Below are 121,896 nucleotides of genomic sequence, written 5' to 3' on the forward strand. Positions count from 1 at the left end.
GTCCTGCTGCGTTCACTGTAATATTCAAGGATTATACTGTTTGCAGAGCACTGTTACACCGAGAGATCCGAAATAATGAACTGTAAATTACGTGACAAATGCAATACTTCTGCAAGCAGCATGTAACATTTGGGCCTCAATGACAAAAAGACAGACTATTGGCACGGACCTGAAACACATTTGATATTTCTGGATCAGTGGAGCTGTAGGTAGGCTGTTCATCTGTCATTACTTAACAGAGAGCGCGGGGGAAAAAGGAAAAAACAAAGTGCTACATGAGTGATGAATATCCGGCTTTATCAGATATGTGTGTGATATATGAGATTGGTTGATAATCGACACACTTAGTTCTGCCATATGGCTGGACCCGCCTGCCAAGGTACAAGGACTCAAAATATGGAGGTAAGCTCTCGGGAGTGAGAGAATGGCGTCCAACACATGGAGGGAGAACGTGGCTGCCTTTTTAAAATAATGACCTGAGCAGCTCCTCCATGCTTTTCAAGGACGTGTGAGTTATTAAAAAAAAAGAAATATACATAAGATCTCAGATGATTAGGACCACATGTAAAAAAACAACAAAAAAATAAGAGAAAATCAGATTTTTTAAAAATAAAAAGGTTATAAATGTTAGAAAGTTATAAGTAAAGATATTCACTGGCAGTAAAATCCCAAACTTACAAGAAAAATACAAGAAAATATGCATATTTACAAGAAAAAAAAACTAAAGTTAGACTTTACTCTGACATTTATTTAAAAAAAAAATCCCAAATTTACAAGAAAAATGAGATATTCTCACAATAAAAATTCAAGTTATGAGCAATGAGACATATTTATGAAAAACAAATATATATATATATTACTATGTGTGATTAAAAATATAATATTACTACGTGCGATTCAAAAATTATATATATATATATACGTATATATATACACATACATATATATATACATATATACATATATATATAAATATATATATATACACATACATATATATATACATATATATACATATACATATATATACATATATATATATGTACATATGTATGTGATTAGGACCACATGTAAAAAAACTACAAATAAATAGAGTGATGGAGAAAAAAATCGGAATTTTTCAGATTAAAATAAAAATGGTATAAAGTCAAAAATAAGTTACAGGAAAGTCCCAAAATTACAAAATTACAACGCCTTCTTTTTTTAATGACTCTGTCAGAAATGTTCTTTGTATTAATTATTTGACCTGTTTTTTAAAAGCTGGCACGTTTGTTATTATGTTACAAACACTGAGAACAGTGTGTAATAAGAAAAGGATGGATTTGAATTTTCATCACATTTCTCATAATAAACAACTATAAATGTGCAGCAACAAGACGAGATAACAAGAGGTTACAGAAAACTGAAACCATCTTTTACATCAACTCTCCTATGCTCCACAAAACTCCCGCCCCTGGCACACACGCAATGTGGTCATTACCTTAATTAATGTAATAGTACTCGAAAGAGCCGTTTCTCAGCTTTCAGAATCCGTTTAGATTTTTTCAATAGAGCGAACATAACCAGAGCTACGGTAGTTTGAAACAGCTCATGACAATTTCTGTCGCCGTTTTTGGAGGGTTAATAAAAGAAAAAAAGAAAAAGACGGATATTCTCTGAATTTAATGGAAAAAATAAGAAGAGTGTTTTGTTGCAGTGTTAGCCGGCGGCCCCATAATGACATGTACCATTTCAGATAATAGCTCAGATGAAGGTATGTGCGTTTCAGGATGAAGACCAAGCGTTTAATAAAACTACAGTAGCATCTGGAAAAGATCTGAACAGGGCGCCCCGCATCACCTGACTTCTATCAGACGGCACCGCCAGTCAAACGCCAACATTTAAGCCCGTAATAATCTCATCAGTGCCTTTCATCATGAATCCACGTCCATCAAACGCTCTGGTCCCAAATGTACCAGGTAAGGCTCACGTCACTTTATGCAGAGATGTGGGAGGCAGGAGGAAAAAAGACTCGGTGCTCCCTTCATGTGACTGAAGACGGGGTAATTTGAACAAATAGTTTGTCCCTGTTTCTTTTTCCTGTCTCATGATGTTCTCAAGACGTTGCCGCTGGCACCGATCGGAGCAGGAGGATTCCTCTTTGTTGGCTTATTATTCAAATAATTACCACCGTCTAACAAAGACCAATAAACAGTCGATCAGAAGGAGCGGGGTCTTCCAGAGTAAATACAAACGCCAGAGTCTTGTCAGCCCACACTTGGGGGGGCTTCTGATAGGCCCAATGGATTTCAGATGGACAGGAAGTGCGGGCTTTGATCGCTCTGTAATTCCAGGTGGCCAGGGGAGTGTTTTGGCAGGCCAACCTGCGCGAGGCCCGCGGACGGCCAAGAAAAAGGGGGACCTGGAGTAGGTGGAATGTTAATCACGGAGAGAGAACATGTGTGACAAAGGGAGAGGATGGAAAACACATGTCCCATTTCACACTTATTTACCTTTGACTGCCAAACCCCTGCCAGATTAAAGCGAGGAGGAGGAGGCGGCATCGGCAAAGGTGGAACCCTTTAAAGTTTACCTCTTTGATGAAGACGCCAACTCTTTGATAGCATTTCAAACATTTCAGAGAGGAAAGAGGAAACCTTGGCGGGATCGGGCCGCTGACAAAGAGCTATGTGTAAAGACACGCAGGGAGGGGGGGTCCTGATAGAGCGCTCTGCAGGACAGAGGGCCATTGTTGCATGCACACACGCAGGATATGTGTTATTTACATGTTGCATAACCCGTAAACGGCGACGTTCCCCTCCTCGAGTGTACGAAGCGGCGTGACGGAGGCGTTATCAGGTGTGCTGCCACACTCTTGACTTGCACGGCGGCTGTGTCCTCGCTTTAAACAGTGATCGGGAGTTGAAAAGTTTGCAGCTGTAATGGTGGCTGTTTGAGATAAGTGTAACTTATTTCATTTGTCGGCGGTGTCACACGCGCCGGCTGCTTTGAAGTGGCAAATTAATGACAAGTGAGAACAGTAGCCATTCTGCAGAGAGACACAGAGAGAGAGAGAGAGAGAGAGAGAGAATGACCCCTTTTCTAATGGCTGTGTGGCAGAGAGAGAGTCATCTGTCGGCCCCATCTAATTATGTGAATCGAGCAGTTTGAAAAGTGTCTTAAGGCTGTTTAGGAATAAAAGGGACATTTAAATGCAGAGCACTTTGAAAATTACAGATCCTTCAAAATACTTTCCATGGACACATCGCTTTTCCCCGCTCCCTATTTTTCCTCCCCGTCTCGTTAATTCTGAGCTTTGAGAGTACAGCAGACAAGCCTGCCACTAAACCCAGTTTCCACTTTTCTATAGTAAACAGGATTCTCCTGAACTTTCCTCCCTCCTCTCCCTCATCTTCATCTGAAAAAAAAAAAAAAAAAAAAAAAAGGCCTTCAGACTGGAAACAGTGCATCGATTGTTCCGTAACTTCGGAGTGATATTCTTATGCTACTGTCCGCCGTACAGCTCTCTCCGTCCCTCAGGCTCTGCGCTTTTTTATACTTGAAAAGTCCTCCAAGGTCAAGTCTGTCTCTGTAGTGCGAAGATTTTAGAGGAAGATGAGGCTAGAACCTGCGCTCGCCTCATCAGACGACAGCAAAGCGTCTCCTCGGATGTTCGGTGATGAACACAGAGGTCTCTTTTAGCTTAAAAAAAGAACATAAATCTCAATAAAAGCTGGATAAATTTGTCATGCAAATGAAGTTCTACTAATGGGGAGTCAATTAGAGGCGTTTTACAAGCCTTCTGTGCAGCTTTTACACCTAATGTATAGCTGCAGATCCACAGTCGCAGCATGAATATTTCATACGTAGTGGACCTTAAAGTCAACATACGGGGGAACCTGCACATCTTGCATTCAAAGCCTTCCTCTTCCTCCTCTTCCTAATTATTATTTGATTGCTCATTAGACGCTGTGTGTTCGTGCATCTGCTCCTGAAACCCTCCTTTTTTTGTGTGTGCGTCTCCCCTTTAATTACAGCGCCTCGCCAACATTTGTTAACACTCCTCGGAGGATGCATGTGGACTTCTACAAATGTTGATGTGAACTTAATGGCAGACCACGTTGCATGTGGAATATTTTTGAGGCAGGAGCATGGAGTCGTTCTTTTCATTAAAGTAACCCCGGACCCTCTCATTTCCAGCAGCTGTCCCTGCGGATACACACACCCTGCTTCCCTTCTCTTACAGGGTATGATGATGTGTGGATGAAGGCTCCTTCCAGCGCCCATAATGACTGTACACCAAGATTTTCAAGGGCCCGCTCATGACAATCCCATTTTCTGTGTAATTTCATGGTTGTCTTCTTGAATGAAGATATTGGCTGCTCTGAAGCACGAGGTCAGAGTCTCCCTGCTCCGTTTTCTGGATTGTTCCGGAGTATGTTTCCCTTCACTTGATGAAAAGTAATTCATCATTTACACCCCTGAATTCTGCCACTTTTTCTTTTTTTCCTCTCTCTCTCTCTCTCCTTGCTATACTATCCCTTTCCAGTAACAACTTTCCTTTCCGTTCAGACTCCCCAGTGGTACCTATGGCGGTGTGGAGAGATAGATAGGTTCAATACGAAGGCAGGTCAGCCATCCCCGAGAACAGGTTAGCCCTCCCAGGCCTCCCGCGCTGCCCTCTACCCGTGATAGAGTTTGTCACCTCTCTACCTCTGGAAGTCAAATCCTGTCAACTCGGGCATCCTTCACTATCCCCGAAGTGGCTTTGGCACCCAGTGGGGCATGTGAGCTTAAAATTGATTTTTTTCCCCCCTTCTGTGTTTTTTCTTCTCCTCTAGATCTGCCAGGTTCCCTTAAGGGAGGCGGTTGACAGCCAGCTGAAGGCCTCGGCCAATCAGGAGGCAGCAGCGGTGTAAGAGACACCTAGGGAAACTTTCCCTGCGCCTCCTGGAGCCGGAGGGGGGCAAAGGTTTCTGACATGTTGAGGAAGAGGAGGAGGAGGAGGAGGAGGAGGAGGGCTGAGGAGAGGAGGGGGGGGATGCTGTTGCTAAGAGACCGGTGGGGTTTTTCCCCTTCAATCCCACCTCTCCTCCTGCGTGGCCTCCTGACTGCTCTGCCAGAGAGTGAAATTAATTGACTCAAGGGGCGCCCGAACTCACTTTTAATTGTTTTTTATTTCCAATGCTGGCCTTCCTGTCCAAACATGCTTCCTCAAAGCTGCTCTCACATCACTCTGCAAACATTGCTTCTTCATGCAAAGTCAAGTTTGGATTCTTTTAATCATCCCAGCCTTTGGTGAGAGATGAAATAATTGAACTGTGCATATGTAGATCCCTCTGCATCTCCTTGGCTGAATATACGTAATGGTGCGCATGTGTGCAGCTCTTTTATAAAGGCGCTGAAAGATGAGAGCTCACGTGATGGTTTTTTTTTTTTTTTTTTTTTTTTGGCCAGCCAGTAACATCTGCAGCAGGGTGTCCAGAGTCCAATCAGGGAGTCTTTAATACCGAGAAGAGAGGAAACCCTTGAGAGTTTAAGAGAGACAGAACCTGATCATCCCGTCTCATCAAGGCTCCGGCTCTCCTGTGACCCTTCCACGCTGAATAAAACCTCCCTCCACAGCTCCTCAGAAACTAATTCCTGGGTACTTAAGGAAATACAATGAGCTCAGATTGGTATCATCAGTAAATTACACCTACAGCTCAGGCACCGCTGTCTCGAGTTCCACTTATTCAGGGTGGCGGGAGATTACACCGAGGTGCATATGTTAAGGGCGTCATGACACACCTCCAGTCACTGCATAATGGGACCTTTACACTGGATATTCCAAAGCCTTTTGCACAGCACGGCATCGCCGCTCTGCAGCAAACACAGTCAGGTTGCGTTAAGTTGTTTTTACCTGGAAATTATTCTCCTAATTTTAAATATTTTCCGCAAATTCCAACAACAATACAGCACAGAAATACGTGCTGATGGCTCTACTGCCAGTTCCCGATGAGGTGATGACATTCAGCACGGACATAAAACACTGCAAGGTCTGTGCGTTCGCTTCATGTCTTTCCATCATTCCATGAAAATATGGCTCATGCCCCTCAGACACACACACACACTCGCACATAGCTTGCCCACATCTCTGCACATCTTCGCCTCGGAGCCACGAGAGCACCCAGGTGGCACAGAGGAGGCGAAGCAGGGCATCAGGAGAAGGGGAATAGCTGGAGATCTGTGCGTGTTTGCCATGGCTGAGCGAATGGAGTGTACGAGAAGAGAAAAAAAAATACAGGCACAGATGGACGTTCAGGGTTGGAGAGGGGTGTGTGTGTGTGTGTGGAGGGGGGGATGCAGAATCACATATCCCTCAGCGATGTTAAAGATAGTTGGACTGTGTTCATGCATGGGTGATGCAGTCAGGTGCCACTCAGGTGATGCATGGTGACGCGTCTGATGGAGTCGATTCATCCTGTTTAGTTTAGGTTTTAACTGCACGACGAGGAGTTCAGGTTCGAGTGACGCCGCCTGGGGTCACTGAAACATTCTCTACCGTCAGCACTCGACCTCGTTCACTTCTTCTTCTCTGATATTCTCTCACCCCTGTTAAACCCCTCACTTTTTCCAGCTCTACCTGTTATGAGGGCTGGAAACTGGCAGGTAAATGCATGATTTAAGGAGACTTTCACAGCGCCTCGGTGCCCATTTGTCGCCGCCACCTCTGCATTACCACCTCATTTCATACATTAAACGCTTTACCTTCAGCAGTGTGAAAGCTGCCGGGTTATCTGTTCCTCCCTCTTTCCTGCTGCCTCACCTCGGCCGGGTGTCGGCTCTGAAAAGGTTCGCAGTCACACACTCAAATGAGATTGCACGAGAGTCATATTCTGATAAAAAAAAAAAAAATGATCCTGAACCCTGGAGCCTGCTGTTAACGTGGCTTGCAGGTGCAGCACCTTCCTTATCCCTTTAGGGAGCTAAAGCGCTGCTGGGAAGTGTGGCGGAGCCTGCGGTGATTCACTGCATGCACGGTGAACCGATACTACACTGTACCAGCGGCCACATCATGTGGGAGCACAGTTGTTTACAAGCAGCAAAACACTGTCCTCAATTCAATTAGGAAACACAGTGAATGTAGGAAAAGGACAATAATAAGACACGGTTTCTCACTCAGGTCACTTAACATGAGCCTGAATATTAACGCAAACTATTTACAAACTGTAGAAGAAGATGAAGGACATGGAGCTAGTCGTGCGATGGAAGAGGATGCAGAGGATAGAGTTAAGATTTGTTCGTCTTTTCGAGGTTGCAGGAACAAAAACAAAGTTCGGCCGGCAGACAGTATCGCTTGACCTGTGTGGATTCTGCGCTTTTGTGCATTCACGACGCCCACTCCGAAATTCTGACCAATCACGCGATAGTTCTCGGACACGGCCGAGAAAAAAAAGCTCTGCTCAGACGATGTGTCGAGAAGAAGCGAGACCTCCTAAACCAGAGCGAGAACAGGTCTGTGTGTTCTCCTGGAGTATGGAACAGAGGATTTGCTGAAAGATGACGGAGTCAGCAAAGGAGAAAAAGGAGGAGGAAGAAGAAAGAAGAAGAAGATGGAGTTCGGCCTTATTTACTTTCTGTAACATTTCAGCAACACTGGGCTGATATCAGCAGCTCTGCTGCCTCCACAGTTTGAACAACTGTTTTACTTCACTCTTATCATTCCAGCAGGAAACACTCCTCCTCCTCCTCCTCCTCCTCCTCGGCTCCTCTTGGGTGAGGTGAATCGGAGGGATGGGGGGGGGTGAGTGATGCATGGCGTAGGAGGCACGTGTGCGATAAGCTAACCCTCGTGGGACGACGCTGAACTTGTTCACAGCGGTACGCTCGCTATCCTGCAGCCACTGATGAGCCTGATACCTTTAATTGGGGTGGTCCATTTCCCATCCAGCCTCCCTCCCTCTCCCTTCACCTCCTCGGATCCACTCCTCCTTGTCATTTATACCAGAGAACTATGACTGTAGGCGGATATGGAAGAGGAGGGGAGGTTGTGGCGGAGGTGGTGGTGGTGGGGGGAAAGAACAAGATCCCCCCACAAAACAGAGATAAAGAAAAAATGTAATACTTCCACATTTTCCACTGCTCCTTTCATCATTATTCAAAAATTAGTTTTTAATGCAATGAGTAGCTCCAATCATGTTAAGGTCTGCATGATTCAGATAGTATCATAATTACAATTAGATTACATTACCGCAATCAGAGAAAGGGGGGATCGTTAAGAGAAGGAATATAAATTGCTTTAGTTTTACAAGTACTGAGCAAGCAGAAATTTGAATTAATCTCCACTTAAACATCTTCCCCCCTCACAGAACTGCAAAGCACGCTGGTTTCTTCCAGGCCATCAATACAAATTAAGAGAGAAGTATGATTTTTTCCCCTTTTTCTGAGGTTTTAACATTTGAAGTTTTTTGATTTTATTTTATTTTTTTCCGACGCCGTTCGCTTCGCATCGCGGCGCCGCTCCAAACTTTCTCCACGGGAAGAGTTTGTTTATGTGAGGACACTGAAAGTGACAGCTGACGTCCTCGGATGTCCTTTTACAAACCCGAGAAAAGAGTCGGATTATCCCCCCCCCCCCCCCCCCCCCCCCAAACACAATGCAACACAAATCAGCGAGTCACAGACATATAAACCATCAGAGAAGTTAGCAAATCCCTGATCCACTAATGAATTAAGACACTGTTTAATGGCAGCTGACAGTTCTCCCTTTCCTGTTCCTGCAACTAATAACACACCCGATCGCCTTACTTATATCTGTGTGCACTTTTTTTTTTAAAAAGATATCAATTACCTTTTTCATTGCCTTCTTAGGGCGGCGATTGGAGATTAATGTGCACTTCTTAAATTACCACACATGCTGGCTATTTATCAGCAGCGAGAACAATCCTGCAGATTCATCCCAACGCTAAGTGGCAGAATATTCATGAAATCTGGAGGAAAAAAGGGGCTGGGGGAGTCATTTCGTACACCCTTTGATGATTAAAAAAAAAAAAAGGGAATTTCTCACTCTCGCTCATTTACTTTGTGTGTGTTTGTGTCATTGTTTTGGCCACTCAGAAAAAGGACAGGCGTCATTGTGGGAGTAAATCCTTCTTAATTTAGCTGAAAACACTGCGCGGACTTATATTTATGGGTGGAAAAAAAAAAAAAAAACAGCGATACATTACGGTCAAACAATGTGATAATGGTGATAGCACGCCGCATTGTGCTTGTTTGTAAAGCCGTGGTGCAGAAGGCCCATAATAGACTAGCATTCAATCCCTGACTTCAGTAATGACTTGGGTAAACAGAGCTTTCAAAATGAGTTTCTAAATCAGTGCATAGAGGGGCTGGGGTGGGTGGGGGGGTGCTGCTGGTCCTCGACACCGTGGCTTTAATCAGGCATTAGGAAAAGGGAGTGAAGATGTTATGAAAATGCGGCGCTGGCCTTTGTTCGGCGTCTGTCATGGCATTGACTTCCCTGACACAATGCTACAATGCATGACGGATCAAAGTAATTAAAGTTCCAATAATTTACCTTCCTCTGTTGCGTGTCAAGTCTGCCAGACCGGCTGCTCTCAGGCCCTTCATTGATTTCCTCGCCGCTATCAGAGCGCGATCCTTAAAGACAGAGAGACATGAGGGCACGGTGTGTGTGTGTGTGTGTTTTAATAACTTTCCATGCTCATATAATAGCAACGCTTCAGATGTTTAACCATTAATGATCACAGACAGATGATGGAGATACAGAGACCAGCGCCTCCTCGCCCTTTCCCTCCTCGTCAAATCACTCTCCTTCTCACTGCTCTTTCTGCCTGTCAAGCGTGCGGCGGCGGCGGCGGCGTCTGCGTTACGTTTTTTTTTTCTGCCAGTGGTCAGATCGGAGCTCGTCTCCCTCACCTTGTTAAAACTTGGGAATCTGGGAGGAAACTGGGCTTTATCCTGCAAATCCGCAGGAGGTTCAGACGTCGGTATGTGAGGATTGTGAAATCATTATCGGTACACAGAGGAGTAATTCTGTCTGCCGTCTAGGCCCTGGGATTGATGTGTAATGCTTAGGAGAGGCTCCCTGTGTCGCCGTGGCAGCCGCAACAGTCGGAATAAAAACTTCCCTCACTCGTGGAGTGGAGGTTACTCCGTCTCTGTCGTCCTCCCTCCCTCGTTCTCCCCTCTAAGGCACGACAATGTGTCATTGTCATCCTGGTTTCTGCAGTATGAGGTGGTGGAGGAAGAGGAAGAGGAGGAGGATGGGGGGGTCTCTTTTGAAGGCTTACTCCCCTCCAAAACGTCTCTCCTCCCTTGACGAAAGTTAAATGGTTGAAGTATTCCTGTTCTGAGATGTGATTAGCGTGTCACACATTAAAAATGCCATATTAAATAATCCCATCCTTCAGGCTTTACTTCCTCACCAGGTATTAGCTTAGACGGAGAATAATCCTAAGCTATTTGGAAGTAGGGAATCCACATAAAGATCTTGGCACTCGGTGTTTGAATTTTTTTTTTTTTTTTGTCGATGTGCCTGGTAGGTGCGATGCTCAAACGTCTTACAGCGCAGACAGCGGCGGAGCTGGGGGGCGCTTACAGCTCACCGCCACGCCGCCAGGTTTTCTGCTCCTAATCTCGTCTCTCTTTCTCAGACGAGACTTCACCGAGAGAGCGAGCGAGTGTGTTTGCACTGTCAAATCAAAAAAAATAAAATCCTAATCTTCACTCTATTATGACACAACTTCAGTCATCATACATCTGATACGATCGCTGAGAGAGTTCAGAGTTCATGTGACTTGAAACAAATTGCACAACAAGCAGGACGGACGTATTTATCTTCTCGCTACGTGTCGCCTGGAGGAGGAGGAGCTGGAATGATGCTCAGATTTACAAAAACAGACATAATGTTCTCCTTTGTGTTGGATTTCTGTATCAAATCTGATCACAGTGATTTTGCCCTTGAGGTTGGTTTTGTTACAGATGATGGAAACTTATTGGTGCGACGATCTGAAATCTGTCAAGGCCAGACACTGCGAACGATTCATGCTCAGAAGATACAAAGTTATGACACGACGCAGAGAGCACGAGCGACTCTGCGGTGACAAAGAGCGCTTTAAAAAAAAAAAATCTTGTTTTCATCTGTGCTTGGAGGTCATCGCCCCGTGGCGGTGGACGGCTAATTATCATCAGGCAAATAGGTCACGGTTGTCATTACTTCTGGTCACATGATTGTATTCATCCAACATGTTTTTCCCTCTCCTCTGTTTTTTGACAATGGGTGCACAGTGAACAGGGGGAACTCCTCAGAATTTCCCCCTCAAGTTAAACATTTGTTACACGGTCACAAGTTGCTTCAACTCAAGAGGTGCGTGTGTGTGTGTGTGTGTGTGGACGAGGCGGTGGGTCATAACCTCATTCGTTCGGCGCTCTCTCTCTTGTTTTTGTTATTACTTATTAACTGGTCGTTTACACTGATGTCATCGCCAGTAAACAACGTCTAGACACCGTGCGGCGACACTTCTGAAGAAAACAGTGGCGTCCACTGTTCCGAAAAGGATCCTAATAATAGGACGACATCATCTGAGAGGACAACACATGCAGCCGTCAGAAGATTTTTCCAAATATAGCTCCTACTATGAGGCTAACTGCTGCATTAATGGAACTATTTTTCTATTAAAAAGTCCAAACTAGCCTTGGAGTGGAGTTAGAGGCGAGCAGGAACAATGATGTTCACACATTTTTGCACAAAAAACGCAGCTGTTTGCATCTATTTTTACGTGCATTAAAAAAAAGGAAAAGAAATCCTCCATATTTAAAGTTTAAATAGGACTTTAGTGAATCCTCTCAGGAATAATAATGACGGCTGGGTCCATAACTAAAGCCAGGTGGTGGAAAATGCTGGAAGGTAAGCAAATACATTTGTGTTTGTTGCATCGGTGAACATTGTCCATCCACTGTGGGCCTGTTGTGATGTGACCCGAGGCGCCGAAAGTGCAAAAAAGCGCTCCATGTGTCCCCGCAGTGTATCCATGAATGGCGCTAACGCACAGTTTTTCCTTCCACTTTTATTTGTGTCAGGCGTGTAATGCCATTAATGGCGTTTGTATTGTGGTGACGCTCCCTTTCTCCTATTTTGTCTTATGACAATGCACGGCTGGATTACGCCCAGAAACCATGAGTTATTCAATTTCCACCTGGAAAAGCTTAGCGGGCGTTCATCATATTATGAGCGTATCTGCTCGATTGGATATAATTCACACCTCGACGGAAGCTTACACCTGCTTGAGGGAATTATAGCTGAGGCCTTTAATAAACGTTTAAACCTGTCAGACAAATGAGATAAGTGCATTCATGACCTGTTCCTCCTGTTCGCCGCCTTAATTCCGTCTGAGGGGATCCCTCTGCGTACCTGTGCGAAGAGGGATGCCCCGCATCTCTATGTGACGCCTGAGAAAGGGGGCCCCTTCGGACCAGCAGGGGGGCCGATTCACTGTCAAAAGCAATTAGAAACATATTTGACGAAGGTCACTGAGCGTCATGGAAAATGACAGGAATGATGGTATTTGGAGAGGGGAGGTAAATGCGAGATTTTTCCCTCATCATCCATTATAAAAGCCTCCTCTTGAGAGTGTGTGTGGAGGGAGGGAGGGAGGGAGGGGGGTGAGTGGGGAAGGGGGGGGGGGGGGGGGGGGGGGGGGGCGCCAAAAAAGACAGTAAGCGGATGCTAACTTCCCACTGAGAGAATTTCTCCAGGTCGAATGCAAAACGTTCCCGACTAATCATCCGCGCAGTGGAAACGCCAGCTGCGGCCCGTGGTAGGATTATCATTCTCATAGACCTCTTACCGAGCTTTTAGCTAAATGAAAAATCTGCTCCATAGCCTAGGGAGAAGGCAGCGTGCAGATAAGAAGGAAGAGTGTTTACCAAGAGGCAGCGCCGGTGAAAAACAGAGCAGGCTTTTCCTCTGCAATGTAAAAACGGTAGAGGAAGAAAATCATTAACGCTGGGAGAGAGAGAGAGAGAGAGAGAGGAAAGATCAATGTATTTACACGATTCATTTGTGACAAAAGTTCTTCTGGGCTCATTAATTTAATGTTTCTGTCTACCTTCTGTCCTCGGGGCAACACGCAATTTGTTATTCTATTGTTCTCTGCTCCTTTCCTCTGCTTTCTGATATGTTCCTTTACTCCAGAATCCTGAATCGGAGGATAATCGCATCATGAGGCGAGCCCGCCGCCGCCGCCACCGCCACTGCTGCTGCTGCTGCTGCTGCTTCCACCTTTGGGCTTGATCAAATGAAATAATCAGTTTTAAAACGAGGCAGAGGTCATCCACGAGTGTGGTAATCTTATGAGGCTCACACACACACACAGCAACCTAAGGGTAATGGATCTCTATTAGCGCTCTATTACCGACATCTGTAACAACGGAGCAGCGCGCCAAACATTGCTAACAAGGGCAATGTATTTGGAAGTCACTGGCCTGCTCCCTCTGGACGCTGCTTCTCATTATGAAGCTATCAGGACCATTCTGTTTGCCCGGACACGGCGGTGGGGGCGGCGGCGGCGGCGGAGGGGGAGGAGGACTGAAGATGGGGCACTGAAATAACAATTAAAGGCCTCTGCGTCTGTCCCACCGCAGAGCTGCTCAGGGTTTTCAGGGATGGTCCCTGGGGTGCCCCTAGAGGTCCAGTTGCTCTTGACCCCCGTTCCTCTGATCTGACAGCAGACAATGCCTGAGCGGGAGGTTAGTTTATTATTACGGGGCCTAATTCACAATTGACTCTGAGGTTTTGGAGTCAAACGTGAGTGGGAAAGTGCATAAATGATTTACAAGCTGAGGGATTGGTATAAATATTACTGAGGAATGCCACTGAAGTCCCCCCTCTCCTTGATTTCTCATGCTCCGCTCCAGTCTTAATCAAATAAACCTCAGAGTCTTAAAGGAGACCAAACCAATTTTGCTTTGGAAAATAAAGCGCCTTTCTGTGAACTAGTTCAAAGTGATTACTCTGATTATAGCTCAGTGTAGAAGCATTAGATACGGTCTCTGTCAGTGATATTTTGATCTTGACACGGGTCTTTTTTTTTTTTTTGAACCGAAGGGATCAGGGTGATGTTAAAGACATAGCCCCGGGGGCGGAAGATAGGACGTTTCTTAGGAATAAAAGGTTACAATCATTTCCTGGAGCCTGGCGAGGTGTCGCATAATAAAGAAGACGTGTCGGTCACAAAGATAAACACACAAAAAAAAAAAAAGAAGAAGAGGAGGATTTAGCATAAGTCCGTCAGAGGCACGGCGCGCTCTGCGCCTGATGCTGACCGTATGTAGACTGTCAAACAATGTGGAAACATCCCCGGCATGATGAGGCTTAATCCAATTGGCATTGGAGCCAAACTTGTAAACTAATCTATGCATTAGCCCAGCTGGCAGCGCGCGCGCCCCAAAACACTCCTCTGGAACCTGGAGTTTGGGGCTGTTTGTGATAAGAGCCCCCTCTGAAAAAAAGTGGGCTTAGCTCCTATTCTTCCCAACTGGAATCACTTCTAGTCCATTTATCACTCTACCTGTCTTTATTTAAGATTAAGGTCAGCAGGGGGGGGGGAGGAAGAGGCTCCCCTCTCTGAGTTCTTTGAATACTTTTAAAATTCATAAGTCAAGAGGCTTAAGCTTTCTCAGCGCAATTCTTCCCAACAATGAGAATTCTAATATTTTATGTAAGAATAGCTGACAGGAGATTTTTCCTCTCTCCCCTCTCTCTTGCTCCATTTCAGAAGCATAAATACACTTGACAAGAAGGAAGAACGCCGGCCGCTGATGGACACAAATCCCGCCCAATCACATCCCGGGCAAAGATGGAGGAGGCGTCCTCTCCTCTCCTCTCACAAACCTCTATCTCCAAGGTCTAGCTTACAGTGCCATCATATTTTGTGCTGCTGAACTCATTATTGTTGAGCTCTTAAGCTGCAGTGCAGTGGTAACCGACGCCAGCCTTCCTCCCTTATTATGGCCGCACTTCAAAAAGTTAACAATCAACACCGATGCCAATTCCGATGTGATGGAAATATTGTCAAATAGAAGCAAGAAGATGTGGATGTTTTGGATTTTTTTTTGGAGGACGACAGAAACAGAAAACAGCTGTGAAATGTGTGTTGAAACATGCTTCCCAGTCCCATCGTATGCTCTGAATATAACTGCAGAAATGTCATCATGTTGTTTGTTGTTTTGTTTCGTCCAGCGAAGTTCTCAAGGTCGGCCATGTTTTTTGTTAACATCAAAAAAAAAAATGTCGCTGCAATGCTGCAACGGAGAAACAAAAAAAAAGTAGAAGCCAAAGTCCAAGAGAAAGTGCGCCCACACACTCGTCCTGCTCATAATCTATACTGCAGTCCATTTCTATAATGCAGAGTAAATCCCAGAGCAGTTCAGCAGTGCAGTTAGCCCACAAGTAAAAGCAAATGCCTTGCAGTCTTGGCTGCTCGCCACCAGCTGGTGCTCCAGTCAGCTGTAGGTAAAAGGAAGAGGGAGAGAGAGAGCGAGCATGTTTTACATACTCTCAAAGCCAAGGGATTGGTTTTGGACCGATGTCAAATTTCTCCAAAAAAAAAAAAAAACTCAGGGAAAATCTCTGCTTCTCAGGATCGGCGGCGGTGGATGTCTGCCACGGGGTCAGATACAGCTCCGAGTGCAGAGCGCGGGCAGGCAGGCGGGCAGGCGGCACATGAGGAGGAAAAGGGGGCGAACACTGCGTTTCCACAACAGGCCTGACTGCAGGTGTTAAAAACACACATTTTAGCATACGTGAGGGGGGGGGGGTTGATTTTAGACAATGAACAACAAAGCAGAGGTGAGCGACAATGAGGCTAAATATATAGGGAATATGTTAAGTACCTGAGCCACGGGGCAGAGAGGATCCCCACGTCTAGACCCCTCCATCCCTCCTACTGGGATATTTGGGTCATTGTGTTTGTGTGAGGGATTCGGGGGGCGGGTGGGGAGAGGATGGTGGGTGGGGGTAGAAGCTCAGCACGACTCACCAATAAATATGCCAAGCAGCTTTCTTTCTTTCTTTCTTTAAAAAAAAAAGAGATTTACATGAGTAATATAATATTCTTGTGTGTAAATGATAAAGTGAGGTGGGTGTGAACTGCCCCCTGTTGAAGCTAAATAAGAAAATTGAAAGCAGAAATTAATGTATTTCTGCTGAGAGAGAGGGTGGAGCCACGTTTGTCTAATTGAATATTTTTGGTTTGTCTAAAAGCAGGCTGAAACTTTTCCTTCTTTTATTTGTGTGCCCACATGACGCCTCAGTGCACTCCTGGCATGAGTGAGCCTGGGGACTACCAAGTCAGAGAGCAGAGCCGGTCCTTTATCCCCACAAACGTCTAATTTCATGTTTAATGACGCCTATTTTCCGTGTGCTGGTGTAGGTGCAGGGGCCGCGCCTCATTTCTCGACGTATAATGTAATGAACGCCACTTCAATTAGCACAATCACCTCATGTTCCAAATGGAAACGCTCGCCGGCAAATGACAGCCTAATCTCGGCCACGCTGGATTTTCCTTCCCTTTCCTTTCCTGCCCGAGGAAAGAGGGGGGAGAGGAGGGGAGAAAAGTTCATTTGAGTACAGTAGTTAACAATACCTCCTCATCACCTTGAGGCCATATTTAAATTCAACCATTGAAAACTAAACCCCTCTTTTTCTTTTCTTTTCCCCTCCACCCTGTCGTTCTCTCTTTCTCCTCCCAATCAAAATGAAACAACCTAGGCCCCGGCTAATTAAGTGTGTGAATATCTGGACCCTAATTAACATATTTGTGAGACAGGCAGACGCAGGGAGGGCCTTTGCCGGAGCTGCCGTGTTTGCTCACAGCTTGAGCAGCGTCGCTCTGTCTTCGGTTAAAAAGGAAACAAGAGGAAACGCGCTCGGGCTCCAGGTCTGCCCAGGCCCCTCCAAACAAGGGGGTGGAGGTGGGTGGGGGGTGGAGGTGGGGGAGAAAATGCCAGTAATTGGATGACCGTCTTATTATTCCTTTGTTGGTTGCAATTCCCTGATTAGCATTTTGGAATATTTTAAATTATAATCCAGGAATTAGGGGATTTTACTCTCCTTCCTTTTAACCCCCCCCCCCTCCCTCCAATTAGCCCTGACGCTAAGCAGCAGGATGAGTCCGCTGAGGTTTTTTTTTTTTTTTTACACATGTATCCAGGTAGACGGAGGTGAATTAAACAGAGCGTTATATTCATAACTACGTGATTAAAGTGCCGCATTTAGGGAGAGCCGTGCCTGAATTATTCATCCGCTCCACTTTTACCTGGATTTGCGAGCTCATCCGGTTTCACACAGAGACCCCCACCCCCCACACACACCACCCTCTCCTCCTCCTCCTCCTCCGTCAAATATTTACGTATCAAATTGTGCATTTGACAAAGTCTCCATTGTTGCAGCGAGGTGATTATCGGCCCTGATTTTTCACTTCCTGTTTATTTAGCTCCAAACTCATGACATTCAGCAGTAAACTCTGAAATCTGTTCCTCCTGATTGTTTCGGTGACCCCCAGGCATTGTGGCTGCAGTTTTCGTGACTAGGTTAGGTGGATGTGTGCACGTCCCTGTTTCGGATGTAAATACAGATGTAAGCCTCTGTGCAGCAGTGTGTGTGTGTGTGTGAAACAGGGCAGCGGCCCATGTCGTCCAAGTCCTCCTTCAGTTAATTGGAAACGGAGATTGTGGAGTCAGCGTCAGCGCTCTAATCAGAGGCCTGTTTCTGAAACTAAGGGCGACTATAAGAGGAGGAAATTTCACATCACGCCGAATTCGACACCGTTTGAGGAAGAAAATAACAATAACTTGATAAAAAGTAGAGGCAATAATCCCATGTATGTTTGTGCCATGTGAACCTTCTCAGAGGCTGAGTCCAAAGAGAATGGTTCTCCCCACTGCCACACCATCCCGACCCATCCACTGTCACACCCGGGACACAGGCACCAGAACCAGACCTGGTAGGCTCCATCCAAAATTACACATCTTTATCAAATTAAAAATGACAATGTGTAGTTAGATTACATTTTATAAAGGTACCCAGTCAGCTCTGTGTGTCCTGGGGCCGGCTGTGGGCATTAAGTGACGAGAGAGGCTGCTAAATGGATGATAAATAAAGGCAATAAAAAATAATAATCCCTATTTTACTGTGTTTTAGGTGATAAACCTAGCTGACAGCAAGCAAAGTCTCCCTGCTTCATCTATTTTCAACCACTGGTCCTACTTTATTGTTAATCAGCCTGTCACTGAAGGACAGACTAATGTTAGCAGACCATGCTAACAAGTTAGCTAACTAACGAGCCAGGGCACCCGCACCAAATTATAAAAACACAGCGCGCAGCATCCAGTCTGAACGGGCATCAGGGTCCTCTGTCTTGCCCCAAAGGTCTTTAAGACGGTGAGAGCTCTCACTCCTTCGATCATTCATGCTACTACATACACACGCTCAAACACGCAACGACACGGGTGATCAGGACAGAGTGAGACATCTGTGTTTTTTTGAGGCACCATGAGGACAGATGATAGACTATCATGAAAACATTTTTTAAATGGCACATGATCGACCCGCACCCCCCTCCCCGAGCACCCCTGGCCTAAACCACGTCTCATATCTGGGGGTTATTTTATAACCAAATGTGGCGTCTTGTGTTCTGTCGTCCTCTGTCAGCACTGTGTTCACTCTGTTCTGTGACATTTTAAACAATGGGGACAGATTTCAACAAGTCAACTAATCCAAGGTTAAGGCCCGCTGACTCTAAGCGGAGTTATCGCGCTTCCAAAATGACCCACAGACATGTGAAAATCAGCTCCACCTCTTCCTCTCTCTCCCTCTCTGGTGTAAACCTCTTATTTCTCACACGTATGATTTATTACATTCACCTCAAGACGAGGGGGGAAAGAAAACGTCATCCTTTTCATGCCACCTTGTGACAATACCGTTCAGACGGCGGGAATCACACGCCTTTCCTTTGTCCCGCGCCTCAACGCCAAATTGCATTTGTTCCAAGTGTCACGTTAATGTATGAAAAGTTTAAGATGTCACTGGCGTAATCTGACAGCGGAGGTTTTAGTTAAAGCAAACGTGTCATATTGTACTTCTATTAGCAGGTCGCCATTGCACTATTAGTGACATCCCCAAGTCAGCGGCGTGTCACCTTAATTTAAAGTTAAGCACTGTGACAGTTTAATATGCCAGCGAGATGAAAGCCCCCTCTGTTTCGGCGCCACGTCAAACCTTTTTCAAATGGGCGATAAATAGGGCTTATTGTTTCAGCAATTGAGAGGAACTGTCTATCTAATGTGCCTTTATTCCGACCCCCCCTTCTTCTTCTTCTTCTTCTTCTCCCTCCACCTCCCCTCTCTTATGGAGATTTTGTTTTCAAGCTTCAGCGGCGCTACCTAGAGGTTGAAGATTATGCTTTGAACACAGGCTGAGCGTCTGTCAGCCAAGGGTCGGGCTCAGCAAAAAGAAGAAGAGAAAAGACACTCAAAAGACAAATCACGGCGTTGTCTCTAAGCCGTTTCCTGTCTTCCTCCTCTCTCACATGAACCCTAATCCACCCCCCCACCCCACCATTTTCCTGAACTTGGACTCAATTTTCCAGAGGACAATGGCCAGTCACAGATCAGTCCTACTCCTCTCACATGAAATTGACCTGAGTTGATTATTCTGCTCTTACACTGAGCCCGTCCTCCATCTTTCACCAGCTCCTGCGAGGCCCCTGGCACCTCCCCGAAGGCCACTTTCCCCTTTCCCTGTGACCACCGAAGCATGTATACAAATTGCCATCAATAATTTGAGCGGAGGCATCGGACAAGCCTCGGCCCCTTGTCGGAACGTGGCGCGCCTCGCCGTGGGTGTCCTCTGACACGTCATTAGTGATGGGGGGCTGGAAGTGACACAGGTTGCTCGCTCAACGGAGACCAACTCCCATTAAAAGGAAAACACAGACAAGAAGACCCGTCCTCCAGTCCCCCGACCCCCTCCTCCGCCCCCTTTTCCTGTCCTCAGGCTACAGGTGGGCAATTTTGATGGCTGCACAAAAAGGAGCCTGGGGGATCCTGCCGCCGAGATAAGGAGGAGTATTAGACCGGGGCAACGGCGAAGAGGCCTGCTGTCCAACAGGCGAGCAGGGCTATCGCCACGTCAGGCGAGTCCATTTGTTTTTCCTACACTCCCTCCTTCCCTCCCTCCTCCACCTCCCTCCCTCCATCTTTTATGCGAGGTGGAGGAAAAACGAGGTGCCGTGAAGCTTGAAAGAGTGCCTGACATCTGAAGTCTTCTGATAGCTCCCTGCGATGCTCGGGAAAAAATTAACTCTGACGCCCAGATCAAGCCTCAGGAGCTTAATTACATCAAAGAGAAAGGGATCCTTGTTAGATTCAATCCAAACAAAAAAAAGAAAGAAAGAAAAAAATGATCAGTAGTTTTCAAGGCTTTGTTTGACATTGAGAAGACGTGAATGTAAAAATAAGTGTGTGTGTGTGTGTGTGTGTGTGTGTGTTGGGGGAGTGGGGGGCGGTGGAAAAGGAGAGAGGAAGTTTGTCGTGCAGAGAGGCTCAAAGGAAGAGACGAAGAGCTGGGATTATCTAAAGAAGACGAGTCATTTGAGGGTGGCGTGTCAAAATGATGCCACTGCAAGGACGCGTCAAGCTGAAATAAAGTGACCTGAGTGACCAACAATGTAAAAAAAAAAAGGTAGCTTCTCTCACACACACACACACACACTCCTCCCCCTCGGCCAGCCTATTGACAGGGATGACAACGGTCCCATGACGCACCATTATCCTTGACCGTCAAGCCGACATCAAATGGGCAGGGAGCTGTCCCTGTCAAGACAGAAAGAGAAAAGGCCTCTCAAAAAAGTGGAGAAGGAGACAGAGGGAGAGGAGGAGGAGGAGGAGGAGAGAAGGAGCTCGTTACATACGTTGCTTTCCACCTTGCTTTGTCAAAACAGGCTTATTCAGTGTGTACACAAGCCTTGAGGGATGTTTCCTTCAAAAGAAAAAAGGGAAAGAAAAGGCGAGAGACAGGATAAAGAATCAGACGTACGACTTGTTCTCTCTTCAAGGGGGCGATGCTCTGTATATGTTTACGCAAACCTTTACTTCACACTTGAAATGAAAGATGGAGAAAAGCAAGAAAAGTGTGGTGGTGGTGCTGCTGGTGGTGGTGGGTTGTGATAGTGATGGAGGAGAGGGGCTTTGAAGAGAGATAAAACAAACCGCTCCTCTGCAACGCACGTCGTCTCATCTTTGTGATGTTAAAAGCAAATTGATAAACAAGGGCTTTGGCTTTCAAGGGGTCCTGTCACACATTCGGGGTGTAGAGGCTTCTCACTTTCATCAGTGGAGGAGTCCCACGTGAGCAAACCCTCGCTTAGCTAACCGCCAAACTTTCCTTGTTCTCATTATTATATAGCATTTTGTCTCGAATCAAAAAAAGGTCTCGCTGGCTCCAGGCAGGCTCTTCACAGCCGTAACCAATCACCTTTCCAAATATTTGCCTTGCTTTTGAGTGAGAAAACATAAAAAGAGGCTCTTGTAGAAAATGAGTCTGCAGGCCCCTTCAGGAAGGAATGGAAACTGAGAGGCTTGCATGATGATGGTGATGATGTGTGTTTTAGAGACACTCTCAGACCTGAGGCTGCTGCACACACACAGCCAGGCAGGCGCTGATAAAACGTGAAATAATCTGCTTTAATTTGGGCTATAAATTGTGTTATTCTCACAGTTTAACCAAACATTGGAAATTGGGTTTTGGTGCGGGTGATATTGCTCCTCTGTTGTGACACAATGATGAACAGGAAGTAATGAATTCTTATTAGGCTAATTCATATTTTTCTGTCAAACATAAAAAGAGTCGGAGTGATATTAGTGAGCTGTGTTTACATCCAGCAGCCTGATTTATAACCGCAAAAAAATCACGTCACATGACTTATTTAGACGGATAAATATCACATTTCTATACGCTGTCGCTCAAAATGTGACTAATAAGAACATCCACACACACACAATGCCAGCTCTGACTGCTCTGCTGGGCAGCCAGACCCATCTGAAAAGCTTCCAAGTACACTTACTAAGACGGCCCTGACTTGAGTAGCAGTGTGTCAGAGATGCAAACCATTTGGGCATCCAGACAGCCCGAAGCGAACGCTCCGAGTAATTAAGAGTTTCGATTTTAATTTGGCCCCGGGCTGAGGGGAGCGGGAGCCCGTCTGCTGCCGATCTGGACACCGAGAGCACGACTCAGATGAGGATGAGTCACTTCATGTGACTGTGCGTACCTGAATGTATTTACTCATGTATATATATATAAATATATATATGAGCAACCAGATTCGCATCAGGAAGAATTCAGGGAGAGATTTGGCTCCTGTTTTTTGGACCTGTGCAGCATGTCCCTCTCTCTCTCTCTCTCAGGCTAACAACCTCGTTGGCATTCAGCTCTCAAAGATTCATGAGTCTAATCATGGAGAAAACACCACAGGCCATCGGCCCGGGCCGCATGAGCCGCCGAATTCAGCGAGACGCCCCTTAATGGCATGCTTAACCTTTGAACGAGACATGTGTGAGGTCGATTCGTGACGTCTCGACAAGGCCTCAGTCACCGCTTCAGCTGTAACCATCAGTAGCCAGATCAACCACCGACCCGCAGGGCGCGCAGGAGGGACCCCGACTGGGCGTTAAGTCGGACCCTCCCCCCCTTCCCCTCCTACTCCTGCTGGCTCGGCCTTCATCCTCCTCCAGATGAGGGAGGAAAGAGCAGTGGTGGCTGCGGAGGTCTCTCGGGGGGACACATCACACCACCATGTCTCACATGCTCCTTCACAATAAAAGCCCTGCTTTTTTTTTGTCTTTTAATTTGAAGGTTCACGCCCAAAACTGTGTCAAGAGGACAACGCCTGGCGCCACAAACACACATCACTGTCATCACACCACCTCCGTGGAATACAACACAAACACGCTAGCTCGAGGCCAGTGACCTGATCTGTACAACTCTCTGCAACAACACGGTAATTGCAATGTTTTGTTTTGTTTTGTTTTTTTGGGGTGGGGGGGTCATATGCTGCACTGCATCATCCCCGGACCCCTCCCCTAAAGCAGAGCATGTTTTCCCTGCCTCCGAGTGTTGTTGTTGTTTGCCCTTCAGCCCTGACTGAAGAGTGCAGCGTGTCTGGCAATTACTGATGAACTTTTCAAAGTATTCATAATTGGATTGGACACAGAATAAAGTTAAAAAGATGGTTATTTTTGTTGTGCATATTCAAGGAACAGGCTGTGGAAAAATGATGTTTATGGCTTCTGAAGAAACATTTGGCAGCCAACGGTCATTAAGAGGAGTCCCGCCAAGTGAAAAGTTGCACTCTTTACCAAAATACACACAAAAATCAAGACATAAATACTCAGAGGGGAGATGCTGCACGCTTGCCTGAGCTAACTCCAGCTCTCTATCATCATTTCATTAATTGCTCCTGAAGTCTATGATATAGCGAGCGATGCACCAACTGTGAAGAGAGCAAGCGTATTTCCTGGGCCAACCGTGCAGGTTTTTATTTTGGATGCATCCACTTATACGGTATCCGGTGTCATTTACTAGAGTTAATGTGAGGAAATATGAGAAAAATATATTTTTCTTTTAGCGAGTCGTGTTGAGTATGAAAACAAAACCTAACGACTTGAATATATCATGTTTAATTCTGTGTTATTTCTTAAGAAAGAAAGTGTCCACTTGGAACCATCAATTCTGATCCGATTTTCAATGTTTTGTGGGCGTTGCGTCGGCCATGTTGGTCTTCGGGACATCAAGAAGGAAAACAGGAGATTTGAAATCAGAAAGCTGCATTTTTGAGGACGTTAATGGGCTGCTGTGCTAAAACCGTCCTGTATGTCCTATTATATTCATGCATTGTACAGTAGAGATGAGCAGCAGTGGCGGCGGCGGCGGCGGCAGCATCCGTCCACTCCCGAGCCGTGATGGTGAGGATCAAACAGACAAGCAGATGGAGAAGAAAAGTTTTCAACACACACACACAAACAGACAGACAGAGGGAGACGAGCCCTGACACGCTGGCTCCACACTGTACCCGTCCAATTTGCTTTGTTCCCAGTTACCTGCCCCTGCCATCAGAAGGAGAGCCACTGGGGGCCATATTGGGGCCATCTTCGCTCCCATGGCCCCCTTTTCTCACCACAGCCTTTAAAGTCCTGCACTGCGATGTGCATGGCCTTGATGTTTGCCTTGTACCCTACATGCAAAGCTATCATTATCCATGCCTCTTGACAATCGCAGGCCCTGTCTTTGTTACATCTGCAGCTCTTTGCCTTGGGCTATGACATGACTGTACGGTTGATCTCTTCTCTTTTACATATCGCTCCCTGTGTCTCTCTCTCCCTCTCTCTCTCTGTTTCTTCCCTCTCCTCCTCCTCCTCCTCCTCCTCCTCAGACTGGTGTTCTACGTTTGAATCTAACTCTGATTTGACGACTTGGAAAGTATTTCACCTCTCAGCCTGCGTGACACCTCTGCTGCTTTCATGTGTTTCGGCAGTTTTCCAGATGACTCGCGCTACAGTTTGGACGAAAAAAAAGTGCGCCTTGATGTTGGGCAAACGCCGGCTCTCAGGTTTGCTTTATGCTGTAGTGTTTTTCGCAGCAGCTGCACACAGCAACACAGCAGATTTCTGCACTGGAATGAGGCTGTTGGCAACAAAAATCATCAAGTCAGGAAGCCACAGCCCATTTCTGCAACATATATAAATGAACATAGGTGGAATTCTGGAAACACTATTGTCTTCTGCAGCGTGCACTACAAAGTTAAGTCCCATCAATTATACGCATCTCCAAAGTCTAAATCTACCCCAGCGTGGAGTCATTTACATTTGTATTGCAGCCCAAACTCAAGAGCTTTTAATTAGTTTAGCCTACAGTCTGCCAAAGCTGGCTTGACCTTCACTCTCCTCCTCTGCTTGACGTCTGCTCTGTATTTTTGTTCCTCAAAATTCCTCACAACACACACACACACACACAAAGTACCACGTGAAGCATGAGGCCCGTTTTCTTTCTCCATTATTCCTGCCAAGAGATAACCCCTCACCTCCCCACCCATCACCATCCACCCTAAGGATCACACGGAAGCACCGCATGGGATGTCAACAGCTCTCTTCTCCTCGACCACGGGAGGTAGCGGCTCGCGGCGTTTTCACAAGCCCACCACTGATCTTCAGACGAAGGACCTGCAGCTCAGCGAGAGCCGGGGTGGCAAAGCGATGGCGAGTGATCAGCGATTTCACCTAAAGAAACTGATTTTGAGACGCCCCGATCAAACAGAATGCAGAGCTTCAGAACATCTCCCTGCACAGAACCTGTGAGCAGGCAGAAATCTCCGAGTGTGATGCAGCTAGTCACCGACACATCTTCATGCATTTCACGCTGTATCTGCGCCTCCAGAATTCACAATTTGAAATTAAAACTTTAATTTTAAAGATGCCATCAACAAGCAGCAGGAGAGGACGGACATGAGAGGAGAGATTTTATTTTTTATTTTTTTCTGGCATCCAACGCTGCAGAGACACAGTTGCATGCAAAGTGCGTTGATTAGCTTGCATTGTGTTTCACTGTTGCTTTGCTAACACTGCATTCAAATGAAGTCCAAGACAGGGGAGGGAGAGTCGCCGCCAGAGAGCTCCGCTCTGACACTCTCTCTCTCTCTCTTTATGTCCAACGTCTATTTCAAGACCCCCAGCCCGGGAAATTAATAATGAATGCATCCTGTCCGATTTAATTCGGCACTAATTAGGTCAGGAAAGTTTGGGAGTGAAAGGTACGGTCCAGGCCACGTGGTCGGGTCTCTCAGCGGGCAGCCACTTTTGATGTGGCGAGAGAAAGTTGAGCGTCGAACAGAGGGATGGCAGGGGCAAGGCCGGTGCCAACAGCGCCAGCACAGGGACGAAGGGCCAGGGCTGGAGACAAAGATAATAAAACCAAGAAGTGGCAGCTTCAGAAAGCCACTGAAAAAAAAGGCACCAGGGAGATATCAACTGTGGGCCTCTGCCGAATGGAAAAAAAAAAAAGAAGAAGAGAGCTGTCAGTCTGTTTGTTTGGACCGCGACCGCTGAGAAATAATTATTCCCTTTTAATTACAATTTGGAGAAAAGAAATGTAGCGCTCAGGCTTAGGAAGCCTCCTCTGTCTCCAGACGGGGAAGCTGGTGTGGGGCAAACGGCGCTGCCCGGAACACAGAGCGAGGCGCCCGAGGACTCGCAGAGCAATGTTATCACCTTCCGCACGCCGCCGAGCCAAAGAATAAACGACTTTGATCCGACTGTGAGTGCACTTTGGCCAACTTGGGTGGCACTCTGCAGTTTAAGCAGAAACTCTCTGGCAGGAAGAGTTCAGAGCACTGAGAAGAAGAAGAAGAGGAGGAGGAGGAGGAGGAGGGGGACAGATGAAGGTGACAGCTTTAGAGGTTAACCTCGATTTGAAGTCCCAACAGGGTTGAAAAATCCCGCAAGGCTAGATATGGCTCTGATCTTTCACATCTAGCCCACAGATATTGTACCAGACAGTGCCAATAATATCTCTTCAGGACAGACTGACAGACCTAAAACGCACTTCAAAGGTTCCCCTTCCGATTCCTCACTCCTCACAGAACAATGCGCTTTATTTCCGATATGTATTTTTAGCTGATAATAAAAACCAGAGTCGAACACATTTGACTAACAAATTCTCCAGACGTATGAAGATTGGCAGACAGCAGCAGCTCCCCTGATTCAAATCATGCCAACCTGCTTAGTGGAGGCGATCCAGATGGAGTATCAGTTCAAGTACTGTAAATCTGCCTGATTGGAAGGGCTCAGACATTTGTGGGCGGAGGGGCGACTCCGACTCGAAGTCCAGCTGTGATGCTCCACCTGAAAATAACTTGCACGTCTCTCTTCAAGGCGACATACGGCAGACAATGACATGTTTGTTTTTTTTAGCCACCGTTAGCCTCTCCACAATCAAAACACTACACAAATGTACACAAAATCAGTCATTTTGCCACACAAGGTGCAAGGAAATCCGCTCCAGCTGGCTTGAAAATGCATAATAATGACAAAGTAAGGAGATCTCTGCGCAGCAAAGGGCACGAGGAAGCCCTGTGTTCACATTCAGAGGCAGGTTTTGGCAGGAAAATCAATGTTTTCAAAGATGATAGATGAAGAATAGGTATCAAGCGAGCTATCGAGTAGGTAAGAGGAAGGAGGCCGGGTGGCGTATTAATGCGCTGCCAGGATGCGGATGTGATTTCCCCTCCGTGCCTGGGAAACCTCTCCTTTTCTCTGCCAGCCAAACAACACTTGTGTTTACCGCTGCAGCAAAATGGACGGAAACCCGAGAGGTAAGCAACACGTACAGTAAGGAGGAGGAGATAAAATTCAAATCTGCCATGACAGACTTTTATCTGATAAAACCCACAACAAAATACTCCTGGGTACAAAGTGTTGATACTCATCTGGACTTTCCTCCCATGTCAAATGAAGCCTTTGTGAATTAATTTAAACAAGAGGCAGCAGGAAATTGACCTTGTTGTGTGTGTGTTCATCTGAAATGAATGAAGGAGAGCTGTGGCACCAAACAAAGTCTCTCTCCTTTTACTTTGCCGAGTTATTCAGGCCCAAACCTGCTGCTCACAGGATTTTAATACCGAGCAGACCTTTCCTCATCCTCCGGGAGCAGGACAGAAGTAGAAAGATATAATCCTTTTCCCTGCAGAAAACGCCAGCAGGAGAGGAGACTAGCGACCAAATCAAATTATTCTCATAAGATGGTATGACCTTAGCTACACTTTATTCAAGGCTTCTTACCTCCACAATTTAACTGCTGCGCCCCCCGCCACCACCACCACCACCACCACCACCCCCCTCGGCAACTTCTTGCCATGCATGAATCACAGGTTAAATACATCCCTTTCAACAAGCGCGCGCGCCCCGGCAATGGAAATATAATTATGTTTTACAAGTCGACTCTTATCTGCGAGCCTCCTTCATTTCCCCCCGCCGACTCTCGGTGTATTTTTGAGGGCTTTTCAGAAGTACTTTACGGTGTGTCAGGTCGCCGCTGCTCCGTGTAAATGCACCATTGTATCGCTCAAAAAGGTCTCGTCTCTCCATTATTGGGGAGGCCGAGAAGAAACATGGTGTAAATAACCTTTATGCCGCTCTTGAACATAATAGAGTCTAAGTGGAGGTTTCTTTTTTTTTTCTTTATTTGCTTCGCTTTGGATCCACAAACATCCCAGAGTTTCTATTTCAGCGTGAAAAATATCTTCAAGGATTGAAAAGTTGATGGTTTTTGTCGCCAAAGATGCATCACTAATTGCTCCCAGGGGAGGTGGAGGAGGTCTTTCACATGAAAAAGGAGGTTTTAAACTCAGGTGGAGCGGGTGGAGGCGGGTGATGTGAGTTGTGACAGCACCTTGGCTGCACCAGACAAAGCGTGTGATGACTTAGCCACAATTAGAACAATTAAGCTCCTCTCAGTGTGGTGAAAGACGTCAGAGGACAGGTGTCTTCAGGTAGAAGGACCCCCCACCTCCACCCCTACCTCCACCCCTACTGTGAGTCCTCCTCAGCGTTATCAGGCTGTCTTTGTCTAATCAGCTCCTATTGTTAATATGTTGTATTCCTCATTAGCTGCCATTGTTAACAAGCACGTTTAATTATGCTAGTTACAAGACTGTTGGCGGAGCTCAAAACAAAATAATAAAATCCTCCTCCAGCCCGTCTTATTAAAAAAAAATAAAAAGGCAGGAAGACAGGAGGGTAAGAATAAAAAACCAGAGTAACGACAAACAGGAATACTAAGTGGGGAGAAAAAGAAGAAGACAGGAGAAACAAAGAGAGACAAAAATAGTCCATGTGAAACAAAACAAACAGTCTTTGTGTGGGAAAATACCTGCCGGGCTGCTGCCACCGCCGCCGTTAGTTACCGCCGATCCCCCGGAGAGCGCCTCTCATGGGCCCCCCCCCCCCCCTCCCTAAAAAACATGACAGCAAGAAGAGGGAAGCAGGCGTCAGGAGGCTCAACGCACAAAACAAATGATCCCCTGACTGTTACATAACCTGTTCAAAGGCAAACAAGGTGAGCAGAGACGTCAAGCGTTTATTATGAGACGTGCAAACAGATGCTTTTCAACCTGTGAAGACACAAACGTTATTGATTAAATCAACATTTAATAGACGAGCTGCTTCCTCCCTCCCTCCTCCTCCTCTGTTACATCACTGTGCTGCCCTCTAAGCCCCGCCCCCTGAGGATTGCCTCAGCCTATGAGGTAATTCCTTCCTCTGAGAAGTATTTTTAAAACTAAAAGTCCAATCTGCAGCACGCGCTCTGCTCCTGCAGGGGCAGGGGAGGAGGAGGAGGAGGAGGAGGAGGAGGATATTGTTTGCAGGGAGTAGGTGTGAATTATGCAAATAAATTCTGTGACACAAACTTGGATGGGGATTCAGTGAAGAAGGAATTGGCTGAAGGAGGAATATGGCGGCGGTGGCGGCAGGGGCCTCCTTCCTTCCCTCCTTCCCTCCTTCCTTCCTCCCTCCCCCTTTCCTCTCCTCATCCTCGCTCTTTGCTCTTTACCTTGAGGCAGCAGCTTATCTTATTTGCCGCCTTTTTTAAAAGAAGTGTCAGGATTAACATAAGCACCTCCACCATTGTGCTCCCACTCAAAATAATTTTATCTGCCTGTGCTCTCCAGGGAGACAATCGGCGTTTTTTATCAGGTAAGCGAACACCTCCCCTTCTTGAAACGACCGTATGAAATGTGCCTTTGAGGAGCGCCACAGCCGCCGCCGCCGCCGCCACCAACAACAACCCTCTGTTTGCCAGTTTATATTTAGCAATACACCACTTCATTTCCCCGTCTCCAGAAAGAAGGAGGGAGGATGACACGCAGAAGGCCTCGGGAGGGTGGGGGTGGTGCACAGTGTCTTCCACAGATATACCAGCTGGTTAAAAAGGTAGCAGCGAGAGGATGAAAGGCGATTATCTCCAACTTTTTCTCCTTTTATTTCCTCGGTGTGAAGAAATTTCTAAATGCTCCCTGTTGGTTTACCCACTCTGCCCTGTGGAAATTGCCCATTAAAGGGGATTTTTTTCTCCCCCACGTCTCCCCCTCCTCTCTTCTCTTTTGACAGGAAACAGAAACAGGAAATGATATAATGGCTGCAGACTGGAGAGCTTCTCCCATGCCCAGCTGCTCCTCGCATGACCTTTGAGAGCTGTGAGGAGGAGGAGGAGGAGGAAGAGGAGGAAGATGAAGGAATGCAGCACTTTTAATTTTGGCAGGTTCAAGGTGTTTTACACCACGGCTAGCAGGTTAGCATTAGCATCCACACATCTGCTAATTCACTTGTGAATAAAGCACTTTTTCTCTGAGCAGGAAGTGACACCGATTTTCAAAATAAAAGCTTTTACATACATTAATGAGCCACAAAAAAAAAAACGTAAACATTTATCCTTTCTTCGGCTAATTATTTATCACGTGTGAAGGAACACACGATAAATGTTTGACGTGTTTTGGAAGTGAGCTAATTAAGCGCACACTTTTCCATCTTGTCCAAATTTTCATTTTATTTTATTTTTTTGACCGGGGGGGCAGTGAGAGAGAGAAACCTCGGAGCCAAAGTAGAATGTGAAAGTTTTGCCCCCTCCATCTGCTAAATTTGTGCACAGAGCCTTAATTGGAGCCAAATCTTGTCAAAGCCTCTTCCACTGGTAAGTTTTTGTGAGCGTGTGAGCAGGAGATCACCGCGCCGATCCAAAGTTTTAACAAACTACAGCTTGGTTTCACTTCATTTTAAAGATTATTGTGGATTATTAATCACTAAATTAACAGCAAATCTTAAAAAAAACACATGATAAGAGCCTGAATCTGGACTCAACTAATGCATTTTTTTTTTGTTTTTCTGGTCACGACTCGGAGCTGTCAGTGTTTGAAACGCGTCCTCCCGGGGTTCAGCAGCACTTTCACACTCACTATGATAGCTGTGCATTAATGTCACTCACCCAAACTATGCCACAGGAAGCACACACACACACACACACACTTAACACTTGACATCATCTTTACATTTGCATGCAGGACATTTACACAGACACCACACATTTGTACCTATTTACACACACACAGACACACACACACACCCTCCTCTTTCTTTCTTCCTTTTTTTTTTGAAGCATCATATTTACAGCGTTGCCGTGCAGCATTATAATCTCCGACACATTTACATAACATATATTACCCTGCTGTGTTGACGGCCAAGTAAGTACTCAAGCTCATCCCGGCCCCTTTTCATATTTACAGCGTGACTGATTTAAGATGGACTGATTGTGGGGATTTAATTACGAGGGACACAATGGCCACACAATTCTGTTTTCTTCTCTTCCCTTCTTGCGAGGCGCTGACACGCCGCACACTCGGCTGCACACTGCCGAGGAATGTTTTACACTCCAAATGAGCTGTGCTTGCAGAAGAATTTAATTTGATCTGCTGCTGTAATTGTGCTCTCAAAAAAAAAAAAGAAGAGGGAAAGAAAAAGAGGAGCAGTGGTGGAGGAGGTGGTGGAGGAGGTGGAGGCATGCTGGGGTGGGAGGGGTCGCAGTGCATGCAACTTTAAAATGTAATATGCACAAAAAGTAAATTAACTCAAGAGGAGAGGCCCTTGTGATGTGTTGACACTTGCACTGGGGCTCTCTTACAGGGCGAGTGGAGGGAGGAGGGAGGGAGGAAGGGAGGAAGGGGGGAGGAAAAAAAAAGAAATGGCCATGATAAAACACCACAAAGAAAAGCGTTATGAATTTTATTAATGACTTGCAAGACAGTATGCAAAACATCAAAGGTCCACGGGAAAGATTAATGACCCTGTGTGAGACTGTTTAATTACCTCCAGCTAATTAGATTCTTGACCAAATTTTTAATATCTGCGTTCGTGCCCGACGCCTAATTGAGATTCCACCGTATTTATCAATCTTTAAAAAAAAAAAAAAAAACACACACTCAGTGGTGCCTTTTTGTTCCCTTTAGCCTTTCTCCTGCTGCTTCTGACACTTGAGAGAAAGAAAATAAACCTCAGGTTGGAGAAGGAAGGAGGATGGATGGATGAGGAAGAGGAGGAGGAGGAGGAGGAAGAGGAGGAGGGGGGTGGTTATCAACCTGATCTTGGTTTCTAATGAAGTGCACTTGCTAATAAACAGACTTAGCGAGCTCTGTCAACTCTCCTAGTCGTGCCATAATTCTCTTATCTGGACCTGGAGCTCTCCGAGGAACCCTCTCCTCCATCTACGTTTCGCCTCTCTCTCCTTCCAGATAATCCGGCCGCTGTTTACCAGCACGCGCTCGGTTTCATCTAAATCGTTAGCTTTGAACTTCCACTGCATATTATCTGTTGTGTGACCCCGTTGTTGTTGTTGTTGTTGTTGTTGGTGCGGCTGCTGCAATAATTGCACTCGGATTATTGCGGTGAAGTCATGAGATGACTCCTTCCTCCTCTGGGTTCGGGCTGTTCGTATCCACCTCTGTGGCTGTTTGCTCGGCCATTTCACCATCTCCAACTTGTATTGAGATAATAACTTCAACTTCATTATTATTATTATTATTATTATGTCTGGAGTGGCGCTTCTCTACCTCGAGGCAGCAGGGAGGGGAAAAAAAAACAGAATTCTGTAAATGATCTTGATTATGCAGTTTTGTTTTTGCTTGAAATATTTTGAAATAGTTTTTTTTTTCCACCTTTTCTGACCTATTTCTAAAAAAGGAGTCACAAGCAAAACATTCTTTTATTTTATTTAAGTCCTTTTTTTAATTTTATTTTTAAAATAATTCTAATTTTAATTTAAACTTGACCTCAGAATTGTGGTGGGATAAAGTACGTCCTCCCTATGATGCACCAGACCCCAGCAGACTGGCAGGGCGCCCATGCACAGCACCATCTGCTGTCCAAACACCCCCATTACAGCGGTAACCCACTTCCAAAGAGAGCTAACAAGCACAAACAGCCAGCAGCCCACTGTGAAATCATATCACTGTGTCAAGTTTCACAGCACTAGTTTGAGAGCAGGGTTAAGCCTTAATTAGCATGCTATGAAGACGTATGTAAGGAGGCCTGGCTCCCCCCCCTTGATACCTCTCATTTTCTTCCTGCTTTCTGTCCCGTTTCACCCTCTGCCTCCATATCGGCGCTCATTCTTTCGCTCCCTTCCCGTCCATCCGTTCCTTTCCATCTGCCTCTCCGTCTCCCCTTTAAAGACCTAAGATCTAAATAGGAGTAGATCACCTCCCTCGCTGGTGTTTCATTAGAGGCAATTAGAAAGCCGATGCTGCAGCGTCCCATAAGGCTCGACGGGGAGAGGCAAGGCGCGGGCCGCATTAGCTCGTTGAGATGAAGTATGTATGACAACGCTTTCATCAACGTGCAACAATTCCTCGCCGACATCTCCGAGCTGAGTGTCAGAGGTACCATTCTGACAATTATGACAATTAACACTGTCAAAATAAAGCCATTAGCTTAGCGAGAGGGCAAACCAATACACTTAATTACAGGCTTTTCTGTCAAAATGGATTCCCTTCAGACCCTTTTCCAAAACGAAGGGGGAGAAAAATGTAATAAGTTGAGGGTACGGTGGAGGCCAGGGTAAAATATCTGGCATCTGCCACTGTATTAATACCAGCCTGGGGTCCGTGCACCTCCGTGCTGCAGCTTCCTGTCAGACGAGTCTTATTGGCGATTAACAACCACTTGAAAGTTACGTGTCGTAGCACCGGCTTCCTCACGAGTGCCTCGGTTTAGAGCAAGAAAGGCAAAACAACAGTGCAGAAACGGTGCTAAAGAGTCGAGCGCCACTGAACCGTGAAGTAGACACTGGAGGAGGAGAGGGATGGGGGGGGGGGGGGGGGTGGTTGTGTCAAATCTCAGAGAAATAAGAAATATACTGTAAAAAAAAAAAAGATTGAGTTTTGTCACCTTTAAAATATGCAGCACTGCCCATCTGTCTGCGGACGCTCCGGGGGAATCTGCTCAGCTTTGACGCGCCAATGTGAAAATACAATTACACAATCTCCAGGGAGAGCCTGGCCTGTCACATTATATTTACCTTAGGTCAAAGTGAATGCGTAGTTGCCTCCGTGTCTATCTATCCATCCATCAATCCATCCAGCAACATCTTTCTCTGGGCAGATGAGGTCATCCTCCGCAGACACGGCGTGGTGTTTTGCCTGTGAAGCAGTAAGAGGATTTGTTGTTTATCTGCTGTTCTTTATGGCATGTACCTGTTTTTTGAAGCTGATTTAAAAAAAATCACATTTCAGCGAGCGCAGGCCCCACCGGGACCCAAGCGGTGGTGTAATGCTTCTGAGGCAGAAACCATAATAACCTGGACGTTCTTTTTTTTTTTGTGAGATCGCTCCTGCCAATTGTGATCAGACGTGTGAGTTTTTAGTGCAAATTAACAGAGCGGATTTCACCCCGAAGGTCGCGGCGGTTTACTGAAGGCTGTGACCCTTAAACGACCTCTGGCATCCAGGCTTAGTTGGGATCAAATTGCAGTCACAAAAGGGGGTCAAAAGTTTGGGCTTTTCTTCGTCGGCGTTCACCGACCAAGACGGACAGAAGCTTGTTCCGGGTCAGCAAGGAGTTTTCTCTCTAAAGCCATTAAAAATAAAGGAACTGAACTTTGAAATGATGAAAAAAAAAAGAACCAGACAAGAAGCTTTTAAGATGTTTCAGACAGTTTGTCTGCTTATTAATACGGAAGGAACTTAAAGCACTTGCAAAGCCGAGCTCTGGTCAAAGTCTCGCAAACTAATTCAGACAAATTGAATCACATCAGTTCTGCCTCTCTGTATATATATATGTGTATCATTCAATTTCTTCATCAATGTTTCCTGAATTAATCCACATCTTGGTGGAATCTGGAAATCAGTGAGTTGCGGGAGGGATCGCCGTCGCCGCCGCCACCGCCACTTTTCCGGATTTTTATCAAAAAAAGGAAGCTGATGAGTCCCTTCAGATAAGGACGGGAGCCCTTTCGCTTAAAGCACCATGTTAATAAATGAATATGTTCTCCATCACGCCGGCCGCTTATTGTATTTCACAGGGACCAAATGCAATTTGTATCATTTGTGCGCCGCACATCAAAAGGAAGTGCGCCATGACTCACTGCAGCGAAAAACGCTCTGTTTCCAATCGAAGAGAATCTGATTCTTTTCTCTTTTTTTTACTTCTCCATTTCTTTGATAAGGCTGCGAGCAGTAACGGTAAATGGGTGGATGAGGGCGACATGGTCATGGTTCTGATAGGCCGTCAGCTTATCAATAAATGACATCATCTGCCTCGCAGACGACAAAAAAAAAAGATGAAGGAAATCAGTCTATTCTTCCCATTAGGGCTGTCGGGATGAACACCAGAGAGAGAGAGAGAGAGAGAGAGAGAGAGAGACGGAGGACAGTTTGTGTCTGAAACTTTTCAAACTTTGGAAAAACTTCACAATAAAAGTCTGGAATGTTCGCATTTATTTTACCTCCTATTGGCCTGCTAGCAGGACTTACAGGGGGCTTTTATTGTGAAAGCGTCTTGGCGGAATAGAGCATGAACGAGGGAACGTTCTCGTCCTTTTGATCAATTTATTTTATTAATAAAACGTTGCCGTGACATCAGCCCCACCTCCTCACCTCGGCGTTTTTTACGGGTGTGTGTGGGAACAGCAGCCTCATGACCGGGCCGGGGCAGGAAAGTCCCCGCTCGCCAACACAGATGCTCCTTGTGCGTTTGGTCTTTCAGCAGCATTAAGGTGTCATGTGATGTTTGAATGTTTACAGGAAAAATTGTGTTTGATTCTGAGCGTATAAACTTTGTTTTTGTTCTTTCTGTGGATCTCCACGATACATCATTTCTTAAAAGTTGCTCCATTCTGTTGGACTTACTCGCAATTACCTCGAGCGGCTGCATCTGCAGCGAGCGGGGAGACGTGGAAGCTGCACACACACACACACACACACACACACAGCCTCGCTTCTCTGAGACATGCTGATGATGGTCGAGCTCATTAGCTGTCAGCTGTCAGCCTGTGAGGCCGAGTGTTTGTGAGTTCTGTTTCATGTATTTTTGAAAACAGCAGGAGTCTGAGACTCTGAGCAAACCTGTGGCAAATTACACAGTGGGAGTTTTTTTTAGAAGAAGAAAAAAAAACTTTTTTGACTTAAAAAGTGGAAATCTGTGTTTGTTATCCTTTGATTTAAAATCCAGAAAAATTAATTGACATGCATTTTCCAGCAGCTCATTAAGACACAATACATCTCCTGCCTCTATTCTCTTAAATCCTACATGTCACCCTCGGTGACCTCCCCTGATCTGCGTCATCGATCATTCAGAGGGGCATCGGAGGCTGAAAAAAAAAAAAAAAAAAAACTTCAAACGCAGGTCGGCCCGGGCCCTGCGACGCATGTCGAGAGTGGCACGAAGCTGAAGCAGCATTGTGTTTGCACAACAATGGAGAGCCATTACAGCGGAGACTGTTATCAGCCGAGGGCTACCAGGGACGGTTCCTGTCTCATTGTGAGCCATCGCAGTAGATTGTGTTCGGGAGCGAGCTCAGACTAAACATATTAGGGGCGTGAGAAGACACACCTGAGGCTTATCTGATGGGAAATGGACCCGGCTTCGAATGCATCCTGCACAATATTGGAAGACGGTGTTGTTTTAAAAGCAGGAGTGAGGTTGCGTCAGTGTTTTGTATTCATGTGAGTGTGTTTTTTTGTGTTTTTTTTGTGTGCAGACCGGAATTTGTGCGACTGTCACTGTCACTGTCACTGCGTGCGTCCCTTTTATTGTCTTTTACAAGACTGAACACAACATGTGGACCAAAAATGCAAGAGTATCTCTCATGAAAAGTCAGTGTGACATCTTTTAATGATAAAGCCGCGGATGAATTGTTTATGGTGCTTTTTACGTGTGTGTATTTCCGTGTGTGTGTGTGTGTGTGTGTGTGTGAATAATTCAGAGGAAAAAGCCGTTTGTTTTCAGGGGGGGGGGGGGGCGAAGGCAAAGACACATCTGAAACATATGGGAGGAAATCACATTGAAAGCAGTGAGCAGTAAATTAATGGTAACAGATGCCAAGATGTCTGGCTAGTTGCTTTTTTCTCTCCTCTTTCGGTGGCTTTTGTTTTCTCGGAGAACTCTTGCGTTCTTAATGTTGCGAAAATAATACAATTAAGACTTCCTGCTCTGCTGTGAAGTTCCTCCACCCTGCTGCAGCTGACCCCCTGATTGACGAGCCGGGCCTCCCCCCAATACCTGGTGGCGGGTACAGGAGGGACCTTTCCTCTCTGCACCACTGTTGCATTGATTTTAATTCACCGCACTAATAGGTTTTCAGCTACAACGACGGCTCGACAATAATTTATTACTGCTACCTTGATGATGCGGGCCTGTTCCACTGATGAGATAAAAAACACGACAGTGGTCTCTGTTTTCCTCGTCGCCACCCCCATAGGAGAGGATCCTGGCATATCAGAAATATGTCTACACGTCAACATTGTGAGTGTGTGTGTGTGTGTATGGGGGGGGGGGGGGGGGTTGGCCTATGTCCAAGCATGAGCTGCAACAAAGACAACCTTGCTCTTAATGGCACATATCTGGGAGATATCAGGGAGCCCGATACATGAAAGCGCTGTGATCATTACACTGATAGCAATTATCCTTCAGGAGGCTCTAATGGCGGCGGCCTCTCTCTCTCTCTCACACACACACAGAGACAAGCTTGCAATCAAGGGTGGCGGGCAATTAAATGCAATGCTTTTTTTTTTTTGGTGAACCTTTAACGAAGAATAAAGCCTGACGACAAGGACCGACGAGGAGATTTAATAAAGAAAAGGCGTCATTGTGGAGAACAAAAGGGGAAAATCAGGACAAGAGAGGAGCAGAGAGGGGAAAAAAAGATATTAATGTTGTTTATTAATCTATTCTTAATGTGCTGCAGTGGACTGAGGGGGAAGGGAGGGCGACTGAGGGGTCTCTGGAGTGGAGCCGTGGCTTTGGCAGCAGTATGATTGAGTGCAGGGGGCCAGCGTGTGTCGGAGGGACAAAAACAACAAGGTAATTAAAGCTTAAAGCGTGCAGTTTATGCTCTGCCATCCGTGACAGCGTTAAGGTGTCTTCCATCCAGCAAGCAATGCAAAATAAGTCAGGTAATTGTCATTGTGCACTGCATGTCATTATTTATTAAACGGGTAATTCATCTTCATGGAGGGAACGCAGGTAGGCGCCGGTTTATTTGTCATAATCCACCGGGCGGGTTGATCAAAAAAATGAGATTTTACAGGAGAAATGACAAACATACAAACATAAACAGCAAGAAATGATCTTCACTCTCTCGAGGTTGTGTGTGTCTGTGTGTGTGTGTAGAGAGAGAGAGAGTGGAAAGTCACCGCCACATGGAGAGAGAAATCTTTGAGTTAAACACACACACACACACACACACACACACACACACACACACACACATCCCTTTCTACAGTGTGTTTTTTCAAAGTGCGGCGGGTTGACTAAAGAGAGCGCTCCCCGTTGTTTTTCCTCGCGCGGTTACAAAGAGGCGCGTAAAAAAGTTACAAGGTTGTCCCCCGTGGGGTTAGATTTCAAACAGCACCTGTCAAAGCAGATGGGGCATTTAAATAAGAGTCTTTAAGAGGTATTTGTTACAGCGCCGCTCAGGAGTACCTGCTGTGCTCGCCGATGCTTTTCACGGCTGTCGTTGCTCTCACAGAATCTGTTTGCTGTGTTTGCAGGGATAAACATCACATTTAAAAAAAAAAAAACCCACTGAGGCCACAAATTACAACAGAGAAGACTGCATTTATGTAACTGCTGAGGCGAGGGGGAAGTGGTGTCGGCATGAAGATACAACACAATAACATGCGTGTAAACTTGCATCACCTAACCTCCTGACGCTCCGACCTGATCCGGATACCAAACGACATGCTGCTTTAAAAGATGTCCACCGCGGCGTCGGGGCCTCAGCCTCAGTGTGAGCTCACACCTGGGAATTCAGCCCAGAGAGTGTGTGTGTGTGTGTGTGTGTGTGTGACTACAGATGTGTCCTCTGCTAACAAACAACCACCTATACGACTCCAGCCTGAGGCTCAAAGAGACCAGACCAAACCTCACAGACTTGAGTCCGTCTGTGTGATATCTGACATAACTGACGACAAGGAGGAGGACGTGGGGTCCTGCTAGACCAGGCCAGGAGCTGAGACCGATGGCCTCTGGAGACGACTTTCCTGTCATGCTAGCAGCCTGAGCGTTTCATCACTTACTCGACCACCAGGGGACGGGGGCGTGTGCACGCGTCGGAGGTCAATCCCCAGCCCCCCCACCCACATCCCTATCTGTACCTACCGGGAGACGGCGCCGTCTGTCATCCCGTGCATCTCTCTGCGGGTCGAGCCTTTCGTTTCCTCGCATGCTAAACTTCATTCAGATTGTCAGACACTTAAGAACTGACAAAACGTTTTCTCCGACTCCCCGTCAGTCCCTCTGCTGTCAGAGGAGATAATAAATAAAAATGACTCCTGCGTGGGCGGAGAGGGAGAGAAGGGCCGAGACAGAACATCAAGAGATGGACAAAGTGTTTCCAGCGGCCTGTAGGGAAACGCGGGGTAAAACCACACGTCGACGTATGTACACACACACACACACACACACACACACACACACACACACACACACACACTCAGCCGGCTCCCTGAAGGCTTATAATGGGAATAGGCAATGTGACAAAGAGTTAAAGGCATGGCAGGCTAGTGTCCCAGATAATAGGACGAGCTGTCCAGAGTTCCTGCTTCTTGCTTTGCTACGGTCAAACAACAACAAGGCCTAACGTGGTGCAGCTCTGCAGCCACAGCCCGGGGTCTGGAGCAGAGAAGAGGGGCTGTGCGAGCAGATAAAAGTTACACAAAGTCATCACAAATAAAAAAGGTAGAAGTAGAAATGAATGCAGCAGCAGCGTCAACAACCAGATGAAACGCACACAAACAAGAGAACGCCCTTGCTTTGTGGGGGTTTGCGATACTTTGCGAGTGAAGGACAATTGGTCCTCGGTGTAAAGTGAGCGCTTGGCTTTTAACGGACCTCTGCATGCCAAGTCCTCGGCAGGCGAGGCCGGGGACGCTACCTTCGCTGTCATTCAGCCCCATCTCGTCGACTAATCTTCTTGGTGCAATGAAAGAGCTTAACAGCTTTGCAACGCTATCCCTCCCCAAATGTCATTATCACAATGTACTGCGCCGACCGGCCGTCTCAGCCGGGCTCTCTGCTTATCGTTTTCTTCACGGCGAAGTTTGAAGGCAGGCGTCCGCTGACATTCGCCGAGCGCGCTCGTGTCCTCGCCGCACACACACACACACACACATCATCGCTGACTGTGAGTCAGCGCGACGTCCTCCAACGTGACGGCGTTTGGCGGCTCGGTCGTGATCTCCAAACTCACTTCACTCTTTGTTTACTCTCACACAGAGTTGCTGATGAGCGCCCCTCCTCCTCTTCCTCCTCTTCCTCCTCTTCCTCCTCCTCCTTCTACCCACCCACCACCTCATTACCTCCCCTACCTGATGGGCCCGACTCCCCCCTTTTTTTTTTTATTTATATATTTATCTATTCTACCCCGGCTTTGCGGGTTACCGGTTTTAATATCATCGGTGAAACATGATTATTACCTCTTAATGCTGAAATTACGGGGGCATTCTTTTTGTCATCCTCGCCGTTGCATTTTTCCCGCGTAGCACCCCGTGGCAGGAACATCTTTATCTCCCCATGTGCTCCTAGTTTTAAAACCTTTACCCCCGCTGTTTGAAAAATATTTCTCATTTTCCTCCCCCATGGCGTGGAGAAATCCCCATAGGCGAACCATTAGTGATCTTTCTGCCTTTCCCAAACACTTATTACTATCACCCGCACTCCTTGAGCTGCCTCATTGGCTTTTGGTAAATTATGCAAATAAGGTGATGTTCGAAACATATAGTTTTTTTTTTTTGCAACTGCGCAAGTTTGCACAGCCTTCCACCGAGCTGCCGCGGCACCATTAAAGTGACTGAGCACGTCAGCAAGATTTATGCATCAGTGACAAATTATAATGCTTTGTCGCTAATTTCCCCGCTGCTTCTTCAGCGCACAGGTTTAGTTATGTGTTTGCCTTTTGGGGAGCCCGTTGGTTGTGAGTTTTCTCTCTCTCTCTCTCTCTCTTTTTTCCTGCATATCAATGTGTCACTTCACTTCACATCTGCAGAGACAGGAGGCTGCAACCCAAGCGAGTCAGCTCTGGTGTTTGACTCATTACAGACAAATCCATCCTGGAGTTTCACTTTCTTTCGGAGCTTGACAGAAGGATACACGTCTAAAACAAAACACACAAAAAGCACCTGCTTTTGCTTTATTGAGTTTTTGTTGCACATAATGTGACTTTTTAAAAGCCTGAAAACTAAATGAGGTAATTGAAAAATCACATTAGGCATTGAGGAATGCTGTCAGAGGGGGCTCCAGCGTCCCACCTTGCCTCCTCGCATCCTCCCCGTGCTCCTCTGTATAATTGTTTTTCATTTACTTTGAAAACAGCTAGCTGAAAAGATGGGTCGTTTCAATGAACAGATTAGGGCCTGCGAGCACAAACAAATGACAAATCCCTCTTAACCCCGTGAGCTTCTCGCTCTACGCCCGCAAACACACACCTCACCCCGTCAAACATTTGGCTCTGGCAATGTTATTAAACACAACTTTGTAGATTTACTTCCTTCAAAAGTGCCATTTAACCAGGCAGCAGGCAGGAAGGAAGCAGCGCTGGGAGGGGAATTACAGGTTGCCAGCGCTTCGTCTTTGCGGAGGAGTGACAGGGCCGTCATTTTGCCGGCGGGGCCACCTCCCGTGTTGTTGTGACAACCGGTCATTATACATCGCCGAGATGCTCTCAGCTGCAGGTTTCAGCCCAGATGCAAATGGACGCAAATGGGCTCCGACCGCGACCAAGCTAATAATGTCCTTTTCATCAGCTTTGCATGTTTTTTTCTTTCTACTCTCCTCTGAGCCACCTCTCCCTCCTCTTCTCCTCCTCTTCTTCTCCTCCTCCTGGCTTTAAGGTGGTTTTTGATAAGTTATTTAAAACAGTGACAGGACTGAAGTAAAGAGATCTGCTGTAAATAACTGATAATTGCAAACCCTACACTGCTTTTAAACTGAATTAACATGACAAGAAGTCAAAGGAAGGACGGAGCAAAGTTATATTTTTCCACTTATATGTTTAAAATAACACAAGCAGCTTCGCACACTTTAAGCGGACGCTCGAAATGTGTTTTGAGTGCAGAAAAAATACGTTTAAATAATATCCACCTTAAAATGCTTCATCAAAATGTCTCGTGTCTTAAATTAAATTGGGGAAAAATAAGAAAGCAGTCCGGCTTTGTGCTGCAATTTAGAGAGAGAGAGAGAGAGAGAAAGAATTATCTGATTGTTTTTGTTAATGCCTGCTCTCATTCTCGGGGTCAGATTTGATTTGAGTCCCAGTCCATTAGCAGTGAAGTTAAAACGCTGGTGTTTTGAGTAAACAGTAGCAGCAGGGAGGCGGCTCGTGCTGACAGGAAGGCTCTCTTCTTTAAAAAGTGACAGGTACACACAAGCCGGGTTAACGCTAGAAGCTATTAGAACATTTTTAATTTTAAATAATAGACTTTAAACATTGCATTAATATTTGATAATGTATGTCCACTGCACGTTCTGACTTTTGTTTCTTATTTAAAGGGTAAAACACTCTGAAGCTCGGTACTTCAGTAAAAGTACAACTACCCAGCAAAATATATACTCGAGTAAAAGTCTAAAGTACGTTTAAATGTACTTAAAGTATTCAAAGTACTCACACACTGAATATATATGATTGATTTTACAGGTCACAGCTGCAACATGGAGTAAAAGTATAAAGTATGCACTATTATTTTTACTTAAGTAAAGCAGAAATACATAAGAAAGTACAGTAACTAAGTACAAATAGTTACTTTCCACACTAACATGAGCACCAAACGTTGCTTTGTGTGCAGAATTCCTCCAAATTTGAGAGAATACAACCAGAGTGAAAAGTTTCCCGCCCTCTAGGACAGCATCGTGATGTTACGGACTGGATTTTGTTGGCCCTCCTAAGCAGTAACGTGTTTTAAAGTTGCCTGGCACTTGATGTGACGACATCAAGTCCCATTAATCCCCAACATCTGTCAGTAGAGAGAGGGGCTTCCTCTTCCTCTAATGGTCTTATGCTAAGTCACCCCAACACCAGATAGATGTGAATTATCAGCATGCCGCTTTGAGGGGAAACAAAATCCTCAGTATCCAAACAGGAGGATAATACCATTTAAAGAAAGTGTCTCATTGGTGCCGGAGAAGTCCGAGCTTTATCTTAGCACATAACACGGCGTGGCATTCACAAACTGCAGCTTCCGTCGGATAATTGGATCACAAGCCGGAAGATTAATTGTGTATTTTAACACTGACCAGACTGTGAGGAAAGTCGAACGTCCAAGCGTTTTTCTGTCACATATATAAATGCATAATTTGTGCGTTTTCTTTACAGGAAATTGGACAATACGGACCAAAGCATAACAAACACCATTATGTCCACGTCCTTGAGAAGATGGAGACACGTTACTGTAAGTGAAAGGGAGGGAAAATAGGATTTAGGATGTCTGGGCCAGAATTTATACTTCCTTGTTCTGCGATAAAGTGCTCTATAATCTGGAAATAGAGTTTCCTTTAAAATATTACGTTTGAAGGCGGAGGACAGAAGTGGGGGGAGAAAAAGCAGAGCTCAAAGCAGGCCTCATAATCTAATAAATTGATTTGCAATATCCTCTGAAACTGTGAACTGATAAATGTAGCTTCTCATGTCGCCCCGCCTCGTCCCCGGCTCTCTGCTTAATGTGCTTCGGCGCATTGGAAAAGACAAAAGGACGGCCCCGGTAGTTTTGAAAACTATTCCAGTCGCCTTAATGTAAGCTGGGCCGTGCCAGTGGTCACCCAAGGATTAGCGGCTGCTGTTATTCCTAAGCTCGCTTTCTCTCTTCTTTTTCTTTTTTTTTTATTCTTTGACCAAAAGCTAGGATACACCCGAGACGAGGCATTAAACATCGGCCGCAAATGGGAAGAGAAAAAACAGATTATCCTTGGATATGAACTCCCATGTTCTTGGGATTGCTGGACAGCTGTAGCCAAAATGAACAATAAGCGGCTGACTCGGGGTCTGTAGCCGGTATCATCTGCGCTGGCAGATTGCGGCGGAACAGAGAATAAGATCCGGTGACTTCACAGGGCCGTCGCAACACCACAACGGCCCTAACATGTTAAAAAATAGAACTAATCTGAGGCCCCCAGAGGAGACCCCGCCGCTCGTTCTTCCACTGCCGGGGAAAGATTTACCACCCATGATTCCACTGGGCGGGTGTGGAAGATGCCACCCTACTCTACACCCTCGCCAAAACATTACGGCGCACAAAAGAGGAGAGGAAAATAACAAAATGTGATTTGCACCCAAATCCTCTCAAGTCCTCAGAGTGTGGCACAAAACGTCTCTTTGGAAGAGCCGAACGCGTCTCCCGCAGGTATTGTGTTCGTCTAATGGCTTATTTATCGTGGCCGTCAGCCGTGTGCGTTATCAGACATTCCTGCAAGGTGTACCTGAGACTCAGTCAGGCCTGCAAAGGGGATTACCAGGAAATCTGGACCGGCGACAACACCGGCAAGAAGAAGAAGAAGAAGAAGAAGAAGAAGAAGAAGAAGCTAAGACGCAGCTCGGGGTTTGGCACTCCTGCTTGGACCACACAGATCACCGGGGACACTCGCATGAAAACATTCTCCTCTCCGTGTATTTAATAAATGCCACTTGACATTGGGAGAGGCTTTAGCGGCGTCCTCCTCCCCCCCGCTTTGGAGGAATGAGGACTTGCTCTGGATTTGGGCAGTTGGCGGTGCCTATCTCCACACTGGCAGGAAGCATCAGGGATTTCATGGCTGTTTGCCCGCCCTGGTGCTTTTGCTCCGCTGCACGCCCCACATGGGCAGACAGTTCTGCTTTTTTCTTTCTCTGTTGTCTGACTTGCAATGGTTTGGTTTAACAAAGACGTTTACATGCATCCCTGCCTGTATATATGTGACCTCAGTGCAACAACAACCTTTGACTAAAGCTGAAATATGAATCCTTTATTTCACCAACATCACATTTTTGGAGGTGGAAGAGAGAAATCCACAGTTCCAGACTCGCAGCATCACACTGCCACCACCATGTTTGAGCTCCTGCTCTGTAGACATTAACCCTTTTCTTCAAATCTAAACCCTTTCACTTTCACTATGATGCTTACAAGTGTCAAGATTCCTTGCTACACTGAGACACCAAGTACTCTACAAGGGTTTGGTTTGAGTCATTAAGCTCAAGGGAAATACTTTCAGCTGCTGCACCAAGCACACCAGGCTGTATGTGGAGCCAACAGACCATGAAATCCACCTGCACAAATAGGTGAAATGCATCTCCTCCTCCTCCTCCTCCTCCTCCGTGTGTATCAGCGGCGAAGACACGTGAATAAAGTCGAGTAACTGCCGCTCAGTTTCAGTTCATTTTCTAGGGTACAAAACGTAAACAAACAGGAACTCGAGCATGAAAGCAGGAAGTCAAAGCATAAAAAGGAGAGGATGCTCACAGGTGCTGGGATGAACCAAAATAAGACACTCAAAGGAGTGTGTGTGTGTGTGTGTGTGTGTGTGTGTGTGTGTGTTTGAGCAGGATGGGAGCTGAATCAGAGTGGGGGTGGGGTTAAGAGGTGCATTAATGTAGCTGCAGGGCTCCAACATCTGCATAGCCTCAGAGAGCATCCAGCCTGCTCGACCAGCCAGCAGCTGTGGCCGCCTCTGCACGGCCGATGGGCAGTGTGTGTGTGTGTGTGTGTGTGTTATTGTTGTTGTAGCTCCTCATTTTGTAAAACTTTTCCTGCGTGCATGTTTTCTTGTCGGTGAAAAAAAAAAAGAATAAATATGTGATTACGTCTCCAAAATAGTCACAAACCTGCAGACAAAAAACAAAAAAAATGCAGCTGTGGTGCGTCAAAGCCCGCAGCACCACACTAATGCAACGTTTGACTGCCAAACAATGCTGAGCCTACACACACACACACACACACACACTTTTTACACACACTATTGAGTCTCCTCTCTTACGAGGCAGCAGGATATCACCCACCCTGCTTTTTCCACCTTTTCACACACAATTACCGACCAGCCAAGAACTCCCTTCCCCTCTCTTTCTCTCTCTCAACTGGAATGGCAGAAGCTATAATTACAGCAATCAGCAGTGTTGACTTCACAACACCTCAACACAAACTACACTTCTGCCCACACACACTGTGGACGTGGGTTCACACCCTGAGCCTCGGTGTGGAAGATAGGGACCGTCATGATGGATGGGGCAGGCGCTTTCCAGGCCGCTGGTCATCATCGGCCTCGGCGCCGAGGAACCCCCTATTTCCTGCCTGGCGCTGACCCTTTCCTGCCCCCCATCAGCCCCTAGGATGGGTCCAGGCTTTGGGTCACGCGGGGAAGAGTATCACAAGGCTCACACGGCGCAGATTAATGTAGGTAAACACTCCAGGAATTGTCACTTGTTCCCGAGGTTACTTAACCACAAAGCAAATAAGAATAATCACAATAATAATACATTTTTATTGGTACAGCAGTTTTCACAGCAGAGATAAAGTGCTTAGACAAGCCTAATAATAAATAAGCCAGACGCAAATTAATAAGGAAGAGGACAGCCTCGGCTCAGGGAAGGTAAACACGGCAGGATTTCCTCCACATAAGTCAACAAAAAGCAAATTTATGAGAAACAAAGAAGGTGTCTTTTCCTGCAGATAAATATTCATGACACACCGCTCACATATCTGCGCACTCCAAGGTGATTTTTTTTAAATATATTTCTGTTGGATCTCTTTCATTATTTTCCCCCAAAGATCTAAAAACCACAAAAACCGATGCAGCATCCATTACTTGAAACCTTTTGTTATTACAACGGTGTGAACACAATGTGGCTCCGCTCGTATTTGTCTGGTTTTCTTGGGAGGGCGGCGCAAGAAAAATACCGTGGGAGAAAAAAATTATGATATTCATTTCAATTAGGACGATTCCTTCTCGCTGTAATCTATCAAAGTCACCGTCCGTTTCCGCTGTAAAATGAAACACGAGCTCTTCACTTGATGTTGTATAATAATCCTCTGCGGCCTCCACGTGAACCCTGCCCCGAAGATAGCGAACAAAAAAAGAAGAAGGGCCTATAATAACCCTTGAAGCTTGTACCTACACAGATTTTTTTTTTTTTACTGGGAACTACACTCCTCCATTCTCCCCATCCAGCCGTTCTTCTCAGTACGAGACATGTAATTTGTGTACATGGCCTCTGGTGTTGTTTTAGGCCGCGCTCCAAAGCCACTCTAAAAAGGTATGTGGCTTTGGCGGGGGAGAATAAACAGCCACCTCATTTCATTCTCCCACGTCTCGGACGGTCGTCTCTGCTCCTCTCGACCCTGCCAGCTCCACCATTCCAAAGAAAAGCACACATAAAACACGGCACTTTGGGGAAATCAAGAGGCAGGAGAGGAGGAGGAGGAAGAGGAGGAGGAGGAGGAGGAGGCGAGAGGGCCGAATGGCTAAAAAAGGTTACAGCGCAGACCTCAACAAAAAGACGCATGCCAGTGCAGGCATGTTTTATGTGTGATGGTCTTCCAGTGATGCTGCCGTCGGTATGCTTTGTCTGCATCCATCTCTTCTTCTCAGTCCAACACAACGGGCCTGATGAATTCGTCGTACAGCAGTTAGGGGCGGGAGCCGCTTTCCCTCAAAGTGCACAAGTGGGGAAGTTGTTCAGGAAGTCTTTATTATGCAGCTTGTCATTTATGAAGTGCGTTTCCACCGCCGTGAATTGATCGTGTGAATAAAGACAACAATGCACGCCGAAGGCAGAGAAGTACGTACGCTTGTGAAGGATAAACATCAACCGGATGATGAAGAAAGTCTTTTTTTTAGGAGGTGATTCACTTGGACAGCGATAAATTAACTCCTTCAGGCACTATCTCTTGCTTGGACGTGCGTGTGAGTAAGTGCAGGCTGCAGTTATACCTCCGCCGCCGGTTGGTGAGTGAAGGCCGGGCAAATCTGCGCTGACAGATGATGCACCTCTACCTGGCATCCCGTCAACGCTCGCCGGGCGCCTCAGACCTGACGGGTGACGGCCTGTGGCGCCGCGGTGAAGTCCAAGACTTGAAAAATGCCAAGCGGAGGTCGCTCGTGTCTCACCTGGTTAAGAGAGACGCTTAAGAGCCGCTTGTGAGAACAGCGGCGAGGTGATACGGCCTCCGGGCTGCGGCTGACCTCAGTGGATGAGACAGACATTGAAGCACGGGCCTTTTAGACATCAGGGAAACATGAACCGATATTAACACATATATTTTTCCAACAGAAACATTTTATTTTCTGGCCTCTTGACTTTTTAAACACCATTCTTCTAAAGCCAATAAAGTAACCTCGCGGGTCACCTGCCTCCAGGAGAGTTTTGTTGCCACATAATATGATAACACACCTATAAATTCCCCCTCACAGCCCTATAAAAGCCCGCTGCTCCTCTTAGCCGACGAGCCCTTTTCCCTGATGTATCGTTGACTATACATCATGTGACAGTGAGTCTATTTGTGTCACAGCAGGTTGGAGAAAATGTCAGAAAGGAGCACGTCTTCAGCTCCTCCACACATCTGCTCAACAAAAGGCAGGAAGCTTTTCTCTGCGCGTCTCCGCCGATGATGACACGCAAGGAGCCACATTTTCTCATCAAGACTGTCAAGGAAATGTAAAAACGGCCGAGGAGGCGACACCACCGGTACCTATTTGTGAGCGTAGACTGTGATAAACATGCAGAGGGGGGGACAGATAATAGTCGTTCACGTCGCCCGTCAGGCGCGCCTGGTGCTGTTCAAACATCACAAACGGCACTCAAACACATTTCCTTCTGCAGGAGGAAACAAGGTGTGCAGGCTCACATGACGGCGAGGCAGCATATGGGAGGAGGCGTAAACGCTAAAAGCCCTTTTATAAACAGATTCAACTCATTGTTCTCCAGATGCCAGTTAACGCAGCCAATTGAGATTTTAAGCATTTCTGAACAACGAGAGGTGTTTAACACGCACGCCGCTTCACTTATTGTTGTTGCTTTGATGGAATTTTCTTCAAAGAACGCCTCTTAACGGATCATCCGGCTCGGCCCCCTCATATTTTTTTTATTTTATTTTTTTTCCTCCCCCCTCATTTGCGTGCAGAGGTGTCTTACCTTTAGGAAAAGAAACATCAGGGTTTATTAACGAGTAGAAAAAAGAAAAAAGAATCTTCCCGGGAGACTAAACAGAACAAGAAATAGGATGAGCGGTGTATATGTATTAATGTATGCCCTTTGATGTCTGGCTTGCCAGAGTCCTGTAGCACCATTAACAATTTAACTGAAACATCACATTTGTCAAAACTAAATTGTGCATCTAAGGAGTGGAGGTCGAGAAGAGAAGACACATGTGTCTTTACGCCGAGGTGCGGCAGAAAAAGGGCCCAATTAGAATTGTTTTGGAAGTGGAGCAGAAAGTGTGTGAGTGTGAGTGTGTGCCTGCCTGGGCTCCCATCACACATTAGCTTAGCTCCCTCTAGTGTTCAATTAAAGCACTGATCCACTTTCAAGCAAAGAGAAAAATAAATATTAACAGGTCTTTTTTTTTTTTAAAGAACCTTGATGTCTGAATAATTGATCACAAGGAATAAGCTCCAATCGACTGATTAATTTTTTTTTTTTAATCCATCGCCTTTTATTTTTAAATAAGATGCTCAAAATGTACGAATTTGTGGTTCAGACTTACTTTGGCCACATTTGATATATTACATGAAGTCGATAATGTCAAGTGTATTTAAAAAAAAATAAATAAATTGTGTAACTGTGTACGCACTCCTGCCAGTAACACACACAAAAAAAGCCAACACCTAATCATTAACCAATCACGCTCGGAGGCAAAGTAGCACTTGAATGGGAACACACTGAGTAATATCTGGCAATTAATCACTTGATTAATATGCCCTTAAACACACAAAGTGACAGTGACAAATTCTGTTTGCACGTTTGCGATCCCGAAAACGATAATTGTCCAATGAAAGTCTCATTTATCAAAGATAGGAAAGGGAAAAAAGGAGGAGAGAGGCGGCACGGGGACTCCGGTTCACCTCATGAAGCGGCCTTCCTGGGTCCTCAGACCAGAAGGTGAACCACACACATATATATACACACACGTTGGAGGAAGAAGAAGAAGAAGAAGAAGAAGCTGCTGGCGGGGTGTAAAAATTGCATCAGACGTGGCAAAACAGAGAGAGAGAGAGAGAGAGAGAGAGCGAGCACTCTCGTGGCCGTGTTCGCTGCTGCATAATTAAACTTTATTTAGCCTCACTGATAGTACAGTACTGCTACACACAACAACAACAACAACAACAACAAGGACAAAAATAAACATATTTCTGTTTTTTAACATCATTCCGGTCGCAGCCAATGACATCGCAGGCAGAGGCGGTGACGATCTGTATCAGGCGCTGGCTCGCGAGATGGATAAGAAGAGCAATAATAATAATAATAAGAAGAAGAAGAATATTTTTGCTGATTTTCTGCTGTGCTCAGAAAATATGATTATGTGTGGTGTTGGAATTTGTATTCATTTTTCATATTATCATGTCCTATTTTCCCCTTTTTGCTATAGCCACTGATGTGGTGACCTAATTTCCTCACATCAAAAGATCGAAACGAAGTTAGAAATGACGATAAAATGAGCAACTTGTCTATCGAAATTGCATCCTCCATTCCACTCGGGTCTTGAGGGAAAACGATCGCAAACAAATACGGCAAAAAAAAACAAAAAAAATCCATAATTAAGGATTTCTTATTGCAGCAGGAGAAAATGGACACGTGGTTTTCTTTCCTTTTGATGCAGGAAAATAAAAAATAAACACGCCATCCACCCACTACTAAACTACAGGATAAATAAAAACGATATTGAAATTCCCATCCAAATGTTGCTTTTTAAACACAGTGCACAGAAAGCAGCCAGAATCAGCACAGACATGCCTGGTGTGAAGTGCACCCATCACCCAGCATATGACAGCATATTGCCGCCGTGCTTTCGCAGAAGCCCTCAGTGCGATGCGTGCAGATGAAGGGCTGCGGCTGAGGGCCCGGCCAGGCGGCACGGCGGCCCCGGAGTGGAGCTCTGGGAGCTGGGGGGGGGGGGGGGGGGAGGCTGCAGCGGCCGAGGCTCCCCTGGCACGCCACTAATGAGCTCCACTGCTGCTCGACATGAGCCTTTCACTTCCTCACACCACATCACACACAAACTCTGCACAGCTGCTGCACACACACACACACTCAGAGAGAGAGTGGCAATATGCATGTTAAACACTATAACAACTGTACAGATACTATAAGACACACACACACAGCTGTTACAGCTCCAACAGGGAGATGCAATATGCATAACACTTGTGCCACACAGGCTAATCTAAAGAGCACAACACATTCCTGAGTGTCACCTAACAGCAGAGGTGGAGGACGTACTGAAGCCTGGTACTTAAGTAAAAGTACAACTACCCAGCAAAATATATACTTGAGTAAAAGTAGAAGTGCTGCATCAACAATCCTACTTAAGTAAAAGTCTTAAGTCCTTTTAAATGTACTTAAAGTATTCAAAGTAAAAGTACTCACACACTGAATATTTATTATTGAATAACCCTTAGGTTAGGCTTAAAGTAAAATGGAGCATGTGTAGTTAATGTCCATGTTCAGTCCAGAAGCAGCTATGGACAGGTCTGTGTGTCATGAGGCAGGCTGTGGGCATCAAGTGAACAGAGAGGCTGCTGATAACAAACAGGCATTCAGCATGTTCACTGTGTCAGTGTTCCTGCTGTAGATTCATGTTCATCAGACATTCATGGATGGACCTGTGTTAGCAGACAGCAGCTAACTAGTTAGCTCACTGAGCCAGAGCACCGGCATCATGACTGAGGCTCATTATAGAAACACAGCTGGCAGCGTGACACCACCTCCATGCAGAGTCTGACCTCTCATCAGTCCAGCACTGTGTTCATCACATGGAACAAGGAACAACTTAAGTAGAAATACATAAGAATGTACTTAAGTACAGTAACGAAGTACAAATGCTTAGTTACTTTCCACCACTGCCTAATAAGGAGTTCCTGAAATGTGCATAAGTGGATTTTCAAAATAAAAGCCCGAAGTAGTGTGACGCCACGATAACCCCGAACGACCTGAAATCAATTATTAAAAAAAAATTAGAGGGTATCTGTTTCCATCTCCACAACAAGACTTCCAACAATTACCGACACTTACACCGATAAAGGTCTTCCTGAGAAGCAAACAAATTGAATTCAGACGCAGAAATCAACTTAGTAATTAAAAAACAAAAGACAAGAGTAAAGAGAAGAAAGAGAAAGAAAGAAAATGTCTTTTTTTTTTGCCAAAACATTTCAACTAATGATATTGTAATAAGATGCCTCGCAATGGAGTGGGAATGGAAAACGTAATTACATGCATTAGTTTATCTAAGCGCTTGTACCGACGCAGATCCATCAGTTTTTCAGAGCTCATCTGGAAGCCCATGCATCACTGTCAGGAGCCGTTTGATGGGGGGGGGGGACGTGTTCATTTGTTAGCCTCGTTTAAAAGATGGCGCCTCAGATTCACTTAGGCCCAGACGGAGCAGAGCGGTTATGACAGCGCCATTACAAAAATAATACACACACACACACACACTCTGCGCCTTGGCAACTTCATCAGCTTTTTGCATTAAGGTGATTACAGCCAATAAGGAAAGGCGTGAGCTGTACGCTAATGGCGAGATGATGCTACTCCACCTGGTGACACCTGAATCTGACCCGCTGAGGACTTTGAACGCACCACAGTGACTTAAAAACTACTGTTTTCCTCTTCTGTGGTGCCCAAAATAACCAATTTAGACAGGAGGGATGAACTTAAAGGCTATAATTATTACAAAGCAATGACGTGATTAACCAGGAGGTGCTACAGGACGCCATCTTGGCCGTCGTCCCCCTTTTAATGGAGCTGAAGGAACGCACAATCGAGTTAGCGGGCACTTACAGGGGAGAGGCCTTGCCCCATACATTTGCGTAACATCACATAAATGTCACGACATTACATGCCGTTATTGAGCCGATCATATGGATTCCACTTATTGTTGCTTAATGGCCTCTGTATGTGGTTAAAGATGGCGTCCGCCCTCCATCCCTTACAGTGAAATCTGCTTACTCGCTTTCAAACCTCAAATTTCCGCTCACAATCTGCTTGTTAGGACTTAAAGGCAGCCATTACTGACACACACACCGAGGCTTCATGAGGCCTGCGCCTCACCACAAGTGAGGGGAAGCCGCCCCCTGCTGGCCGACGGAGGGAAGACCACGTAAGACCATTTATTTATCAGTGTAAGGGAAACTCTGGGGTTGTTTTATTTCTGCCTTCGCAGGTTATTTTAGAAGCTCCACCAGCAGGTGAAGCATTTTATTTCCTTCATTTTCAAACAGAAAACCTTTTGAGAATTCATTTTTTTTGGCAGCATCTCTCTCTGCGTGATTCATGAAAGGCCGGCAGAGGGCTAATTGTTCAAATTAATTTGCGTAAAACGACTAAGCGAGAGATAACAGAATTACATCTGCACTTCCTTGGCGCGAGTTCAGCAGTGACGGGCCTCGACAGGCAGCTGCATCAAGAACCGGGCATTCTTGCCAGAAATTAAAAGCCACAAAACATTAATTAATAGACTTTTTGTTACGTTAATCTGCACCAAAAGGTTTAAGGAGAGCGGCACGAGGGGGTGAGGGTGGCTGAGGGCACGCAGCACCGAAGTAGGCGGTGTGCATAATTAGAATAAATTATAGAATAAATGAGTTTGATGGAATATTTTTGGGTGGAGAGGAAGCAAAATTAAAAATAAAAAAAAAGAGGACTTGGAGTTTGACACCCTCATTAATCACCATGGTAATGGCCTCGTTACAGTTACAGCACATTTGGCCTTTTTGTCCAGGGTCCAACAGTGGCGCAGGAACAACCGCGGAGAGTCCAGGAAGGGTGTAGCGCCATCCATCACCTCCCTGCTCCTCTTCTCTCCCAGTATCGAAGGAGCGAGCCCATACTTTGCACTTGTCAATTTGGAGCTTTATCTACAAGCTAGAGGCTAATGAGCCGTCTCAGAGTCTGAGCGATCCTAACGAGCGCTCCGTCTTCTGTCGGGAGTTTAAAGGTTTGAGGCCGCAAACCTGCGAGGTGGCGAGTTTACGTCCAAACATGCTGTGGCTTGCCTGATGCATGAGAAGGAGCGCGCCGCTCCATTTTCAATCCCTTTACCTCCCGCTGAAAGTCGAAACAAATCGGAGGCAGGACGCGCAGAGGACACGTCGGACTGTGTTTCCTTTTTATGGTGTCTGCACGACTCACCTGGGCCCCGTTCGCCTCGGCTCCGCAGAACCCCACGGCGGCCCTCCGTGCATCATCTACCCTCGCCGCTACACGCCATATTTTTTTAAATGTTTAACTTTGAGACGGATGCTTATGATGCTCAGAAACATCTTTTGTTTGCTCCATCTCTCCTCCCCATCACCATTTTTCCACCCCGACATCCAGACAGTTGGTGCCGCCTCATTTTTCTTCTTCTTCTCTTCTTCTGCTCATATATTAAGCCCTCCCTCCTCGTCTTCTTCTTCTTCTTCTTCTTCTTCTCCTGATACATATTCGCTCTTGATCGCGGCTGCCAATTAGCCGGCAAGTCTGTGGCAGTTCATCCATCTGACTTAAAGGTTCCTCGCCACTAATTCTGACGGCCGGGTCAAGTAGCGGAGGGGGCCCATTAATTGGCATAATGAAGTCTTCAGTGAGTGATCGTCAATGACTTGGGAGCGCGATTAATCCTTTAAAGAAATCATCTCTTTATTTTTTAATGTGGAGGCTTTATCGTGCGGCCAGCTGCTGCGACGCGTCATTTATCCAAAGCCTTAATAAACATGTGATTTCTCCTACCCGCTCTGATTTATTTACTGTATCTGTACCTCTCATCTGCCTCCACCCGCGCCCCGCTGCTTCAGGTCTATATGTGCTGCTTGACTGCACAAACGGAGGCTCCAACGTGCTGCTCTGACATCCAAAAAATGAAGGAACACATGCAGAATATTATAACTTTATGCCACGTGTGTGTGCGGCTCCTTGTTAAAATGGCGGAGAAGCTTGTCGCGGCGGTCAAAAGAGCCCAAACGGCGTGTTTGGCTGCACAATTTCCCCCTCTTATCAATCACATTTTAAATCAGTTCATCCATTCATATTCGAGCCTGTACGGCGCACAAAGCGAGGCCGTTACTCACGGCGACAGTGAAGGAGTGACTGCCAATAATCCCAACAGTGAATACCCGTCAGAGACGACTTACGCCGGGCTCTCTGGGTTTCAGACATGAAGGATGAACTCCAGCCGCCCCTCTGACAGCGAGCCTCTGCGCTTTGTTGGTGGCGTGGTCCGAGTCAAACTGTTCATTTTACCTCTAATCGCGCCATTCATCAAAACGCCGCTCCGTCAGCGCGGCTATGCTAACGAGATGTGAGGCCAGGCCATCGTTCAAGCTGCAGGTAGATAAATCTCTTATCTCACATCATCCGCCACTTATTAAAAAGGTGCCAGAGGTCCCGACAGAGCAGCTGCGCTGTGGGACTTGTGGCGCCTTATTTCCACACACCTCCGGTCAGAGCGCCACACAACACAAACACCCGTCAATTTACCCGTTTTCGCATCCAATTCTGGGATGATTATGAGCTGCGTCCCTGCAGCTGATGGAGAGATTAATCTTGCTTTGATAGAAATATGTCAGCTTCTGCCGGGGCTCGTGATGGATGTGATTTATCTTTGCGGACAAATCTTCGCCTCCTCGCCCGCCCTCCTGACAGCTCTATCGTGGCGGAGAAACGTCCCAAAATGTCACCTGTTGTACGCGGAGTGACCTTCTAATTTTCTAATTCAATTTGGAGGACTCCCCCTACCCACCATATCATGAAGCAGTAATAACAATTACACACCGTGACTGCCTCCAAAACCTGCAATTCCCACACTTTAAATCAAAATCCAAGTAGTCTTTTATTAGGCTGCCTGGTTAAATCAATCTAAATCTAAGCATAATAACTCTCTAATCAGGTGCTGGGGAGAATAATAGGTTGTCACGCTCGAGGAAAAATAGGCAATCATGGAATGTTTTCTTTAATTAGGCCGACTAAAGTAGAAGGGCACGGCGGGAGCGCGGGACACATTCATCATAGCCAAGGTGGGAAATTACTTCAATTACTCAGGAAGGGGAGAGCGAACCGAATTACAGAAGTCAGAGAAGCAGAAGAAGAAGAAGAGGGGCGACCGTGATCCGCCAGGAAGTCCGCATGACACCAGAGAGCGGCAAGGGCGGAGGAGGCGAGGAGGAGCGAGGGAAAAGGTGGAGAGGCGGCGAGATAAGCGGCGTCCTACTGTAACTGGATCTATCGATCGGGGGTGTTGGCAGGTCGTGGATCCGGTTTGTTTGTGTGACTGAAGACCTGCCAGCTCTGGTACTAGCCAGATAAATACAGAGATTATGACTTTTGATACGCGGCAGGCTGAGCGCTCAAGTTTAGATTGGAAGTATTTTTTCATGAGAAGGTAAAGTGCCACTTGTCCTTTCAAAATAAAACAGAAAAAAAGTGGTTTTACTCACATGAACCTCCATCCTCAGGCCAGGACCTGGACTCCTTAAGCTGCCCGTCAACAGCCCAAATCCTACAAATAGAAAAAATATTTAATATATTACAGGTTTAACGGCTAAATTCGCTCTTTACTGTTTGAAACAGATGTCATAATAACTCAAACCAGTGAGGACAAAACACCTGGATCGCCCCCTAGTGGCTTGCTGCAGCGTACTGAGATATTTATGTATAACAGGTGGTGATGAAGATGAAGCTTTTTCTGGAAGTCAGCGGTAACAAACAAAGTTAATTTCAGTCCTAGAGGAGGAGCGACTCTGACACTAGGAGACGGAGGGGCCTCTGTGAGGTGGTAATCGGGCGGGAATCTGAGGCGATCAATACGATCGGTGGTCAATGGCAACAGGACAAAAACACCGGGAGACAATCTGCACGAGTGGTTTAAGGTTGAATTAATTTTAGAAGGAATCGTCCACTCCTCTGATTTCTCTTTTTTTTTTAACCCACCTCCCTCCTCTCTGCTCGACTGACCACACAGCTCCATCATCTTCATCATCATCATCATCACAGGGACGGCCCCATTTTTCTTATAAAGGCAATAAATCATTTCAGCTTTCATCTATTGTTATTGATGAATGGCCAATTATTTGTCATCTAATACGCTGAAAAACGACGACCCAGGCCGACAGATCAACTGATGTGACGCAGCACAGCAGTGATGGATTGTATCCTTAAACTGTTATTACATCTGTAATGTGGAGCTCAGCTCCGACGTCTCACTTCGACCGGGTTTCCCCACTTAGACAGAAAACTCCATCATTTACAGAGTAATAAAGAGATCAGGGGCAGGACAGGATGATATTAACTTTAAACAGGCGACATGTGGGGGTGTAACTAACGACAACAACAACATGCCTGCACCAGCGTCTGGAGGATTTACCTGTGTAGGGTCTGCAACACATCAGCCACAGCATCCAGCTGCAAAAGAAGACGGCAGACGGATCAGGCTCGGGCCGCGGGCGGCACCATCAGACCACCGATACATAGAAGGTTTATGTATATTTATAGGCTTTCAACTGAAGTGATGCTACTTGTTATCATGTATGAGATCATGGGAGTGACATCACACATGTTTCCAGGGTGACACACATGGACAGACTGTCTCCACAGAGTCCAGCAGGACATGCTGCCGACACAGCTTATTTCCAGAAGTCTTCCAACACTACTCCTGTGAGCGGTGAAGATAGAAGATAGAAGATACCACAAAGCGCTTTTCCTCAAAAAAAATACTATTTTATGTCACAATAGTGGAAGAAGTCGACTCAAACAGGTTACGTCATCACTTTTTCCCCTCCACGTGGTATATAAGTGCACTTTTTAAAGTTATTTTTTTTACTTTTGTACTTATACAAAACATACTAAACGTAATTAATATAAATAATAATAATAAATATATGCTAAATTAGCTACAACACCATAATGCGGCTGTAAACAAACAAAAGTGCGTCATAATTACGCAACTCCAAACTTTACATTTAAATTATTTTATGACTTCTTTCCTCCCGAGTAATGCTCCCAATGCACATATTTAATCATATCAGTGATCATATCACTGTGAGCGTCGCTGTAAGCAACATATTCAGTTTTTACGTGATGTGGAATGTAAACATTTAGCTAACAGTTAGCTTAACATTAGCATGAGTAGGAACACAACACACAACTTCTAACGCTGAGGATTATAAACAAACAGCTCACCGAACTATCTGCTCGCGTCTGTCCTCGTCGACTTCAAAGGATCGATAATAATAATCATATCAATAATATTAATCATATTTGTTTAATGACGTTTAATCTTTCGCTGTCAGTCCTCTGGTTTGATTGTTTGGCACACCTGCTGCAATCAGTGCGCGGATGGATATGGGAACATTGATGAGGCGCTGTTTTTAAAAAGTTTTAATGGTTTTGTTTTAATTAAGTGATTAATAATAAAATATATTATAATTATGCTCATGCTTTATTATTAAAAAGTGGGCACAGTAAAAAGTAAATGCACATCGATAGTGATTTAGTCCACATTTAGCTAGTAAGAGAGGAACTACTTTTTCCCCTGGCTGGCAGGTGAGGCCCGTTAGACTCTTGTTTTTCATTTCCTGGTTGTATAGTTGTTGTTGTAAAGTTGTTTAAAGCATGTAATGTGCAAATATCTGATTTAAAGATAATATTTTAGTTAAAAATAACTAAAATTAAAAATTAAAAAATAGTTTTAATTGCCAATGGGATTTATAGAGATGTGCTGTAATAATCAGTTTGGCCACAAGATGTCAGTATTTCCTCATTTTTCTTATTTAAGGTTAAAAAAGGAACATTATGTAAAATATTTAAGAAATAATAGGATGTTATGTTACCAGAAATTTTATTTATTATTTATAATATTTAATTATTATTTATTCTACTATCTATAAAATGGTTTTATAAGGATTATTATTTTTTTATTATTTATTATATTATTATTATAAGGATACCTGACTGCCCTGCATCTTTCAATTTCAATTTATGTAACTTAAATAATACGCATTTGCTTCACAATATTAGCCATTAATTTATATTTTTAGAATTAGTTTTTCTCCATATTGTTTAAAGCGTGTTTTCATGTTTGTCCACTAGAGGGCGGTGTACATCAAGTTATACTTATTATTATTTTTTTATTTTATTTTTTTTTAGATACTTTAATAATCCCAGAGGGAAAAGCCAGTGTCATACAATGACCAGCAAGGCGCACCACACCAGTGAGTACACTGGAGGCAGTGCGGGTAAAGTGTCTTGCCCAAGGACACACAACAATGACTTAGGGAGGAGTTGGGATCCAACCACCAACCTCTGAACATCATAAAAAAACGCAACACAAAGCAGCTTATTCAAGTAAGAGTGACCATGTTTTTAATATCTTAAACATCTGTGCAACATTATTCCAAATGTTACATCACTGCATGACCTGTAATGTTTCACAATATTTACAAAAAAAATGCTGCTTACATCAAACCATTTAAAAAAAAGTCCAAACAATCTGAAAATAATGGACTCTGACAAACTATCCCTATCCCACATTAATGCAAAAAAAAAAAGAAAAACAAGAGCAATCAAGTGCACATCATACTTCACACAAGTCTATTTTTTGTAAAGTATATATTAGTGAGAAAATATATACTTAATTACAAGTTGAAGAAATAAAATACTGACAACCAAAAGGTGGCAGAAGGAAACAAGATCCGAAGAAAACCACACTCACACCGCGCACACACAGTCACAGGTGGAGGGAGAGAGGGGAAAGAAACGGAGCGCACGGACCACCTCCACGACGAATAACATGATAAAACACATGGGTTCCCAACACGAGACCGGGTTCCTGCATGTCATTGCACAAAAAAACCAGGAGGAGGAGGAGAGGCAGAATGAACTTTACCCAGAGAGCTCAGGTGTTCTCCACACTGTGAACGTCACATTTTATTCACCGGCTGGCTGGACGAATCCCTCGCCACGGTTTACAGTAAAAACTCAGCTGCTGAGGAGTGCACGCTGAAAGACACGTGTGTGTGTGTGTGTGTGTGTGTGTTCAGCGTGCACACACAAAACAAAACAACAGGTAGTGAGAGATCTCATCAGAACACACAGAACAACCTGAACACATGAACACTGATGATGTCATAGTAGTGTTGAGAGGAAGGGGCATTTTTTTTTTGGTTTAAAGGTCAAAACATGTGTAACAGCCGAGTTTTTTTGTGTCAAAAACACGTTCAAGTAAAAGAATCGTTCAGGGGATTGTGTTGTTTTTCATGTAAAAGTGACGGAGGGATCAATGTCGATCGATTGGTATATTGCACTTCGGCTGCTGCTGCTTGATCGATGGATCGATGTGATCGGGCGATGCTGCTTCTGCTTCGACAGTTCGTAGTGTACGTTAAAAACTGCATTTACTGTGTCAGGTTGCCTTGCAGTGTTATCTGTAACGTCACGTCTTAAATAAAAGAAGGAACATGACCTTTGTAATGGACTCTAAAAATAAAAAAAACATACATATACACATATAAGGCTTGAGTTCTCAACTCTTGGTAGTATTATTGCCATCTAGCATATTTGTAAAGCTTAAAATAAATATGGAGTACTGTACATAAATAATTTACATCAATAAGAAGAAAAAAAAAACACACAAGGCCCCTAAAAACACAAGAAATGCTTCCACGGCTTTCGTTTAGTGTTTGTAATGTGAGAGTAACACAAGTCGCACAAACAAGCAGGAGAACATGATCGCAGCCCGAGTCTGAGGAAGAATCCACCCGAAACATGATGAATTATCGTATTTACAGCTACTGTCCGGCTCATTTTGGAAACACTGATTTGTACTGACGGAGAATCACATCGCTTGGGGGGTGGGGTGGGTCACGGGAGACGGCGGTTGCAGCCAAGATGGCGTCTAAACACGAGTGAGCAGCGCTCGTAGCGATAGTAAAATGCAGAATCAAGTATGTTGTTGTTGTTTTTGTGCAATGCATTCTGGTACATGTAGGCATAATGACAGCAATGTGAGCGGAGGAGGAGTGTATTGCTTCTACGCCGCATCATCGGAGGCGTATTTTCCCTTTAGTTGGTGGAGTAATCTGATTACTGCTGCATGGAGAGGTGGGCCTGCTGAGCACTGAACACTTGGTAAAGTTCATTCTGTGTGTGTGTGTGTGTGGAGTGGCGACTGTAACGGAGAACTCAAGACACTCGCGCCTGTTTTCACTGCTGTTCCCTCACAAAAAATAAACGAAAACAAAGAAACGGTAAAACAGCACGTCTTACGCTTCATCATATAAAAAGCTTTAGGCTGTATTCTTATTCATCCTATGCGCTTCTGAATAGAAACCATTGGTACACTTCCTCTGCTTTGTTTTGTACAATAAAAGATAAAATGTGCATTAGGTACGCTTGTACATGACATTGTACAATATTTACATACAATTCTTAATAGCATGAAATTTCAGGATTATCTATATACATATTGAAAATGTATCAGAAATATTTGGACTGTCTATTCTTCTTAAATATGTAAGGTAATGCTTGTAGCTTTTTTTGTTTATTTTACTATCTTATACTAGAAAAAAATAGTTAATTCAGTGAGCTGTAGACAAATTGCAACCGCTGCTGTTGTTTTTCTGGGTTTTTCTTTCCTCTTTTTCAGTTTTTTTCTTCTACAGTTGAAACTGTATCGGGTGATTGGAATTTCCAGCACCTTTTGTCCTGTGTGGTCAGTCGTCAGGTCGGGTCGATGTACCACTGAAAGTCCACGTGTAGCACCTGTGAGAGAGCTCAGATCGCACCGAGGCTGAACGGACGAAGTCTCCGAAAGGCTGTGAGGACGTTCTCGGGCCGACACATTCACTGTTATCTGGATATCTTCCTCCTTTTGGGCTTCACCTGGCGATCCCTGGACGGGATCTGACGGCACAGGGATGGAGGTGAACATCATGGAAATACAAAATAATAACAATGAGACAGGTGTGAGTACTCACTGTGCCCGACATCTTATCCAGCTCGCTCATGGCCTCGTGGATAGCAGCTTCCAAGTGATTATTCAGTTTCCCCGGTCTGTGGGGCAACATGAACATGATTAAAGGGTTTTTTTCTGATGTGGAAGCAGCTTATCAGCACTTCGATGGGCTGCGTGACTTACTTCAGGCCTCTTTTGGCGGCTCGGTCGAGCACCTCCAAGTCGTGAGTTAGTGTTTTTAGCTTTTCCGGCTCCACCTGCAGAGAGACCAGAAGACCTTTCAGAGAATTCCGCTCCAAACAGCAGAAACTGAGGCTGACTTCTGGACTGCTGTTTGTTAAATAATTCAGCACTATTACTATGGCAACAAGAAGCTCGTGATGATGTTATGAGGTCATTTGACCGTCGCCTCACCTTGGCCTGCTCCCGTAGCTGCATAGCAGCGTTGTGCACTTGTTCGTCCCCGGCTAGCTTCGCCGGCCAGGGAGGGAAGCCCTTTAACTGGCCCCAGACCAGCTCCCCCATGTTGAAGGTCCTGGATCGGTAGTGAAGCAGCTCTGACGAGGGGGAGTCCGGCTGCCGCAGGTCCTCCTCGCTGCTCAGGCTCTTTGTGTCCGAGGGGCTGGGCGCCATGCCGTTGAAGTGGCCGTTGTAGTGACTGTAGTCTTTGGCTGTGGCCAGCGGCCCCTCCAGGCTCGTGGAGGAGCTGGGCGACTGGTCATCCCCCGTCAGCTCCTGACGCGGTGGGCCCAGGACTTCTCCGTATGCCCGACTGTTGAAGTGAGGGGTTGCGCCGTTCATGTGGGCGCAGCGCTCCACCGTCTGCTCCAGGCGCTCCTTGTAGTTGGCGGGCGTCCGGCTGCAGTTGTTGAACCGATAGCCTTCGTCGAGAAAGGCTTTGTCGTGGGCCATCACAACGCCGTGGTCGCCGGATGCCTCGGCCGGGCAGGGTGGGGCCGGGGCCAGGCTGACGGGTCTCTCCATGCAGGGACTACTCCTTACCTGGGTTGAGCACTCCAGAAACTCCTCGCCGCCCCAGGCGCTGTTGTTGCTGTGAGCGTCGAAGCCTCCGCCGTGCTGCGTCTCCCCGTCCCACTGCCCCCTGGGAGTCCCACGACCAGGAGAGCGGAAGTTGTCGCTGGCCTCTGGCCCATCCGGAGTGCTCTTCCCTGGATCCATGTTCTTCTGTCCCCGTCCCAGCCTCACCTGCCTCGCTCTGGCTTGCTGGGGTAACGGCTCCCCCTCCTGGTGCCCGTGCAGAACTGCACTGACTGCTTGGGGGAGGTTGACGGGTTCCCCTATGGAGGCAGTGAAGGCACTCATGGCACTGAGGGCAGGCACCGGACTGGCCTGCGTGGTCCCGCTCACTGTAGTGGTGATGGTGACGTGCACGCCCTTACTGGCAGCGTCTACCACGGCTCTGTAGATGGCATCCACTGACTCCGGGCCTCCACCGGGGCCCCTGTCAGAGCCCGGTCCACCCGCTGGAAGGCCCTCAACCTGGGACTGCTGCTCCTCCCCAAACTGTGGGTGTGGTAACATCCCCTGCTGCAGACACAACGTGACACCATTAGAAAACAATCTTTTGTTTTGGAATAGAGAAGAAAACATGTCCCATCACTGCACCTGGTAGTTCTGGTAGAGGCAGGCCATGGAGCCAGGGTTGTTGTTGCTGCTGTCTGTGTAGGGCGAGTTGTCAGAGAAGTGCTGCTGCCCCTGGTAGGCCGGGTGCGAGACCACCCCTTGCTGCATGGCCTGGTGGACCTGCTGCTGGTACATCTGACCTCCGCCTGTGTTGACGTGCGGCTGCAGGGCGGCCATACCGCAGCCGAGCGACGAAGGGTTTCCTAAAACACACACACACACACAAAAAAAGCAGAGAGAGAGAGAGAGAGTTTTATTTTAAATGATTCATTTCTACCAGCAAATAAAGAGCTGTTGAGGAAGTGTTTCTCACAAACGAGCCTTTCACAGTAAAATAAAAAAAAAAGTTGCACATTAACAATCTGTTGCACCCAACGCTAACAGATGGACACGCTGCCAGATGCCCAGTACAGCCAGACTTGTTAGCGAAGCATCCAAGGACAGAACATGAACAAAATGCATCAAGGCCACAGATGTATCAATGAATGAAGAGAAAGCCCGGCAGCAATGTTATGCAGACAAAGCCGCAGCAAATACAAAATCTCAGAGGCCTAATGTGTGAGAGTGTGTGTGTGTGTGTGTGTGTGTGTGTGTGTGTGTGTGTGTGTGAGAGTGTGTGTGTGTGTGTGTGTGTACGAGCAGCGACTGGAGCAGCTGGTGCGATGCTACGTAGCTGAAGGGCAGCTGTGTGTTCTCTCTCTCTCTCTCTCTCTCTCTCTCTCTCTCTCTCTCTCTCTCTCTCTCTCTCTCTCTCTCTCTCTCTCTCTCTCTCTCTCTCTCTCTCTCTCTCTCTCTCTCTCTCTCTCTCTCTCTCTCTCTCTCTCTCTCTCTCTCTCTCTCTCTCTCTCTCTCTCCCCCCCCTATTCCTCCCCATGTCCTATGCTACTGCTATGATATAGTGACGGCTGTTGCCGGGGGAGGTTGCCATGGGAACCGAGTGATGATTGGTGGTGCTGTCCGCTGCCAGGAAGCTCGTTGGGGTGGGGGGAGAGTCGGGTGGTTGGAGTTGGAGGAGGAGGAGGAGGAGGAGGAGGAGGAGGAGGATTGGGGGGGTTACGAGGGTCGGGTGGTGTGATTTTCGCCTGCTGGGGGATGGGGGTGGCGGTCAGCTGGGTGGCAGGGGGTCCACGGGGGTTTTCAATGAACTTTGGATTATTTGTTGATGGCGAGAGTGGACGAGGGGGGGGGGGGGTAGAAACAGATGGCTAGAGGCTAAAGCTAAGATGCTACTGACTGGGCCACTTTCAAGTGCTCTTAAGATCCACCCGAAGTATGGGAAAATCCAGCTTCTTAATACTGTGTGAACTAAAAGTAGAGCTGCAGAGCGAGGTGTTGTCACAAATTTATCCAGAGGACGACACAGACGTTGATTTTAGCCAATCAGCAGCCCAGCACGTACCAATACAAGCAGCCAGAGCACACAAAACTGTGAGGTCGGCTTGCTCTGCTTGCATGAGTTAAAATACAAATACTAAAACAATCAAGTTACTATGACAACATCATTCTGACGTAACAAGGAACAGGAGGAGGCAACAGGTCGCCTCTCCTCTTCCTCAGTAATTATCTCCATATGGCGTTGAGTCAGACCCGACTGTGTTGGTTCAATAATGATAATAATAAAAACACAAACAGCTTTAAAATGTCCTTCTAAAACACAAAAACGAGCAACTGGGGTACATGAAAACCCAGCTGATGAAGAAGCGTAGGCGACCTGGAGTCACTGTCAGGATATCAACATGTCAGAACCAACTTTTCCCTCCACCTCCTCCTCCTCCTCCTCCATCCTTCCCCCCCATCTTGCTTTACCTCCCGGCTTACACAAGACCACCTGAATTTCAATGACGGGACTTTAGAAGAAATACACAACAACAGGGCACCTGGTGATAAGAACAGGTGGCCCGCAGCAGACACCGGTGATATCTCCATTATAAAGCATACGAGGACACACAGACGCACAATGAATACATAAACTCCTCCAACCGGGCCCAGAGCCGGCAGGCAAGGGAGGGGGGGCAAGATGTAGGTCTTTTCAGTGGTTTCAAAAACATACAGTCACACACAAAGTCATTCATATGCACACAAATAAACAGAAGCACACACACTGTATTACACAAGTAGTAACACACACACACACACACACACACACACACACAGGCCTAAACCCTCATCAAAGGCTTCACTCTGGTCTCTATTCAAGGTCTATCGTTACTATAGCGACCGGCTTGCCTGGGAGAAGCTCTTTAGAGCGCCCTATCTGGGCTGCTTCCCTTAAAGCGTGATGCAGATCCCATTTCCATCTTCTTACACCATTGACTGATGCTAGCACACAAATAAAACAAAGAAGAAACACTGGCTGACTGACAATTAGCCCCGGTGTCCAAAGGATGAGGGGGGCCTGGCTCATTAGCTCAGAGATACCGGAGGAACCTGACGGTCCAGGCTCGGGGCCTATCACCTAAATCCTTTGGTTTTAGTTTACTCATAACCATAGAAAGCACATATTCATCAAGCCGCCAGCTTATCGCACCGAGAGGAGGGTCGGGGGGGGGGCATCCACACATCCTCCAGGCACGGTGGTGGGCACTGGCTTACACTGTCAGAATGATTTGGATATTAAATTAGCATTTAAGTCTGGATCTTTAATGCTGCTAATGTCTTATTTGTCAGACCACCTTTTCATCTGTGAGATTATTGTCGAACAACAGTATAATCGAGAGTAATTATGGCTAATCACTGCCACGATCGGTGTCAGAAATATGTCCCATCTACAAAATACCGACGATCACTGAATCACCCAATTAACTCCATTTAACGCACATGGGATTTTTGAGGGTAAACAGATGAAAAAAACACAAACATAATTACACACAGGGCTGAAAATGAAACCGAGTGAGAGTACCTGTATCAGGGATGGTCTGCGTGCAGCCGCCGTCACCGCCTCCATGTGGCATCACCATGTTAGTCCGCCCCATGCTGTGCAGCTGTGAGGGGTGAGGGCCGGGATGGGACAGAGGTGGGGGGTTTGTGTTGGGGCGTCCCAGTGGCATCCCGTCAGGTAACACTGGCCCGCCGCCGGGCCCCATAGGCCCGCAGTTACTCATGGAGGAGGCCTGCATCTGAGCCATCATGTCCGGGAACTGGCCTGGACGAGGGCCCAGGTGGCCCCCAGAGGTGTCCATGTTCTGGCAGTGCTGCAAGGTTTCTCCGGGGCCCCGCAGCCTCTGCTGGACGAGGAGGTTCTGCTGAGGGCCCCCAGGAACCATGCCCGTGCTGTCGTTGTAGTGCAGCGGTGCAGCTCCTTGAGCACCAGGCCCCGGGCCGGGGCTAAGCCCTGGACGATGGCTGTTCCCGGCCAGGTTGTGGGAACTCTGGCTGCTCATGGACTGGAGGAGCTGAGCCATGGAGGTGTTTGGGTGGAGGTTTCCGAGTCGGCCTACTTTTCGTAGATGCTCGGTGGCACTGGGCCCCGGCATGTGGGGCCCTCCCATGCCCTGTTTGTTGAGCATGCTGTAGACCATGTTGTTGCTGTTGTCGTGGTTTACAGCAGCGCTTCCGGACGACTGCTTCCGCTTGCGCATGGGGTCCCTCTGCTGGGCCATCAGCTTGTCTCTGAGAGCCGCCCGGCCGCTCTGGCCCTCAGAAGTGTTGAGCAGCATGGTGGAGTTTGGCGGGAGCATGGGGTTTAAAGTGCTGTGTCCCTCCATGCCTCGAGGGCCGCCCATAGAGCCAGGGTGCCCGCCACTCCCTCCGCTACCCCCGCCCCCTGCCCCCATGCCTGACATACCAACACCACCACCGGCCATGCCAGCAGCGGTGTTGCCAACAGCGCTGAGTTTGTTTTGATTTGCTAGCTGTGCTTTGGCTGCGGCTGACAGGAGACTGCTGGCTGGGAAGGAGGCGGCGTTCTGTTGGTTGAGGATCTGGTTGAGGGGCATTCCCAGGAGTCCTGGGTGCGTCCCCTTCTGGGAAGCGCTGGGGGGTGCCAGAGAAGATGACGACGATGAAGAAGAGGTGGGCGAGTACATGGGGTTGCTGTGCTGCTGGGTCCCAATAGAGTTTCCCATTCCAGGCAGCAGCTGGGAGTCTTTGTACTGGTGGAGTGGGTCAGTTTTGTTGGTGGAAGGGCTGGAGGGCATGGCGGGCCTGGGCGACCCCATGGCCGATCTCGGAGAGCGAGGAGGAACCTTCATGGTGCCGCACGGTGCCTGGTGCCCCGAGGGCATTGCAAAGTTCCCGTGGTCAGAGGACGTGGAGGATGAGCGTGAGCGATGAGGGGAGGCCTCCATCCTCCCATGAACAGGTCCAGCCATGTGGACAGGGGAAGTGACAGGGGAGGGGGACATGGAGGAAACCGGACCACCCTGTTGAGTCCTTTGAATGTGGCCACCATGCCCCACGGGCCCAGGCTTCACTGTGGGTAAAGGTAAGTTGCTTGGCAAGGGAACGATGGCGGGAGGGGGTATGTTTACATTCATCATTGGTACCTGAGAGTGGATGTTAGGCTGGAAGTTGGAGGGGTTTGGGGCATTGCTGGGGGGCTGGCTGACTGGTTTGCTGGGGATGGGGTCTAGGATACCTAAGGGGTCCTTTTCAGACGTTAACTGCCTTTTCTGAAGGGCACAGGATGGCGGGGGCGGTACAGGGTGCACAGGGGGCTGTGTTTTATGGTGAAATGCTGCACGGGGAATATCCATACCAGGGGGAAAGTTCCCCCGTGGCATGTTCATGTTCATGACAGGGCTTTTGGCAGTGGCCGTCGGGGAGAGGGGTGTGCTAGTCCTCCCTGTCATGGCGCAGGATGGCTGGCCCGCTGGGGAGCCGTGGAGCATCACACTGGATGGGGAAAGAGGCGTCCTCGTGTTCCCGTGGATGGAGGCTGAGCCGGGACTGCCGACTCCTGGAAAACCACAAGGATTGGTCCGTGGAAAGCCCTCGGGGCTACCAATAGTGTCTGCGCTGGGAGACTGTGCCCCGTCTCCATACAGCTTAACACTGGAAGGAGGTGGGCTCAGCATGCCTCCGTACCCCGCCCGATAAGGCGATTTGGGTCCTGGCTCCCCACTGCCTAGCCTCTGGGGCCTGGGATACCCAGAGTAGAGCTCCGCCTGCTGGGCTCCGCCCATCTCCTGGGGTGGATACAGCCTCTGCTGCTGCTGTCCTGCCGCCATCATCATCTTGAAAGGATTTTTGCAGTCGGGGCCGACAGCATTGGGCAGGCTGTCGTGGGGTTTAGTCCTTATTGCTTGTTGAGTCGTGGAATGCACAGAAACCACAGACGACGTACCTGAAGGACAGAACACAGAACCTTTGAGTTCAACCAACACCCACAGGAGAACCACTCGTGTTTTATCCGGCTGTATTGTGATGATGTCGTACCTCCTCCTGGACTGGTCAGCGTCAGAGGGGGGTGTGTCTCCATGCTCTTGTGCAGCGTGGCCACGGCCAGAAGCTTCCTCTTGTGAATGCAGAGTTTGGTGACGTCTTCATCTGCCTTCACGTCCTCCGCTGTCCTCTGCTTGACAGCTGCCCCTGGGTCGAAGTTGAACACCTGAGGAGGAAAGGACCACGTCACTAGGACATTTTATACACATTTTTCTTCACCCTCCACTCCTCAAAGACATGTTTATTCCTCGCTTTCATCCTTCTATGCTCCGGTCATGAACGTCAAATATGTAACGTGTCCTATCTTGAGGCCAAGACATGCTGAGAGTTGATTGTCTGCTTTGAATTAAAGCATCCTGCAGCCTGAAGAGGCGTTTCTCTAACACTCGTCAGTGGACGTCCATCAGCTTTCATAAGCATAAACAAAACTCTCCACCTGCAAGTTCAGGTGCATTTTTTTCTTTTTGGATGACAGCATTTTAATTTCCTTCCCAGAACTTTAATTAAAAGTGTTCACAGGAATCTGAACAATGGAACTGGAAAGAAAAACAAAAGCAAAAAGAAATCACCTTGTGGAGGATGAGCGGGCACTCCAGGCCACATTTGCAGGTTCCATCTGTCAGCAGGTAGGTCTTCACCTGCTCCAAGCTGGACAGCACCGAGCCACTGGGACTGCACACAGAAAAACAGCAGCAGCAACGTGAGGCCACAATACACAGCGCATCACAACGCTCTGGAAATTAGAGGCTGCACTGTGCTACGTGATTTTTTTGAAGAAACAAAAAATAAATACACAACAACCCCTTCAGGTAAATCTTCAACTAGTCCATGTTGTTAGAAAGTGCTTTTCAGTGTTTATGTGTCTGTGGATGCTCTGAACCTGAACCTGAAGTCAACCACTGGAGCTCAAAATATATATATATATCCAACATTTTAGGGCTTTTAGGGCTTTAATCCGTATTCAAACAACTCTAAACACACGTCACGTGAGGCATTTATGACTAAAAGTAAAGATTAAAATTGATGCACACTAAAGAAGATGGTGCCTCATGTTGAAGAACACTTCTCTTGCCACCATTAAAAGTGTGTAGCGTTAGTATTTATGCAGCATTTCGCTGACTGAAATGTCAATCGCAGTGGCGGCTGTGAAAATATCTGCACTTTAAATGTAAAAGAACATCGGCAAACACAAGTGTGCTGTGACAGTATCAGGCCACGGTCACAGAAGTAGACGAGATTCTTTCCAACACCCAAAATAAACCCGACACCAGCCAACTGCTTTACTTCATTGTGGCTGGTAAACACACGTGCCGGGAAGGACACCAACTTCCAGCCTACATGGCACAGTGACTGGTGAGGGGCTCCAGCTCTTTAGTCAAAGAAGAGGAGAAGAGGAAGAATCTGACAGAAACATTTAAAACTGAAGGCTGCACCTGTAGCGTAAGACACACTGCAGCTTCAGGCAGCGACCGTGACTCAACACAGCGAGACACATCATCACAAAGTCACCATGTTTCTCTTTGTCTCCTGCAGAGTCAATCAATTAAAGAAACCGTGAGGGGATAGTAAACAAACCTGCTGGAAGCTCTTTGACTTCAAATAGCTGGAAGACTGAACCTCACCTTTCTTTTCTTATTAAATTCACCCACCATAAGACAAAGTATGTACATGGACATGTTTACAGTCAAACCTCCAGGTAATCTGCTCAAATTGTCTTACCTTATGTACACGACCCCGCCGCCGCGCTCCCCCTTGCGCTGCCAGCCAATGGGGACCTGGACAGGGACGGCCTGCCTCTCATCTCCCGCCTCACAGTCCTTTCCGCCATTCATTGCTCCACTGGTTTTACGCTCGACACCTCAGAGGTATATATATCAGACATCAACCAGCGTCTTCGCAATGCACGTCATGTTCGTCTTCCAAAGCCGTGGTGGTGGGAGCAGCAGGAGGAGGGTCGGGGAGGTGGGGTAGGGGCTGCGAGATTGAGGTTCCGGGTAGGACTAATCGTGATGGGGCGGGTAGGGTGAGGCGAGCTCACGGGAGACCCTACCCTTTGAGCTGCTTCATGGCCACAGTGCTGAATGCCGCGTGGACGTCCATTACTGCGTCTTGTCACTCAGGGCCATCCGACTCGGGAAGAGATGGGGGGGTTGGGGGGGGGGGGGTCAGGCTGTACTTTCCGGGGGAAATTATTAATTTTTTACCATCTGCCTTTTGCATACACTCCTTCAGTGGGACATGTAGAGCGTGTTCAACATGTCGGTTCCCAGACGTGGGGCGATAGTGGTATTCCCATGGTTCCTGTGAGGGCAGAAGAGACAGAAATGGAACTGAATTAATGGTCAATCCATGATTTAATCACTTACGAAGAATTATTTCCATTTTACTACTAAATGAAATCATCATGGACTAATCCAATACCAATGTTTTGTATCGACGAAACGGCTGCACGTCAATCTGGAGCTATAATCCATCATTCAGTGAGACGTTCTAAATTTTAAACCGTTGCTCAACTATTGTTCGAATAATCTCTGAGAGCGTGCACCGAGGCAGGATGACGCCAGCTTTTTATGACGTTTGTGAGCGAGCGAGCACAACATACAGAGGCGTTTATGAAAGGGGCCTGGATGCGAGGCCGAAGCTGCCATCAAAAATAATCAAATTATGACCACAGGGGGAAAAAATGTATGTAAATCTTATGCAGCAATATCTGGCTGTCTGCCTTCACTCTCTTTGTGACAGTGACCATTAAATGTTCAAATCAAAGCTGGTAGAATGGAGTGTTTGGAGCGATGGAGCTCCATGCAAAGCCTCCTCTCAGCCACTGGTGCTGCTGACTCATATCTGCCCTGTGAGCTGCTGCGACCAAACCCAGCGACAGCACCACAGAGGAAGAGAGGTGAGCGTGGCATCAGGCAGCCGCTTATCCGTCGTCTCAGGAGAGAAACCACCGCATCATTAGAATCTAATTTAACTCCGTGTTTGGGAAAAAGAAGGGGAACACAGATTATTATTTGAATTGTTTTTCCTACAAATGTTGAGCGCGGCACAGACGTGGTCTCTTGCTGTGTCAAATGTTTCTATGTGGTATTTATTTGCTCCCACAGGAAGGGTGCAGAAAGAGACGCAGAGAGAGAGAAGGGAGCGATGCAAAGTCTTGGACCAGATTCAAACCGAAGACATTTTGATTAAAAATTACACCGGTGCCTCGGCCAAACGTTTTCATCTTAACCTCTGGCAAAGCACAGCGCTCTCTGAATCTGCCACCTTTGGTGAAAGCATGAATTTAAACCTCAACTCTTACCGTTACCACCATTTCCTGACGCCAAAACAACAACATCCAGATTAATTAGCAGACTAATGTGCGACCTTTTACTGAAGCCTTATTCTTGTTTTTATTGCAGCAGGAAGAAAGAGGTGGAAGGTGGAGAGCTACACCTGTATACTGTGGTGGTTAGCTTCAGACTTTAGCTGCACATCAGGACCTAACCTGGGATATATCAGCTCTGGCTTTGTCAAATCAAATTACAGACCTTTTATTTGCGGACACCACCACCTCCACCTTGATACGAGCAACAAATGTCAAGTAATATGTAAAGCAGAGTCCAAATATGAAATATATTTAGTTCATAATTTGAAATTAGCCAAGTGTGACGATACACGCAGGGAGCCCTGAATGGTTTATGTAAAGGCTATCACAGTGTTTGAGGGCAGGAATAACCAAAAGAAAATTAAAACATGAAACTCTACTGTAGACGGGAAATCCTACAAACAAACATATTATATTTCTGCAGCATTGTTGGGTAGACAATGGCTTCTTTAGCCAATAAACGTCAACGATCGCATCAGTGATGGTAAACTATTGAAAGTAAACAATATTTGTCAACATAAATGGACAGAAACGTCCTTAATAAAAGACAAGAGGAGCAAGGTGAAGCCTCAAAACGTCAACGCAGAGCCGCTGATGTCTGAGTCTGAAACATTTTGTACCACACAGCAGAATAAACCTAAAGGTGAAAGTGTAGGGGTCAACTAAAGTGTCTCCTCACATAATATCGAAGAGAACAAGCTGCACACGGGAAAATACATAATGTGGAAAATCTCCTTCAGTGCAAACTTCATAAAAGTAGAAAGCAGAGAAGCAGCAAAACACACAAAGTTAGCTTGCTGAGGATTTACAGCATGTGGTTTTAAAAGCCAAGAAAAAATGTTTTAGATAAGAAATCACATCAAAAAGAAAAAGTGGAAGCACGGCCAAAGATCCTGCAGTAACTGAATTTGTGTTCCATTAAGTATGGCAGCGTATGCAAATGAAAACGTCGTCCAATTCTTAAATAACTTGATCAGACAAAGCTTGTGTGCATTTCATCATATGGTAGCGAGGGCTGGTTGGGTCCTTGGTATTTTACGGCACCTGTCACAGGAGTTAGCCAACATTTGGACCGTGGCGAACCAGCCCTGTGCTAGTGAGGGAGACTTAAGTCTACACCGAGTGCCAAATGATTAAAGCCAATTAGAAGAGATAACAGCAGTGGGGTAGCTGATTTTGGACCTGCAGAGACACCCATACCAACCTGTGTTTTGACCCATCAGACATGCAAAAAGGAACAATTAAAGGTCTGGATTTTAAAGGTTGTGCTTCACATCATGTCAGACACAGAAAGAATTCGGACAAAAAACAAAGATGTACTGATGCAAGGCCTGTTTGTAATCCTAAATGTGTCTTTTCAGCATGAAATCCTTTTAATACGAGGTGAATACGGTCTGTGTACAGGTAGCAATGCAAGCCACACATCATGTAATGTTTGCTCGGTGTGATAAACAGCAATAGGACGCCACAAAGGTTAGGTGCTCTCACAGAACAGGCTAGATTAAAGCCATCAATTCTCTGCATAGCATCTAAATCTTGCTGTGGCCCCATGGATCTGGCTGAGGTGAGCTTCAGGGAGTACATTAAGCATATTGTACTGCAGCAGCCTTCAAAGTTGACAGCTGCACAAGTTGGATGACAAGACCAAAACCGGAGAGTGAGCATCACCAAAACAACCACCCGTGCCCCCTCTGAACGTTAGATAATAGCCAATTAGCCTGAGCAGCCAGGCTACCCCATCCACTGTGCCTAATGCTGCTTTATTAACGTTCTAGCGACAATCGTGTGGCGTTAAAGGTTGTTTGGTTCACGGTGGGACGAGACGCGCAGCCCCAGCTCCACGGTGTGCGGGCCTCCGCGCTGGAAAGGACCGTGTCAACAAGCGGAACCAGTCCTGCCTGACTGTGCTTTTTGATGCATTGGACACAGCATCTGAACTAGCTGGGGGGTTAGCATGCCAAGCGTCAGCTGTCTGGCTACCGTTAGTTAGCTAGCCAGCTAGCTTGTTGTAACGAAAATGAATTAGAAGGCGAGCCCGGCTACGCTAATCACGTTTTAGCATTTAATTAGCGAACCACAACCCGGGGTCGTGCACGCCGAGGACCCGCAGCCCAGATTCCGACTCCAAATTGTCGAAGTAAAAAGCAGCTAGGCCCGCGTTAGGGTTTCGAGCCAGGGCAGCAGGCAAGGCCAGGGCCAGGCCGAGTTAGCATGGGCTAGCCTAGCATGCTAGCTAACAGCCGTGCAAACCCGTTGCGTTTGCAGGGGGGGGGGTGGTGGTGGTAGAGCGGAGAAGAAGAAGAAGAAGAAGAAGAGGAGAGAGAGAGAGACGCTTTTCAGGCACTAACGTTCCTGTCTGCGTCAAATCAAACCGTAAACTGTCCGCTCTTACCCGGGCATCCCAGCGAGTGCGTACCGGTGCTCAAACCGTGACACGGACGAGCAACGGTGCGTTTATTGGCTTAGGAAAAATAAGAAATAGAAGCCTACCCATTAGTTCTCTCTGCCTCTGCTGGTTCTCCTACACTGGGATATTGGAAATGATGGAGAGCCGCACTGCGCATGCGCGGCAGGAGCAGCCAGCAGATGGGAGAGGTGATGCACGTTTCCTCCCAGAGCTCACATAACAGGAGGAGCTGTGCAGGGCACAAAGTTGGGAATTAAACTGTTAACATGACCGAGGAGAAGGTGGAGGTGACTCAGAGAGGGATGGAGCCTGCACTGTTAGTCCTATAATGAAATCTGAGGGGCCCCTGTGGAAACTTAGGTCATCCACTGTACTTTATAAAATGAAGAACAGCTCCTAAAACACTGAGCGGCCTTCAGTCCTCCTGTGATAGCAGAGCTGATGTCACTTTTGATGAATGAGACAAGTACCTAGGAGTGATGTCTGCAGGTGACAGATGGTAAAATGGTGCAGATATCATGCTGACAGCTGAACACTGTGTCTCTGGCAGCATTTAAATTAAGAAAAGTGTCATCTTACAGTGATAATTGGTAAGAAAAGTAATAAATCAAGAGCTACACAGAGGGTACGGGGTAAAATAAACGGCTACATTGTTCTGCACTTTGTCTGAATCTCAAATCAAAGAATAAATCTTTGCTGCAGTGTTTGAAAAATCTCAGAAGGGAGTTTGTTTCGGTGTGTTTTGATCTGTGTGTGTTTCTTCTGCTGAAAAGAAAGTGCAGCCAAAGATCAAAACAAAGTGACATGTGGGCAGTCCAGCCGAGGTTTTCCTTTTCATCCGTAACATCTTTTCAACCATTAAGATCAGTAACAAATAAATATGTATGTGTGTGTGTGCTCAGGGCTAACAATGTATAATATAACCAAACTTTTTTCAAATATCTGTTAATAATAAATGTGTTTTGATTTTTTTTGTGAAAGTCATTATTATTATTGTGGTAAAACCCTATTATTTTGCTAATGTTTGGAAGTATTTGTTACAATAATGAGGTGTAACCAGCTGCAATTTGTTGTAATGATGATAATTAATTACATTAACTGGAAGGTTTCACATCTTTTTTTAATATTCTGTCATGAAACAAGCTGAAATATTCACATGAGAGGAAACTTTCCAGATAAATAAAGGTGATAAAAGCTGCAGAGTTCCGTCATGTGAAGTGAAAAGAAGATGCAGCTCGTGGAGTTTCCGTCTGAAGGTCAAACCTGAGGAGACGTTAGATGAATGTGGTGTATGAGCTGCTGTAAAAAGGGCCGCTTCATGTATTTTTAAGGGCAAACACGGAGCCGAACGTGTGAGCGGAGAGTCGTATTTTAGAATAATGTGACAGGCTAAATGTGAGCTCAGACCGGGGAGACGATTCCAGAGATGTGTGGAGGTTTATTGTGCTTTTATCATCAGTCAACCAAAAGCCACAGGAAGCCTTTAAGACTCTGCAGAGCTTCATCGTCACTGTGAATGAGTGAAAGATGTTGTTATGCAGCTTTACAAGCTTCCCTCATGATGTCATTCAATGTTTGATTCTATCATAATATTCATAATATGTTTGTTTTTATGTCTCTAAATGTCACAATTAAACATGTTTTCTAAAATTAAAGTGTTGCTCATTAAAGGATTAAACTCACAGAGTAATTTTCTACCCCACACCGCTCTATTCTATTTCATTCCGTTCTATTTGATTCTATTCTAGCCTCTTCCGGGCTCCAGCCAATCAGAGGAGCGATACGGTTCAAACCGGAAGTTGTCACTGCTAGCAGCGCAGGCTTCCCGCGAACATTGAGACTTTTACAGCAGCTTCTCCGGGTAAGTGTCGTTACTAATGAGCGTAAATACAAACTCACGTTACTTTAGATACACAATCAGAGTCGTAACACTCTGATTCACGCAGCTGACGGCGGACACACAACTATCGATCCCCGCTTATCAGCTACAATGCGCGCAGAACGACATAAAACCCGACTCTACTTCGGTGTTTTCCTCCTTGTCAGCACATAAATACACATCATTAACCACAACTTGTGTATATTTGAGTTTTAACAGTTGTTTTATAATTCGCAAACTAATGCATACGTCACTACTGTAACATATTTTAAAGATTTCTTTTACTGACTTCCTGGTTACTGCGTGATCACTGCCTGTAATCGACACATAATTGGTGTTTCTGGGTATTTTTTTTTATCATTTATACATCGATAGAAATCAAATAAAACAGTAATAATAAAGTTATTTGGGTCTTTATGTTTTGCAGGCTAGACTCGCATCATTATGAGTAAGAGGAAGGTGAAGGATGCTCCTCTTCCTCTTGGGGACTGCCTCACAGAGGTTTGTATGGACCAGAATGAGAGCGCCTGCCATTTGTGTTTTGTTTTTAATATTATTATTATATTATTTTTAGGCTCAACAGGTTTTGAGGGAGCGGTTTTGCCGTCAGCAGCTCCCCGACAGGCCAGAGGGAGTGGAAGCTCAACACAAGTAGGTTTATTCCATCACTGTGATTACAGAATAACCTCCTAAAATATTCAGAGTCTGTATATGGTGTAGCTGGAAGCAGCAAGGTGAGCTGTCCCTCCCTGTAGTAGGAGGTGTCATCCATAATGAAGAGCAGTCCTGGAGCTCAGTGTTCGTTTCAGTGACCCAGTTCAGTCTTACCTGTGCTGACAGCACTGTCCCAGTTTGGAGCTCCAGGTCCCGGCTGACTTGGGCACAGCGAGTGTCCCAGGTGTTGCTCTGTAGTGCAGGAAGTGAAATCCACCTCATTAAAAAGCAGCTGTTTACAGAAAAAGTAGGAGAAGGTCTGCAACCTGAAGAGCATTATGGGTATTGTAGTTAAAGTTTGATTTCTACCCCCAGGCACCTCCTGGAGCTGCTGAAGCGGACAGCTGTCCACGGGGAGAGTAACTCGGTGCTAATCGTTGGCCCCAGAGGAGCAGGGAAGACAATGGTGAGCCCCCACAGGCTTGAACAGAGGATGATTTTGGAGGGCTGTGAGGTCTGAGAGTGTTTGTGTCTCTGTGTCTGCAGCTGCTGCAGTGTGTGCTGAGAGACCTGCTGGAGGAGACAGAAGTGCAGAAGAACCTTTTACAGGTTCATCTTAATGGTATGAGGCGTTCACACCAGACCTCAGTCAACCTAATTCAAAGATTCGCTGCTAGAAGCTGACACACGTGTGGTTTGGTTCAGGGCTCCTGCAGACTGATGACAGAGTAGCACTGAAAGAAATAACCAGGCAGCTGCACCTGGAGAACGTCGTAGGCGACAAAGTGTTTGTGAGTATTCACTCAGAGTCACATTTACATCTGTTCGTGCTCCGATTTAAATATATTTGTCTACTTTCAGGGAAGCTTTGCAGAAAATCTGGCGTTTCTTCTTGAGGCCTTGAAAAAAGGTTTGAAAATGTTTTTTAATATAAGGTCAAGAACCGAATTCAGGCGCCTGATGTATGAGTTCTGTTTGGTAGGTGATCGCAGCAGCAGCCGCCCGGTGTTGTTCATCCTGGAGGAGTTCGACCTCTTCGCCCACCATAAGAACCAGACCCTGCTCTACAACCTTTTCGACGTGTCCCAGTCCGCCCAGGCGCCCATCGCTGTGGTGGGGATCACCTGCCGACTGGTCAGCCTCAGAAACACATTTCAGCTCATTGTGTTAACCTCTACAAGATGCAGGTGGTTTTAAAGGTTTGTGTGTTTTTTCCACCCAGGATGTTCTGGAGCTGCTGGAGAAGCGCGTGAAATCGCGGTTTTCCCACCGTCAGATCCACCTGCTGAGCAGCCTCACATTCACTCAGTACCTGCAGCGCGCCAGAACGCAGCTCAGCTTACCGGACAATTTCCCTGATAGCAAATTTGCTCAGGAGTGGAATGAAGATGTGACGGTAGAGTACCGAACACTGTCGACAACAACGAACCAAACAGATCTGTGCATTTAAACGACGTGTTTGTTTCCTCAGACTCTGTGTGAGGACAAATCCGTGGAGGAGGTTTTACAGAGACACTTTCACTCCAGCAAAGACTTCCGCTCTCTGCATATGCTGCTGGTACGATCGGCACCCGTCTTATCCTTCTGTGTGAAATGGAAGCAGCGTTTCTAAAGCCTGTTTTGAAAACTCTCTTCAGATGTTGTGTCTGAGTCGCGTCTCTGTGGCCAAACCGACCATCAAACCTGCCGACCTGCTGGATGCCAGCCGCCTGTGTCTGGCAGACGCCAAGGCAAACATGCTCCACGGTAAAATCATAACACAAACAAACACACCTTTTAAAAGTCAACACGAGTTTCATGTGTGTTTGTCCGTCCTCTGTTTAGGTCTGTCCATCCTGGAGCTGTGCCTGATCATCGCCATGAAACACCTGAACGACGTCTACGAAGGAGAGCCGTTCAATCTGCAAATGGTTCATAACGGTACGAACGAATCCGCCTCGGTGATCGCCTCTTAAAGTTCACTCCCTCATGTCTGCTTATTGGACCCTTGCAGAGTTTAAGAAGTTTCTGCAGAGGAAGTCAAACTCCATGTACAACTTTGACCAGCCTGTCATCATGAAGGTTCGTTAAAAAAACAAACAAACACGTCCTCTGAATCAGAGTAAAACCGCCCACGTTCATGTGCTTCTGAATCCTCAGGCCTTCGAGCACCTGCAGCAGCTGGAGCTGATCCGGCCGGCCGACAGCTCCGCGGCCAAAACTCAGAGGGAGTACCAGCTGATGAGACTCATGCTAGACCACAGTCAGATCATGGAGGCCCTGCAGAAGTACCCACAATGCCCCACTGATGTGAAGCAGTGGGCCATGTCGGCGTTTGGCTAGCACGAGCTGTCCTGTCTGAGGTTCTAACAGCTGGTTTACTGTAAATAATACCTAATAAAGCTTTAAACACTACAGGCGACTACACTTATTGATAATAATGTAAACTCCTTACACATCTAAGATCTTAACTTGACGTACTAATTCACCTTAAATTCATGCACACTTGTATCTGGCTGCTGTCTGCACTGCTGAATGCTGCCATCTAGTGGTGGATCCATGCTTTAACCTAGACAGGGGAGCAGAAACAACCTCATCAGCTTTGGTTTCAGGACATTTAAAAAAAGAAAACATCACCATTCACAAACTAAAAACACATTTATTTACATAACGTGGATCACTTCAGCTGATAAAAACCATTAGCTCAGAGCTACAGCGCGGATCATGGATCATTCCGGCCTCCTCTGTGATGCTACAGGGGTCTCCTCTGCTTGGACTTAAGGAGCTGGTAAAGACTCTTTCATTGAAAGTCCAGACCCGTCCATTTTCACATTATTTCTGGTCAGTAACAACACGCACAGTCACATGTATCAGGCCTTTTATTTTTTCCTTTTTTTTAAGCCCCTGAGCATCACAGAGAGACTGCAGATCCTGGATCAGAGCTGGCACTCAAAGCTTTGAGAAATGTGGGGTCAAAAATGCTCGTAGTGTTTTTTGTGTTTTTTTTTTTTCTTTTGTAGAAATTTCAGGCCTCTGGCAGCTAGACTCATGGGTCTGAACGGCGAGGTCACTGGAGTTCAATGTTTCCTCTAAAGTTTTCTACCGACAGTGGGGAAACGGAGGAGATGCTGGAATGAAACACCTGTAGTGGATGATTGTAGTATCACATGTGGAGTATTGCAGCTGCTCTTTAAGAGCTTCCAGGGGTTTTATAAGGGGGACCCGATCCTTGATTATCATTATTATTTTTAAATCTGCTGATGAACCCTGTTCTTTACAATGAGCCTGTAGCTTTTAGCTTAAACAAAGCTCGACTTAGCAATGAGAAGGGGGGGCGGGGTTCGGCCAGACCCGGGCCAGGCTGCCGAATCCGAAACACAAGGAGCAAAGTATAAATGAGCGCAGAGGAAACACTGAAGTTCAACACGCACTTATAAAGATTCAGCTCAAGAGTATATAGTTGATAACAGGTATTTATGTTCTCATGTCTGTACAGGGCCTAGACTGCTTAAAGTAGTGGGAGGGTAGGGAAGGGGGGAACAAGACACAAATGTTTCACTTGGTAGTTTATATTCACAGCAATGTGAGGTGCTGGGCTGGAGGAGGTCACGGCAGGAAGCGGTGAAGCAGCCCGCGGTCCCATTCAGACGGCTTTACATCAGATTCAGGAGCTGGTAGGATCCTTCCTGCGAGATTTACAAAAACGCACCCAGGAGATGGTGTGAATGGACGACGGGGTTGGTTTCACCGCTTCCTACAGGACGGGGCACAATCACACAAAACCAGCCAAACGCAAAGCCCGCTAAAAGGTACATGGGGCCGGGCTCAATCCATTAAAGAACACACAATACTGGAACCCAGGAGAGTCTGAAGAACATTCATTCTCGGTCGTTTGTCCATAGACTAGAAAGAAGCATGTTACACTTTTATATCTTTTTTTTTTTTGTTTGTTTGTTGTTTTTTTTTTGAAGTATTTCCTGAACTAAAAGTGAACACCCCGCCCACAAATAAACACCCCCCCCTCCCCCCAACAACAACAACAACAACGTCATCATCAACAACAACCGTCAAACGGCGCCAGCTCGTACGAGCCGCACCTGAACTTCTGATCCCCCAAAACCCTCAGGCCAGTAAAATAAAAAATAAATACAACATATCAATATGCAATAGGTCACGGATTAAAAAAAAAAAGAGAGAGAGAGAAATTAAAATGCTACAAGTTATTTGTGTGTGTGTGTATTGAGTCACTCCTGCAGCTGATCCTACAGAGGTGCAGGGTAGTTTGCGGCACTGGTTGCATATAACTCGCTAGAACTTAGAAAAGCATAGTACTGAATCCCTGAATGGTGTTTTTGTCAGTCTGGGGCGGTTTCACGGGCGCAGTTTAAACTGAAGACGGTGACTCTGGAAAGGTCGATGTGGCGGCACGAGTCCGTCGACTCGGCCAGCCACTTTGGCAGGAAAACCAACCAACGTTTGGTTTTTGAAATCAATCCACTTGGCTGCTGAAAATACTGGTAGGATAATAGCATTGGTGGAGGGTAACACTGGTGTTTCTGGATCAACTTGTTTTTTTTTTTAGATTTTGGTTTCTTTGCCACACTTTCTACCCCGATAGAAATCCCTGCGAGTGAGGTAGTGCTTATTGAAGGGCTGCTGGGGTTTGCAGTACTGATCGTCCCTGACAGCAGTGTATATTCAAAATAAAAAAGCAGCAGCAGCAGCAGCAGCAGCATGAGGAAGCGATATCGATGCAGATATTGTACTCGTGCTACAGTAAGTAAATAACAAGATGATGGCTTCAACTTCCTTCAGGTTTGCTGTGTTGTTGCAAAAAATGTTTTCTGTGTGCATTCCAGCCAAATGACAAAAACTCTTGGGGTGCATGTAAGTGCTTAAAAATAATTCCAATTAAAGGATTTGCTGTGAAGAAAGCACAATTATGTATGTATTTGGTAATAAAACAAAAAAAGAAAAGGGAAGTTTTGTCACGTTTTCAGATTTTAAACTGCGTCCCGGGAAACGGTCCCAGAGCTTGAGGAGAGACTGCAGGTCTGCCGGCACCAGTGTTCAATGTCCCTCAGAGAGAAATAAAGACAAAAAAACATCACCGTCGCCCTTGGCAACAGCGACAAATACATCCGTTTCTGCCTGACATCTACAAGAGTAACTATTATGGATACGTAGAAATGGCACCAGGATGAAAGAGAGATTCCTCGTCTCAGCTCATCTGAACCGCCGTGTTAGCCGTGTTAGCCGTGTTAGCCGTGCAAGTGTTTGGTTAGTGTCTCAAAAACATTTAGCCCAGAACACTGAAGAGCTGGAGCTTTTTTTTTTTTTTTTGGCTTTCTGACGGAGAGGCGGTGAAAACGGGGGTTTTACACACCGGCTCTCCAGACTAACTAAACACGCCTGAAGTGAAGGAGGAGGCCCAGGCGGCGGCACGGCTAAAACCATCGCAGGTAGAGACGAGGCAGACGGAGGAAGAATCAGCAAGAAGAGGAGGTACTCCAGTCCGAGGAGGGGGAGGTGGAGGATGCGTGAGGGGGGGTGAGTGAGTAGCAAAGATTCCTGAGGTGTATCAAAAGAGAGTCTTGATAGTAATCCAAAAACAAAAAAAAGAGAGAGACCTGTGCAATCAAATCAAAAGCAAGCTGGCTCAGCTAAATACAACTCCGAAGTAGGGCTGGGTATCAACAGCCCAGGTGACTTTTTCTACGTAAAGGTACGCTCCGAGAGATCTTGGGTCTCACAGCCAGCGCTAATCCAGAGAGGGGGGGGGATTATAAATCCATAATCCAGATCTCAGAGATGAGATGTTTACTCCGTCGTCGACAGCTGACACGGCAAACAAAACAAAACAAACAAGAAAATCACGTTAAACGGCGCCATCATGGGGGGGCTTGTGTTTTCATCCCATTATTAGATAAATCAACGTGGAGCGTCACTACAGGTGAGGCTATAAGAGAGGGGAGGAAAAAGGGAGAAACTGGTGTGTGGCCAGTGTGAGCAGGGAGAGGGACTAATTTAAACTGTGTCCATCTGAACTGAGGTATACCTGGTTGAAGGAGGTTTATGGTTTTCTTTTTTTTTTTTTTTTTTAAATCTGTCGTAATGCTTGAAAATGGACCCCCCCCCTCCCCCTTCCCTCCCCCTTTTAAAATAAGCTTGATTACCAAGTCGTCTGGGTCCATAATACACTATGTACAGCAGCATTACACTATAAACATTCAGAAGCCGTTGCTTATTGGCAGAACGATAGTCGTTTCTTCAAAAAAAAAAAAAAAACGCACACAAGAAAACAGCAAATGTATCGAGAACCGGGTGCTCTGCGTCTTTTTTCGTTTCTTTTTTTCTCTTTACACTAAAATGCACTGAGAGTTCTGTGAAATTAATCTGCGAGATCATCTCTCTCTGTAGAAAACCAAGCAGAACAGGTGTGTGTGTGTGTGTGTGTGTGTGTGTGTGTATAAAACAATACATGAGAAAAGTGTCTGTCGTCGTCCCAGCGTGTCACTACTGTCACTCGGTGACGTCGTCCCGTCAGTCTGTGGCCGTTAAAAGATCCTGAATTGTTTGCTCGGGGTAAGAGAAAGAGATCGTTAAAATCCTCAGGCACACATATCAAAAATGAGGTGGATATCGACCGATGTGGTGAGGCGGGCGCAGGGTGTTTCCTGAACGCGAGTAGCGGCCCGCACTTAAAGGAACAACAAAAAAAAAAATGAACAAAACAAAAACAAATGAACAAAAAAAAAACACTAAGCCAACCAACCAGGGTCAGCTGTTCATCCGCTCCGGCATCAGGTGATTGGCTGATCATAAGCTGGACTCCTTGGGTGGGAGGTCCACGTTTGTCACCATGGTGACGACTGTGACGATCTCCTCCGGGCCGATGACGGGGGCTTGGCGCTGCATTTGGCCGATGCGCTCCTCGACGCAGCCGGCGGACAGGCGAGCCTCAGCCTCGTGGTCCCAACAGTCCTCGATGGTTTCGCAGAGCATGGCCAGACCCTGTGAGGGACAGAACGGGGGAGGGGGGGGTGTTAATCGGATGTGTTTCAGCATCCCTCCTTTGTTTATTGGGGGATAAGTGTTCTTTCTGCTCACCGCGTGCTTCTGCCAGCAGTCTCGCAGGCAGGGCCGCAGCTTCTTATGCACCACCACCTCCTGCATGTCCTCCAGAGACGGGTGCTGTCCCACCTCCTCCTCAAAGGGGAGCATGTACTCATCCACAGGGCCTGGTGACATGCACACAAATCCTAAATAAGCATGTAGCACGTGACAAGTGTGGAAGAACAAAACTGATTATCGGCCATCGGTCTCACCGTCAGCAGCGGTGCACCGCGATGCGAGCTCCCAGAGGACGAGTCCAAAGGCGTACATGTCGATTCGCAGGAACGAGTCTCGCTGGAAGTTGATGGCGCCCTCCAGGACTTCAGGAGCCATGTAGCGTCGCGTTCCCACCTGCAGCACAGACAGAGCAGGAGGTGAAAGGTCGGAAACATCATAATGACGACCTAACATGATGCAGAGAGATGTTTTACACCGTACCTGTCCATGAGTGTCTCCTGCAGATTTCCCAGCTTCAAACTTCAGAGCGAGGCCGAAGTCAGCTATGCAGGCCGTCAGGTTATTCTTCAACAGCACGTTCTTACTCTTTATGTCCCTACGACACACAAAAACAGATCAGAGTGTAAGAGGAAAAAAAAAACATTAAAAACTATGCCGGTCAAAGTGGAGACGGTCAACACACCTGTGAGCTATGGAGGGCTTGTGTCCGTCCTTGTGACCCGGGATGTCTTCATGGAGGTAGGCGAGGCCGCGGGCCGCCGACTGAGTGATGTGGCAGAGCTCGTTCCAGGACACGATGTTGGCCTTCAGGTAGTCTGTGAGCGAGCCCTGGTGGTGGAGCCAAGTGAGAGAGGACAGAAAGTAAACACAAAACAGAGAGGGGCAGCTTGAATAAGACAGTAAATAATCGTGAAGGGCGACTTTATTTTAATGATTTCCACTTGTGTGGAGCATGCCAGGTTGCCATGGTAACAGCAGTACATCTAATGCAGCTGCTGGGTAAGCACTGTCTTCAACAGCTTGACTGAAAGTTGAATTAATGAACGTTTGAACTGGAAAAATGACTTTCTGCTGCTAAAAGTGTAACGTCCTACGTCACAAAGACGACTTCCTGCACGTTTATTGTCGAGCTCTGGGAGTCTCTTATCTGCTGGGCTGCGTTTGATCGCCGCTCTTTAATCTCTTTGTTTGCTGGGGATGTGTTATCAGGTTATCTCTGCATGCGCTGATACGCAGAAAAGAAATTCATGGTCCAAGCTTTCAAGCCGCATCTGTTTACTTCCTCTGCTCTTACATAGTGTATGTCAATACAATGCAAGGTCACTGCTAAAAAAAAAAGGCCAAAGACGGGTGTAGGTGTCCGGAGCGACCACCAGAGGGCAGAGAGCTCCAACAGATTAGGAATAAATAATGCAGTCTCCTGTTGTTCTGCTTCAGGATAAATGCTTTCCTGTTAAAAAGCAGCCCCTTTGAAACAGAGCCGCTGACAGCTTTTAATATCCATGTGATGTAAAGATTAAAATACGGGGAGTTTTTGAAGAGGCTTGTATCCCTTAAAAGCAAGCCGCTGCATGCTGGCGCTAGAAATCCTCAAGTGTAAAGCTGCAGCAAACGTAAATCAAGGAGACGGTGAACTTGGATGCCTGTTTGCAGGCCAGAGTTGAAGTTTACAGGACGTCTGCTTACAAAATAATGACTGCAAGTGTTTGACAGCAGTTTCTAGTGGTGTGTGCTTCTACAAACTGATCTAAACCTTCAACGCTGTTTCTTTGGGAGAGCTTCTGTGCAGCACTTGTAGCTCCAAGGCTAAGTGGCTTTCCAAGAGGGGGTATTGTTTGAGCTGAAGCCTCGCCGCCACCACACCCACGGCCTTCAATTTTTCAACCTTCGTTCATGCAAGAAAGGCTTCTCGAGCACGCACATTCAAATCCTGCGCCCGGGCTGGGAAATTCAGGCAGGTCAGGCGTACAGGAATCACTCTCCACTTCGGCGGTAATGACCCTTAAAACACAGAGGCACTTAAGAGTCCCGAATGTTAAAGAGGGCGAGGGAGACACGGCGGGGCTCAATCCACCTTTCTCTACACAAAATGCTTTTTGATGGTCCTTGAATGCAGCTGTTTTATGTGCGATTCCTGTAAGATATGACTACATCTGAACTCAAAATAGCTTGAATCAATATGATTATGTAAAATCTGTACTCCTCCTTGAAACTAGGAAGCCACGATTGACTCACATGTGACCAGCACACCAGTCACATCTGGAACTGACAGCAAAGATGTGGCTGATCTGTCTACGGCTGAGTTAGGCTGTGACAATCTTGTAGCCATGATTGTGTTGTTGCCACAGAGGTGTAGGACTTCATATTGCATTGAAACGTGAGCTGAACATGGGACAGGAGAGAGTGGGTTTCAAAGGGGTTAAAGTCAGCCTAGCTGAGGTTTAAAGACAGCGAAAGGCTGAAGCTACTGATGTGTATCAAGGTTGTTCTCGTATAGAGCACCTTTGCTGCAAATGGATCGATAATGCTGGTGGTATATCTCCGGCCCTGACAGCGTTACCTTGTCGTGGTAGGCGGTGATGAGCCACAGCTCCAGGTCCAAGTTGTTGTTCCTCTTCTCCACGCCGATAAAGTGGAGGATGTTGTCGTGCTTCATGCCGCTCACGCTGTACATCTCGTACTCGTTCTGCCAAGACAGCTTGTCCTGCAGGGGCAGAGATGCAGATGTTACTTTTTTTTTTTTTTTTGCTAGCAGTGCTGTCGGCGCTCTCCCGAGCGCAGCGATACCATACCTGGATGGGGAAGATCTTAACGGCCACGTGTTCGTTCAGCAGCTGGGCCTTCCACACGCAGCCGAAGCGCCCCCTGGCTTTCACTTCGATCAGCTGCAGAGGTTTGTGTCCCAACATGGGGGATGGCGGTGAAGGCCCTGGATCCTGCAGAGACAAAAAGAAAAGCAAAGAGTGTTATCTTTGTTCTTTTACGCTTTTGTGCAGAGCATTAAAATAGCGTTGGCTTACACTGAAGGTGACCGGCGCTTTTGGCAGCGTGACTGCGTGCCTGAGGAGCTTAGGCCAGCGGAATCACTATCATCTTCACATCTTAAATCACATCTTACAACGCATATTTATAGACTCTCTGCTTTTATGTGAAGATGCCCTCATGTTATTATTATTATTGCTGCCAACATACTGTTTGTAGCCTCACATGCTGTACTCCTTTCACATCTCTGCAGGGTTCAGATGCATTCATTTTAAATTCAATTAAACCCCTCTGGGCTGCATTTGCTTCAGTTTACAGAAGCATGGTTGTAACTGGAAGGCTGCCAGTTTGAGTCCAATGAGCGACTACCACTGAGCAAGGCACGCACAGGACACACGAGGCTTTGAGGCTTAATTACTGATTTAAATGAGAACTTTAAAGAGCCGCCATGTGTAACGGCGGCAGGTCAAACCTCATGCCTGTGCCCTCTGCTCATGCTAATCCCATATAAACAAAAGTGAAAGCAAGGAAGCCAAGTGTTCCAAATCTAAAGTAGGTTAAACACAGCTGGTGATCGGGATTAAGCCGATCACTTTCACATGTGACTTCACAGAGGACAGAGGATGAGCGAGGATAGCGAGACACGAAGAGAGAGAGAGAGAGAGAGAGAGAGGGGGGAGGTTAAGAAGAAGCATGCAGTGCGGGAGTCACATTTCCAAAGGATAAAAGGTGGAGGAGAAAGACTAGCACATGACTGATGGCCTTTGATGAAACCAGATATGCTGCTGTAAAATCTCGGCTTTACCTCCGTGCCTCTCTGTCGCTGCTGTCAGTGGAAAAAAAAAAAAAAAGCTCTCTCTCCCTCCTTTGTAACAGCGGAGATGTTCATGTTTTCACTTGAACTGAAGGCTAACAAGGCGCTTGATAAGCTGGAGCAAGTTTCAGGACCCTGAGGCCCACAGGATCCGCACCGTAATATATCAAAAGTGCACACTTGTCAATCCTGACTCTGTTTTCCTAACCTCACATAAAAAGGCCCCCGTTTGAGTTACAAGGTTTGCCACAGATACGAGCGACAGGGAAGATTTAACAACAACACTGTCACGGATGAGGGATTAAAACTTCTGATTAATTTACAGGTGAGGTTCTGGCAGGAGGTGTCCAAGTCCTACAAACGATGATAAATAAGCTAAAGCGGCACTAATGTTGGCCAAAGCCACAAGGCATTTAACTGTGAGAGTAGTGAAAGAGGGGAGAAAGTGGCTTCAGCTTTTACCGCCTGTTCTGACAAGATTACTGCAGCTACAGAAGCAAACTGGATTTCATTTAGCAGCATTTATGACTGATCTTTATCCAGTGGGAAGTTTACATCTGGTCGTGAACTTTGGCCTTGAATACGGGCAGGAATGAAAACTTTGAATGGTGGCTTAAATCGAATTCTGGCAGGGAAACGCATGAATGTTCGATGCTCAAACGACATAAGGTTTGCACAGAAATATGACTTTGATTGAATTGACCTCTGCCTGCCGCGCGTGAGGCTAACTCCTTAAAAGAAGCTGTTGCTGTTTTGGTGGATCTTCAGAGCGGCCCTGTCCGCGCCTTTTTACCAACTGCCTGGGCAGTGCAGCGAGGGGGGAAATGGAGGATCGGAGTGGGAGCCGGTGTGTTTACTTAAAGCCTTTTTCCCCTCTAACAGAGAGCTGCGAGGCAGACCTGCTGTCTGCGCTCTGCTTTCACACCAAATGCCAGCCAAATGACGGGGAAAATTACCCACTGCGGTGCTGAGGTTGGGACTGCAGAGCGGCCCAAATGGTCTCAAGTTGGCAAAACATCTTCAAGAACACATTGTACAGACTAAAATAACACATCTATAGTTGCACAAATGTTTCTTTGCATCTGTTTTTTCTTATTTATTTCCAGCCTGAAGTCTCAGAATTCTGCTTTTTTTCTTCCCTGACCCATTTTATTCACCAAATAATATGCAGCAATCAGCCTTAAGTGTGGCACGAAATGAGCTGACAGCAGACATGATGAAAATGTTTATGTCTCACAGAAAGACTGTACCTGTAATCTGTGAATGTGGTCAATGAAAATAGGTCAGTGCTTGTTAGAGGAGGACTTCCTTTGTGCCATCGCTGTTCAGAACGGCAACAAAAACGCATTTCCGTCCGTTAACGGCGCTCCCTGTGTGAAGCTTTTATCGTTTATCTCCTAAACAAAGCACTTCCTGTTTGTGCCAATCAAACGTTTTCATTTTTTAACAATAAAACAATGATTGCTTCATGTTTCCTGGGGTAAAAGTGGTGATAGTATGGTATGAAAACTACTTTGTGTTTCTAGAAACCGGGCTTTGGTCTGACGAGGCGGCCCGGCTCAGGCCAGGGCTCGGCCCCCCCCCCCCCGGGAGTCACCGGATCCCTTGTCCGATCACAGGGCGCCGCGGCCTCAAACGGGGGCGCATTACACTTAGTCAGCAGACCACAGGAAACAGGAAAACAGAATCTGCTGCTTCACGCCGTTCTTCCCAACCCTCAACCCTCTCCCATGGCCTAATCGGGTTACACCTTCATCTATTACACCAAAACAGGTCCTTCAGGCCTGCAGATAGATAAAACTAAATCAAAATGCCAGGTTTGATTTTTAGATGTGAGAAGACAATGAACAGCGATTCCAGACTTTAACGTCTGAAGGTCACATCCTGCCTTTGACCTTAAAAGCTTGAAAGCCATCCTTCACTCCAAGTTGAAGTACATTTACAAAGGCTCCTCTTGTCCTTCGGTAATTTACACTGCAACTTGAAAAATGTTCCAGATAAGTGCCAACGCTCCTACTTATGCAAAATATATCTGCCCTCCTCCTCCTCCTCCAGTCTGCATACGAGATGGAAAAGCAAGCCGCAGTTTCACTTTTAAAGCAGATACCATTCTGGAAACTGGGCCACATCACACACAGTATGTTACATAAACATCACAGGTGCACATTCACACACACAAAAAAAAAAAAATAATGCAGGGCTGCATTCAGAGCCATATTGGCCATTTTCCACCATGCACAATACATTTTCAGCAGGGAACACAAAAGACATCCATCCATGCAACTAACCCAAGCAGAACAAAGAAAGAAAAACATGACGACTGAGAAGAACAAAATGGTGGTCTGGGATTGAAGGTGGAGAATTCATACCAAGCTCTGAACCCAAAAAAGGAGGGGGGGGGGGGACTATAATAGCGTTTCAACTTCAGGTAAACTGCTCTTACCTCCACCATAATGTGAAAGGCGTGCTTGTTGAAAAGGAACATAAGAAGCAAACAGAGAAATTATTGCTGTTTTCTGTCGGTTAGTGGATGAAAAAGAGGCAGATACATGGATCACTCCTGCCTGAACTTCTCCTCTCCAAACCAGGGCTTGGTTATATGGACATGTGAATGGGTTTTGTCACAGAATAAGGGGTTAATAAACTCAGATGATGCTCTCGAGTACAGCACAAATATAAATGTGACAAATGGATGAAGACACAGAAATGTTTCAGTGTAATCCGATATAGATTTTATGTTCAGGCCACCAAAGAGTTAAATACGCCACTGTGTGAAGTCTGCTGATCTTTTAGGACTCCTTTAGAAAGCTGCACCCAGACAAACAAGATGTAAGTAGCTCCATAATGAAGCAATTGATGAGATTTTGGTCAGGATCGATCGGTAAAGATGGACAGAGATGAGAAAATAGGGTCCAGGTTGAAGAAGAAGAAAAAAAAAAAAGTGGCTAGACTTATGTTTAAGTGCTCCGAAGCTCCCGGCCCCTCTGTGTGAAAGCTGTGGGTCTGTGTACTCAGACAGGATCAATTCCAGTTTGCCTCCACTTCGCGCTGTGGTGTGAATAATGGAGGCTTGGTGGCAAATATGCACTCCGTGATGGACCGCGGCCATAATGACATAATGATAGTGTGCGACAAAATGGCTCTGCCGCAGCGCATTTCCTGCATTTCACACCGAGTCTGATCTCTGGGAGGGCTTGGAAGGTTCATAAATTACATGTGAGCAGCAAAAGAAAATCTGACATGCACTTGTTTACGTGAGGAATCAGCCTCTTTCCTCTCTTTCATCAGCTCCTCCTCCTCCTGAACCTGACCCGGACTAGATATTAACGACTGAATGAGAAAGTGCAGCAGGAGCTCTTTCCTGGGCTGTGTTTTATGTCTTGCTGTCAGTTTTTAAAAAGCGTGTTGACCTGCTAAAGGGTGAGTTTAGGGTTTATAGCTGTCAGAAAAGCACTAATGGGATGCTATGGTATAGTTTCTATGGCAACAGAACCATAAAAAAAAAAAAAAAACAATGCTCACTGGTCTATAAACATGTTTGCTCTGTCTTTGTTGTGCAAATTTTCCCTCTGACATAACATATCCTACAGCTCGGGAGAAACACACGTCTCCATTTTTCTTGGTTACCATGGCGATGTGTCCTTCATATATATATTTATATATATATATATATAGCGTAGGGGCCATTAGGGAGTCAGAGAAAGTGCAATGTGGCAGTAAACAAGCGCCGACTGATCAAGTGCCACTTAAACTTAAAGACGGGGGGAATTTTTGGTCAGAAGTGCACCGCACAGGTGTGGCTGTAAGATCACCACCAACTGGAGGGTGGAGCCAATAAACAGACGCAGGCGTAGCGCTGACTGTACCCTTCCGATGATGACAAAAAGGCAACTGTTGTTGGATTTGTGTCCAGGGTCCACACATGAACACACACATGAAATGTAAAAAAAAAAAATGCGTAGTCTCCGACTGCTCAAGCTGCAGCTGACATAATCGTAAACCGTAAACACGTAAAACCGTGTTTTAATTACAGATTTAGATTAAATGTGCACAGTGAGGGATTGAGGGCATTTTCCATTTTACGAGAACTGCAGCAGGCAACACATGGAAAATAATAACGGTATGGTTCATGACGAGGAGAATGCCTTTCCGTGCACGCTTTAAACCGGCAACAGGTGTGGCCAATTTGTTGCTGTCACATTAAAAATACATGAGTAAGTACAGTGCAGCGCAGAAGCACGACGGTGCAGAAACGAGCATGACGAAGCAGAGTGCAGTAGCAGCGTTAGCGGAGGAGATAATTACGAGTATTTCTTGACCTTTCTGGTGTTTTACATTCTCCTTTGGAGCCGTTTGTGTGTTTGTAGTAGTCACTGTTGTTGTTTTTAATGTAGCTTGAGCTGCATTACAACAACAAACCCCCGTCTCTCTCCTCTCTCGATGGCTTTCTTCATCTTCAGTTGCACAAAGGAGCTGCAAACATGCTGCTATTTGTTTTAACCTAGCAGGCGAGCGGAGCTTGCTGCATCGCCTCCTTCCAGAAATGCATATGAGCTGACTTTTAAATACACTCCCGTGTGAGTGACCTCCTTTTTTTTTTCTTCCCTCCTGTCCTTGTACACCTACTCATTCATGCAATAACACACTTCTGTGCGCACACACACACCCGATTACACACATCCAGCATGACTTCATTTGTTCCGTGCCGGCTATTTTATTTCATTTTATTCCCTTGTGTGATTTTATGAATCTTTCAGGTGTTGTTTCTGTTTCCACTCTATCATCACCGCTCATCTGATCTCTTTTTTTGTCGTTTATTTATTTTATGTATTTGTTTATTTATCTGCTCCTAGGTATGATGTTTCATAAGCCTCTTAGCAGTGTTGTTTTTCAGGTTTCCAGATTGCCCGGTGCTGCTGCCGTTTTTTTTTTTATCTCTTCCCTGCTATGCCTTAGTGCTGTGCAAATACAATAACTAAGTTGAGAGAATTGCATGTCTCTCTCTTCACTCTCCCTCCCCCACACTCCCCACTCTCCCACCCACCACCATCATCCTCAGAGGCAGAGCTGCGAGCGTCTCTGTGTTTAGTTTTGTTTGCCTATATAAAGCCTCATCAATAATGCAGAGGCCCCTGACTCCTCTTCCATACGGTGCAGGCTCTGCACGGGCTTTTTCTTTTTTAACTGTGCAGCCAAGCAGCGGAGAATATAGCTCTGCTGCCATCAGGCTAAAGCGGCCTCAGATTCACGGAAACTAAATTAATCAGGATTTTGGAGGAGCAGCCTCATTCTGGGTCCTACATGGACAGACGAGGGGGGGATGTGAGGAGGTTGACAGAGGTGTTGAAGGTGACATGAAAGCATGGAAATGACAGCTGAATGAGCAACAAAGGGTGAACGGGTACACTGGCAGATGTAGGTGAAAACTGTTGTTCCAGCACCACTATAGGATTTTACACTTAAATTCTAACACCCATGTGTGATTAAAAAGCCTCTCTGACGCAATATGAACATCTCATCTACTGTGTTAAAAGCAAGCCGGAGACGTGTTTGCACTGAAAGGAAAAGACAGAACCGGGGCTCGTCTTCTGCTTCCAGAACCGTTTGAAAGAAGAGAGTGAAAAAGCAATTATCTGGACGTAAACTCTCGGCACAGTGTGTCCGTTCTCGCTCTGTCCCTCTGCTGCACCGGGCAGGAGAGAGGCCAAGGCTTCCTGAGCCCACTGATGAAACTAGATCAGCGGCGGAGTTGAAGGCTGGTTAAATAGAGGAGGCAGAGCACAGTGTGTCATACTGCACACTTCAAACAATACAGGCTTTTCATGGGAGCGTCTAACAAGCATTGACTCATGAAGGAAATAAATATCAACAAAAAATTATTGAGCCGAGCCGAGTCAGAGGTTTGGGGAGATAAATGAGTTTTTGAACCTGCTCAGAATAAAAGAGTGTAACATGGAGCCGTCCTATGTTTCCAGGACGGAAAGCGCTCGCCACATGGGAGCCGACGCGTTTTACATTTCCCCTTTGTTTGCAATTAACAGATGAAGTCGGACCCGGTGGTTGAACAGACAAAAAGAGAAACTCTAACTGCATCAGCAGCAACTTTGAAGAAAGAGGACACCACAGCCTTGATTGACAGGTGACCTCTGAGAACAGACGACAGCAGCGATGAGGGACCAAAGACAAGGAGACAAAAACGCGGCCGTGGATGTTGACACTTACATGTGTGGGGACGAGGGCAGCCGGGTAGGCCAGTTTGTGATGCCTCCACATCCAGAACGAGAAGAGGACGACGGCAGCCAGGCCTATGATGGGAACCAGGGAGTACAGCAGAGTGCTGAAGAGCTGGGGCTTCTGGGAAAATGGGTTGGAGGTGGCTGTGGGGAGGAGGGAGAGAGAGGAAATAAGTGCACCTGATTGGCTTGACATTGTGCAACATCATATGTAAGTGCAGCACTAACCGTGCTTAGAGATCATATCAATGCACGCACACACACACACACACACACACACACACACAGCAGGATTAGCAAATCCATCTCGTGACATAACGTAATCCGCCTGCCAAAAATAACAGAGCTCTGAACTGTGTCCGACCCCTGCAGGAGTCGCTGGGTGACGCCTGCTGGCTCAGCCTGTCCTCCCATCACAAGGTGCAACGGACTGATTCGGCAGCCCTGTCAAATCGCCGACGCTCAGACGCCGACCGCCACTGCCATCCTCAGGGTGGGGAGGGGGGGGTAAAAGGGAGAGAGGATGGGGTTGGTGTGTGTGTGTGTGTGTGTGTGTGTGTGTGTGTGGGGGATGGGGCCGGGTCTGCAGGGCTGCAGCAGCTGCACTGTGAGACTCTGGGGGGTGTTTGTCAGAAAGATCACGAGAAGGTTTTTCCTCTACAGGGAGTCTGCAGGTTTCACAAACTCAGATTTAAAGGAATACAAAGAGACAAGCGGGCCTGTTGGACAATTTAGGAGTAAAGTGAGAAGTGCAAGGACACCAGAAAAAGCCCTAGAAACACACACCAGAGATTCACCCTCTGGAGGTCAAGCCGAGGATTTAAATCACACCACTATCGGTGTAAATTTGGTCATAAACGTGCAGCAGAACATTAACATAAACCACATGCTAACACACACACGCAACCATAATTGTAGCCACGTGAACGCTCATAGAAGAGGTGGATAATTTAAATAAAACTATTACTTCATTCCTTTAGTTTTATTCCCCAAGCCCAGGCACATCCTCCACAAACTTGGATGCGTTGCTTTTATTGTCGTTTCCTCGAATCCTTAAATATTTTTTTTAAGATCTGAACACCTGGAAGCTCAGCAGCTGGCAGCCGTCCAGAGCTGGAGTGTCTTACATCACACACATTCGGAACAGGAACACACCTTCAAAGTTAAAGTCTGGTGGGGAATGTTGATTTGTGCTACAAAAATAATCAGCGTGAGTACAAACGTTAGCGGTGGGATGTCTGTGTGCATGCTGGACTGTACGTACTGTAGGCGGTAGAATGGCGCAGGTCGATCGGCGGGGGTGTTTCAGGGGCGTACAGGAACCTCTCGTTGCACATGTTGCCTTCGCAGCAGCAGAAGAAAACGTCGGGACTCTCCTTCCTCTCCACACAGTCGTTACTGCAGAGGACAACAGAGGGGAAATATTTAAAACCACTCACAGTCCTCTCCTGTCTTCCCTCTCTGAGCCCTGCAAATGCCACGGAAGCAATTTATTTTTCAAAGTGCGAGCTGGCGCGTGCACCAACACATCACCTGCATGTGCACAAATGAAGTGCTCTGCAGAAGGTGTTATGCAAAAAGAATGAGACAAACACACTTGAACTGCACACACACACACACACAAATACACATTCCTTCCTCTTCATTCCCTCGCTGCCACAGAAGACATGAAACAAAACATTTATAAAATAACTCCTACACAAGCCACACACACACACACACATGGAACAATCTCACACACACACACACACACTCTTAGTCTCTCTTTCACACTCACACAGTCATCAGATAAAAGCCAAAGGAAGTGGCAGCCGCCCTCGACTTGCTCTGGACTCTCCAGGGAGGCGAGGCGGCGCCGTCTGAACAGAGGTACCCGAACTGTGCGGGCTGCAGATTCTACAGCGAGTTTATCGCTCAGGAATCAAAGGAAAACACGAAGAGAACCGGCTCAAACCAGCATCCGATGCCAGGTTGATGTTCCAGCGAGGAAGGAACTATAATAACACCCTCTATTAATATCTGTGTACTGTCCTGGCTTTAGATGCTTGGACGTATACATCAGGCTGGATCCTTTTCAGCTGCTCAAACTTCCTCACTTGTGGTAATTAAAATGTAGCCTAACGCTACCAGAGGGACAAAAAGGCTGATTTTAGATGTATTTATAGATCATGATGTGCTGAATTTTGGAATCAACACACCCAGAATCTCGGTTGTTTTCCTGCATACCTGTCGTAGCAGTTGACGTCGTCCAGCCAGCAGCCCTGCTTGACGATCTCCACGCTGCCAGAAACGTTCTTCCACGTGGCGAAGCAGTGCCGCCGCTTGTCTTTCTCGCCATCACACGTCTCGATGCCGCTGCGGTTTGTGCGGTCCTTCTCCCAGCTGGAGTTGTAGTAGACGCACTCTTGCGTCTCTGAGCGTCCCAGGATGGCACCTAGAAAGCAAGAAGAAGAAGAAGAAAGCGTCTATGGGTCGTTCTTGCGAAAGATAAATTTACCCCAACATCCTGAAAAGCGAAGCTTCAGAAACCTGTGAAGCCGTCTGTACAATTTGGAAATTTACAACCTTTGCGTCTGGGGGATGAAAGAGTTATTTTTCTGCCATGTCACTGGAGGAGAAGATAATTTAGAATTGTATCAACGACCTGTGGAAGGACATTTCTTTACAGCCTCCGAGTAAAAATATGTGGTGAAGTCGTAAAGCATTTAGTAATGATAAAATTCACTTCTATCTGGATCCCCAAGTGCTTCAGAGTCAATACACCAATGAAAAATGAAAGCTTTTTTAAGATGAACAATAAAAAAGCAGCCAGGCACGACCGAAAACATAAAGTTATGGAGGAAGAGGAGAACTGGGATCCTGTTCTCAAACACAAAAGAAGCCCGGCCGATCGACTTCGCTCCCTGCCAAAATAAAGGGGACTCTGATTTCCTGCGGATGAACGCAGGCAGCAGGTTTTCGCAAACCGATATCTAGGGAAATGACTGCATGACAGCTTGTCAGTTTAGCGTTGCTGCTGCTGCTGCCTCTCATCACCTGTCAGGGAGTTAGTCCAGTTTAGACTGCTGACAAGACTGAGGATAGTCAGCCTCCGTTCGCTTGCTGCAAACCAAACACTTCAGACAAACAGGAAACTAGGACTGCTTCCCACATACTGTTTTAGAGTTGTACGAGTTTTATTGTTGATTCTCGCTCGTCTATACATACTGTGTGGGACTCAAGGCCTCAAAACATTTTGGTTGAGGGTTTTACTTTGATTTTCATCTCATGAATTTGCTTTTTATTTTAGACATTGCTGCTGGATTCTCTTCAACAGGCAGCTTGACTCCACGCTGTATAGGTGTGTGTATAGATCACGGTGCCTCAGAAAAGGAATGTGTGTGTGTCAAAGGTTCTACACGTCCTAAAGCTCCTATGAGTCATGTAAGAGCCCCACAGCCCACAGCACTTATTCTTTTCCAGCAGATATTCAAATGGCATTCAGTTGAAGTCTGAGCAGAGGGTTTACAGCCGTTTTCAGTTGTTTATAGCCGTTTAAATTCTGTGTACTTTTGACCTTATTGCCTTTCATTTATTGTTGCATTTAATGTCTCAAAAGCGCTCGGTAATTGAACAGAAAAGTGTGGCACAAATAGAGAATAATGCTCCAATTTATGCGATCATTATCCACTCTCTCTCCCCTCGCGTTGTAGAGGAGAAGCATCCTGACCACGTCCGCGCTCACTGCAGCCTCCAGAAATTAGGGCTTAGCTCGCATAACAGAGGTTAACTTACGAAATAGCATGTATTTTTGTATTTTTCAATAAAAATGTCTGCTTAAGTAAAGCCAGTTTAATGCCAACCCTGGTTCCCCCGGAAGCGCCGCAGGTCTCTTTTCAATGGCATTAACAGCTGCAGATGGAAGCGAGAGGAGAGTGGCTACTTCACTGGCAGCCGAGGTCACTCTGCCTCTTAGCAGCACTGGCGGCATTTTCCTCTCTCGTCAAATCCATTTCCCATGAAGCCCCGAACTATTTCACAGCAACAGGTGCAACTGTGAACTGTTGACTGAGAGCAAATGGCGGAAGAAAAGGGGGGGGTGGCTGATGAATGAGCGGTGTGGAAAATGCAGAAATAATTGGTTTTATATACAGAGAAACACGCATGAACGGAGAAATAACACAAATGATGTAAGCAGATGTGGAAGCCTGGTAAACAGAGGTTTATCTGCCGCTTGTGGAAAAAACAGGTTTGTCCAAACGTGAAATGAAAAGTGCCACAGGGAAGAATGACCTCATCTGACGTGCGGTCTTCATTTCCCTCCCTCCTATGGAGCTTTGAACGCAAACAAATCACGTTCCACATTGGTCCAACTGTACATTTCACCTGACTACAGTGAGCTGTGTTGAAGTTTTACCTCATCGCACACACTGCAGCCAAAAAGCCCTTGAGCAAAACACCCACATCTGCAGCAGGGATTAAGTGTGAGAGGGAGCTGTTGAAAAGTCTTCCTGTCAGCGAAGAAAAACTCCCTCAGGACAATAATGCTTACAATGTCTGCCTTCGGGTTGTTGTTGGCCTCCACATCTGCAGGAAAATAAAGATGTTGCTATGACCGCTGATGAACGATGGATTATTTAAATCAATAGACAACATTTTGCAGCTACAAATCAGCTTAAGGCAACAAAAGGAAGCAGATACCATGTGTTCCTGTCCTCAAGTAACCTGCTATGAATCTGTTCAGTATGAGCTGCAAATCTCAAGTTGAATTTAGTAAGTCTATCCACTCCAATCAGCCCTTCAGCAGTTTTAGGTGTTGACTATACGGCGCCTGGTTTCTATTATTTCTACGCTTCCTGGATGGGGATGAATGCATCACTCCCTTTCGGCAGTTCTCATGGGAGCTGAAGGCGCTAATGATGGAGAGGTATGCGGAGGTAAAACGGAAGGTTAGCTCATTAGCCACTGCTGGTGTAACAGCATTAGCCATGCTAGTGCTTATCCCCACGGACAGAGCGCCACGGTGCTGCTCTGCATTTCTGTTTTACACGGAGTGATTTACAACGAATGCGGCGAGCCGGCGTGATAAGCCCGAGTTCCTGTATCAACCTCATTACATGGAGCTCATAACAATGAGCGTGCGGTAAACAGAAAAAACACAGGTGAAGGAAAAAGCTGTGTGTTTTTTACTCAGGTACGATAAATCAAAGCGGGATAATGACCAGGATGAGAACTTTCATCCGTAGAGAAGCTGCTACAGCAAGTGTTTGGATTGTTTGCCTGAAAAGTTGTTTTTCTTTACATTTTGATAAAAGTTTAGAGCTTTCTTTTAAAGTGTGAGCTCTACAACAAAGATAACTTTATGTAAACTGTCAGAAATTGATGTATTTATAGGAAAAAGCCGCACAAAAGCCCCGTCATCTTTGTTCTGCGACGCCTCCATTCAGGTATTCTGCTCTGTGCAAAAAGCGCCGTGAACCATGTGAACTGCAAATACAGCACTCCATTGTAACTGCGGCCGTTGAGAGCTCAAATCAATCACTTTGCTGAAATGAGGTGACAGTGCAGGCTGGCTGCCTATAGCGCCGTGTGCCAATGGTGGCCGCGAACGGTCCGGCAGTATGGCGGATATGACGGTTATAAAGCAGAGAAATCAATCTTCTGACTAAGTCTCAGCTCAGAGTTCACTAAAGCGGATAATTTCACCGAGTGCAGAGTCTACACAAACGATTGTGCAAGGACATACAATAGCGCACATCTAGGCAATAAAGAGAGAAGCTTCTACGTCTCCCACTCCCACTCCCCCTGCAAGATATTTCACACATGGAAATGTCAAACACAAGTAGCACTGGCTCACTGTTGTAGCCAAGATCTGTCAGAGAGGAGAGGAAGCATCAGGTGATTACAGGTTGTCTCCAGAGCGGCGAGGGTGGTGGCAGATGTTTAATTCATGGCGCACTAAATGAGTATGTGTCAAGGTAAATGACTGAAAAACAAAAAACAATGAAAGAGGGAGGCTGGGGTATTCTATTCAGCCTCATTAATGGGCAATAATGGGAGGTAAGCTTATGTGAGGGTAAACAAGAAAAAGGAAAAACATCTGTCTTCTGTGAAAGACTTTCTGTGATTATCATCTCCATCAATAACAAAGCTTTGTCGGTATCGCCCCTGCACAAACACACAAATGTAAAATCCCCCTTGTTTCTGTGAAAAGCAATGACCACACTGTGTTTTACAGGAGATTTATCAAGGTTAACCGTGACCTACTTTAGCTGCGGACATTTCAGCGATGCCTCTAAACACCCGACCCACTTCTCAATTCACCAGGGCTTTCTGAAAAACTGCTTCTCACCCTGCCTCTGTTCAAACTCACTCTGACATTTTAAATTTTACATCTTGGCCATTTAGCCGACGCTCCTATCTGCAGTGATTCAGTTCCTATAGCCCCCCCCGCCCACAAAAAAACATGCATAATCTGTCAGTGTGCGATCACCGCGGAGTGATCCGATAAGGCCATCAGACTGGATTTTTTTTTTTAAAGAACAATTAGGCTGCAAACAGGGGATGTGATTCACTAGAGAGAGTGTAATAAGAAGATGGAAAAGATGGCAAACTTGGCAGAGACGCCGCGACTGGAGGAGATTACTGATTATCTGCTGCCGGCATTGAAAATTCAATCTTTTTGTCTGGCAGCCAAGAGGTCACATTAGGTGGAGGCAATTCGGCGGACGTGAATTTGAGAGCTACGGTGTGGAGGCCCTGACACCGAGAGCAGGAGGACGGCACGGTGGGTGAAGCTATGATAGCAAGATGTGGCAACGTGGAGGTTTAGGTAGAGCTCGGTTTCCTTTACGGAGTTGAAACGTGACCATGTTAAACTCACTCTACACAACAATATTGTAATATCTGCTGCTTCCTTTAGTCCAACTGTGAAACATGATCATAAGCAATTTCCTATTATGAGGCAGTAAGTAGCCTGAGCCGAGCACTTTCTTACTCAAATGACACATCCATGTAAAACACACGGCAGGCTTCAACAGAGGAGGCTAAAGTCACAGGGGAGAGCTACATCAGATCTCATGTGTTGGCACGTCCTCTTTATTAGCAAAGCGAGAGGGTTACAAGGCAGGAGCGGCGCAGCAGAGATGGCTCTGGTCTGATCTGCGGCCAGGCCAGCGAGGTGCATGCTGGGTGGGAAATGACCGCCAACCACCTGCCAAATGTTAGAGAAATTTCGACTAAGCCACTTGGGCGGGGAGCCAGCCAACGCCCGGAGGTTTTGTTCTCTCCGCTCCGAAAAACTAAAGCCGGCTGCTGAAACAGATAAAGTGTGTGATTAATTCAGGAGTCCTTCAGCATGTGGGGCACAAACTGTTTTGAGTTTTGACAGCAATACTAAACGGTAAGCAGAGAAACAACAACATCTGCCAAACAGAGGCAACATTTCAGCCTGAGAAGTGACCACGGCTCTGTATACATGTAACATACATGTGTCACATGCGGCCTTCACATTTCTGGTCAGCTCCAGAAAATGAGAGAAAACCAGCACATCAGTCAAAAACTGCATTAAAATGTGACATTTCAGGCTCAACAACCGTCCATGGCGTCTGTTTCTGCCTGACGACTGTTGAGGAATACAGGATCTAATATCCAATATCCTCTCCGTGGCCGGTCACAGGGCCAGGCTGTGCTGCACTCTGCTCTGCAGCCTCATAATGAAGTGGCATTTTGGCGGGCCAGGCCTGCACTCGGCACTGCGTGCACTGAAGTAGGTAAACAACTCATTCATCAAGGGTTTTTTTGTGTGCCTGCCAGCAGTGGGGATTGTTCGTTATGATGGAATTTGTTCTAAGGATCAACTTATCATTTGCGTCCGGGGCAGAGATGAAATAGATTCGAGGTGATGTATGGTCGTTTGGGGCGCTGGTTTGTGTGGGAATCTGTGTGACCGGCACTAAAAAAAAAAAACAAAAAAAAACAAATGTGACTGATGATTTTTGAATCGTGTGAATGGAGAAGTTAGGCTGAGGCCACGGGTCAAAATGCTGTCTGCAGAGCCGGCCTCGTGGCTTCTCAGCAACGCTTGTTGTTGCTCCTAATGCAATTTGACACTCACCCCCACCCCCCCACCCCTCATAAGACACAACTAAACACAGCTTTTGCATGTGTGAATAAGCCCGTACAATCAGCAGGAAAGTAAGAAGTCCTCCATCTTACGCATAAAGGTTTGTTATTTTAAATGTTGTCGCGGCACAGGATCACAGACGGAAACAAAGATAGACGGAGCACCGGGGTCACACCAAGTTCAGGCAGATAAGTTTTGTGAGCTGTCAGGCCTGGAACTCTTCTTCTGATGCTGATTTATCAAACAGGTAACCATTCAATCACAGCTAAATGTGTCAGATTCTTAGACAGAGCAATCCAACAATCCTGCAGGTCTGGGAGGAAAAAACAAAACAAACAAACTAAATGTAGCTCCACTTCCCATCCTGACTCCAAAACGTGGGCACTGACAGTTAGATATGCATCCCACCGCTTGCCTTTAGGGCAGCTCCCGGCCAGCTTTCAATAAGATTTTTATTTTTTTACACCATTTATAGCTTTTTGACGATCCCAGGCATTGGGCTCCTGGAGCAACACTGGCCCACGGTGAGGTTACCACCTGCCTGCGTGCATATTTTGCACTATTCTAGAGCCTTTCATTCCCACTGCACCCAGGCTGATGAGGCACATCAAGAGACAGAAAACGCACATAAACACACCACAGAAATAGCCAACGCTCCATGCAAGCAGGTGGCGGTGGTCTATATTTGAAAACTAGATGAGCTTTGACCGTCAACAAACCATTCGCTGGGGCCCAAATGGCACCAAGAACTCAGAGCCACAGACACTAACAGACAACAGCGTGACATAACAAGGAGATAACTTATCACCCCCATGGATCTGAATGGAAAAATAGACAGGTCCAAGGGCAGATAATATTTGTTCTTTGTATAAAGTTAAAGCAAATAAGAGCTGTGGAGGTTATATAATTACATTAATTCCATTTTTTTCCCTCTAGCAGCGGTGCTAATCTTGCTGCCGAGGCTGCGTGAACAGAGAGGTAACAGTCTGAGTAGAGACACACTCACAGGCAGACACTATTATACAGCAGACAGTAATTTTACAGAGCAGCCTGGGTCTGGCTAGAGTGCTACGTTAATGCTCAATCAGATGGTGTCGTGACACGGCAGGGGTGGTTGGGTTGGCTCGGGCGAGCTGGTCACAAAGACCGCACTCTTTCCACGGCAGGGAGGAGGAGGAGGGGGACACGGTGGGCATTAAAAACCACCGCACTCAGCAACTGAATCCAATCCCTTTAATCCTCGCTGGTATGCCCGAGCCCGTTGGTCTCCGCCTCAATTAGCGCTGATGGAGCCAGTTGCCGGACAGGTCAGGAGAGCACCTGGGTCTCTCGCCGCGAGCTGTCGCTGCCAGTACCGTTTGCACAAGGAGCGCATACCAGCGTAGCCCCCCCATGCGTGTGTTTGTGTCCCCTTGTGTGTAATGGGCCACAGTCAGCCACTGCATACCGTACATTCTTTACAGGACGAGCAATTTAAAACGCCTTGTTATCTCTCACAGGGCACCGCCTCCCCGATCTCCTCTGTGCCTGAATTGTTTAGATTTATTTGAAGGGTGTGTTAAGTGCCACTTGGGCTTAAAGCTGAACGGTGTATTGAATTTGCAGCGATATTGCAATATCGCCGAGGCTGCAGCTCGGGCGTTTCAATTCATTTCTATAAAACAAGCAATCAATGAGTGAAGAATAAAAGGGGGCAGGAGGGAGCGAGGCAGAGGGAAGGAGGCCGGCAGACAAGCCATTATATATGAGGAGATTGGTTCTTTGTGAGTCGAGTCCAGTCCGGCGAGAGAGAGAGATATTTCCCATAATCCACTGCTGTAAAGCTATTAAATGTGCTTCACGCAGACATCACAAGGCAACGCAGCCTTACAATAACACCGTATCAGAATTCATGATGCAGATTCTGTCAAAGTAATCAAAATATGATATCATGTTCAGCCTCCGCGGCTCAGAAATACACACTGTGGTCAAGGTTAGCCTACACTGGATCAAGCTGCTGCAGATGATGAGGACGATGATGTGCGTGTAACTAATGCACCGTCATCTCACGTGGCCCTCCAAGACATGTAGTCTGCCGTTTAATTATGCCCACTGTTTGCACTCGGCAGCTTCGCATGTGTACAAAGCAAAGCAATAAACGTCGGGAGTCAATAAAACCCCCCCAACCCCACCTTCATCCGTCGACCTCGCTGACTCCTGGCTCATCTTTATATTTAGTGTAAACTAATGACACACAGTGGTCACGAGGCACTGCAGCCAAAATAAAACACTTGTGTATTTTTAATTGAGATTATATTGCAGGTGCTGTAAGTGAAGCTCCCGTACTGTATCTGCAGAGGGGGGGGGGGGGGAGTTTATAGCTTTGTTTATCAATACCGACGATGATGACTCAGTGATCAGCACGGACTGCTGAGATTTCACAACGCTTTCCCGTCTGTGCTGCCTCGGAAGGCCTGACCTGTCAGTCAGTAACAGTTTCAAGACTGAACAAATCCCCTCCTCACCTCGCTGGTATTTCCGGTGTCACAACATAAATCAACCACAGCAGCTGGAAGGTAAAGAGCGGAGGAGTGAGGAGCACTTTGACTTTATCAGGTGTAAAATCAGAGCCGGGTATGTTTGAAAATTGCAATTAATTGAAGAAACAAACTCAGATAAGAAACCGTGTGACTCCATTGGACTTTCTTGATGGTAAACTTTGCAAGAACAATGCTTTAGTCCAAGTTCGATCATGTATTTGTAACGTTTGCCTCTTAAATCTAAGAATATAAAAGTTAGTCTCCCTTTCAAGCACTTTAAAAACTTGATTATTATGAGTTTATGCCAAAAACTATCCACAATTCTTCCTCAGAAGTGTATGAGAAACAACCCTGCCTTTGGTTTTTCTTCATGCCGTAACACCTTCCCAGTATTTGTCTGTTCATTTCTGTCACTTCTCTGTTCATAATGTGGAGCGATGCTTTTGCACCCTGAATGAAATGTGGGATTTAAATAGCAACAATAACGTCTGGATGGCAAATCCACAATATCACGAGCACACGGCGTTCACCTCGGCCCACTCAGTCCCCAAGACACCATTACCCTTTAGTGGTTTTTGGTGATAAGAGGTTAGAGCGACCTTCATGACAGTGAGGAATCTTGGCACAAGATGGACAAAGACGAAGAGGAAGAGGAGGAGGAAGGAGAGAGCGTAAAGCAGGCGAGGACCCTTGAGAGAGCCTGAAACAAGAGCATGATGAATGTACAGCTCGCAGTTTTTAATCAAGGATCAAAGCAGGGGCTCTCCGTCTGAGCAGCCAGCCTGTCTAGACTGAAACTCTCCCAAGCACATAAAGCAACATCTGCAGGATGCATTAATTACAGTAAAGGACCGTTCTCAACCGATCTCTGGGGTACGGACACATCAAGTGGTCTAGACTACGATAAAACGGTCCTGTATGTATGAGCGGTTTTATCCAAAAAGCAATTTAAGCACAGCTACATATTTACATCAAACAAATACACACCGAAGGTGTTCAGCTCACCTCTGGATCTTCCCCATCATTTGTTTTAATTTGGGTTGCTAACGGTTACAAGGGCAATTCATCGACTCCCCTGTACAGAGGCACGCTTTGTCTGCATTTACATTTCAGCCTTTTAGCTGATGCACTTACAATAAGCTGAGCAGGTAGGGCTCTGCTCAAGGACGTGCTGACAGGGTGAGTGCCTGTAGCGGATGTCGAACATGTGACCTTTCGTTTCCAGACCGGACCCCGTGGCCTCCCGTCGGCCCCACTAAAACCACCCGTCTCCTGCAACTACACGATTAATCAGCTGCAACGAACGAGGATGCACAAAAACAAGACCCGATGAGTATGATTTATCCTTTGACCTGTTTGCTGCATCAGATGGTGTCGGCCTCAGGAAAGTACACTAAACTGGCTTTTAAATGATTTCCTGTAATTACTTAACCTCTGTGTTGCGTTTGTCCTACGTGGCAATGCTCAGTCCAACGATACTAGAAGCAGGTCGAAACAAATCACTGCTGCCGCTGAAGAAAATCCCCTCAGTAGTAATTATGGTGTTTTGATGATTTAAGTTTAGACAGTCACTTATGTGGTGAGGGTGATTTAGGAGGCGTTAGGCCCCTCAAACCTGCTAAAACATCCACAGATCAAGTCTATGATGTCAATGTAGGTCAATGAAGAACTCATAAACAAGGCTTTTTGGACTGTGATGACATGTGTGATAAATTTTTGTGTATAAAGTTTAAAACTCCAACATCCATGTATGAAGCCCAAAGCACCTGGCCGCGAGCTAAATTTAACCAGCGCTCTGACTGGCCGAGGGGGTCATGATTTCCCCCAACACGCCGTCTCAGGTCAGCGTTTTATCTCAACGAGCACAGACCCAGCACGGCGCTTTGTTTTTTTTTTTTTTTTTTTTTTTGGTGAGCAGAGAATGATACACGGCCCTGCAAGGAAGCAAGTCTGGCTAGTTAGGCCCAATGGGACATCCAGGCTACATCTGGCCTTAACAAATACACCTGTGCTTTGGAGCCTAATGCATAATGCAAGAGAACATATTAGAAATAGATGGTGGGAGTAAAAAAAATGGGGCAAACGCGGTAACGGCCTCTGACGCTGCAGTAGAAATGACCTGGTCACATGCATGGGTTTTAAATATAATGGCAAGCTGCTTTTCTTACATGTTCTACATGTTCTGTTTCTATTTTTTAAGGGGGTTTAGTTTAATATTAGAGGATGAGGAGCTTTCCAAATCCCCATTGTTGGGTATTCACACGAACAAACAAACACAATGACAGCAAAATAATCTGATAATTAATTGCACGCTGGAAGGAAAAGTCTCTTTATCTCTTCCAATCCTCAACAGGAGGATCAAAGGTCAGGGTCAATTTTATTTGTGTAGCAGAGCTGAAACTGAATCGTCTGATCTGATGCGCTGCTGAGGGGTTTTTTTTTTTTTTAAAGCAAAAAAAAACAAACCTCGAGCTGCTTCATCCTTGCCATATTGATGTAACCTTACACTGCTGTGCAAGAGGATCAATGTCTGTGTGAAACTGCTGCAGTGTACAAGACGGGAGGCTGGATGTAAAGACAAAGCACGAGACTCAATTTATCCGTCCTCTCAGGCTCACATCCAGAAATACAAACACACACTTTCCCACAATTTACCAGCAAAAACAGAAGTCGAGCGTGACCTCTACAGAGCGCGGCCGAATACTAGAGAGGCCGAGGAGGACGGTAAACTCATTTATACTCATTAAGTTGTTAGAAAAATGGGACGTTCACAGGGTCAAAAACAGGGTAGAAAAGCTCTAAGCCAGTGAATCTCACTGGATCGGGATGTGCTGTAACCTACAAGGCAGCACTGTAAATATTTACCAATTTGCACATGAGATCCGAGGCAGAGGTCGCCTGTCAGGCAGATGACCCGGGTTCAACGTGCCCGCTGCAGCAGCATCACATTATCAGTCGCTCGGAAGCAGAGTGTCACTTTCAAGTTCAGCTCAGGGGCGTTTTTTTTTTTTCTTCCAAACTCTGTCCAAAGTGGCAAAATGAACACAAGAAGCCCATTTACTGTCCTGACACATCAACACGCTGGCACACAACATGACACGCTGAGTCCTACGGCAGCACCGGGCACAGCTCCTTCAAAATAATAGCACAGGTAATCCCAAGTTGTGTCTGATTTTAAGGCTTTTCCAGCACAAAATCTACACCAAACATCCTAAAAAACCTACTGTTTTACACACAGAGTCCTTTTTTATTTGTAATCTTGATAAAAAAAGATCTCTCTGTTAAATTTTTGGCACCATTCATCAAATAAAACCACTCTGGGCTAAGTGCCCTGCCCTTATCAGAGGTTTTTCTTGGTGCCGTCTTGAGCTGTGCCAGTTCAACTTGGATTTCATAGAGGATTATTATTCCACCTCAAGTAGGAACCATTCATTTCCCCACTTCAGACGGTAATGAGCAAGTGGAATAATCATCTGCTGCACTCTGCAATACAGACAGCACCTGGCTTACACTCCAACCAACCCCGACTATTACCATATTTGAGAAACCATTTAATTTCTGCTCAAAGACACCCCGGGGCTCGCTGTGGAAGAAACAATTCCACTGCAACAACACAGTTTATTTTACCTTTCTTTACTTATTACGCTGTAATTGGAGCAGCTGTTGCATAGGTGCACTGCATACTTTATAAACCGGGCCATTCACCAAATTACAACGAAAGCACACAACAGGCACTAATCTTCAAAAAAATGTTACTGATCTAATAACAAGCCTCAAGTTTTAATTGTTATTTTCTGCACCACGATCAACACAAAACACAGCCTGACACTACAGTAATTGATTTGCCGTTTGTCACCTTTTCTGCACTCGCTGTGACCACCACGATGTTTATGTAGGGAGGAGGGCCGAGGCCAAACATCACCCGTCCCACATGGACACAATATACCACAACAGGCTGACCTTTAGCTCATTAATAACCGCTCAGTGGCATTTATGACGCACCCACCTTTGGGAAATAACACAGAACGGATGTTCAACATTTCGGCTGCTACAATAGTTATTATTATAAGTTATACTCATCTTTTATAGAGAAAGATGCGGCCACATTGCACCCATCACTGAGTTAGAGAAGGAGTGAAATAATGCAGGACTGTTTATACAATATTATAACCTGTGTGTTGTTTACATAATATTAACACTGACAACATCACTGTAAACACAACCTGCATAACTCCAGGTTTCTTACATGTAAATTAAATTTCCCATGAGGCAGTATTACATCTACCCATGACCTACATTTAGTGGCAATTACATAAAGCTTTTCAATCTGATTCCTTTGATTTTTCATTAAAACAATGGAGGTTATAACGCTTTTATTTGACATTTTAAAGCTACAGAGCAGTCAATTCCCTCCTACTAATTGATTAACAACCCAAATTAGTCTCAATAGGAGCCCCCCCTGAGGGCCCCCTTAAGGGCCCCCATCACTAACATCTGCAACATGCGCACATGGAGGCTTGGAGGATGCGTGGAAAGGGCACCGGTGATTCTTCCACCGCTCCTTCCCACAGGGTTGCATTGCATTGCGCTGCATTCTTCACACATAACACCCCGGCTCTGCAGAGGCAACAATGAGCGCTGCACAGCTGACAATTACCCTCCTCTGCCTCCACACCCACCTGAAGAGCAGGAGATGAGGAAAACGGCGAAGGCCAGTTTGGTGGCGTCTCCCATTTTCCATCCGAATTTGATCCTCGGACCAGAAAGAGAATCAAACAGCCCACAAAACCCTTTAAGAACAGACCGAGTCCGATTAAATGTCCAGCTGCTCCGAGGAGCGCTGTCTCTGGGAAAAGAGCATCTTTAAAATGTCCAGGCTAAAAATCCAAAATACCCCGGGTAATGTAAGCCTTTAGGAGTCCAAACAAAAAAAAAGAAGAGGAGGTTGAGGAAGAGGAGGGGATGGTTGGTGATATTTCCAGGTTTACAGAGAGGCTATGGAGGGCGACTTGTTGGCACGGAAGCCGTGTACCTGACAGGTCTGCAGCATTGTCACGGACAGACGCGTTCACCTGTGCCCGCAACAGCGGCGCAGAGAGCCGAGCCACAGCCGGGCAGGGCTAACATCCATCGGACTGCAAATCAAGCGCACTCCGCTCTCCAATCAAACTTCTCCTCGGTAAGCTCCGCGGCACGGCTTCAAAAACAGCTTGAAATCAGCATCTCCAGCTGCTGCTCCAGCTGCTATAACACGGTTGTTATTGTTGCTATATTCCGCGTGGAAGCTTCGTCCCGACAGGTCCGGGGCCACAAGCTCAGCTCCGTCCGCTCCAGCAGGAGAAACAACCCCCGGTGTTATAGCCCCGCTCCAAAAGTAGGGCCAAACAACCGTCCCCCGGTCGAAACGAGTCGCACGAACGAAGTACAAACACTATCAGATAGCGGCAATAACCGCTCAAGCAGCCGTTAATCCGCGCAGCTAACGCAGCTATCGAGTTTAGGACGAGCTGCTTTTGCCCAAGTCCGTCTTCTCCTCGCCTCCTCTGGTCGGGACAATTTCAAGATGGCGTCACTGGCCCGTGGCAAGTATGACAAGCTGAGAGAGGGAACTTCCGGTGAGTGGTTTCAAAATAAAACGTCACATCGGAATGTGTTTATATAATAAACATGTTTTCTTCTTTTATCCATGTTTGACTATTTTATTTACACATATATATATATTTTGTTTAGTTAACAATGAAATGTTCATAGTTTCCACACTTGTGGAAGACAGATAACATTCATATTTTGTGCATAATTAGCAGATAAATACGTCTATTTACACTACTAATAATAGCATTTGCTATTTTTTTATAGATTATATCAACAAAGGTTGATCCTGTCCTGCAAACTATTCGAAATCTAGTTTCATGACGTACTACTGTAGTTTACAGAGTTGATATATTTTCGTTTATAATGTATAAAATTCAGCTTCACAAACTTTAGCATTTATAAATTAGAGAAAAAACAAACATACAAACTTAAATTACTTTTTTATTTTGAGGAATGGCACACTGGTTTAAAAAAAAAAAGTAAGTTTATATAAAGTCTGTAATAACATTAATTTTGAAAGCCAAATGAGATGACTTCCGGTTCTACACTGACTCACTCTGTCCAGCTTGATGAAACTGCTTTACGAGCCAGGGATTGTTTTTGTTCGGGGAGGCAGCTTGTTTTTCACCCTGGTGTGTGCCGCTGCAGGACAAGAGGGGCGGTCAGAGTCAACTGTAATCCTTTCAAAACATTACCCACTGTGTACATTTCTCTGTGCGTCAGGAATTTGTACTTTTTATGTGTAAATGTGAAGGAAAGTGTGTGTGTGTGTGTGTGTGTGTGTGGCTCCTGCAGCCAATTATACTGAAGCTTCTTGACCATAAAACATATCCTGTTTCCAATCATAACATACAGCCGAGCACTCCATGTAGGTCAACACATGCTTCTCACACATATAGCGGCAGTATGTGCTACTATACAGTCACATATCAGGTGTCGGCATGGGTTGGGTACCATGAAGTACAGATATAGTCTTGGCCCATTCCCAAATCTGTGTGACACTAATCTCTCTAATAGCCTGGAGCAGAGCTCCAACCATAAGCGCTGCTAAACGATTACGAGGTCAAAGGTCTCGGGGGGGGATTTCTCTGCCAAGCTGGAAGCTGAGTCACCTGTTCTATATTGGAGCTTTCATCTTCAGCAAAACACACTGCACTCCTGAACGTAGCTTTGATGGTCAGAGCCGGAGGCACTAACGCGGGGGGCCCCGGGTGAGGAGTTCACTTCCCGTACATGTTACTCCCCCTGGCAGCCGTTTCCAACTTTCAACACAAACGAACCCCGCTCCAGGAGTAGCTTGGAAACGCTCGGCGTGCTTGTCGTCGGTACAGTTGTGATCACCGAATCAGAGCCAGATCCTTTTCTTGCGTCACGCACAATTAACTAATTCAGTTACAGGAATTTAGACTGAACCCTACATGAACTCCTCCTGCAACAATAGATCACAGTGTGCACCACCTGCTGATGAATGACTGCATGGGCCAGCTGTCAATCACTCAAGAAAAATAAAATGTAAACACTCGCTCACGTTGGACCTAATCATCCGAGTTTAGCATCTTAGCATCTTTACTCACAGCCAAATATTGAGCCAACATAGGCTCAATGATGTGATGAATTCAGAACTGTGATCTCCTTTATAGTCACATATGTGAGGCTGATATTAATTCAAATTCTGCTGCAGGGTGACTGTGACGCCACCGTGTTTAAAGGCACCCTGAAGTGTCTGAAAGAAAAGACGATGAGCAATAAAGTCCTGTGTAAAATGCATGTGTCACTGTGTGTCGGTCTGTCTTCCTGTGCGTGGGGAAGACCTACAGTTCCTCTGGTCCTGGAGATTTACAGCCCGGCTAATCCCATTACTCAACTATCAGATGCCAAATCCCCTCTAATGGCATTACACGTGCCAGAATTACGTATGATGATGCTTCGCTAATGAGAGCTCAGCTGATATACCTTACTGGAACCAGTGGCCCTTGTGCCGAGAGTAGCCCCGTGGCTCTGCGGCTTAATGGACTCAGTATTGAGTGTCGAGGGAAGTCAAATTTATCGACAAAGTGCTTTTAACAAAAAGCAGGTTGCTTGCAGAGAGTGCAGAGAGCAGCAAAGGATGTAAATACGTTTAAAACTGTGAGCAAACACGGGCAAATGTTTGTGTGTCCGTGTGTGTGATGAGAGCTGCAGGAGGGCAAGTGGACACTTTAGGATTCAAGCATGAATGATGAATGGAAGGATGGAGTTTCTCCATACAAACCTCAAATCAGGCCGCCGCGTCCTCCGCTGAGCGGGTCACACGTCCACGTTGTTATAAAGAACATTATTAACATACACTCTGTGCCGTGTGTGGTTCTGAAATCAAACACTTAGAGGTCGGTTTGAACACAGGCTTTAACACAAAGGTGGATTTAGACACCTTGAGGAGTATGTTTTTAGTTTTTAGCTGTATCTGCATCCTGTCCAGGGATATATTCCTGGTCCTGCTGCTTCGGTACACTGACATCCGTCCACACCAAACTTGGTAAACCATTTGTTTGTGGACCTGTCTTTGGAAAGTGTCGACACATCATTGTTTAAAATACCCCTGAACTCAGAGGCTTCTTATTATAAGCTGGAGCGATGCTGTGGGCTTGTTGTTGTGATAAAGTGTAACAGAGGCGGTTAAGAGGAATTTGAGATTCCTCAGCATCTAATTGAAGATGTGTGATTAAAAGCAGCAGCAGGTAGCCGAGTGGCTGCTGCTCGTACCTCCATCTACACACAGGGACTCCAGCTAAAATCAAAGCCGCTCCGCTCTTGCTCTTAAAGCTCCCTGGAAAATGATTTATACGCCTAAAAGCAGGCTTGTCGCGATGCCACTCAGAGCGATTTATCTTGTCTTGGCTGTGGCTGTGTGTAGCTGGAGCTGGCCAACCTCCACCTCCCTCCTTTCTGTTGTTTCAGCATGAATGATCTTTTCCATTGACAGCTTTGTTCATCCCTGCAGGCAGATCTGCACCTGTAACCAAAACCCGGTGGATACCGGCCTAATTACCGTTCTCATCTGGCACCCAGCTGCCTTCCTTGTCCTTGCACGAACCCATACAGCAGACCGGTTAAAAAAAAAAAAACAGCCTCCACATATCTCCGGAGGAGATGAAGCCGAGAGCAAAGGGCTCTCAAGGTCACTCGCGGAATCACAAAGAAAGAATCTACAGTTACATCGTCAATCGTTGACAGCAGTTCACGCTTATGTCATGGAGGCAGGTATCGCTGTCTTCTTAATCCCCCAGCGTGCCAGCCCTGATCTGTAACAGCTACTGTTTTTAAACCCAGACATGCAAGAGCTGTCAGCAGCAGCAGTGCCTGCGAGCATCGGGCAGGCCGGAGGGGGAGCGGCGCTGTCTGTACCCTGAAGGTTGACGGGTTCAGATGCACAGTGATGTAGAGAAATGAGCATTAACACCTCCTGTACTGGACTGAATGCTTGATGATGATGATGATGATGCACATTATGCTGCGTACAGTCAATGAAGGGCAAACAGAGCGTTTCATTGATGCTGCTGCAGCAGAATTTATATGCAAATCTTGACCTTTTTCCAGGCTGTTAGATGAAAACTCTACATCTCCGTATGTTCACTTCTTCTCCACCAAACACTCAATTTCTGCGACCCAGCCGATGGTCTGAGCGGGACTGACATGGCGCTGACAGCTCCAAATTTAATACGCGGCGCGCCTGAAAATACGTGTCAGCATGACCAGGCTAGCTTGAAAATAACACCACGTTAAAGCTGAGGGGCGGCCCATGCTCCCAGCATGACGTGATGCTTATGCAACCATACAATGAGTGCTGTGATATTTGGGGAATGTAACCCAACACCCCAAAACCTTTATAGACAGGTTGTTGCCGGTGTAAGGCAGGGAGAGTGTGCAGGAATAAGATGCTGACAGAAGTTTGAGCCTAATTTGTACGTCGCAACGTGTTTGATGATTAAACTGTGAAGAAGGTTTGATGCTTGTTCTTTGTGTGGGGTCAAAGGTCGCACAAGGTCAGGCGATGAAATCACCGCTGAAGCTCCTGCTGTCTTATTTTGGTGCTGCGCCACAGCAGCGTGTTCTAAAAGTTGAGTAGACGGCGTCAGAAAGAGTTTAGGATGCAACAACTCAATGCTCAGACTGCCATTTGTCACATCCACATGCGATGAGAAACACGTGATAACACGGAGATGAGCGTGTGTGTGGTCACAGATAATAGTTCTGGCCTTCCTGAGCTGTGTGATGGCACTCAGCAGCTGTACAAGGCTCTGCCAAGGCCCTGTCTGCTGCTCTTTTTCTTTCCTACTCAAAAGGAGAAGGAAAACCAAAAGGAGCATAAAAAGGAGCCATCTTTCTGCCACGTTCAAAAATACAGTGCTGCTCTAATATTCGCTGCGAATGAAAAAAGCCTGTCTGACCGCCATATTTCCCGTTTTCCGCTGAGACAGCAGATGGTTGTGCTGTGCCGCTCAGGGCCCGCATGTGGGAGCGGCAGCAGCATGGCACACCTGCACCTCACCTGTGCTGCAGTCTACATCGCACACAAACACCAAAAATGGATATGCAGCGCAGTCATTGTTTCACTTAAATCATGTTTGCATGCATTCTGATCAAAGTGTCTCATTTATCCTGCTGAAATGTGAAACAATGACAAGAAATTCTGTACAAGCAGACAAAAAAACGTGAGTCCCAGGAGGCTTCTCTTCAGTGTTTCACCTTGTTTTGGAGCCAAACTCCTCACTTTCTGTCAGGGAGGAGGAGGAGGAGGAGGAAGAGGAGGAGGAAGGGAGGGCACGCTCTCTCTCGTCCAGCGGCGGTGACATCAGCGGTGCCTTTGGCGCCACTTATCTCCACAGGATCTCCCAGCTGCCCTGGCATTTCCTGAAACAGGCTACACGCACTATTAAACGTGAGTTTTCCTCGCTGTGATTTCATGCGTTCTTACACGCAGGAAATAAAGTAATATGATAATATGACGATGATGATGATGATGATGATGATCTTAACTTCCAGGAAAGTTTCCACTTCACACGCACGCCACAACACTTACGCAAGCGTGTCTTCACGCTCTGATTTTATGCCTATAAACATGCATCCTCTGAGGGTCTGAAAGTGAATGGAACAACATGTTCCTGTAACTGATACCTCAGAAGAATGATGCGTCTATCTGGGTAAAAATAAAAAAACCCATCATAAATGCAACCTTCCGGCCCTGTGGCGATGTTTCCGGTGACAATTCAGGCACAAAAACAGCTTGGTTAGGTTTGTCGCCATGGTAACGGTCGCAAGCGTAGACAGTGCCCCGCTGTGGTCGCATGTACATAAAAATTCCAGCGGTCAAAGGAGAGCGAGAGTGGTCACCATGGTAACACAGAGTATCTTTCACGTGACGTCCACCATTGCTTTGGGAGAGTAGGGTCGTTGACTTGGTGATGCCTTCAGGTTCACCTGTGACTTCGGCAGGTGATCCATCCATCCCCACTTTTCATTCAGAACGGGGATGGCAGTGTGAAGACCTGGCAGCACTGAAGCTGCGTTTAGAGAGGAAGAGGAGGAGGATCTAATAGTGACACGTGCATGACCTTCTTCTTCTTCTTCTTTGTCTCCTGTTTACTTCCTCTGGTGTGTGTTTACCATCTCACCGCTCTGGATTATGATAAATACAACACTGAAACTTTCACACAGAAATAATGACACTTCAGCTCCTTGGCTCACATCCCCGTTTATCTCTTCATTAGTGTCACAAACACACACACACACATGATGTGTAATCTTAAAAGCACCAACACACACACACACACACACACGTAGTGTAATGAACAGTAAGACAATTTCAACCCCTCACACGCGCTCGCACGGCGCTGCCAGCACAGCTTGCCATTAGCCCAGGGTTGGCCGACTGCAGACGATGTTTCCAATCTCTCGCACCATCTGCTCCTCGCCTCAAAAAAAAGTGTGGCTTCCTCTTCCTCCTCCTTGTCCGTCCCTACGAGCCTGGCCATCTTGTGTGGAGGTGTGAAAGCGCTGGAACACAAAAACCCCTGAAAATATGAGTGAGTAAAAGCTTCTCATCGATCAATGAAAACCTAAGTAGCATTGAGAGATGTTTTCAGGTAACAGTCGCCATTAATTTCCTGGAAATGATGATGGATTTTATTTTATGGCTCTTGCAGGAATGTGGTTTTAAAACAATGTATTTAAAATATATGTGTTTGCTGTTGACTCGTCATGCAGCTGCATCGATGGGAGGCCACGCCGTCCTCCTCCTCCAAGGTTGAGCCTTGAGAAATGAGGCAGAGGCCTTCTGCTGATTATAAAGCAGGAGATGTGATGCGTCACGCCGGGAGCTGACACAAATACGACATGAATCATATGTGGCGATGTTACACAATGTACTCCAGCCCCTTTCTTTCTCTGTTCTCGGTGCATCTCATTTTCACACCAGGATTCTGCTGCAGTCCGTTTTCATTCTCGTCCTTGCTTGGTTTGCAGCACACCTCAGAACCAAAAGACGTTTTGTGATTTACAAGCACGTCTTCTCAAATTATCCACTCGATTATTCCTCATCATTTGTTTCCAGAACCCAGCGTCCTCCAGCGTCCTCCACCTCCTGCTCAGGGACAATCGGTCACTCCCAGGCCAGCTGGGAGTAGTAATCCCACCAGCAGGTCCTGGCACCGGACTAAACCCTGACTCCTCGCAAGCAGCCAGGAAGCTGAAGGAGAAACAAGGCCAGCACTTGGAAATGTTCTTCTTCTTAATCCGTTTCCATTAGTGTTGCAAAAAAAGTGAAGGTCAGAGTGAGAAGATGGTGGTAAACAATCTTCTGAAGCTCCATCAGTCGCCTCCTCGACTTCTTTCTGCTTTCATTTCTCACAATTTCACAACTAAGGCAGTCAAGCTGAGTTTGGACTGAGCATTTCGGTGTCTTTATAAAGTTTGATCCATCGTTTCTGCTCTTCTCTGTGCAGAAAACTGAGTTTTCATGAAAATGATCCATAGCAGCAAAGCCCTGACCGTCCCCACAGATCACAGGATGAATCCCAGCGTAACACCAGCCACAAACGGACACGTCAGATCTGCTGCTTTCGTTCGATCCACTTTTCTCTCTGTGAGTATTTTTCCATTTTCGTTTTCTCTGGATGCAAACCTTACGTATTTACCTGGAGCCATCGATCAGCATCTCTGTGAATAATTTAGAAATGCAGGCTGATCTTTTTTCTGGATTCCTGAGCTCATTCGTCTTCTTCTGTTGATGGACGCAGGCCGCCGCCTCATTCTCGCTTCTGTCTTTCACTCTTTTTATCTTCAAACACAATGCAATCTTTACTATTGGGTGTAAAGCGTGAAGAAATCTAACTCAACAACTTATGAAACAAATTACATAACCAGAAAAATACTCACCAAACCGTCAGCAAGCCCAGAATGTGCGACTTTCTGGCGAAGCTGGCGGCCAAAAACTTACAAGCGCACGTTTGCCAATTTGACTTTGAACTGTGCCGAGCAGAAATCTGCAACTTCCTGCACTGAAAATGTGTTGAAGTGACATTTGCAGAAAAAAGGCCTGCTGTTTGTTGCACTGAATGTACAGACAGCGCGCAAGACGGCCATGCAGTGCGCTGGCTCGGCTTCTGAAGCAGGACAGGTGCCAGAACTCACGCTGCTCAACACAGCTAATGTGACATTTTCTCTGTACAAAGAGATGAAACGCTCATTTAAAAAAGAAAAAAAACACACTACGGAATGATTGTGTGCTGTAAGAAAGCCAAAATGGCTGCTCCTTCATCATCTTGGGGAAGGTGAAGTCGATGGATGATGGTGCAGGAGCAAAATCTGGATTTTTTTTTCCCAGAAATCACTCCAAGCATCCACAGGAAGTTGCCCTTGGATGCTCGCCGGGCTGCCGCCCTGACAGGGTGTCAGGTCTGAAACCAGTGAAAGCAGCTCCTTCACTCAGAGGTCCCTCAGGTCGGTGAGGGCTGTCAGAGCAGCGCGTGATGATGCAAAGGAAGGAAAGAGCGCTCCAAGGACAGCGGTGTGATGAAATAGGTGAAAATAAAATCATCCGTGGAGAGCGCATCACTCCACCGAAATGAATGCAAATGATGCCGATTATAAATATATATATAGAGAGAGAGGAGGCAGTGCGTCTGACACACTCATCCTGTATGTTACTGTATTTTAATTGCTCTGCTGAAAATAGAAGCGACGCGCATCAAATGTAAAGAAGGTGACGGAACAGACGATCAGGCGTGAGCAGCCATTCTTATTTTCTGCAGGTTTCTCGCTGTCTTTGGGGGGATGCAGAGGAGACGAGGACGCTAACAGGCATGCTAACTGCTACTAGCTCGCTTTCATAGATCCTCACCAGGTTGGCAGTGAATAACATCATCTCTACTCTCACTAAATGACAACTTTAATGCATTCAATAACCTTGCCTGCAACTGTTTTTACTGCAGCAGACCATTCAATCACAAACCTCATATTAGCGTTAGCTCCTGTCCAGATAAAGTGAAACTCCACACGCTCCTCAGATCACTCCTCCCTGCTTGTCTGCAGACTGTTTTTTTGTTGTAATTTTTATTTTTGCTCCACACAGGCTGCCGAGTTTGCTAGGTGTTGCAGTGATAATCAATTTTGGCTTTCTATAGTGGAGCCGAGACTAATGAGGAACACATCTGCAGCACCGTGGGGATCACTTTTTTAGCTTCTCTCAGCTGTGAATCGGTGTTTACTCGAATAAAGTTGTTGGAAAACAATTCAGCTCCCCCTCTGCTTTCTGCAGCTATATTCAGCAAATCAGACTTAAAGAATCAATTTCATTCATTCGAGCTTTTCTCCTAGGTTTGCACATTTACACGTGTTTTTAGGGGGGAGCTGCAGGACATAACAAACCCTCCATTTGTCTGTTTTTCTACATTTAAACGGCGCATACGACACACATTATGGCAGCAAACTCTGGAAAAATGCACGCTTGTGATCACACGCAGCAGATATACATAGACTGGGCTCGCTTCCTGCCTCCGTCTTTGTCACATTGTGAGTTCAGAAAACCCCAAGCTGGCGCTCAGATGAGTGGAGTGACTGACTGAAGAAAATGTAGCTCCTCCAGACCCAAGATTTTAAACTCTCCCTCACCTAGGGTGAGTGTCTGGCATCAGACGGGGATTTGCTTCCTCAGCGGCCTCCGGAGTAGCACGTCAGCTGTGTTTTGATTTTGTTGTTTTCATTTATTTCTCACTAGGCGCCGTACAACGAAAGCAACTCTAATTGAAATGAATGTTTGCATCAGGCGGGCATTGGTGCGTGTGCGTGCACGAGGGATATCATGCTCACGTATGCATTAACTGCACACAGAGAAGACTCTCTGGCTCTGACAGTGATGAAGTGGAGAGCGTGTACGAGCCGATGATGAACACGGCCGCTGAGACTGAGAGGAAACCACCTGGGGGGAGTTAGAGTGTGTGTAAGTGGAGACAGTGTGTGTGCAGGCGGAATTTGTTTTAAATAATTCAGGGAATTCTATGATGAAACGAGAAGAAAATCAGATTTAAAACAAAGACAAGTCATGTCACAAACCCTCTGCTCGTCCATCTTTTTAAAGCTTCTGTGTCGCCATTCCTGGCGTAATCCAAAAAACGTACCAACACGTGACGCGTGTGCATTTCAACATGAGGATTCAACCTTTTAGGCGCCTCTAGCGGCCACGGGAGACATCACGTACACGTAGAAGGACAGCAAAGAGGTAAAGTGCATGAATTCGTGAGGAAGACAGTCCAGGCGAAGAGGAGGGAGGGTGAACGCATTATACTTAAATGTATTGCCTCCATGTGTGTGTGTCCTTCCAGGAAAAGGGCGACTGAGTGCCGTTTGTAGTGTGTGTGTGTTCCAGCAGACAGATAATGTATTTGTGAAGAAGTCCAGCCGTCTTCCTGCCTGGCTGTAGTGCGGACGGAGCCGTCCGAAGTGACTCCGACGTTGGGCTCTTCTTCAATTTATGGTTCAATTTAATGTTTTCAAAGGTACGCTGCAGCATTTCTGATCACTCGTGGATGTTTTCAGAGAGCAGAACTTGTGTTTTTTATGGTCCACATTTGGATCCAGCCTTCAGCTTGGCTCTTCGTCATCAGCCTCATTTCTCAGCCACATGTTCACCCTAAAGAGTTAAGCTAACATTAGCTGCACAAAAGCTACAACTGGAGGTCTGAGGAACTAGATAAACGATCGCCGACTCCTTCCACAACGCACAAACATGGTGGCTACACGCTGCATGTTCACATGGCAAAGTCAGAAAAGTGACGATCCGGCCTGGAACATGGTTCAGGTTGTTCTGAGAGCACATGGCAGCAGGCTGTGGGTAAATTACAGCACTTTAATCCAAACTCAGTCACAGGTCAGGAGGTATTTCTCATGCAGAACCCATCGAACCACCAGGTGCCAAAAACGGCGGCCTCGTCCTCCACAACAATCCCTCCTCATCTGCCTGGAGTGCCCTCGGCTCTCGTCCAGCATTAATTGTGTTTGGAGCCGAGTCAGAGCATCGTCTCGGAGCTAAAGAGGAGCGCAGCAGTCTGCCTCTCCTCTCTCCTCTCTCTCTGTGTTTCTTCTCGTCTCTCTCTCTCTTATGTAATTAAGCAAATGTGGTTACCATGAAATGACTCCCTGAGCTCCCAAAATAGGAAGGAGGTGTTAATCGAGGAAATGTACATAAGCTGCCTGTGGAGAAAGCGCCGCAGAGAAAAGGGATTAACACATGAAAACGGGCCATCACACCTCATCGGCAGATGTTTTTATTTTTTCC

The 121,896-nt window shown here is 46.3% G+C and overlaps 3 protein-coding genes across 5 annotated transcripts; 1 reads left to right on the top strand and 2 right to left on the bottom strand.

Moving 5' to 3' along the window:
* Positions 1–59,957: 59,957 nt before the first annotated feature.
* On the bottom strand, positions 59,958–75,477 carry mbd5 (methyl-CpG binding domain protein 5). 2 transcript variants are annotated; one of them, XM_028399421.1, is made up of 10 exons: positions 75,340–75,477; positions 71,199–71,780; positions 70,049–70,151; positions 69,474–69,645; positions 66,997–69,381; positions 64,080–64,300; positions 62,868–64,001; positions 62,637–62,710; positions 62,476–62,551; positions 59,958–62,401 (listed from the first exon to the last, which is right to left on the bottom strand). In XM_028399421.1, the coding sequence occupies exons 2-10, from the start codon at positions 71,309–71,311 to the stop codon at positions 62,348–62,350; spliced, it is 4,332 nt and encodes a 1,443-aa protein (XP_028255222.1). In that variant the 5' UTR covers positions 71,312–71,780; positions 75,340–75,477; the 3' UTR covers positions 59,958–62,347. The 2 variants fall into 2 exon arrangements, with proteins under 2 accessions (XP_028255222.1, XP_028255223.1); XM_028399422.1 differs by having other exon boundaries at positions 75,242–75,372.
* Positions 75,478–77,049: 1,572 nt separating this feature from the next.
* orc4 (origin recognition complex, subunit 4) lies at positions 77,050–80,183 on the top strand. Its single transcript, XM_028399404.1, has 14 exons — positions 77,050–77,117; positions 77,563–77,636; positions 77,710–77,786; positions 78,165–78,255; positions 78,336–78,411; positions 78,495–78,580; positions 78,651–78,699; positions 78,772–78,923; positions 79,012–79,185; positions 79,261–79,347; positions 79,427–79,535; positions 79,614–79,709; positions 79,783–79,850; positions 79,929–80,183. Exons 2-14 carry the CDS (start codon positions 77,580–77,582, stop codon positions 80,109–80,111), a joined length of 1,305 nt encoding a protein of 434 aa, XP_028255205.1. The 5' UTR covers positions 77,050–77,117; positions 77,563–77,579; the 3' UTR covers positions 80,112–80,183.
* A 224-nt stretch (positions 80,184–80,407) lies between these two features.
* On the bottom strand, positions 80,408–111,068 carry LOC114448217 (activin receptor type-2A-like). 2 transcript variants are annotated; one of them, XM_028425029.1, is made up of 12 exons: positions 110,174–111,068; positions 97,098–97,305; positions 96,136–96,269; positions 94,861–95,015; positions 87,635–87,778; positions 87,403–87,546; positions 85,525–85,670; positions 85,323–85,437; positions 85,097–85,235; positions 84,879–85,009; positions 84,544–84,782; positions 80,408–84,468 (listed from the first exon to the last, which is right to left on the bottom strand). In XM_028425029.1, the coding sequence occupies exons 1-11, from the start codon at positions 110,226–110,228 to the stop codon at positions 84,588–84,590; spliced, it is 1,566 nt and encodes a 521-aa protein (XP_028280830.1). In that variant the 5' UTR covers positions 110,229–111,068; the 3' UTR covers positions 80,408–84,468; positions 84,544–84,587. The 2 variants fall into 2 exon arrangements, with proteins under 2 accessions (XP_028280830.1, XP_028280823.1); XM_028425022.1 differs by having other exon boundaries at positions 80,408–84,782.
* Between the last annotated feature and the right edge of the window lie 10,828 nt (positions 111,069–121,896).

The sequence above is a fragment of the Parambassis ranga genome, chromosome 2 (genome assembly GCF_900634625.1).
Source record: "Parambassis ranga chromosome 2, fParRan2.1, whole genome shotgun sequence".
NCBI classification, from domain to species: domain Eukaryota; kingdom Metazoa; phylum Chordata; class Actinopteri; family Ambassidae; genus Parambassis; species Parambassis ranga.

Bases quoted from the DNA above. Each gene is read 5' to 3' on its own strand.
- orc4 (XM_028399404.1), top strand. From the start codon at position 77,580: ATGAGTAAGAGGAAGGTGAAGGATGCTCCTCTTCCTCTTGGGGACTGC. The intron at 78,924-79,011 runs GTCAGCCTCAGA...TTTTCCACCCAG, and splicing joins TGGGGATCACCTGCCGACTG to GATGTTCTGGAGCTGCTGGA. The intron at 79,186-79,260 runs GTAGAGTACCGA...TTGTTTCCTCAG, and splicing joins AGTGGAATGAAGATGTGACG to ACTCTGTGTGAGGACAAATC.
- LOC114448217 (XM_028425029.1), bottom strand. From the start codon at position 110,228: ATGGGAGACGCCACCAAACTGGCCTTCGCCGTTTTCCTCATCTCCTGC. The intron at 95,016-96,135 runs GTACGTACAGTC...TCCTCCCCACAG, and splicing joins GCGCCATTCTACCGCCTACA to CCACCTCCAACCCATTTTCC. The intron at 85,236-85,322 runs GTACGGTGTAAA...TCTGTGCTGCAG, and splicing joins CAGGAGACACTCATGGACAG to GTGGGAACGCGACGCTACAT.
- mbd5 (XM_028399421.1), bottom strand. From the start codon at position 71,311: ATGAATGGCGGAAAGGACTGTGAGGCGGGAGATGAGAGGCAGGCCGTC. The intron at 64,002-64,079 runs GTGCAGTGATGG...TTGTGTCTGCAG, and splicing joins GCCTCTACCAGAACTACCAG to CAGGGGATGTTACCACACCC. The intron at 62,402-62,475 runs GTGAGTACTCAC...CTGTGCCGTCAG, and splicing joins TGGATAAGATGTCGGGCACA to ATCCCGTCCAGGGATCGCCA.